Source organism: Achroia grisella, unplaced genomic scaffold (genome assembly GCF_030625045.1).
Source record: "Achroia grisella isolate CSIRO2021 unplaced genomic scaffold, CSIRO_AGI_Agris_v1 utg546, whole genome shotgun sequence".
Lineage (NCBI taxonomy): Eukaryota > Metazoa > Arthropoda > Insecta > Lepidoptera > Pyralidae > Achroia > Achroia grisella.
Genome location: NW_026712931.1, coordinates 1,768,504 through 1,912,682, shown reverse-complemented (window position 1 = coordinate 1,912,682; position 144,179 = coordinate 1,768,504). Strand labels below are relative to the sequence as shown.

At 33.8% G+C, this 144,179-nt stretch overlaps 1 protein-coding gene across 1 annotated transcript; it reads left to right on the top strand.

The window, feature by feature from the left end:
* Positions 1-41,703: 41,703 nt before the first annotated feature.
* Positions 41,704-143,048, top strand: LOC131848011 (zinc finger homeobox protein 3). Its single transcript, XM_059197748.1, has 4 exons — positions 41,704-44,437; positions 48,571-51,281; positions 52,981-55,801; positions 142,150-143,048. The coding sequence occupies exons 1-4, from the start codon at positions 41,704-41,706 to the stop codon at positions 142,761-142,763; spliced, it is 8,880 nt and encodes a 2,959-aa protein (XP_059053731.1). The 3' UTR covers positions 142,764-143,048.
* Positions 143,049-144,179: the final 1,131 nt, after the last annotated feature.

Genomic DNA, 144,179 nt, shown 5'->3' with positions numbered 1-144,179 from the left:
AGATGCAGCCCCCCGCGCCCGCACCCCTCATTACTTATACAAAATACTTAAGACGCTCGTCGTCCCGCTCTCCGCGTGCTAATAGCTCGCGCCCACTCGCTATCGCCGTCCCGCTTCGCCCGCTGAGCGTAATTAAGCCTTCGCCTCGTCTCGCCTCGCTCGGCGGCCCCGCCTCCTGAGGGGCGCGGGGTGGTCGGCGGCGACGGGCGGGGGGACACGGCGGCCGGTCTCGCAGTGTGCCGGTGACCGTTGACAGTGTACCGTCGCGCGCGCCGCGCCGACAACAATCCGAGCGCAAGCAACACCCATAAACAACAGTTCCTAATACAGTTACAGTGGGTGTTATTGGTGTGACCACATAGTTGTTGTGTTTGACTGATCACATCGTGTGTTGTACGAGTTTACATTAGTTTCGGATATTGGACAAGTGCTATTGTGACTGTGCATGATATGCCGCAGTTACTTGCTTAGCAGTCATCTGCGGGCGATGCTCAAAGGTTAATATTTACTTTACGTTTTCTTGTTTGAATCCTACTGTGATTATTTTTTAGATAAACAAGTGATTTGGTCATACGGATTATTTTATTTAACGAAGTCAAAATAAGTTATCATGTATCGAAAAAAAAAGTGATGCTGTGTTTTAGCGGCCGGTTAAATAATTTATGTATGAAATCATAATCGACTATAAATTATTACCTCAAACATTTAAATTGTTTTTTCCAATAACCGATCTTGTTCAAATTTAATGTTTAATCAAATTATTAAAATATTTTATTACAACACAAACATAAACTACATGTAAAGTTATAGCATTCCAAACTGGTGGCAAACTCGTTGAATTAACTTTTCTGATTAGATGTGCATCGGTTATTAAAATCCGATAAGATCGATAATATCTAGTAAGATACGATTAGAACCAATATCGCGTCCACAATGTAAACAGCCGGGTCTGCAGACGAAATTTAAAAAAACCTATTAGGAACCTTCCAAATAATAATTAATTATTAGATAGGAAAAACAAAATCAATTTTTATAAAAAATAATAGAGAAATTAGTAGGTATTTAATGTGCGATTGAGAAAAGTACCTATCGGTACTGTCACTTAATATATTACAGTATCCGGAAAGAACTTGGATATCCACCTACCCGTCGCGAAATAAAACATAGACAAGTGGAAGAATAATAATAACTCATTGTTTACCTGTATTTATTATACGATTTTTAAATATTGTTTCGGTTTTTAAATTCTCAACCTACCCAGACAGAACTAATTCCATATTTGAATTTCATTTGAATATTTACACGGTTCATGCATAAATAAATATACCTATGTAATATTAAATAAGTACCTACCTGTGTATTCAAATAAAATAATATAGATTAAATCTAGATGGTGCATAACTTTTATTTAAGGAATAAATGCCAATATTTCAAATTTCGTCAAAAGCCAAATTTGACGAAATTTTAAATTTTGTTAATCCCTGAATACGAAATTAGGATAGGTTACTTAACTATATTTTAAGACTTCCTACATTATAGAAATCTATGAATAATTCTTTTTATACTTACCTATAATTTGTTGAATAGAATCGAAACCGAAATACAATAGATTAATGTTTTTCTCTAATAGAGATCTATGTTAAGTACATTTATGACCAAAATAACCTTTTTTCATATAAAAAAAATCTTGTTTTGTATAGGTAAATAAATATTCTGGTACACTTGAATAATGTAAATATTTGTACTCATAAATTATAATATAAAACAGTGCTTCTCAAACTTTATCATACTGAGTGCGTAATGATTTAAAATATTGTTTGTGATCTCCGCAATAACATATTGGTAAGTATGTCCGCCTATATCAAAATCCCATACACATTATTAAAATCCAATTGTAAACATAACTATATTCACAATCAAATATAAACAATCCAATCACTAGTCATCTAATTACCTTAACATTTACTGAAATATCTATAAAAATACCTAATTAATATGTCCGCCTATGTTATTATTTCTTTCCGCCTATTATTTCTATGTTTCATAAAGATACGATATTTATAATAGTAGGTAGCTACTTGCATAGATAAAAGATCACACCTCCTATAAAATACATATTATTATAAAAATCCTATATAAGTCATGCAATCTAAGTATGTACCAGATATTATTAAAAACTCATTTATTTCTCTTATCTACACTATCAACAACAACGATGCCTGGCTCCTCTAAAAATCATCCGTGCTATGGTCAAGACTAGGTACTGTTACTGTACTCATATAATTTCTAGTTAGATACCCAACTAGATAGTCTAAATACGATTACTAGGAAAATATCCATAATGTTATTTTTATGGTTCATATTTTTTTTTACTATAGGTAGTTTTGTTAAAGTCAATTCAAACGTACCTATTTAATTAAGTACACAAAGATTTTTCTTGTGCAGAAAATATACTAGGTATGACATTTATTTTTGCAATTAAAATATGATATCAATGTAATAAAGAAACAGTAGAACAAGGCCAACTAAACAAAATTTGGACGACTCAATCATATATGCAATGAAATTTCTAATAGGTATGTACCTATATGTTAAATAAAAATGATAGCATAAAAACTGAACAAGCAACAGTTCGCCCTGACTTTGACCTTACTTGCTCGTGTTTGTTCCGCCTTATTTTCTCCGGTCTTTTAACTATTTATGCTTACACCGTTAAACCTCAAATCATGCAAGTAATCATATTTGCTATTCTGAAAAAAAAATCCATTATCAATGTTTATCTATTTTCGTTTTCCTTCGTTACGGACGGTTTTTTTTATATTTGAAAAGATAGTTATCTACATGATATGATCGTAAAGAAGTAATTACAATAGATATACATATAGATATGTAAATAAGTTCTTTTCATAACATATCATTCTTAGGTTTAGCGACTTTTTATAAAATATTCATAAAATATTTTACATGTCATGTCAATATCAACAGGAAAGTTAAAAACAAAGCGTGCGTGCCGCATTCCCGCGCAACAGGGCGGCCATCTTGCGTCTCGAAACATTTCCCCGCTCGATATCTCGGCCGATATTCGGGACAGATCGATCCATTAATCAAAACCAAGTTAGATCGATATCATCGATCGCAAACAGTATTTAATTTATTACAGACCAGAATTGATAATTGATTTAGGTGCGTAGGCGCAACAAGCTGGGTGCGAATAACATTACAATGGCGCCACCGATGCTATGGAAATTTCTTTTGTAATTAAGTGGGGGCAAGTATTTAAGAATATATTAAGTTTGTCTACCTACATGTATAATTGTATTTATATACTATTTTTGAGTATTTTTTCTTGACATCTTCGGCGAAGAAAAAATATTTCTGTTTTTATTTAAGAACTTATTGATTAGGTAACTTGTTTCAGTATAAGTTAGACGATTTACTAATATATAATCGGATCACTGAGCCATGATTACTTAGTTTTAAATCATATGAAGAGATTGTTAAAATTGATAGATAATACCTAAACCTAGTCAAAGCAAAGAGGTCTTGCAATCGCAAATCGCAGTCCTATTCAAAAATAGTCACATCGATATGCTCGAAACTCTCTAATTAATCTATCTGAATATACAATAAAAATTATTAATATTTTACTTTAAGTATTTAAGTACCTACAATTTTTTCAATAATATTACATTACGTTATAATTAAAAATATTATTAATTTTAGGTAGGTACTAACTGAATATCTATTAAAAGATGTGGTAAAGCGTAATTTTAATCATGCGGTATGATGCATTTTTTTAAATTTAAAATAGGCATATATACTATAAGGACCCCGCCTTTGTTTATAGCTATACTTAACATATATGTATTGAGCACATCCTACAGTCATTTCCTATTATGTATTAGCAATAAAATAATCGTAATAAATAATAAACGAGCGTAATAAATACCTACTACAACTCCAAAATCTGAAGAACACAGAGTAACAAATTTACTAACGAAGTATAGGTACCTATAGCTATGTTTAATTCTGTTTTTTCCTTGGTTTGGACCGGTATATTTCTATTTTTTCGTAGTAACATCTTGTGCTTGTGATATATTGAGAATGTTAAAGCATGACACCTTTTATTCTTAGTTTCTTACCCCGTCACTTTGCAAAGTTATAATATCTACTTATTTCGTATAAATATCACCAAATATATGTATTGAACCTTTACAAATCCATATAACATAGGTATTCCTAATGTCGAATTATTAATCAACCGACATACAAATTAAACCACATTAATATTTCTTATTTCCATTCTCATATTTTATTTTTATTATTACTATAAATGTTAATTTATAATAACTATACTTAAAATCCAGGTAGATAAATTGATATCAAGAATAATAAAACTAAATTGTTTTTGTTAATTCAAATTAATTAATTTTGCATTATGAAAAGGTACATATTTATACACTTACACCTTATTGCAATTTATTTGGTACAAATAGTGGACATAATATTACGTAGGTATATTAGTATTTTCATAATAATCTAGGTAAAAGAAGGGCTTTAAAAGTTTGAGAGCCACTGGCTTAAGTAAAACACATTGTAATAATCTAACAATAATTCTCATTATATTCCTACCTACTCATTACATTATATACCTATACTAGGTATAAAACGAAACTATAAAATTAAATTATTATTAATACCATTATGAGCATTAATTAGAAATCAAATAAAACTTGTTAGATATAACGGATTTTACTAATGATACCTTGGCGGATTGATTAATTGTACACTAATAAATAGCATCTTATTTAAAACATGTAAAATGTCAATGGTTTAATATTTATTCGGACAAATGTGATGCCGTGAGTATATGTGTATTAATAAATGACAATTTGATGTTCTATTTGTTGACTACAGAATTCGCTTCAAAATAAATATAAAATAACGTACACACGTAGGTAGGCACCTACAATAAAATGCAAACTTTTTGCTGACATTCGTCATAACTGGCCGATTATAATAATATAATGTTTACATTTTTTTCATTGATCATAATTATTTAAATTATAGTCACCATATGAATCAATATATTGGTTTAGAATTATTTTTTTAATATGAACTTAATTAATTTTATTCATTTGCGTTTGTGGAATAATATCTAATAACAAATAAAAACTAAACGCAGCTTTAATCGCGTGTATTATTACGTCTACACCTTCATTTCCACGTCCGTTTAATAAATGCGTCGAGTTACGAAACGCAATTCGCTCACTACTTACAACTAGCGCCATCTATCGGGCGATAGTGCGACTAACCCTATCGGTCTGGGAAAGTACGCGACTAACCCTATCGGTCTGGGAAAGTACGCGATGCATGAGCACAGATAAGCGTCATCGTGATCTGTACTAAAGTGACCGCGTATTCGTTGGGGGAGATTGTTTAACATAATCCTTATTCCTATCCAGATAAAGTACCTAATCCTTGTAAAGTGACTGAGATTGGTTTGCGTGGAATGAAATTTGTTTCAACAATAGATAGGTAGGTGTCTATTATTTTCTGAGCACTTTGGTATCTAATAGTGACATTGCTGAATGATAAACACTTAACCACTGGTGTTTAAAAATATCAATATTTACTTCAATTTTTTTGTTAATTTATGGAGGGAGAGGATTTTTGTTTTAGTGAATTTGTATGTATGTATTCTTCCCACTGACGTAAGATAGATGTTCGTCCACTCCTATTACCTACCTACCTACCTACCTACTTACCTACTAATAAAAAATACAGGATCATTTGATTTTGCTACATTATTTCAGAATTTTAATGCATATCTACTCAATAGTGTATTTTTTATACACAGGTACACATAACATAGTTACACAAACTTGATTACCTGTTAAGCATTCCTAATGAGCTGTCAATGGGTTTCTATAGAAATCACTTAAAACTTACCTAAAAAGATTCCTTTGCCTACCTATAAGAAAACAGAAAAAAAAAACTATTTAAAACGGTCCAATGCAAAAAAGATCTTTTATTCAAATTTGAATTTCGAATTCGTGTATCATCCATGTTCGTGAACGTTTCTATTTTGATAATGGCGTGAAGTCAGCGACCCCCGGGACGACGCCATTTCGCCCAGATACATCACATTACGGCCACAATGGCGTTCAGTATTCAACTGATTAAAGATAGCGGAGTGCCTGAAACTTAACTGATATGTTAGCAGATGACTCCGCCACGCTACACTCGATTTTTACCAGATTACCTATTTTGCTTTATTATCTTCTCATGTCATAGTTTTTTATTGTCTACTAGCAACCCTTCCCAAATTAAAAATGTTTAGGTAATTTTTATAAACAAAAATACTTGGACTGTATTTAAAAAGAAATACCTAATTGAGTCTCAGTTATATAAGAAAGATTTTTTAGAACCGTTTTTTATGTCTGTATTTTTGAGTAGGTAATGGATAAACATTAAATATAATCTTACCTCTTTAGGTAGCACTTTTTGGTTTAGACAGTAAGTATACGATTTCTTTGTTACAATACACTTACGAAATTTATAACGTAACTTACCTAATATATAACTTAATTGATAATATTGATGTTTCATCTGATTTTTAATGAAGGTATCTATAATATTAGTTATGTGTAATATTTTACTTGAATACTAAAGGAAGCGCCAATTAATAAATAATCTATAACTTTTTAATAGAATTAATACATAATACTTTTTTCTTTTCAATAAGCGATGTTACGTTTATTATCAATATGTAACCGATTACGGATATCCGAACTTTCACACTCATATTACCTATAGGTATATCTATATTTAAAAAGTATCTACTTATTTTAAAAAAAGCTATGCTAAAACTTATTGATTGTCATAAATTGCTCTTGCTCTACCCAAATAAGCGTGCATCAACTGTTTGTATTTAAAACAATGAAATATGTAACATACAAATTAATATCTACATGTATTAATTCTTGGAAAAAGAAATAATGCGAACATATTCAGTTTTATAATTTTAAACGATCTTAATCGAACCTGTTTTTTTCGGTATTTCTGTTATTCATAACTCGTTTTCAAGTTTAATTTATTGCTTTTGTATCTTAACTATTTTCTTTTAATTTAATGCACAAGCATTAATAGACTTTTATTCCATAATTCATGATGTACACACAAATATAGCTACAAACCTATTACTTACAAAACAAACTATTGTATTTCTTTTGAAACCAGTCGTATAGATACCTTCTTATTGTTATGTAAGTATAAAGTTTATTATTTCGTAACAATAAGTTATATCTATGTTTATAAATTTATATTATTATGCTTGTGTGCACAAGAATGATTATTATAATTTTTTCCTTATTTCCCACATAACCGAGGAACCGTTACCGTGACAAGCACGTGTCACCCATTCTTTGTCGACCTGCGCACTATTTACCTATTTACAATAATTTTGTATCCGTTATAAGTTTTTACATTCAAACTCGTTTCCGATTTACACTAAAATGTGCGTTCTATTTTTGAAATCGACGATTTATGTAAACATCAACAATAAGTATGACGCCCTCGAATCGATTTTTGAATTTGGAACGCTATTTGGCGGTTACGTCGCGATGTCCAATTGGTTAGTCATCATGCAACAGTAGGTATAAGTAGGTATGTTGGTACTAAAAAAAATGTACTTTACAATAAGCTGTGAAAAACCGTCTCTTACAGCCGTTAGAGCAATAAAAGCGATCATGAATAAGAAATGCTTGTATCACATAAAAATTCTTAAGTGCGGCTGTTTGTCGACGAGACGTGTCTATATATTGTAGTACCAACCGTCGACGATTGTGTATTCAACAACAGTGTCTATATTCCGTATCCATTTTCTCGTTTAGCGCAATTCATCAGCGTTAAAGTGTGGCATCAATACGTTTTTCGTTGATTTCGTACGAGCTTATATGGTTATGATAATTTGTTTCCGGCGTAGGTACGGCGCGTGCGCACGGCACGACAAACTATTACATTCATAGCGTTAGCACGATTTGCATTTGAAATATTTCGTTCGGCTCGCGCCTTACCTTCACAATGCCGCGGGAGAGAGATGCGGCAATTTCAATGAAAGATAAAGGTTTGAGGCATATCAAATTTCGTGGTACATTTTTCAGAGGCTCGTGCTAAGCTTTTTTTGGTTGTGCAATAACGCTCATTTTGTGTGCACGTGCGGGGACAATACTGGGAAAAGGACGGGCACCAGGGTTGCCAACTTTGAAACATTTAGTCTCGTACGAAGAAAAAATAAATATATAAATAAATCCGTTTATTGGTATTTAAGTAGTAGGTGTTACCTACGTAATAGTTAATGCTACGCATTTGGCTAATAAAATAATAGTTACGCACTGTAATGCCTTAATTTTAAGCCTCTTTTATTGGTTTGTTTTGATCATATTGTATTATTTGTTAGGTACCTACCTGTTTTTGTCAATAAGATTCTTGTTGTAACATTGTCTCTAGAAATATGCATACCTACTAATAATTTTATTTAGATAAGGCTGCATATACACTGATTACAGCTCAATCTTAAAGATTGTATTTAATTAAAAATAAATAAACATCCTTGCACCCATACGAAATCGCGGCTGTTCGCTAGTTACAAAGCTGTGTCAATTTATATTTTTTACTGACTCTGTTGATGGCAACACCTTTAACAAACCAAATCCGAGAGACTGCCCTAAGATACATATACCTACCTGAATGTAGCCGTGTGAAACGATGCCTTCAAAAAAAAATGACAGCAATTGACAATGGCTCTGACTGAACTCTCAACAACTAATCGAAATCGTAATAGTAATGTTCCCGTATGTGCCCATATCTATCTAAGTACCTATAGGTACTTAGATATGGGTGCTTTAGTACCTAGTATGGAACTATATGCACCGGGTGAAATTCGCTAATGAACCGAAATTAATTTAGCGCACATTCCGCGGTGTGGCGTAAACGCGATGGTGGCTTTGTTTTATTGAATAATTGCTCGAGAGGTGTTTCGGCCGAGACGGACTGGTTCCTTCAAGGCCAGCCGTCGAACTTGCGACCGGGCTATTCTGCCCGGCGAAAATACGCGACGCGACGTACCTACACGTCAGTGGTGATAGTTTTAATATCAATCACATTTATTTTACACATAACTAAACGATCTCGGTGGTCTAGCTGATTAGTACACTGCTATAGTTTGTGATGGACGCGGGTTCGAGTCTAAACATTTGTATTTTTGACTAAACGATCTGTCTATATTCGTCTGTATAGTTTTCTATGTGTATTTAAGTAGGCAAATAAGGATATTATTCAAATTTATTTCTCTGTCTATTCTAGCCTAGTCTCATACAATGCTATACTAAGTTTTAGACTAAATGTTACTATTACACTACAGTGTATCAATAAGAAAAAATAAACTAAACACAACTTGAGCACAGAATAAGAATGCAATGTGTCAGCACTCCTTTTTGTCTTCAAGAGTCGGTTAGGGGAACAAAATAGGTATAAAACATAGATATAAAAGAAGAAAATTTTAAAATAAAACCTTGTACCTACTTATCATGCTGCACTTGCACACTGCTTAGCCAATATGCCAACAGTAGCCTCTTTCACTTGTAGGAGAACAAAGTATACTATACATATGTAGGTAGGTATGTCAATATAGCTACATAGTTAAATATTTAAACACTATTTTAATATCAAGTCTTAAAAATATTTATGACATAATTTCACTATGAGTAAAACTATAGAGAGTCATAGACAAACTCGGATTTTTTTTGTGAGACATTTTATTCGTAATAATTTGATATTGTCGGCTATTACAATGAAACGCTTGTGTACATTATCAGTCGATAACATGACAATATATGGCAGATTATATAACGTTATCCGCGTTAATTTCCTTATCAATATAACATTCATTAATCTAAATTATTATAAGTAATTATAGACTAAAAATATTAGAACGTAATTATTGACTTATAAATAAATTGTACGTATACAATTTCTTTTCAGACCGTTGTAGCTAAGTGATTTTCTATTCGAATTACACATCAGAGGTCGTAAGTTTGAACCTGACTGTAGCCAAAAAAATATTTCGTGTTATTAATATATTTCTGACTGAATTTCGATAATGGCAATACCAATAACATACCAATATTAAGCATAGAGAAGGAATTGCATTGGAATAGGTAGGTAGATAAGTATATACGACGATAGGGAAAAAAATATATAATGTAAAAACTTGACGTTCAGAAGCGGCTAAAATGTCCTATATGAATAAATGATTTTTGAATTTGTATTTGAATTTATACCTGTATATATATATATCTACTCAGCGAAATATGGGTATATCAACAATCAGCAAGACGTCGAAAATATTACCTTGCATTTGCAGATAGGGACAACTTTGAGGTCGTTACCCCATCTGAGACCTTATTTCTGAAACAGCCTAATTAATAAATCTTTCTAAAACCAATCTGTCAATCAATAGGTGCCTAGTATGAATTAAACGTAACATTTCGAGTGTACAGAACTATTTCCTTTCAAGATACAGTCACATATCAAGCACTTACATGAAGTAGATTTATTGTCGGCCCACTCGTGTAATAAACCTCGTTATCATCTAATAATTAGCGATAATCGATAAACGCCCAAAAACCGTTATCTCCAATATTTGCTATTAAATAATCGATACTACACTCGATCGATAAAGGGTCATTGCCTATGAAGTAGCGACATGAATGAAAGTAGAGAATCGTTTACGTATTCAAGTATAGTTCGATATTATACTATAATATAAGGCTTTCTAAATATCTTTAAAACTCTCGATAATATAAAACATTAATTATATCAATGTAATTGAAATTATCATTAATGTAATAAATTTAAAGTTTTTGAATCTGCTCCTATACCTAGTATTGTATGGTATCAATGCCTCCGCAACTATCTACAAATAAAGAATGGAATACAGTACCTATAGTTTCCGGCTTGAAACGTATATAGACTTCAGTATCGACATAACTACATTATTAAATCTTTAGAAAAAATATGAAGTCTTTAAAATGAAATGAAAATTTGTTATATTAAAGCTTATATATATATATATATATATACAATTGTATTACAAGTAAAAATAATTTCGGTAAGTAGGTAAACTTAACAGCAATTGAGATTACAAGACTACCGCGTACCAACTGATATAAACTAAATAATTTAACGTTCGTTTTATAAACATTACACTGTTATTTTGCTTATAACGCTAATAACAATATTTTATCACTGGTCTGTCCAAAAATAATTCAGAATAAGAATGCAAAATTCATTTGTTTAACAAGATATACATTATAAATAATTCTTTATTCATACTTTATATAAATAAAAGTTCAATGAACCAGTTTTTATTTATCATTATACATTTTGTGATGATGGCCATGTAGTGACCATAAATTCTAAACGTGTCGTCTAAAATTTATGTTGATGCAGAATCTTTTTTAAAAGGCGACGTTGTGCTTCGACATTAAGGAGTAGGTAATTAGTATGAATACGTTAAGAAAGCACTTTGAAATTGGTGTTATTATTTGTAAGATATATTGACCAAAACATTTGTTTTTCTTACTTGTGCACCATCTTTAGAAAATGTTCTCATTTGACTGTGTACCAACATCTTTGACACGCTTGTGCGTGAATCATTTCATTATGCATGCGAAGTGTCATTTTAATTAAGTTTTGTGTTTCTTTGAATTGTGTTGCACATTTGTAAGGCTCGTTACGGATGCTCCCCTCATTGTTGCGTTCAGAAATAACTATGATGCAGCATAACGCTTTATAGTGTCCTCCAGTCGAGAGCCGTACCCATTCTCAGTTGAGAACATCAAGTAATTACTTATTGAGTATTTATACTATAGTATTGCGTCACTAATATTGCATGATGTGTTTTTATTGTATTTGTTACATTGTCTTTAATGTAATATGCTTCTTATTAACATAACTGATTAAGTACAAATTCAAAAATATTAAACATATTATTTTTATCATATACCTATCCTAGATCAATAAAGTTAATCGGATATTAGTAGTGTTGTAAATGACAAATTTTCATATTGTGTTGATAATTAAAATTACCTCCAATTAAAAATATAAGTATAATTACAACTAATTGTAAATCAACAGTGATTAGCGTGTGTCGCGGCGTGTTTGTACGTCTGCGCCTTTATCTTAGTTTATGATTTAATTACACATTAATATTGGTTCTCGTTTGGTATCGGTCGGAGGTGTAAAATTTAATACTGGTATATCTGTGGCAATAAAATGGTGGCCGTGAAAATTACAGTTTTGTTTCGTAATTATTTTATTTCGAACGTAATTAGCGGCGTAATTAAGTTGATTTAAGATGTCGGTATACTATTTCAGGTTTCACATAAAATACGAAGCAAGATAGGTATCTATATGATTGTTGATTACTTACAAGTTGTATTTAATTGCAGTTAATTTCTTAAAGGATTTTATATCCCCATATATCCCATTCATATAACTAAATCTCATCTTAAATAAATTTTATCTTTTTAAGTAGGTACTTAGTCTTCCAGAAGGGCAATATGAGTAATATCAATTATTGATAATTAGTATTAATTATAATATAATTAGTTCTATACGTTCTAGAATCGAATAAATGAATGCAATGTTTAATTATTGCTCCATATTAACATCTTAAATGTCATTGCTCTTTCGTGTAGTCGCAAAAAGTATAAAAATCTCGCTACACACACGTCCTGTCCTCAGCGCCATGAGCTATCCCAGCATCCGCCGATCCAAATTACCCTCACGGCCTCCCATTGTTCGGGGTTGCCAAAAGCAATAAAAAATTCCTTAAAACAATAGCACCCTCAGGCATTGACTGCCGCTAAAGATATTCATGATAATTATTTTAGAAAATACACCCGCCTTAAACGCTCCTTGTCAGGAACAGGTGTGGTACCGTATTTTATAAGATGCGCATAAAATATTAAAATCTCAGTCCCTGTTTTGATAACAAGTTTCTTAGTGTGCTTACATTCTTGCAAGTTTAATTTTTAATTGACGACTTTACGATGTAAAGATATAAATTACTACAATATAACAACCACGACCGTTAGTCTGGAGTAGACCGTATGAACTACCGAATCGAGTAGTCAAAGGAATTGTCAATTGTTAACGTTATGATGGACTCACTGTGGTAGGGGACGTCTTATCGCTGTCTATTGGACTCTTTATTTTATGTCTTCTGTATTATTATCACTGACTGGACAGTTAGAATATAAAATGGCATATAAAGTTTTTTTTATACGAAGTATTGTCGGCCAGTATCGAACTGAACCTCAACTCAACAATACCTGGACTCAGGTCCAAGTTAACCATTCGACTACGACGTTCTGTTTATATCTTTATTTTTTTTAATTGCACAAAAACAATGAAAAAAGTAAAACATAAAACGGCCCGGAAATATTTGTATATATCTTTGGGAAAAGCCCACCGATCGAGCCCAGTCTGACTAATATTTTTATGTTTATTTTCCAATAAGCTGTTATAATATTTATTATCTAAAATTTTCAACGTTATCTCATAAGCCAAACTTAACAGTTCTTTTTTAATAACGCCATAGAGGTTAAATTACTGCAACTAGCTATATGATAATTTTCTCATTATTATTGAAGGACTATGTCGAAATAGATTTCGTACAAAGTCGTCTGCTTGGATAAGTCTTACTTATTCCAGTCTATAAGCAGCTTGTTTTATAATATGTTTCATTTGAAGACTAAGAAATAGCAGTGAAATTACAAAAGGCATGACATTTTCATTCTGGATGACTAAAGGCATGTTAGTCATTCAGAATGAAAACATGGACGCCACATGATGACCAGATGTAGTGCAGTCACTCCACAGCTATCAGTTCATGTATATACACAAAGATTGTCATTTATAATCAGTTGGGCCGTCAAATTCTCTACCTTTTCATTTACAAAAGAGATACAAAATCTTTTAAGGATTTCCCATGTCCAACCTCTGTTACTCTAAGTAGAAATTAGGTACATCACAACGCGATAGTTAAGCGTATTTTAATAACGTTTTTGGACGCAACATGTATGTAATTATTGTTTATATCATCAACACTGGTCCCAACACAATTAACTCAGTTTTTTTGGGAATGCGCGACAATCACGTTTTGATTACGGTCGTAATATGTGGACATGCCTCGCACTGTCACTAAATAACGATTAACTCACAATAAGCTTGTGCACCGTTTAAAAATTAAATATAAAGTGTTAATATTTTCTATAATCACATTTATATGACACAACGGTGTGTTTAAGCAGTTAATGGCTTTAGAATAATACATATGTAGTTAGAGATTACCTACTTTTATTTTAGCATTTGTAAACATCGTCCAAAAGAAGAAATCGGTAAATACCGATAACGAAAACGATATCGCCCAATTCAATGTATGGACTGAGATAACGTTAAATTTTGAGAAATGGGTCATACTAATTTGCAGCAGAATCTTTTTAGGTTGATAGACAATTTTCCTAGCGAAACAATTTATAATTTTTAACAAAATGTATTTTATCGTTTCAGTCAAAATACTTTGTCGTACACCTTATAAAAAAATAACAATGTCATATGAAATTGTTCTGATACCGTAATGATACGTATAACGGCATTTAAAGTGTCAAAACTAAACATCATTAAGTTGTTTTAGCGTGACAAAGTGTAGACAGAAATGCGTTTTACATCAATTTGTTAGCATTCGAAAAAGCAGTTGGCAATTTCATTGACATGTCCATGTTTGAACAACGCACGCCAACCGTGTTCGTCCCTGTTTACTAATGCTCGTTTGTGCAGCGATTTTCTTTCGGTCACATTTAGGCGTTATGTAATTGGTGTTGAAAAAATATAATTTCGGCTCTCACGGAAGGCTCGAGTTAACTACAGATCATATCGTGTAAACTACTCTTTATATTAATTGCGTCCGCAGCCATTGTTGTGGGATGACATTTAATTTTCATGATCATACTGTCAACGCTATAGGTACCCAAATGCTATATTCTTTATATATAATGAAATCGTAAAATAGTGATGTGGCCAAAATTGTCTGTTTGTTTATTTGTGTGTAACAGCTAATGGAATTGGAACAACATTTTCACAAAACATGTCGTTAAATATGGGTTACATACTTTAGCTAAAAAACTGAACTAAATGCATGCCAAAAGGAGGAAAATGATTAATTTTAAGAATTTTTAAATATTTACCTCACCTACTATTTATAAAATAATAGATGGTATCATATATATTTATTCATTATTGTCGTTTGATTATTATCAATTGATAACGTCTACAAATAGACTTCGTGCACGTGCATGACGTAGGGATCTCGAATAGTTAAAAATAAATATAAGGTTCAAATGTATAAAGACACATTGCAGACCTCACACTATGATAGGCTTCACGACATCGGTGGTATACTGGGTGATCATTACCTCAAAGTAAAACAGTTCCTTTTGAAATACTACTTTAGATTCAATTTACATTGTAGCTCTTGTATTATTCTTCTTAATTAATGAGAAACACCATCGAGAGATTAATTAGTGCTGTCCCCGTGACACTTTGTCGGCTATTAATCGGGGAACATATACAAATTGAATTCTAAAACCTGTTTTAAAAGTCGACGGACGTTTTTGACACTACATGAGCAATGCAGATTTATTGAGATTTACGTGTGAATGGCTTGTATTTTAGTGCCTATACCAATGTAATATTATGATAGCTGGATTTATTGAATCTCATGAATAAACAACAATATTAAATTCAGATTAAAATAACACGATTTCGGCTAAGTTGTGAGGTAGATTTAATTCTACCAAACCTAACCAAAGGGTCTGTAAACTTAATAAGGTTATAAGTATTGAAAATATTTATACATATGATATTCATATTTTATCGACATATTTTATCGATACTTATTAAAGACCGGCTACCACTCGCGTCGTGAGGTGAGAACGATGGCGCCCCCTGCTGGGTGCGTTCAGAGTGAGACGGGAACAACCGAACGGAATTTAAAATGAAGTTATGGCCTTATATTTCTTTTGCCCTTTTTAACGTCATTATTTTATTTTAAATATAATACTGAGCAACTTTTACTCGTTCCTCGCTTATTTATTTGAAATTAGACCCAACCGTCGTGGTTTGTTGAATATTGTGAGTAATTTCTCACTTTTGTGTTACTTCGTTCTGTTAATTACAGTAGCAGTTGGGTGAACCTTACAACATCAAACATGTGAGACCTTTCGCCATTAGCTGGCCTGTGGGCAAATATCGACAGTCAGTGTTTGCTGTCTCAGTGTAAACATCGACACTGGAGTTTGCGTTCCGCATCACTAGCGCGTGTTTGTCATAGCGCGTTCGCGTGGTGTATGGGTGCGAGCGCGTAAAGGGTTGTCCACTCGACTGCCTCATGTCGATAAATATATCCTCGTTTACCTTGTTACCTTAACAAATATTGTTAAGTGGAAATTCATTTATCTAGTCTCTTGTACTCATGTCATTCCTTTGGTAGCTATTAACTCATTAACCGGACCGCTATTTTCTCACTTTAAAACGACGCATGCGTGTAGGTATATATATATGAATTTGCATTTTCAAAGTCATCAGTTATAATAATATCCCATCATATTGGTACAGCATATTTATCTTTATTAAACAATTAAACTATTGTTATTAGTTTTACATAATATCTCAATAAGTTTTCCATTACACGTAACTGTCATGTATTATGCATAAGCCGCCCATATTGTTACCAAAACAAAATGTCCCGATCTTTTATACAATAATTCAGATTAAAATTGTATTAAGTATTATGTCACTCGGCTAATAGATTTCTTATTCAAATAGGAATCGTGCTTGCTTTTAATGTGTTTAATCAATCATAAGTTACGATTAATTACTTAGATACGCTCGTCTGTCCGACGCAACGATTGTGTACGCGTTAGGACGTTTGTGTAAGTAAAGATATTTATAACGAGCACCATTGTCCTGTTCTCGGTAATCAAAAGTTCAAGGTTCTATTATGAGATGTTTATTAATTAGTTGTTTCTCAATAACCGGCTCCTTAATCTGAACAGAATTGCCATTGTGAAGATAACAATGACGCGTCGCCAAATTTACTGTGATTTTATTTAAAACAGCACTCGCCGATTCTTGAATCTAATGTTTCTTTTATATTTTGGTTGTGAAATTTGAAATTTAAAATAGTCAGTTAATTGATCTTTCATCATTAGAATCATAACAACCCATTATCGTCCCACTGCTTATGTTTTTGGGTTTTCTGTATGAAAATTTAACTTAATTCTATTAGTATAAACTAGCCCTTATTCGCGAATTCATTTGTTTTTTTAAACAAATAATAAGCTATGCATCCATCCCTGTCTACAATCTATATTCACATCAAATTTCAGTAAAATCATTCTGTCGTAACAAGGAAATCGATAGACACGCTTTCGCATTAATATTATTGGATTGTTTTATTTTTCTCAAGCACTGATGAATTTTGTTATATTCCACTCGCACGACACATCGTCACTATCTCATATGACATCCATAGAATATCAATGGAGTTATAATGATGACACATTGTATATTCTTACCCATTTCTAAACGGAGCTTGGTTAATTGATCTTTAAACTGTCAAAGTACTTATTGTCATTCTTAGACTTTTTTTAAAAAATACCAAACGAACCTTGCCACAGACGACATTCTTAGCATGGAATTCAATATTATAGCTATAAATTTTAAATATCCACTTACAAAATCACAGTAATGAAAATACTTTTATTAGTCGCATAGAAATTAAGTAAAATGCATATGCTCAGCGTGATTTTATTAAAAACTGTTTTAGTAGTATTCGGGACCGTAGCAATACGGCGTATAAATAATGAGGTACGTAACACAAGCGATGCTCTCGTAGAAAATTAATTAAAAGTTTGGATTGAAATCATTACCACATTCTATAGGTACCTACTTACCCGGTTGACTGTGGTATGTAACGGGCGTGAGATGAACTGGCTACCGGTTTTACACCATGCCATTATCTGTGGACTCATTTGTCGAATCCCATGACTTTGTAGGTACAACACTAATACACAGTGACTGATGGTTTCAATGTTCAATGTTGATATTTGATACAGAAAAATATGCGTTAAGTTGAAAGAATTTATTTTTAAATATTTGCCATAACAAATATATTTGTACGTTGGTATATTTTTTATGTTTTTATATAGTATTCGACTCTATTCTTTCTCTATTAATACACAATATATTATATTGTTTCTATGAATAAATATTATAATGAGAGTAACTAAAATAAATACAAATTAATGTGTAAGCAATATTACTAAAGATTATAATAAAACTACATAAATAACATTTAATATTATAAGAATAATAAAAAAATCTAACCGATTGACAATTTATAAAATACGAGTAACTGACAAAATCATAATGATTTTATCATACCTATTTGATACAAGTAATTTACCGTAGTTATCTAACATCAATAATTCTATTACAGCTAACCTGTAGGTACTACTTATCAATCAATGTATTTACTTATCACCATATTAAAGTTATAATATTTAATGTTATTCAGTTTCTTTGAAATGGGAGGTACGCGGAAAATTAATTATTTTTTTAAATAATAAATAACTGATAAGGTCTTTGATACGCAACATAATTTTCTTTGAGCTCTGCTAATTGACGGCAAAATTATTGAAGCCAATTACTAATGAAAGTAACAATTTAAGTATTTATTCGTGCTTCATTAAAACCACAAGTAATATGAACATGTGTGACAGAGAGCGATTTAATAGTCACTTATTTCTTAGGTATAAGTTAGCTATAGCCAACCATGCGAGATAGAGACAAAACATAAGGTCGGTTTTGGACTCAGTAGATAATAATATTTGTTCATGTTTGATTAGCCTCAAGAATGCACTAGTACACTCAGCATCAGAAATCAGTTATATAAATTAATCATAACAATGAAAAAGTAAGGCCAAGATTACATGAAGACAAGTTATCAAAACAAACGACCAACCTGTGACAGCTAGTACCTATTTGTATAGCATATATGCAAATTATTAATCACAATTATTTAAATCAGAACAACGGTTTTCTATAATATTAATAAAGGAATATCATCTAATAATATTAAGGTGTTCCATAATTCGATTTATAATTTATTAGGTATCTATATCGGATTATAGTCGTAGGTAGTTCAATATCATTACAATTCCGATTGACTATGGAAAAAGTGGGAGTGTTCATCATTCATTTCTAAAATTTTATTTAATCTTTAAATGTCAACACATAATCATATAAAGGCAATGGAATATTTAAGGGGGACCGTTGACGGCCGCTAGATATGTGTTATATTATCAAATAATATAATTATGTCTTTAAATATATAACATTATAAATACATAACACATTTTAAATATACTAAAAAACATTAGATATAGTGAGATCTATACACACTATAGTGCAATAAACCTTATTATATAGTGACTACTTTCTAACTTGAGGACAATCAATTTGTTTCCAGTTACTAATATAAAAACTTATATAGAACTTTTCCGCATGTGAAATGTTTCCTTTGGAGTAACAGAAATTTGGTGAAAACTGATTAAAATTATGGCATTTAATAATAATCAATAACGAATAATAAAAATGAGAGTGAATTGTAATTGTAACTACAACTTCTCTTAAAAAGGTGGGAGAGAAATATAGAAAATATTTAGTTATCTAAGTAGGTATATGTTTCAATAAATATAAATCTTTTATAAAACTATGTAGTTCTATTTTTGTCCAGATGATATTTTAAAAAAGGAATAGTAATAGTATGTAGAATTCTATAGATATGGTTTACTTTTAGATTTAGAATTGTTTTTTAGAAACAATGTATGACGTTATTTTTCAAATTTGGAATTTGACTATTTTGCAGTTTAATTAGTTTAAATAAAACCGTATTCGGCCACCCTACGGCCTCGTCGTTGGTGGCTACTCGCTCCGCTACCGGTTTTACGTCGATCCACTAACATTATCTACAGTTTTGGTGTCACAATACTTTTTTTTACGGCCACACAAAAAGGTAACAAATTAATTCGTATGATTCTGCAAGCTGATACGGTACCGCCTGCTTGGACATTACTCATCTTGTTACACCCAGATCTTACAAAGTGATTTTTAACTGTATAAGAAAATCTCATTATATGATGGTTGAATTAATTTTTGAAAATGATATAATATCTGATTATTTATTTGATTTGTTGTATACCCGTTAAAAATGACATTCTGTTTTAAAGGGGTATTGGTATTGTGCATTTCTAAGATTTACTGATATTATAACTTTCTTCTCGAGACTACAGAGTAGATTGTGTAGATACTGCTTTATTACTTACTAGCTAAATATATGTTTAATACAGATGTATTTATTAGATAGCATAATTTAGTTCCAAAGTACGTAAAACTTTTATATGACCACTATATAATATAATGTAGTAACGTAGTGTGCACACTGTCACCATAAATGCTGTAATAAAAGCTGTTATAATTATCACTTATATCAATAAAAAGAGAATTATTTAAATGTACAATTTTATTTCACTGTTACAAGATTAATTCTTTTCATTTTTAATAAGTTTCCTCCTTTAAAAGTCGGTTAAAATTACTTAATTTTGTCCTCACATCTCATTGTTGCCACATAATACGATCTATATTCAAAATATGGCCTAATCAAAATACATACTGATGTTATCTTCGCCGGCTTTATTCGAATCAATAATTAACTTAATGAATATTAATATTTAAAGTCTCCATTATTGGTAAAAATTATTAAATTAAAATTTATTCATAATAAACATTATATTTTGTTTTCTTCAATTAGCTCCTACATTTCACTTAGCAAGCAGGCAGACCACACGCCTCATTTCTCAGTGGTAGAGTTTCATCGCCTGATGGAAACTGATAGATTCGCCAGCTTGTTTGCCGTTCCATTTTTTATACATTTCATTCCTTGAATTGTTTTGTAATTTAATTAATAGCAGAAAGGGCATTGACGTCATCAAGGTATATTTCATCAGATGGAATCGTGGGTGTTGTTTTATTTCAAAATTGTGTAGATTCATTCAAAATGTTGGTTGACTCAATGAATGTTTGGCCACTGTTCATTACACATTCGTCAAACATTTGACGAACCTAATAGGAATTTGTCTTGTGTTATTGATGACAAATAATACCACTCCATGTTTGCTGAAGTTCAAATATTTGTGTCGTAGTACCAACACCACCAGTCCACCAACCTAGTATCAATATGCTCCTTCGAAAGTACATTCATCACATATTCTGACAATAATAGTAAACAGTGGTAGTTTTATTGAACTTTGAAAGGCTTATACTTTATACTTAAATTCATAAAAAGGAACATACGCATTTTGTGAAAATTTGTAACAGCATAGCCTTCAAACGAAATGTTAAAATACATTGTTGTATTAAAACTTTAATAAAAAAATATAAATTGATATTTTTGTAGTGCATTTTCTAAAAAAAAATATTTTTTAAAAAGAAAAGACAGAAAGAAAAATAAAGAAAGAGAAATTAAAACAATAATCCTCAGTCTATGGAGATTGGTAAGGAACATTTCACATACAACATAAAACAAACAATAGGGTCTAATTCAGTTAAAATAAGAACATGGTTTAAGTCAGGTACTCTGATTATAAGTCGATAATTTCCTCCTACAGTATGCAATAGAGTTACGAAACTACAAAAGAGTTTATCAATAATTCGATACCTTTACATGAGCTAATGCTAATGTTTTTGGCCACGATCAATAAAGACAGCATACAAGTCGTTAACCTATTAAACAAAAAGGTGTGCGTTTATAAGGCAGGCCATGCTCAATCGTAAAGCATGTCCACGTGTGCCCAGAATAATTACAGCTTCGATGTTGACTTGCAAGTACCTAAGTGGTTTTGACGAGGTTGAATCACGACCGCTGACGCAACGCAACCGCTACCGAGAGCGAGCACGTTATTCTAGCAAAAACTGTCTCGAACGATCTATTTAACAAACACTAGTAATCTAACCAACCCAAACCCAACCGAACTCGACATCGATTTCATATTTCATCTCAAATTTAAATATATATCGAATAGACAAAATTGTCAAACGCTATAAATATTTTAACTCAATTGATGCAAACTTGTCATATCTCATAACTATTAATAATAAATTCAGAGCTGAATTATAAAACTACAGTGCTTATCATAGATGCTGATTTAAAATCCAGTAGCGGATCGAGTCGGCGTGCTCGTCCATTTTAAAATTCGAACGACGGAAGTATCACGCAGCGATAAATTATTTACGACCTTTATAAACACTTAAAAATACCAAAATCCATTTCCATTCATAAGTCTGACCGAAACACGGGTTGTGGCCGACGCACGAGCGATACTCACAAACCTGTTTAGATTTTGATAATTTTATTAACGTTCAAATGCACGGAACGCCGAGTGCGAGGGACTCCTAAATTCTCATATATTACAGCTTTAACACAAATTATACGAGTTTAGAGCCACAACATAGAGCGTGTGGGTGTCTTAATGTTAAAATGTGTCATATGTAATTATACGATCCAGAGAATTTTAATGTATTCGAAATGTCGTCTTTTTATTACAATAGAAGGTTTTCTAAACTGGACCTATTACTAGTTATTGTGTCACAACATAATTTTTTATTTCATAATGTATGTAAAGTAATGATGGTCCTTGCTATAGGAATGCGATATTTTTCACTGTTTTTATAGAATTGAAATGTCGGCAAGGAAAAGTAAGATATAATAACGAATGTAATTGTACTCGTATAGAGTAAAGAGTTCGTCAATTAGTGTTATGACGATACGCACCAAAGAATCTCCGTTGTACACTGTAATTACTGTTGTCCATTCACTTTACATCATTACCCGGATTTCTACATCTTTTTTTATGTCTGTCAACATTTGTAGCACTGTCGCAGTGTGTGGCGTAAATAATTTCTTTTCCTTGCCCCGACATTCATTAGGGGCACATTGTCTCATCTGGACTGATTTTAATGGCGTTATACCTTTAAAATTTTATAAAGATAATTTACTATCATTACATGGTACTTTATTTGAGAACGACGTACGTTTACATATCTTATGATTTTGGGCACACACTCGTGCATTATCTAATGGTAATCCGTCCTTGGTACAAAGAAGTGCTAAAACGCATATCACAATTACAAATTACAAATACCTCGTACCATTAGTATCCACTTATATAACAACAATATCCACAAGCGATCCGCTAATCATCGTCTCTTTGATCTTTAGAAACGTTAACATCTCAAATTCTTAGCACAAACATGAGGGAGACTGGCGCTGTTTATTGCTACACAGCGAATCAATTGGACAAACTGCTTTCGGACACTAATAGAAAGAAAACGATCCAATCGTTGCGTCAGAAGCCCGATTAATTAAACTCCTTACGACCAAGTGTACGTTCTTCCATTTAAGTCTCGGCTGAGTAAAGTACTTTAATTAGTAGTTTTCCATTTGTCGGACACCTGGTAAAAGCTATTTGATTATTAACTGATTGTCGTCCTGTATTCTGCTCACATAGTATTTTAAACCTTAAACTGTTTAACGAGAGCATAAATTAGAAGCCGCTCGTTAAGCCTTCAAGTGATTTTATGGAGATGAGCAAAGTTTTCAGGGCAATCCCATTGGTCGACGGAGTGTTAATGCAACAATCACGAATGGTACATTTTCAAATAGTTGTAACTATAATTTGATAGTCTTTACGTCGTTGGTGACTTGTGAATTGGTTTATATTATTTGTCTTTGAACGCTCGTGCTAATTTATTTTTTAGATTTTAACGATTTCATCATGTCGTTTAAATATCACGTACCATGTGTACTTGGACGCGTACGTATATGGAAGTGTTAATATAAAACTATGTTAACATGTTTGCTTGTAATTAGAAAAGACTCCATCTCTGAAGCGTTGCATACAATATACAAATGTACAAAGTAGTCTTATTGTTATAAACATTTAAAAATGACGAAGTCAGAAATGATGGCACATTAAATGCAATGAATGTTACGTATAGTCCTGTCTCGGCTATTGAATTAGTTAGAATAGTGTTCAGGACGAGTGTGGGAGATCATCCTTCATATTTGACGTCGCAGTGCATGGACATAATGCCATCCATTTAGCGACCCCATGTCCTATTATTATCAACTTTCATTTGAACATGTCATTAATGTTAAATCCAATCAATCATTTACGAGTTTAATAATTTATCACCTCGTGTACTTTATGCTTAAATTTAGTTATATCAACTGCCAATTACCGACTTTCTACAAATTGAAACAGAATTGTAGTATTCTAGTGTACAATTTTGCAAATAAGATCTAGCATCATGGTCCACGTAGTCGTCTAATTTCACGTCACACTGTTTTTGGTGTCAACCTAATGCTGTTAATTAAATTTTGAGAAAAAGGCGCGTCTTCACTTAATAAGTGTTACACGAACAGCAAGTTTTACGTCGCGGCACAGCACGGTGAACAATTAGCCTGAACGTGTTAATGATACAAATTTGAATACTGGAAACATTTTAACGAATATGGTTGTCATTACTAAACAACCGTCCTTTAGCAAACATATTATGATTAACGTGTAAAATTTTGTAGACTTCATCTTACTATACAATAATTGAAGAAAAAACGTAAAATTGATAGCAAGATTCATTTCATAACTGAGATTGACTTTAAAATTGTTTACAATCTTCGGATCAATAATAACTATGGCAAAAGCAATAACACGGATCAATATAAGTGAGGATTCACATTGATCTGACAATGAAGAAATCTAACCGTTGAGAATCGCACAGTTGTCCTGCCCGTGTCAATTTTGGTATTCTGAAAATAAACAAATGACTTGTCACGCTTCTCATTGTTGTGGTTGCAATCAATAAGCCCACCCATTGAAAATGTAAAGTATCCAATAACGGTAAAACTAATTATAGTTTCGGTAACGAATCGAGTCACTCACGACATAGCCACTATGTAAGTGGACGATGGAAACACACAAAAAATGAATCGTGAGGTGAACACATTCAAAATTGTCCAAAATAAATGGACCGAAAAAAGATAGTGTGATGAGGTGTCAAACAGAACTTGGTTTTTTTTAGTGAAAACATTAGTAGGGAGTACCAACAAATCCGAAAACGTCTCACGCCTCTAATAAACTTTTTATTTTGTTCGAAGTAATTGTTCGGTGCATATTCAGAAGCTACGTTATGTTCTCGTCTACGAATAGTATCATTATTAATGGCTGATCATTTAAAAATGATTACTCCAATATGTAAAGGTAATCCAAATATTTTTTATATATTTATATAGCAGGAAATAAACAAGTTATTTATATCGTGGCCAATTTTGTTAACTTATTTATGTTTAGCCCTAAAAAGGTCATATAGTGTGACGATTTAATTTTGTATTACGAAGTAGTTACGAAGAAAGGCGCGACGTGACAACACTGAGGTATACGCAGGCAACAAAAACCGCTCTAATTTAGCTTCGCCGTTAACAACAAAACGTGAAAAATAATTTCATAGTGCGTTTTCTGTTTGACACGCCTTTAGAAGCTCTTTGCCCTTTCCACTTTCATTGTTTTTTATTGATACTTGAATAGTACTTCGACGGGGCGTCTCGCGAATTTAACGATTTACTTCATACCTACTAGCATTCCGTTGGTTCGTTGCCCGCGATCTTCTTTTATTTCTCGGTTAAACAGCCGATACTTTTTGGATTTGAGCTAACAATCCATAGAAAGTGTTATTGAAATTTTATGAGCATTTCCCTTTTTTTAGAAGTAAAATTTACTTTATTCCTCTTGCTATAACGAGATTATTTCTCTTTGAACTGTTTCGTAAGAACTATGCTAAATACATTAGATCTGTTCGATGACTTCAAATACTAATACCTAATTGTTTAAAAAAGAAGTCTCGTACTTATATTGTGTTTTTATATTAACGGCTATTTCGACAGATGTTACATTCAATAATCGCAGCATTATGAAATATACCAATTAGTTCCAAATGCGGTAAACTGTAGACACATGTGATATCCACCACTATTTTGTCATATTGTTGCACGAATATATGAACCCACACAATTTGGGGAATTTGTTATAATCCGCGCCAGCGCTATTATTGTTATGCATTGTCTGTATGGATGCGGGGATGATGAACCGAGGGGTGACAAAACAAGGGCTTCGTGAATATAATAATTTTGCAAAAAAATTTACCTAGCTGTCCAATGTATTTGCAAACTTTACAGAATTTCTGTCCGGTAACATATTTTGAATTGCGCATTGACGATAGGGTTATTAAAAGTTATAATGAAGGAAAAGCCATGCAGCACAGCAAACCACAGGTTGTAACGCTTCAGGCGTGGTAGATTGGGAGTTGCCGAGAGCGCCGCATCGCGTCGCTCGGCCGTCTCGCTGCGCCGAACCGGTGAGGGTTATAAATAATCCGCATTCAAGAGGCGCACGAGCGCAGCCAGCGGTCGCATTCGCCCCGCGACGACATTCCACGGCATTGTGCCGGGCCGCCCCGCCCGCGACACTTTTGTCTATTCACACCAATAAATCACCACCGCCGATTCAATACCGGCATTATTTACCTCTAACAACGATCTCGTCTCGCTACATCGATTAATTAGTATAACACTACAGATAAGATACCGGGGAAAACGATCGCTTTCAATTTCCTCTCGAGGGGCACTCGGCGTAAAGTGCGCGTTAAGTGCGGACAATCGGAGATAAAACGTGCGAGACGGGACTCCCTTAATCCGGTGATCGAAGATTGCGAGAAAACGTTTTGTCGTAGGGTGGTACGGTCGAGTCGCTCGCATTGTCTGCTCTGCTCTAATTTGATTGCCCACACACGGGCACGCGTGTAGTGAGCGACGCAGCAACCGGCCGGTGCGTGGTTCCCTAATTAAAGCTACGAGATGCTAATGGGAGTCATTCATCGCGAGGTCAAATCGCTCCGCTATCGTGTAATGACACTGCTTACATTATAGTTCTACATATGCATACATCCAGACAAGTTTCGATTTATTAAATTGATTAGATTTGATCTACATCTAATGAACTTACATTATGGAGGCAAATATCATTGAGTTAACTGATATGGTCCCGACACACGCGATGTTGTCTCCAGACGCAATATCGTATTCCTCATATACACAAGCATTTTAAATTGATAGTAATGTGAATGTTCTGAATGACTGTGATTCAAGTTTGAGACTTCTTCAGCTTTCATTAAACGTTCACATGGTCATTCCTCTTTGACCTCATGACGTAAATTCGTCTCCATCAGCAGAATACCCTTTGATATATACTTTGTATTAACAACATTATAAAGGTATTAGCGAGAATCGCTCGGGGCCGAGTACCTATCTATGGCATCGGCCTGGTTTAATACGCTTATTAAATTATGTGGATGGCAAAAACTGAGCTCGACTGCTTCGTGTAGCTTTAGGGAGTAATTAGCGGAATGAGCTTTATCTCAGATCTAATCACTGCTGTAATTATTGGGTTAGATCCGGGCCGCTCGCATGTGCCCTTCTCATGCGCCATGACTTACTTACGAGTATGTGACATCGATGCATGTCTCGAGCAAAAACGACTATTACTACTACGACAAATGAGAGTATTATATCACCACGTATCCTATAGAGTTTAACTTAATACCTACATTAGCAATTTATATAATTACTTATAATAGGTTCTCTGAAACTGCTCACAATCATAAGACTATAAAGATAAGGTTCACAATCGAATGTACACACCAACCGAATCCAATAAGAAACCCGTGGCGATCCTACGTGGAGCGTAAATGTAGGACATGTCCGAGTAACAGTTCACAATGGACAGTAAATAAACAAAACAGTATACATGGCTATTGTAGGCAAACTTTATTGTTACTCTTGAATTGTAATTGGATTTGGGGTCATTATTGATTAGCGAACAAAAATCTGTGAACAAACAGAGCATGGGACTGGCCTCAGCCACCGCCCGCATATGTAATGCCCAACTTTGCATATCAATACCTATTTTAATATCGACACGCATCATTTCATTTAATTGCATTTCCTGAATGGACATGACCGATAATGCATTTCGTCAAATTAAGCCTAATGGAAACTGTTAAATATTTATAATCAAACATGGTGCACGTCAATTAAACTCTGTTTATAATTGTGATAAAAACGTTTTCAATTATGCTACAGTAATGGGGAAACTTACCTTTACGAGCAATAGGCAGGCGAAGGCGGCGTGGCCACTAAAAGATTTAGAATTTTTCTAGTACGTTACTTTTTGAGTTCTGGAACCATTGGAATTGAAATGTCAATATGTTAACGCTCTAGCGACATGGAGCTACTAAATCAAATGACCTAGATCACTCGCCTCCGGTCTTAATTAATTATTGGCTAGTTACCTACTAAAAAGGAGTTTGTATGGACTAGGCAACTAATCTATCAACTTTTTAAACGTATTCACTTGACGTTTATGCGGGACATTTTAAATGTTTTACAGTTAAAGTTACTAAAGTATAATTTAGTTTAACATTTTATTGTCATATAACTTTAAACCAATCTACGATAATATAATTATATCTTCACCTTCTAAAAGCTGTTAAGATATTCCACACTAAAGTGTATAATTACTATGGAAAAAAATAGAACTAATAATCAAATATAGATTAATAATTCATCTTAGTGTTCTTTTACAACTAATAATGCACCACTAATCCGACACCATCATATTAGGTATCGTTTAAAAAATCTCTGTGCATTACATTCAGAAATAAAAGTACTTACCACCAACCGTCACAGGAATCTGTTCAAAAGTGTTAAATCGGTTAATATAATGATGATGGATGCCGGCCGTACCAAACAGCCCGCAGCGGGGGTGTTTACCCCACTATACAAATAAAATATTTTTATTATTAACTATATTCCCTGTCCTTTTCTCACCACTATAATGACCAATAAAGCCTACCCTGTCGCACAATTCAATCGAAATCATATTTCTGTTTTGTCATTATCGTATCGCATTTAGAGAGTTCCTCTCTTTTGTCCAGATTTTCGTTTCGTCGGTTTCTCGTTTCGAGCACAGCTTTGCTTCTTATGTTTCTTTTTTGAATCACACCGGTATAGTAATACGATATTAAGTGTAGGTAGGTGCATATTTTATTGATTTAACGACTCACTTGCGGGTGCGCCGCCTTCGAATCTTTATGTCAAATAACAGTAACTGTGTTTATTTAGCAGTACCGTCGCCATCTGGCGGGCAGTAGCTGCATGCGAGCGTTTTTTGCTTATGTTTACCCTAACTTCCTATGAATGAAGCTCAGATACACATAAAAAGCTGCAACCGTGTCAAAATCGGTATATATTGTTTAAAAAATCTAAGACAGACGCGTATATGAGTTCCTTTCATCGTCACGCAGGCTTACCTGTGGGGGAGCACAAAAAACACCGCAGGTAGCCCATTTGTTTGTTATTAATTCTCGCATCGAATCTCTTTTTTTGCCGTCGACCACTTTAATACTGTGAGAATATTAATTATAATTATAAACGGGGCTCGTCGCGTTCGTTATAAGGTCTCGGAGCACCTTAAGTTTGTTCTCTAAATTTAAATCTGATCATTTATCATGCGACAATGTCGGTTTTATCTGATGCTGCTACTTTTTATTATTTATTGTTTTCTCTCGTTATGGCCAAGCTGGGATTATAAACATTTTTGGTTATAACAAAGTTTTGTATGAGTCAATACATTCAGTATACTTGTCTCTTTTTTTATGTACCTGCAATAGCAAATGATTTGAGCTCTCCTGATGGTAAGTTGTAATCGTTGCCTATATAATAATGAAAGGCACTACGCACATCTCGTTGTTTAGTGACACCCGCGACACCACTCATAGGTTCCCATTCCGGAGGACTAAGATGTCTCATCATATCCTGTAATTTCACTACCTCATCTTCAACTTCAACTGAAACAAGAGTTACAAAGTAAGCTGCTTGACAGTTGACAGACAAAGATACTTCTACAAACAAGAATGTTCTTACAAAGTCTACCTAGGTTATTATATACCTACCTATTGAATAAATCCGCTTGTAAGTAAGTAAGTTATTTAATCGCAACGTCAACGTCAACAAGTGACTAGAGTCACTTGTTGAATTAAGTTTAATGATTATAAAATTGATTTACTTTATATGACACATGTACTATGCATATAAAATAATTCAATTTTCGAAAAATATAGGTATGAATACTTGTAATAATATTCTTTATAATGCAATTGGTATACATTGACGACAAGGTTGACTATAAAAAGTACCTATATATATTTGTTGATAACCTTTCCGTATAACATAATATTGTGAATGTTCCCTTGCTATTAAATATATTAATACAATGTCATTTTAATATTATATTATATTATATATATCTCACGATATATTATAATCATATTTTTTTATACTTTGATAACCTTTACGCATGACAAATCCTAGTGTAAGTAGATCCCCTTACAAATTGCATTTATGTAGAACTCTTTTGAATAAGGGTTACGCTATATGCGCAGGAGTGTAGACGTAACAAATTATCGAGCGACGCGACGCCCGCGCACGCTTTCTGCGCACAGTAAAAGGCCTTAAAATCATAGTTAGCGACAACATGATGGTGTAGCAGTACTTATAACGATTGCTATATCATTACTGTATGTACTCACTTGGCCCGCATTGGTATTTAATATAATATGCTATTATATAGACTGCTGTCAAATTATTTACATTACATTCTAGGTGTCGTGTCTCTAAAGTCCTTACTTATATTTGAAAAAAAAAATCATTTTATATCCAAATTTTCCGTTTTGTCCAGTTACTGCTTCGGTCAGAGCAAGCTTTGGTAGGTAACAATGAACTGCATTCGTATCTAAATAAAGACCTGTTTTTAAGCAGTAAATAAATTATAGGTACTATGTTTTTTTAATAAAAATTTGAATGCAATACGTAGACATACCAACCGACCTAGACATAAAATGCCTTTGTTACTGTAATACATATAGAATTATTACTAGGCTAGACTACACTAGGATAGGGAATGATGTTATTTTAGTGGGGCCTTATGTATTAGCAATGATATACTCGTAAGTTTTGCCCTGAAAATTTTTGTTTGTTTGTACATTTTAAATCTGTTATTAAACTCAATATTTTCCTGTACTATTAATATGTAAATTTAAAGGACGCTTTATACCAAAACATTTTAATATTGTGCAACCTTCGCATTTCAATCTGAAATTGCAATATCGCACATGCAAAGAATATTCAATATAACATTCATCTTGCGAGACATTTTAGAATCCACATCACGCCTACATATCGTTACAGTTTATCGTAGTGTATTGATAACACCCTCATACAATTTCACATTTGTTTTATTGCACATTCGAAATACAACATTACCTACATTTAAAATAGTATTTCATTGCACTACTTACCTTGGATACTTTCATGACCTATTAAATACAAAACGTCGTGATCGTGACAGATCAAAATTGAATCTATCATCCTTGACTTATGCTCCATTTCAAACAATCGACTATTTAATAAGATATTTTAGAAAGTATAGAGATACGCGGATAGATTGTAGCATTAAAATGAGATAAAGCCCAATAGTTTTCATTGTTTCCGTTAATCTAATTATGTACAATGGTATTACAGGTTTTGTTTAATAGTGCTAAGTATGGAAAGTCAGGTATATCATTACTAAAGTCAGCCACCAACCATCACAAGAAATAGCCAAAGCTATATGCAACCAACGACTCTATATAATTGATAGGACATCATCGCTCTTCTTTAATTCTGTCTAGAACCTAACAGGCCGCACTGGCCCTTACTCATATGAGGATACTATTCGATCATTTAATTCTATCTAATAATGGATAGCAATTACACTGTATTTGCTCATATGAAATCATAATTCAAGAACATATAACTTTCATAGTCAATAAAAATCTCCTATACAATTTCAATCGAGATTAGTGAAGACATTCGGAATATGGTTCAGAAATGCAGATCGCAAAGGTGTGGTGAGGGTCTGCATTAACTCGCAAGCTAATATATCACGATTCGAGCATTAGCCGTCTATCGCCCTCCGTTTAGACGCGAATTGTCTGTGGAAAGCACCTATTGTGACCGGTGAAATTTATTTTCTTCGCGCCGTGGGAATGAAGCAATTATCTCTGCCCGTTACATTGAGATATCGAATCTAATTTAGCGCTCTTTGTCAAGAAATACGTCCAGTGTTATTGTTACCTGCTGAAAATGTCAGATTATGTAATGACGAATTAATTCATGAACCTATCCATTGGTTAATCTTGTACAATAATCTTAAATACAAATAACTCTAGTAACTACCGAGTTAAACTATATAACAGTTGTGCACGCGAACCTCACCTATGTCAGCCACTAAGCAGCTTGCTTTGTAAGTTGTATTTCGGTTGAAGGAATAAGCCAGTGGATAAGAGGCATAACATCTTATGCCTCCTGAATGGCAACGTATGATAGGTATCGCGTTCGTCACATGATAGTTTAACGGCCATAGTACCTACTGTTTATGTACCTATATAGGCGACGGTTACTATTTACCATCAGTATATTTGCCATCCCAATTATATAATAAAACAATTTAATATACTCATTTCTTTTATGTATATTTACTTCGTCTGAAATTTTTGCCACCGTCATCATGACTATAAAACAGATAAAGCGTCGAAAGCACTTAATGTGACGTATCTCTCATGTTACTACGATCCTCCAACGCAAGGAAACGTTTGCAGTCAAGTAAATAAATAAAAGATGGCGGGAGGAGCTCGCGATACTTCTCAAATTGAATATTAGATTGAAATTACGCGCTCGGGCGGCTCTCTCCTCCGGCTTTTGTTACGCGAATGATACATAAAGCGCGCGCGCATACAAACACAGCAATAAGAATTTTAAATTAGCATTCTTTTTGTGTTCCACGCCACCCCAGCCCTACCCGCGCACCCCACCGTCTTAATAATACGGAGAAATTGAGTTGTTATACACCCTTTTCGGAGGAGGCGCGGGTGCAACGGCACACCTCGCAGAGAAGCCTTTTTGTAATTGAATTTAGATATTCTTTCCCCGGATATAACGACGGGGAGGTCTACCCCGCTAGTTCCGCGAATGGAATACATGTAAATGTGGCGATATGAAATTCTCGAGTCGACGCTGTGACCCTGCCGTGTGTTATTACTAACCTTATTCCATTTTTATCCAATGTGTATATTTTAAATCGTATATTTTATATCTAACTCTAGTGTTTTTATCCTCAATGGCTGGAAGATTACTCATCTATAATTATCTTATATCTTTTTTAATTGTACATAATTCTTTAGCAACAAAAAATATATAATAAAAAATGTGTATACTCCCTATGTTTAAAGACTCTTTCATTTTGGGTTCTACGTTCATTTCTTTTTAAATGTTTATGATAATTTGTTTAATGATCAAGTCCAGTAGTTCATTTATTAATTGTACTGTGATTATAAATACATTTAATAGATTTATGTAAACTCTAACATGTGTAATTCTGTATGTTGCCTAGTTTAAATATATGTAACTGTAATAGATCTACTGAGGTACTGTGGTAAGTTTTCTGTTCGAATATGGTCAATGAAATGTGACTGAGTAATGTAACGTATAATCTTCACCATATCTTAGATTTCGGAGTTATATTTATTAATTTTCTTATTATTATTCTACATTCTTAATACTGTTGCATATATCTATCAGAATTTAGGTATATCTTCTTGTTGATTTGAGATGCGAACCCCAAAATAGGTTCTATTAATTCATTATTCGATCAGCCTTCCAAGAAGATGGCATGATACTGGTATGTAATTACAGAAGGCTATTAACAGCGCCCGTGTACAAACATGGCGGCTGATTGTGGGTTTCGTTTTAATTGCGCACACGCATCCCGATACCGAGTTAGAGCTCTCACACTGATTTGAGCCTACCTCGTGAAAATCGTGAGAACGTTAATTACTTATTGATTTTTCCCAAGATAAGTAAATACCTATATATAAGTGCCTATAGCACAGAAGGACAAATGGACCTGATGAAGTTTTGACACTACTTCTCTGTATTGTATTCGAGAATTCAAAACAGACTCAATTGTACAAAACCGCAAAGCCTATTATTAAATGCTGATTAAGTAACAACTGAATGTGACGAGCGGCGAATCTAAATAATTATCTATTCAAACTCTGTCAACGATTTCGGCTACATTCCCACAATTCACATCAGCCCATTCCCATCCTAAAATGACATTAAATAATGGTTAAAGTAAGCTAATTTTACAGTCACCGGTAAACATAAAGTGAGCCGTACCCCTCTCCTCTGCTGTTCTTCACCTCAGCCTTTGAAATGTCCATTAAGCAGTGGACACATTACGCGACACGATTGAAACCGCCACTTAATGTTCTCCTCGTAATTGTTCCGACATTAAGGTTTGTCGCCGATAATTATCTTGAGAACAACTTTTAACAATTAAATAAATAGCTGAATAATGTTCTTTTCATTAAACGATCGTCGAACGAACGAACGTCGAAGTCTTGAACTTATGAAATAAGTCCGAACGGTGACTTCTTACGATCTGTTTTAGCCAAACCAAAAGATGACGCCATACTACCTCAAAATCAGACGTATGATTAAAAATAAAAATATAACAATCATCAAAATTAACATTAATGATAATGACACATTCAACGTAAAGTCGCCGTCACGCTCATCCCTGAGAAATGAGATTAAAACTAATTCGAGGTCTCCCAAATTATAGACGTGCAATGCGGCGGATGTCGCCGCAACGGCAGCGGCGCCGGCGCAGCCGAAACCGCACGTCATTGTTTTTTGTGCTGAGCCCCGAGGCAGCGAGATCCAATCCAACCTCGGCCACTAATTAATTATTTCACATGTATCGATCATTAATTACGGACGACCGGCCGATCGCATCCAGCCGTTACCGTCTTAATGACTCTGAGCAATTTGTCGATCGTAATTATCTTACAAATCACACGTACAAAAACGAATAATGATTCAAAAATTTTAACACGGCCGACGCATTATCCGACGCAGGCATTAATAGCAGAAAGCATCGAGATCGAATCAATCTTAATCTCGTACAGAAACGTAATCCAGATTTATTTATGACGGAGAGCGCGTGTGCTATTATGATCGTCTGCGGCAATTTGCCTCGGAAATTGTCTTAATCGGCCGCTCAAGGGACTATTTATGTATAATTATTTCCAAATTCGAACGCTGTGTTTGATGCCTTTCCGCTCTCTTTGAGGTGGTTCGACAAAAAAGTCATCTGTTGCAACAATTAAGCCAGGAAAAAATAGAAATAAGTATCGAAGGGTCTGCAATAATTACAGGCGCAAATTGACGGTTCCTAAGAGGCACAATCGGTCGAGTGGCGCCTGCAGGTTACCTGCACTGGTTCTTCACGCGATGCTTGTCTTAGAGACAGTTACCACAAAGGTATTGAAAGGTTATGAAAAACTTTTATTTATGTCAATACAAAACACAAAAGGTAAATAATGTAATATTCACTTAATAATAAATAATGCTTAAGAAAATCAAATGAAAAAAAATCTAAATTAAAAGTATTAAAATATCTCTATTTAATAATTACTTTCAATAATAGCTAAAATTGAACAAGAACTTTTTTTTATTGTCAAAGTAATTTTAAGGTTAATTAAATTGACAAAATTAGTAGGAAAGCTCGTCATACGTAATCACACACGTTTCGGGTTGCACGTCTCGAGAGTTCTTTGTAATTACATACTCAAATGCTCTTTACAAATTTGCACTGTCACACAAATGTTATAAGAAATTAGAGAGCCGTTTTAATTATAGCTTTCTCTTACATAAAAGGAACTAATAATTATATTTCGATATTTCAACATTTATTTTTAATTTATAACTACTGTTTGAATTATATTTTTAATCAGAAACTTTGCTACTGTCGCTTTGAAGATGATTATCTATATTCATTGTATAGTAGCAAAAACCCTGTACCTATATAATTATTTCAATAAATACATCATCGTTATTATAAATCAAGGACAGTACGTCATTTGTGTTGTATGTTAGTACGTCTTTCAAAGTCTTGTTAGAATATGTTATCTTTATATTGTACATATTGTCTAATGATTAAAAAATCTATTAAGATTAATATACTTCAAGAATCTAATGAGATTTGATGATATATATACACACATACATTCTTCTCAAAATGTAAGATCTTATGGCTCGTGTTGAACACGACTATTACTATAACGTCTTCAACCTGTGCAGCCGCAACAAAAAGAGCAATTCCCATCATCCGAGTTCAAAACTATTACCATTAATGAAGGTTTAAAGTTAAACCCTAACGGTGGACAATGTCTTACGCGATCCTTACCATGTACGAGTCAAGTTCGCCTCCGCTCAGACGTTCCCACGTCTAACGAGGCTACCTCCATTACGTACAACATTTTACATACATTCCCTCCCCTTATTATCAATGTATTAAGTAAATCGTTCTCTCAGCCTTCGCTCAATTTTATTTCCATTAATCGCTTTTCGACATTTTCGGTACGGTGCCTGACAACGCCGGCTTAATACCTTATTTATTGTAATTCCTCACGCCGACTTAGTTGATGTTGTTTAATGTGCTTTTACGATGGTTTCGTGAAGAAAGCAGTCTGGGGGTAATTATTTAGCAGTGTTCTGCGGTTTTGTGGGGGCGAGCGGCCGCCGACCTAATGAGGGCCTGCGTAATAACCCACGATTATTAATATGGACGTAGTTTACCGCGTCTCTCGTTACTGATTCATCTCGAGCTCTCACAGATTCCCTGTTTACTTTTGGATCCATTTTGGCCGACATGCTTATTGGCCTGAACGGTCAAACCAATATCTTGACTTTCAACGTGCGGATATAGATTCTATCGGTTTACCTGATAGAATTTTTATGATTATTTCAAAGCCAATATAATATTTGGTGTATTAACAAATATTTACGTATACTTAAAGAACCTACTTCTAATCGTTATAAAGAAAATAGTTTGTTCTGCAAATGTCACAAGTTCTAACCTACAATAAATTCTTATTTGAAAGTGACTCGGGACTCACGATATTCTAGTTCTAATAATTATCCACTAGATCAATGTTATTTCTTGATAAATTAAAGATTTCCTTTTATTGAAATCTCTATATGAATTTTGCAGTTTTGTATTATTATAATAACATTATTTCTTAACTGTTACCAAGTCTTGAAAATTATTATTGATTGGCTTTCTCTTTAAATAAACAAGTTGGATTAGCCGGGTGATCATGCAGATTACTGTTCGTAAATTGGACATTGACAAAAGCAACATTCATTCGTTTCTATCATCGTATCAATAACATTGTGGGAGCCTCATTAATGAATTGAAAAGCGCGCATCTTCATTATGACGGACTTGATAACTATTGTAGAAGACTAGGATGATGCGGGCAGCGTGAATGTGCGCGTGCGCAGGGTATGTGTGCGTTTAATGTACGTACACTGTATGTGCAAATTGCGTTAGTGAACTGCACACACTCGACATAATTTCCTCTGTATGTAGTTTTCTCACGCTCACACACTCATGTGTGTGTAATTTGCACTCAAACGTAACTACGTATTATGTTTATTTGTGTGAGTTTATCGGAAATTAGTTGTGCTGCAAACATCGGGGTATTGGTGGAAATTGACAACACGGATTGTAATGATGGGAATCTCTGCACGTGTACCCACATTAAAAATTTAGCATCATTGAGTGCCACTTGCAAAACATAAATTACAGACACAGTAGATTCACCCAACTTATAATATTACAGTTTTATTTCAGTAAATATCTATCCAACCCTACCATCCTACCATACAACCACTAATTTAATATAAAAACACTCATAATATCTGTTTGAATTTTTATTACGTATTTTTTTACTTCAATACCTTCATTAATAGTAGCGATTGAAATTTTTTGCTATTTATATTGCTATATTGCTATTTTACATTTTTAACAATTTTTATACAGTGGCTGTGTTGGTGTTGTGGTTCCAACATATATATCATCATTGTTTGTATTAGACACAGCTTTCTTCGTATATAGGTTCACGATACCTACTATTATTAATGACTAACTACTTCTGTAATATACTCGTATACAGTCTAGTTTTGTTGTTGTTTTTACTATATTACACAGAGTCTCCTATACAAAATCGGTATATAGATAATAGATACCACCGCCATCAGGCCCCCCACAGTTCTACATACATACCAGTGACTTGTACACGCAGAAAATATAATATAAAACAAATTATAGCATTACAGATCATTCACCTCGACTATAATTACCGGTTCTTTGCATAATTTCCATGCACATTAGCACAACGAAATTATCTACAAATTGCACACCAGAGGAGAAACACAATAATTATACTGTAGTAATTGGGATTTTTTAATTTTGTCACCACCATTCGTAACTATTATTATCGGTTTTATTTGTAATTATTTCATAAAAGAATATAACTTAAACACAATGTTATAGTATGGGGGTTTTCTTTAATGAGTCTAAAGCCTAAAAATTATATGTAGAATGTAGTAGTATGTAGTATCAGGAAGTAACAGTTAAAAAGCAAAAAACTGTATAACTGTATAATAGCGTCATTTTCCGTATCTTGCATATATGCCCTTAGATTATTATTACAGTCCACTTTTAATTAGATTTTCGAAGAATAATTTATAAGGAAGCAATCTTAAATAGAGATTTCACAACATTAATTTTAAGGATTAGTATACCTAATAGGTAAATTATTCTGTAGAACTACGAGTACCTATATGATTTTACATCCATTTTCAGAACAGATACAATTAGTAACATCATTTCTCTTACTTATCTTCCCTTACTTACCTTATCAATCGTTATTTAAACCTAAAAAGAACCATCTTTTTTTGATGTTTGCTTTAGAAAAATCTCATTTGTAATCTTAGAGATATTGCGAAATATCAGCGGCGTAGTTAAATTGTTAAAAAAATTGTAATCTTGTTAGATTATATCTTTCGGCGTATTATATGTTTATAGATAACGTTTCTTGTTGGTATTCACAGACGTGCCTACATTTTAACATACACACACATCAATCAGTATGTGTGTATGATTATTTTAAACTGATTTCCAATAAACGTTGATGGGATTTTACAAAAAGTAATCTAAACAGTTATCAGTTACGTTGTAAATGTGGTTATAACGTGTTTATTAACGGACTCTTTTGTAGAACAAGGAAATTCTTTCATACTAAATAACAGTCGTCCTGGCAAATATTTACATTAGCACCTTGATATAATTTATCACATAAAAAAATTTAAGGGCCCATCAACCGTTGAAAGAGTAAACATATAGGTGCGGCTGACACATATAAATTACAGAAAAAAATCAATCAATTGCAAATAAATTTACTGACAGAGGGATCCGTATCTAATTACAACACTATTTCACGTTTTTAATTATTTCACGATTTTGGACAGTACAATTGTACTATTTAAAAAAAAATACATTGATTGTTACTTAGTTTACTGTGGCTCCGTCAGGTTCTATTAAGTTACCTACAGTTTAATAATCACTGCACTATAAAATAACAGTTTGAAAGGCTTTTAAAACCCTTTTTTGGAATAATAAGTACTAAATATACTATAAATTATATATAATTTTAGTTTAGAAATAGTTATTAACGAATTTAATTAAATATGTAGATATAAATAGAATTAACATAAATAACCTGAAATGCTGCATGCATGTTACTGACAGAGCTGTAGTAGACACTCGCAGTAGAGGGATATTATTTTTAATTGTAAACACGGAATCCCAATCGGCAAGGTCACGTGAAATTACTATATCTAATTTCAGTTTAAACTTTATCAGTAACGACCACATCCTGTTAAGGTTGCAAATAGTTGTTAATTTTAGTATAATTTTATATTATTATCAATGCGTCCGGTGTTTACTCGTTAATCAGCGTGATTAATGAATTGTCCAACTAATGAATTAGTCAAATTGATTAAATATTAATATGTCGTCTATGAACAAAAAGGGAAATACTTATAATTACACACTGTCCAAAGTTTTTCAAGCACACAAGTTATGTATTTTCTACTACAGCCACCAAGCAGCATGCTTTGTAAGATATTTATCGGTTTAGAGGTGAAAAAAGGCAGTTGATCTCAATCAAGAATTTAGATTCTTAGGTATAATTTTTGGTATGACATATTGGGCTGCTGTAAAGTTTTCTTAATTTCAATAAAAAGTAACAATTTTACTGTCGAAGTCTCAACTGAATTCTAATACCCCATTACTACCTACCCCACGTAATAACATATTACCTGTATAGTATTATTAAGGGTACTTGAATTTCATCTAATTCCTTTATCTTTTGCCTTATTATATATATATTTTTCCAATTAAACATTACATTCGATCTAATCATATAAATATTATTTTTACCTACTTTAAATGATCTAATCATTTGTGTCATGTGATTCTTACGATTATCTCCGTGCTGTCACGTAAATAAATATATTATTGTACATAGTCCTCGTTAGATATTTGTTGGATATGTATCTTTGATAAGAGCAGATAACGCAGATGACGGCTTAATCTCGCGTTTTAACGAATTTTTATTCTAGATTACCCGTTTACTTATCAAATTGAAATAAAATATAACAAAAAATACGCGTGTAGACCTTGTGACTATATAAATACAGTGTATAATGAAATGAAAATTGATTATATAGTGGAAAATACTATGTTTGTCAAGTTCCAAATATGTTGGTTGCTTAATTGTAAATGTGTCAGTATTGACAGCGGTGACAGCTGTCATTTGGATAAATGATCGTAGTTGTTTGCGCAAATAACAGTTAGATAAGCAATGATTATTATGTATTTTAATTTGAGACGCAACATCCATACCTATATACTAACAGTTTAGGCTCTCAATCGTGGGAATAACTGATATCGTTTATTATTCAATAACTGAACATGGATATTTAATGAAAAATCTATTACAAATAATATAATACTAAATACGAAAACAAAACGTAAGTACGACATGTAACTAAACGATCGCCACACCCACTTCCGGTATGAGGATACAAATCCATTCAATAGTTACCTTCGATCAACTGGGTGAAACTGGCCCGTGAGAAATAGCCGATTGAATACACATATTGTTAGCGGCATATTGATAGGATTAGTAGGTAATCGATGTTATCTGTGAATTGAGTAGATTCAAGTTATCGTTTAGTTACCTACACTACATATAGGCACGTTTCTAATTTTAAATATATTTTTTGTTGCAGGAGAGCATGTGATGCCGGCCCTTGACGCCCGGCGCCATGCCCACGCCGCTGCAGCCCGGCGGCCCCGCTAGCGGCCCGCCTCCGGAGCGCAAGCGGCGCCGCAAGCGCGACGACCCGCAGAGTTCAGCCGCGCTCGAGCCCGACGACGACGACGGCGACATGAGCCCCGAAGAGGAACCGCGCAATGTACCCGCGGCACCGGCGGCACCAACGCCGGCCCCCTCCTCCGCTCCTGCACCCACCTCACCTCCCGCAGCACCGGATGCCGTCGATCTAACCTCACGTCGAGATTCTCCGCCGCTCTCCTCCGATGTTGAAAGGTTCGACGGTAAAATCGTCTACAACCCCGATGGATCTGCTTACATCATCGAGGATCCTGAGCTATCTGAGGGCGAGACAAGTATACCAGACTTGCCCAAAATAGAGCCCGGGTGCATTGTCGACAGCCGAGATAGCAATATTGTTGAAAAGCAACTCGAGTTTCCTCAAATTGCAAGCGCATTCTACGTATCAAGAAATCCGTCTTTATACGGCGCACTATATGGAAGACTGGCAGCCGAAAGAGCTCGGGCGAGACCCGATGCACCTGTGATGCATAGTTATCGAGTGTTTAGTTTTCGTGGAGGAAAAGATGCACCGAGACCGCCATCCCCGCCCGCTGAATGTCCTGTCAGCGTACCTGTCAAACCGATCCTTATGTGTTTTATATGTAAATTGAGTTTTGGCTATGCTAAATCTTTTGTGGCACATGCGCAATCGGACCATAGTTTATCGTTACTTGATTCTGAGAGAGACGCTTTATCAAGAGAGAATGCTTCTGCAATTATTCAATGTGTGGGAAAGGATAAAGAACCACTAGTCTCATTTTTAGAACCTGTAGGTGCAGCAGCACCGCCAAGGGTTTCCGCATCAGGGAGTCCTACCAACGTATCAGAATTGTCAAGTCCATCTATAGACAAACGACCGGACATGATGATGACTCCAGATAGAGATAACGACTCGATGTTGCCTAATGGTACTTGTGACGATAGAAGACCGAGTCCAACAACGTGGAGACCACCTAGGTCAATTGCCGAGTCTTTAGTTCCACAACATTCCTTGATCTCCGTGGCTCATCCACATACAATAAATGCGTCTGTTCAACAGCGTGTAAGTCCGAATTCTTCCCCACCATTTCAAGCAACACCACCAGCTTTCCTTTCTGGAACTACGATAGGTGTATGCCCTGATCATTTAGGTGGAAGACCATCTGGTGCCGACTGCCCTAAATGTGAACTGATTTTAAATTCAGGAAGATTAGGAGGACCGTTAGCTGGCATGCACAGTAGAAATTCCTGTAAGACACTTAAATGTCCCAAATGCAATTGGCATTACAAATACCAAGAAACCTTAGAGATACATATGAAAGAAAAGCACCCAGAAGCCGAGACCAGTTGTATTTATTGTATAGCTGGCCAGCCACATCCAAGGCTTGCTCGTGGTGAAACTTATACCTGTGGATACAAACCCTATAGATGTGAAGTATGTAATTACTCCACAACTACAAAAGGGAACCTCAGCATTCATATGCAGTCCGATAAGCATTTAAATAACATGCAAGAATTACAAAATGGTGGCAATCCTGGAGAAGGTAGTTTACCTCCAGCCCCTCAACACACTCCTCCGGGTGTTCATAAACCACCACTTCCACACCACTCGCCTTTGGGGCAAAAGCCAAAGCCTACATTCCGTTGTGACGTTTGCAATTATGAGACAAATGTAGCACGAAATCTTAGAATACACATGACATCCGAAAAGCATACCCATAATATGCTTGTATTACAACAAAATGTGAAACATATGCAAACTTTATCTGCTTTACATCACAGACAACAAAGTCAACAGCAACTAGAGAGTTTACTACATTTTCACAGCAATGACGCTCCTCCTCCAAATCCAGAAGCTGCATTAGCAGACATGGCTTATAATCAAGCTCTTATGATTCAACTTATGACCGGAGGACCTGGACCTTCTCCTCCTGAATTAGGTGCCCATCTAGATGTCGGTTTAAACCCTGAAGCCATGGAACCACCACCAGAACCTGCAGACCCTGAACCAGAAAGGACATTTCATTGTTGTATATGTAACTGTTTCTCTACAGATTCATTAGAAGCACTTGGCCATCATTTAGCCCAAGATCGTACAAAAATAAGAGAGCAAGAGATCTTGGCACTCGTTGCTGGCCATTACGTATGCAAATTATGCACTTATAAAACGAACTTGAAAGCCAATTTCCAGTTGCATTGTAAAACTGATAAGCACTTACAGAGATTACAGCACGTGAACCACGTGAAAGAAGGTGGACCGAGAAATGAATGGAAACTCAAGTTTTGTGGTGGAGTTGGAACTGGAGGTGCTGGTGTTGGAGGAGTCCAAGTGAGATGTTGCGCTTGTGATTACTATACAAACTCAGCACACAAATTACAACTACATGCGGCTGGAGCGAGGCATGAAGCCGCTGCTCTTCTCCTGAGACATCTTCGAGAGTGTGCCTCCAGGATTCCTCGCGAACGACCGAGGGTATATCGTTGTGCACTATGTGGCTTTGGTGCTCCTCATCGACTGCCACTTTTACAACATGTTCGTTCTGTAAAACATCTACAGATGGAACAAATTCACCAACTCCAAAGACGTTCTGAAGGAAAAGACCCAACGCCTGATGTCGCCGAACTCTTCCAGGTCATCCCACAACCAACGGATTTACAAAGTCCGTTTGAACAACAAGAAAACGGTGAGTAATTAGTACATAGACACCCAGCCTACTTTGAATAGAAACCTAAAGCAATTACATTAATGTCTTTTCCAGCACTTTTTAAACAATGTTTGTCTTTTCATGTTCACTAGAGTGGTAATAAGGAAATTGCCATTTGTTAGATAACAATTCTCGAACCGTGACTGTAGGTAGTAGGTACCTACTATTGTTACTTTTCACCAACTTCCTGGCTGTCTTCGTAAAATTTAATTATAATTAGCTTAAATAAATAACAGACAAGGTAGAGAATAACCAATAAGTCTAGTAATATTTCCTAACATTTATGCATTAGGTACTCAGTTATTTTTAGGGATTCCAATAGATGGCGTTTTCATACAAAATATTTTTTACAAATATAAATGAAAAAATTATGTAGTAGGTACTTACATACTTATAATATTATTTATTACTCTCGTGCTAAACACATTTCATAACATTTTATTCTATAAAGCGTAAAAATCCCATTAAAATTAATTCAACCAAAACCATTACCGCAGTTCGTATCGATAAAGTAATACAAAATCGACTTATGAATGTGATTTCGAAACGTCACTATCGGTTTCCAATTTAAACCAATTCGTTCCTTAATCAATTTTATTCTGTGTTTTTTACAAACAGAACCTCATTCTGTGGATTGTAATAACGAACTTACTATTAGTTTTAAGTTAATTTCATTGATATAAAATTAATATTGACACGTAAGTTTCTCACATTTACCGTTCGCCATCGAAAGTTTAATTATCACTCGCTGCGTGACCATCACACCGCATGCAATCCACCAGCAATCTCCATTTTGAGCGTTGAGTATTTAGCGGAGAATTCGTAATCACAATAATGAGATAATTACACACGGACAAAATTTAATTTAAAGCGCGCAACATTAGAACAGGTTTCTTTAATAACGTACGCCTTACACGGTGTCGCCTGAGTCGGATGCCGTCATTGGTCGGAGACGGCTCCGCCCCGCGAGCGAGGGAGACGGAATGAAGATTTGAATTGAGAACGCGAATTTTCCATAAGTACCGCACACGGGACAATGACTCGTATTACGTATGTGGCCGTCGCGCATTAAGGATGATTGCCTTCTTGTGATGAGGCAGCTACATCATCTTACAATGTCGCTGCGCCGGCCGCATCGCCCGTCGCATGTTTATAGCCACAGTGAAATACGATAAACTCCGAGAGAAATGTGGAGGCGAAAGAAATCCGGCTTACGCCATTGTGCACCTCATGTTTATGCTTATTACTTATTTTCACCTTATTGAGTGAGCTGGTTAAAAATATAAGATATTTTCGGATATTTTGGAGAGGTTTAGGTTCATTTTGATATAAGATAAGACTCCATTAAAAATGAAACGCGAGAACTGTACTGTTAAAAAAAACATTCGCTTGCATTCCGATACGCGACATCTTTTGTGTCTGTCAGAGTTTTTGCTACTTGTTTATTAATTCACCAGCTCGGCTCATCCTCGCCTTTAATTCAACTTAAGTAGCTATAAAAGAAACAGGTTTGAAAATCAAGCTTCACTTGAGCAAGATGTAATGCCGTTGTCAAATATTTATTTAATTTAAAGTACCTACTAATAAAACTAGGTTAGAGTACACCTGGACTATACCTACTGTGCTAAATAATGTATCCAATAGTGCATCTATTTCAAACTTTACAAATTGATAATCATTGTATATTTCAATATAGTTACTGCATACCTGTCCTACTAATATTTTAAATGCGATAATTTGTGCAGATAAACTTTTTGTTGAGTTTTTCGCTGGCAGCACCTCGGATACAGTTAAGTTATTATAAATAAAAAAAGGCGTGACTATAAGTAACACAATGTATGTCGCTAAAACATCTTTCCAATTATGATGCAATCTACTTACTTTCAACTATTCTTTTACATTTCTACCTAACATTAACTGTTAAAGGTAACAATCTGATAGCGATGTATTTACTTATCACAGAAGCTTAATTCTCCAAATACAATATGGTCTTATAACACGCAATACCAGTCGCAATGTGCGAGCCTTAAGACAGTAAAATATTCAGAGTCCATTGTATTCCAGACGCCACGCTGTAAAATCCTGGCCTAAATCTTGCAAAACAAAACTCACACTCAACAATACCTACTTTACGACGCTATAACGATGTGGTGTTTCCTTAGAAAAGACCCTTTGTCCATTGACAAAAAGCGTCGAAGATCTTATTTGTGCGAGGTCCCTTTACCTGGCCATTGTTCTATGTTCCACCAGACGGTGGGACGACTACTCTCCATAAATAATTACATTCACTGGTCACTCCAAAATTAGGGTCAGTTGCGTTATGATTATTATTATTTATACGGATTTATTTATCCCCCTCCCTTTCATTAGTTGTAACGGTTTTAACTGTTAAAACTATAGAACGGGTTCCAAACAGGGGCCGACTGGTTTCAAGTCTGCTGGACTGTGAGATAATTTCGTGTTTTAATTAATTGACAAATCAACCCCTCTCTTATTGATATTGTGCAGATGGTTTTTATTGCGAACAATTCTCATACATGCTTGTTCTTACTTGTTTCTGGTGTCATAATAATAAGTGTCGTTGTTATTATTATTAGCCACTTCATATAGGTACATCTATTTAATCACTTTAAAAAAATATACCTATAGGTAATAGTTATAACGATACCTCACCATAATTTATTATTTGAGTCGATAGCTCTATACAAATATAAAATTCAAATATAATGTTAATTCAAAAGAAATTGATTATTTTTTTGTTGGTTGTTTGATCTAATGTATACTAGATACATCGTTATTCGAATGTTATTTTGCAGTTACATATTTACATCCAGTCTTAAACTAAGCTAAGCATAATCGGGTGCTATTGATCTCTGAGATAGAAAACTTTCCACTTTTATAATTTATCATGCGACATAATTTTTAATTTATCTAAGCTTTGAAATTTCTTGGTTTTGTTTTAGTTCATTTTCTGAATATTGGTTAAATTAATTATTATAATTGCCAAATATGTTCTTGTTAACTATTAACAAGAACATATTTGGCAAGCTATGACTTCTTTATTATTTTAAAAATAGTAGACTGTTTATATTAATCCAAAATTTTAATAGTTATTGTTTTGATTTTGTTTGATTATTCAAAGACAGATTATGATTTCCAAATATAAAGAATATAAGAAATACATATGAATGTGGTTTTTGAAGTCCTCTGGCCTTAAATTTCTTGGTAGTGCTTCATACATATAACAAGGGGTAGATGAATTGTCAGTAATTTTCTAAATAATAAGGTATAATTGTAACAGTACATTAGCGAATCTGCGCGCTCCCCCAAATCAACTGTTTCTTTCACCTTTCTTATTTGAGCGTAAACAATGCAGGCCAGCGTCTTTCACACGCTGCCGCCGACTTATCCCTGGTCAAATAATAATTGCATTCACATATCAGTACATCTGTCTCTCTCACACCTACAGTCACATACTCTCCCAAATGCATTTGATCCGATGCGAAACGAAATATTCGAAACCTTTTGTAATAATGAACAATGATTGTTTGCTCGTCCTGTATCTCCTTTGTGTGCAAAATTACAATATACTTGTTACGTTAACATTAATACAACTGTACGTGTGTGCGTACGGGATGGATAGAGCCGATACCTTTGTCTTGTTGGGACGTCGCAAACAAAACGAGTCCTACTAATAATATAAAAGAGAAGAATTTTATTTTTAACTTCAATTCAGAAAAGTAACAAACGTTAGCACCGAACAATGGAGAGCTCATTTATAGAAATAATCTTTTTTGTAGATAAATCTCACGTAGACGTAAGTTCACAATGTATATGGCTTCAATCTATATCCATTCCTGTATTGATTGTCGTAGTGTAAGGTTCGATAAAATGTTAAAATTATTAATGTACTATTTCTAATATACCACTTTACAGATGTGAATTAGTGTTCTATATAATTTAATCTCTAGTATAAATCAAATTCAACTCTTTATGTAAGATTAAGTAGGTTATAAATCATTAAAATATATTTAAAGATTTTTATATCTATATAAATAAATGATGTAAATAATACATCAGTAATTTATAGCTTCTTTTTGTTTTGTTGACAGATAATAAAGAACAAATAGATCAGAAACCTGAATTGACACCAGAACAGAAAATGTTGAGATTTTTAGAGCAACAACAACAACAACAGCAGCAGCAGCAACAACAGCCGCCACCACAACAATCTCAACAACAAAGTCAACAAAGCTCGAATGAAAGAGACGAAGAGCGCGAAACGCCAGGACCACACGCATGTCCTTACTGCAACTTTAGTTGCAGTAGTGAGGCTCGTTTACATGCCCACGTAACTTCCATACATAGCGATACAGCTCGACATTTCATCTGCCCGCTTTGTCAAGATGCATTTAAGGAACGAACGGCCCTTGAACGACATGTAATGCAAATACATTCAGTAAACTCGGAGGGTTTGCAACGACTATTATTACTTGTCGATCAAAGTCACTGGCTAAACGGTGGAACTCAACCACAAAGAGATGACACAAGACAAGGGGATGAAGATCGTGAGATTTCATCGCCGCGTTCTGAAGGCAGTGCAGATGGTGAAACTGAGCGATGCTTAGCATGTAATCGTACTTTTCGTAATGTTGATGAATTATGTCACCACCAAAATGAATCCGGCCATCTAGAATTGAAACAAACACCTCAGGGTCCTGGATACGTATGCTGGAAAAAAGGGTGCAATCGGTATTTTGACACTGCTCATGCGCTTCAAAATCACTTTAGGGAAGCACATGCTCGTAACTCCATCGCAAACATGTCAGTATCGGAGAAACATGTATACAAGTACCGTTGTAATCAATGTAGTTTAGCTTTCAAAACTATAGAAAAGTTACAACTGCATTCACAATACCATGTAATACGCGACGCTACGAAATGTGTACTATGTGGAAGAAGCTTTAGGTCTGTACTTGCTCTACAGAAGCACGTAGAAACCTCGCATTCTGAACTATCTGAAGAAGAACTTAATGCTTTTAAACGTAGCTTGGCATCAAATCCTTTGTTACAATCTAACCAAGGTACAGCTTTGGATGCTGCAACTGCAGAGCTGTTACGAAAAGAAGCTTTAAGAACTCCAGATGATGAATTAGCTGATTTAGAGGACAGAGATTCCAGTGCTACAGTTGCTGATGAATCTGGACACAATGATGCTGAAAATTCAGACGATTCAATTATATACAAAGATCAACAATTTTTAGAGGACTATTTGAATTCGCAAGCTATGGCTGAAGATTCTTATAATGACCCTAATCGAAAATACAAATGCCACCGATGTAAAGTGGCTTTTACCCGCCAATCATATCTAACAGCGCATAATAAAACACTTTTACATAGAAAAGGCGAAAAACTCACATACCCAATGGAGAAATATCTTGACCCTAATAGACCATTCAAATGTGACGTATGTAAAGAATCTTTTACACAGAAGAATATCTTATTGGTCCATTATAACAGTGTTAGTCATTTACACAAATTGAAGCGGGCTATGCAAGAACAACAGAATAATAACAACCCTCCGGTATCGCCTGGAGCAGGGTCCGCGCCCTCTAACTTAACTCTCACACCCAAGAGTACTTCAAGCGAAGAAGATGATCGAAAACGATACAAATGCAATATTTGCAAAGTAGCTTATACACAAGGTAGCACGCTTGACATACACATGCGGTCTGTATTACATCAAACACGAGCCGGCAAGTTACAGGAGCTCGCCGCTGCCGGACACGTGGATTTGACACGGCCTTTAGTAGAGCAACCAGACAGAAACGACCCCGCCAAAATTTTACAAGACGTATTGTCGCCGAAAAATACATCCCCTTCGTCTACTAGCAGTGGGGGCCCGCGTTCCTCACCCCCCGCGCGGCCAGGTAGCCCACGTTCCCCGCGCGCAGGTAGCGCCTCGTGCGAACGCTGCCACGCGTCATTTCCTACTGGGGAGCTACTCGACGCACATCGCGCGACCTTATGCCCGTTTGGCGATGCGCGGGCGCACTCGCCGCTAGGTGACGCAGAAGCAGCTGCGCTTGACGAGATGGTCGCCAAGGGCAACCCGCCCAAACGTAACTCGCAAATGTATAAACAATTATTAGAAACTTTTGGCTTCGATCTCGTCATGCAATATAATGAGAATCAGCGGCGAAAATTGCAAGAAGAACGGGAAATGGCGCGGGCGCCGAGTCCACCTCCGCCACCGCCTGAAGAGAAACCCCCGGATGGTGAAACGAAATCTACATGTCAACATTGTAATAAGGAGTTTTCTAGTGTGTTCGTGTTAAAGACTCATTGTGAGGAAGTGCATAAAGATAAAGTTCCCTTGGAGTTTTTAGAGCAGTTCGCTGAACAATTCAAATCAGAGTATGAAAGGAAATCAGGCGCACCAAACTCGCCGCGTGCAGCATCACCAGCACCACAGGACGAAAGATCGTCATCGCCACGTGGCGATGGCGCTGGAAACTTCAATGAGAACGGAAATGCATCTGGTGAGGCTCAAGCTGGTGCTATATTGGCAGCTCAGGTACAGGAGATGCAGGCAGCATTGAATATGTTGCAACTGCAGCAGCAATTGGGCCAACTTCATCCAATGGTAGCCCAAATGCTATCTCTGGGATTGCCGCTGGGACTGAATGTGGGTGCACTAGCGGCGATGAATCTTCAGCCGCCACTGGTGCCTCTCATGCTGCCTCCACCGCCCTTCGACGCGATGCCCTTCGCTCATGATGCACAGATGAAACAACAACAGCTCTTGCAGCAGCAACAACAGGTTAGTTTTAGCTTCTAAAAGTATCTAGTTAGTAGATAGTAGACACATAGTGCTAACAAAATAATTAATAATAAGATCGATGCTTATACAATCCCTTTAAAATATCTGTTATTGTTTCACTACACAAACCACTTCACATAGAGCATGACCCTACTATTTCAACATGATCTCTCTTGCTCAGATGTAATTCAAGTGTCTGTATTTTAAATGATTAATTACATGTTTTCATATGGTGATCAAGTAAGAATAGATTACACATACCTACACTACTTTCTTTTCTAGAATTTTCTTAGTCTAGTGTCTTAGTCGTAAGAACCGTTTAAACAAAAACTTACGCCATACGTTTTTGTAATGTGTAAGTGTTTGTTAATTGTTTATTATAATTAATTCTTTACAATATTTGCGCAATTTATTTCTTTATATCACTAATATATGTATATATATTTTAAGCCTAATCAGAATCGACATATATAGGTATATCATTATGTATCCATCCATATATCCTGTACTGTAATAATGAATATCAGTATCATAATCATAATTTTATCGACAAAAATATCCCTTATAAGTTTTATAAGAAAATTTTTTTAATTATCCAAACCTTAGCTTCAATCGTATTTAATTAGTGAAACTGTAAAAACTTTGCTAATTAGGTTATTTATCAAAGTTGTGAATTTATGTATACCATTTTTTTTTAAGTATTTTCGATACTTGATTATTGCATGTTTAAAAAGATAATCGACTCTTATTATAATACCTGCGAGCTTATATTAAAACCTGGCGCGAGATCATAATTAAAAATTGTAATTGAACTATAGGTCTTCTGGCAGACTAGAATAAGAAATTACAAATAAGTAATTCATATTTTTTTATTATAACATATTTCACAAACCAATTCAATTACAATTTTCTTTCTTCTCTCATTATGACATCTGATTTAAAAAAAAAACATATTTTTTATATCAAGCTTTTAAAGTCCTTTTCCCGATATATTTTCTATTAAAATTTTTGTTACTGATTGTACGATGTTATACACATAATTATATTTTTGCGCCAGATTTAAAAATAAGTACATTATTTATAAAAAAGAAAGGTTTTTATGCCATTGAATTTTAGAAGTCTGTAAGTCTGTTAACATGAAATTACGGATATTACTTTTTTCTGTTGAAAGCCTGAGAAGAAAAAGTATTTTTAGTAAATTATTCGTAGTAATTGATAAATATTTTCATGTATATTTGCTATAAGTTATTTTTCCCTTGCAAATCTATCATTTTGTAATACTGACGTATCCTTGTTAACTACATATACCAACATAAATATTATTTACTTAACATATATCATATATGAAGCGCAGCTTTGATTAATATTTTGTCAGTTAAAATGTAAGTCAATCGTACGAAGGATATCTACAAGGCATTGTGAGATAAGAACGTGGGTATAACGTTTGCTATCTGTTTGCACAAAGCAACAGAGGCTCTATTGTTGCAGTAGGGTTCCAGTATTATTAAATACTTCTTATTATTTCTACTTACCTGCTGATACCGACTCGTAAATCGCCATACATAAACAGTACCGATCGTTTAAACTTTTTATTTCGAGATATAGTTTAAGTATACTTTAACTAATAATTAATTCTGGTAATGGAATCTGTATATTTCATCTAAGTGGTTTATGTTATATGTATTTATTTTGTTCACAGGCAAATGCAGCGGGACAGAAGAGAGCTCGCACGCGTATTACAGATGAGCAATTGAAGATTTTGCGAGCACATTTTGATATTAATAACTCACCAAGTGATGAGGCAATCGCAAAAATGGCCAAACAATCCGGCCTCGCAACTAAGGTAATTAAACATTGGTTCCGAAATACATTGTTTAAGGAAAGGCAACGGAACAAAGACTCTCCATACAATTTCAACAACCCTCCATCTACTACTCTCAATCTTGAGGAATACGAAAAGACTGGTGAGGCAAAAGTTACACCATTAGATTCATCTGCAAGTTCTGATGAAGGAAAACCACCACCGGAGAAGAAAACAAAAATAGAAGATGTGTCTTCTATGAATCAACAAGAAGTAAAGTCTGAGCCAAATGACGAACCAACAATGGAGGAGAAGTATAACTCATATGATGATAGACATCAGGAGGATAAAAGCTTTATTTTTCCTCAAATTCCCTCTCAAAGTCCAGCCCCGAACTTAAGTTCAGATCATCATCATAATATATCTCGACCACAGACGCCGACACATTTGTCTCTAAACTCACTAATTCAGTCACAGTTGGACTCAATACCAGCTACGAGCATACCGCAACCACCTCATCCGTCAATGCTCCCACCAAAGTTAAATCCTAATTTCACGTCCCCAAACTCCGCGCCCCCGAACGTCCTACCTTTGACCCCAAATCGCAGCCTCAGTCCTGGCAGGGGACCGGCCGATTTCGGACTTTCCGGGGGCAACTCGAACGGATCCAACAGCTCGGGGTCTTCTGGCAAACGCGCCAACAGAACTAGGTTCACTGATTATCAAATAAAAGTTTTACAAGAGTTTTTTGAGAACAACGCATATCCAAAAGATGACGACCTAGAATATCTTTCAAAACTATTAGGGCTAAGCCCTAGAGTGATAGTTGTATGGTTTCAAAATGCTAGACAGAAGGCGAGAAAGGTATATGAAAACCAACCAGCTGCTGAACCGCCTGCAGGTGCAACGGATGACGCGAATAGATTTCAACGCACCCCAGGTCTTAATTACCAATGTAAAAAGTGCCAATTAGTGTTCCAACGATATTATGAGTTAATAAGACATCAAAAAACACATTGTTTTAAAGAGGAAGATGCCAAACGATCTGCTCAGGCGCAAGCTGCTGCTGCACAAGTAGCAGCTACATTAAGCAGTGAAGATTCAAACTCAAGCACTGTTGAGCATCATACACCTCATGTGCCAGTTTCTCCTGCGCCGCCTCGAACACCAACTCCGGCTGCACCAAACTACCCAGTATCACCAGCACCACCAACACCTCATACCCCTGTTACGCCTCTCGCTCATACACCCCGTGAAGAGAAAGATGGAAATTTTCAATGTGATAAGTGCAACCTAGTCTTCCCTCGATTTGATTTATGGCGAGAACATCAATTGGTTCATATAATGAATCCAAATTTATTTCCAACTTATCCACCTGATTCCCCTTTTGGCATACTGCAACAACATGCTCAACTACAACAACTTAATGCCACTTTGGGAAGCGATGAGGGGAGACACCCTTTAGTTGCAGCATTAAATCAACAAGTAGCTAAGAGAAAATTTGACGAATTCGAAGAGGTGGATACTGGAGAGCAGCCTAAGGATAAACGCTTAAGGACTACAATTTTGCCTGAACAATTGGACTATCTCTACCAAAAATACCAAATCGAATCAAACCCTTCCCGTAAGATGCTTGAAAATATCGCACGAGAGGTAGGGCTTAAAAAAAGAGTGGTACAAGTATGGTTTCAAAATACACGAGCACGTGAGAGAAAAGGACAGTTTCGTGCACATGCACAAGTGATTAATAAACGGTGTCCATTTTGTCCAGCTTTGTTCAAAGTAAAAAGTGCACTTGAGAGTCACTTAAGTACAAAACATGCAGATCAATGTGCAAGAGGTGAAATTAATGTAGATGCTCTACCGGATGAGGAGTTAAGCACGGAGTCTACACCTAGTTTTGGCTCACAACAAAGTGACAGGCAGCAAAATTTTTCGCAAGCGGGGGCTCCCATGTTGCCCCCTATTTTCCCGCCTTTTCACTCAGACATGGAGAAATTTATCAAACAGTATAGTGAAGAGTCAATGAAACGGTATGTCAGTGAGTTACAAGCACATGCCGCCGCCCAACAAAATGGTGGCAGCAATGATACGAATGAAACCTCAAGACATGGTAAATCGGAAATACCTTTAGATCTCAGCAAACCTGTTGACCTATCACGACCGGGCTCAGACGCCGACGAGAGATCAGACACTGCATCAGAGACGATGGAATTCTATGAAGAAGACGAACCAACATCTCCGCTGCCCGGCCAGCAAACACCGAGGCCACCGGGCAAACGCTTTCGTACTCAGATGTCGTCACTACAAGTTAAAATCATGAAATCTTTGTTTGGTGATTACAAAACACCAACAATGGCCGAGTGCGAGGCGCTCGGTCGCGAAATCGGACTTCCCAAGCGAGTAGTGCAAGTTTGGTTCCAAAATGCACGTGCCAAAGAAAAGAAGGCGCGACTGGCAGCCGGACTTTCGGAAGTGTCAGACGCAGCACCCCCCGAGGAGTGCCGAGTGTGTGATTTCAAATATAGCCACAAGTACTCAGTGCAAGACCATGTGTTTACTCGCGGGCACATAGCCGCAGTGCGCGCCCGGCTGGAGAGCGGCGTGGTTGCGGGTGATGACAGCACGCTCGCACTGATGCAGATGGCGGCGCGACTCGAGAGTGGCATCGGCAGCGAACTACACAGCGCTTTTTTGAGGCCACAGCTCGCCGGCAACGGTGAGTGCACTTGACCGCGGTCCATGTCGCCTACCCCCATAGAGCGGTATGCGACTCTGGATACTGATTATGTAGAACCTCGCAGCGATGAGTTTGACTCGATTGTGTATTCAACTTTGGTTATTGACGACAACAATACTACAATTACACATTAATCGAGCTAAGCTCATTTCGTGCCGTGACGGTCGTTACTCTGTTTTCCTACTAGTGAGTCCTTTGTAAATATCGCTTAGAGATAAAGTAAAATAGTTTATAAAATCACTTGCGTATGTTGGTATTCCAGTCACAAAATTATTACTTAATCATATAGATTGTTCCTGTATTGAGCGACGATCTGTCGTAGAGAATGTAATAGATAATAATGTCTTCTGATAAATATGCGTCAAGTCGACCGGTCCGATGCGAAAGCTAATAGCGGCACGTACAACGCCGATTCAATCTCAGAAATTATTTTGTAATTCAAATAATTACTAAGTACCTATATAGCTCGAAGCGTGGCAACCGAGCGAAACAGTAAAAAACATTTCTCAATCTTCAAGTAATAATATAACTTTGAATTAGTGTGAAATAGATTATTTTTTCTTCATTTCGCGTGCTGTTTGCTCTCATTTGATGTGAAGTGAGTGAAGTACACTTTGCGTTATGGGTGGCGGGTGCGATGCCGCATGCCGGCGCGGAGCGGTTTGGCGGCGGCGTGCTGTTGTCATCACGGCCGCGAGAGGCGGACCGCCGCGGGCCGGTGGGCGGCCGTCTCTAACCCGCCACTATTCAAATGCAAACGAAACACAACAATGGTAGGAGTTAGGACGCGTGAAGGACGTCGCATATCAAATGGGACCGATCTGGCGCACATGCATTTCGCCTCACATGAATAATCAATTATTTAAATGACGTCAATTAGACGACTTTCTCGGAAATTGTTTGTCAATGTCTGTTTTTTCTTTTCATTACTTAACTCAGTGTAGGAATTGGAAACCAACACCGCACAGCGATTTAGACTAGTAATCTGTTGCATAATATTATTCTTCCTAGTTGTTCATATTTAAATCTCCTATTAGATATAGAGTCGATTGTTGTAGGGATGTAATGAAAACCAAATTATATATTTTAGAGAATTTAAAACGTTAGTTATTATGTAAAGTCATAGCGAAGCCTGGTCTATATTACTATTTAAATAAGGTGCCTTTTAGGATCCGTGCGCTTTGTAAATTATTATCTCTGAACTCCACTGTAAATAGATAAGAGTGTACAAGTATACTATTAGTTATAGGTATAATGTAGAGCTGTTACAACTTCAGCAGCTCTGTGCGTCATTTTACTTCGATAGGTATCTTTAATAGGTAAATATAAGTAAATATATTGTTTGTTTCGTAGAGGCATCTTAAAACCTTGTGATATAACTGTATATCTAATTATTTAGTTTACTTCTATGTTTTATAATGAGCTCGTGGCTGAGGGGACGAGCGACGAGGACAAAAGTACATACAGACATAACATTAGAAGTTTGTCGTGTTTTACATAATAATGAAAACTTTTTGTGTGGGGTCTGCTCCCATTGCAGTTTTTGCCATTCTTCCATCGCAATTTACATGAGAGTGGTTCTCGATTGGGGAGTTAGGCGATATGCAAATATTTTCTTCAAATTTAAATGTTCGTATACGCTCGTGCGACGTTTTCTGTATGTAGTGCAGGCAACTCTGCGCACGCGCCGCGGGTTGCCATTCGTTTATTTATTATTTAAAAATTTTACCTCGCCCTAGTACCGTCGAACCTCACAATTGATCTTTAAAATGCAAATACTACACCTTACAAAATACAATATAATGCTAAGTTATTTACTGGATCTTTATACCTACGTACAAACCATGTTTTGATATAGAGAGCATGCCATTTGCATATCGCTTGCTGTTATTTTGTTTTGTTATGTTTGTATTTATTTTTGTTCTTTGGTTTTATTATTACTATTTTGTTTTATTTTCATGTAGATATATGTATTAGCGCCAAGTACATTGATGTACACATGATATTGAATTTGCCTCCAATACGACTTCCAATATTTTAATTTTAATTTGTATAATTTAATTTTAAAGTAATTACGTTGCGATCTGCATTTACTGTTATTCAAATAACGTTATTAAAACAGTTGTTTGATCAAAGTCTAGTGCCAACCAGAGGAGATATTCTTTGGTATTTTAAGACGTTTTTGTCTAGAGAAAGATTGAAAGTCTTGTAAACTGATAGTATTATTATAATTATTATCGACAGTTATTATATTTGCAGAATTCGTTGAAATAAATGCAATATTTATATTATTGATTTATGTTTTTTTCTTTTCTTTTTATGTTTCCTTGGTTCCTTTATCCTAAGTTTTCTTTTGTTTTATTTAGAATATTTTTATGTGGAGTGTAGCAGCAAAGAATAACGAGACAAAGTCATAAACTTCGCAGTCCCCTGCTAAGTTGGGTAGAATTATCGAATTACTTGAGGGCAGGTGAGCATTGTGGATAGTGGATATTGTTTACGTCAAATGACTCTTACAATAGTTTTTGTAAAATTACAAATACCTGGACAAAATTAAAACAAAGACGTGCTCTTTGTGGCGATACGTCATGTGACGATTGGCTTGGAAGTAATGGTAACAAAACATCTTTAGGTCTAGGACCATTCACGTCGTGGGAGGTCCTTTTTTCTTTAATTTACTATTTATGCACTTAAAATATTCACTACAGTAAATTATTTTAAAAATCCGAGAAATTAACAGATTGCTAGTTTTTATTATTACTCGGTACATTATTCTCTCGATAAATTATAATTAGAATCGTCGATCGTGATGGCACGCTGTGAGGATTTTAGCGCATCTATATATATATATATTTAATATAGTGAATTCATCTGAGTTTAAATTTATAAAAAATCTACTATTTATGCTATTGTTTTTAATTTCATAGAGAATATAGAGATTTTATACAAATGTATATAGAGATTTGAAACGTATACAAACTGGAGTACAGTATTAACTAAAGTAGGCAGTATTGACATTATCTATAAAAGAAAAATAAACCAAGAAATTACTTACCTTCACGACTTTATCCAAAAGGAGGTAGTCAGAAGTATTGTCAACTTTTGAATTCGTAGTGAACACAACTCTTGGCATAATATTGCATACATTATCTATCAATATTATTATTATATTTATTTTTAATTGTCATATTTGAACTCATTAACTTTTAGTCTAAGTTATCATAGTAGGCTACAGTACTCTCAATTAGAAGAAGAAATTTGTTTTTCAATATATCCATCGTTCATTTCTTTTTTATATAATTGAAATGGCAACCAAGCTGATACCTACCTGGTGGTAAACGGAAATCATCGCAAATATACATGAAAATCACCACGAATATCAAATTATCATGTGATACCCGCAATATTACTCATTCGTTGCCATTCCAGAGAACTACGAACTAAGATGTCATACATCTTATCCCTTAATTTAAAAACCTAATCGCACCCTACAACTCCCACAATGCACACAGCTCACAATCAGATTACAAATAAAGCTGCTTGGCGTCTGAAATAAACGAGTGAGATGTAGGCCCACGCAGACGACTTTTCAGTCTATTTCTTTAACATAGCTTTCGTCTATATATGACTTAATACTTAGGTACGTTTTCTACTAGTCCTATCATCCTTGCGTAATACAAATAATAAACATCTGTTTAGCGAATACTTAGGTACAGGTTTTAGGTTTTTTACCAGTCAGACAGTTCATCAAGTATTAACACTTATCTTACTCTATCTGATGTTAGAATATTTCATAACAAGATAACAAAATCACGATTGATTCTGAACAAACACAACTCACGTAGACAATTGTAGACTTGCTAACTAATTTCAGACAAAAAACAAATCTCTTGCATATTGTAAACGATATCTCATTGTACTTTTTTCTTGATTTACGAACAATACTTACTCAACTTTTTCAGCCACCCACTAGAACGTGAGGGCTTATTACAAAAAAAATATTAAATTACAAACATACAAAGAGCTGGAGTTATGTAAAAAATATCCCGTTACTGAACCAACTAATTATTTCATTGTATAATACAATATACGTGCTTGCCAGAAAACAAGGCTTTTTGTTTAACAACAAAGGAGTTTTTTTCTGAAATCAGAGATATCATGGTAAGTAGGTAGATTGACTGAAGGGCGGAATCAATTAAAAGGTTCTATGTACGTGTTCGAATTCTCTTGGAATGAATTAGATTGGTCAACTTCTTGATTGGCAGGGACTACCGATAGTGTGATAAATAATACTGTAGTCCTTATCATATAAAATAATAAAGAAGTATTATGCTCACATACACGTAATAATAAAAATACTAATAACCCAGGATAATACACAGCGCCATTTAGTCCCGAGATAAGCAGAGCTTGGGTTCGAAGCCGTCATTAAAGAAATACTAAATAAATTAATGGTAAACAAAATGATCTATAAATATCTATAGTAATGTTATAAATGCAAAAGGGGTTCTGTCTATCTTTCTGTCTGTTTGTTTGTTCCTTTTTTACGCCTAAATCATTAAACGGATCTTAAGGAATAACATAAATATATATACATATATATATGTAATGTATAGTATATATGACGGATATAGGCAATCCATTATATAAAAAAGCTGACTAAGTTGATCGTAACATCTAGTATTTAATCATTTTATAGTAAGATTATTTTTAAATAATCATTTAGTAATATGGTTTTGTATATGAATCACGCTGATAGGTATAACGCAGGTGTGTAAATACACATTTCATGTTAATTGCTGTGTATTATTAGGATTAAAGGAATTCCTCATTTAATGGATTGTGAAAATATAAGTACCTATAATAATAAAGACGCAATAAATATATGTACCTTCATGACAAAGTCATCTTCATACATACTCAGATGGGGTAATCAGAAGCATTTACAGTTATCAACGTCGTAGTGAATGCAACATTTGACTTGTTACCAATCCAACATAACGAAGGGGAAGGAATATCTTAGATTAATTATGATTTGTTACCGATCCATCCATCCATCATTATGGAGTTAGTCATATACCTATATATAAGTGCACACAAGTGGTTTTAAACTTTTAATGGGTTAAAAGTTTAACCCATTAAAAGTTGGGTTTCTAAAATACTGTAACTATAGCTATAGGCAATGGCCTATAGCTATAGTTACAGTATTTTAAAAACTTTCGATTTACGTTTACTTTCAATGGAAAGTAATGCATTTTGATATACTGAAAAAACACCTTTGCTATCAAAATATATTTAAAAAAGAATTAAATAACTATGTACGTAGAGTATGTAGAGTAAAGTACAGACGTTACAACGTAGTTGCCTACTTAGGTAAATAGGTAGTAGGTAGGTACCTACTATAAACAACCAAATATATAGACTATCTACGATAACCTGTCATAAAATTGAAAACTTACCAACGCTGTGCCGCTACCACTAAGATTTTTTTTCATGAATGAATCCATAGAATGATGTACCAATTCGAAATTTTTGATAGAAAAACCCGCTCATGATATCGCTGTCCGGGCACCAAAATACATTGAGATGAAGTTTAGTGTCGTTACCACATTAATTGCCACTTGGTGGTTATGGTGAATTCACCAGTTTAACAATTCTGAAACTTCGATGAGCACACTTTGTACACAGATAATAGAACTCTTTGTTTAGTTACTTGTTAAGCAGAGGTTTAATTGCTTACCATTATGATACTTATTTACAATCAACAATCTTACTAATATATAATATCAGTTTGTGATTATATACATTAACGGATGTTTGTTACTCTTTCACGCAAAAACATTGAACGGATTTTCACGAAACTTTACAGATAGATATTATATTTATATCAATACTACATAAAAGTATAATTTTAAAAGATATGTAAATTGGGCAGATAAAATTATAATAAAAAATATACAATAGAGTATAAAAACTATTACTAATAAAGGGGCCACTGATGCCGTAATAATGATATTTATTGTTATTATACAAAATAATTTCTTGGGGGGCCGAGTGGAGTACGGTCTAATAGAGTACATGACAACATGCGACTACTGAACCCCATTACTAAAAATCCCTTTCTATACAGCAGTGACCTATCTAAAGTAACTTGCCTTGAAACTTAAACCACTTACTATACAGGAATCTGGAAAAAATTAGGTCTAGTCAATAATACCTATATAACCTCTGAAAATAAATGGAAAAATATAAATAAAACTGTCTGAAAATACAAGGTAAACATCCCAAAATAAATAATAATCAGAAAGGTTGTACGTGTCCAAACTAGCTTTTAAAAAATATAATACTGTGACCTTTACCACGTCTTCCTTTTGTATAAAAAGCAGAAAACCGGGTAATAACGAAAGAAACTTCACGCTCGTATACCTTTGTAATAATATATATCTATTGTTAAGTAAAATAATAATTTTAATAATGACGTATTTACCAGTGACCGACATACCACAGTCTACGTCGGTAAATCCTGAAATGACATTAGAGTAACGTTACTTCTATCATAAGTAGCTATATGTTATTGGCAGATCGTACACAGCAGCCGAAATTTTGTTTTCCTAATAAATTAGTATCATATATAATTCCAGAGTGTTGTTTAATGTTTTTTGTTAGTTGCCCTGTTGAGAATAGATATAGGTATGCATTTGTTTAAAATTATAGTTGCAAATAATCAACCAAAACTTTACATTCAGACAGATCCTACGTCATTCTATAATAAGAAGATTTTAGTATCTCACTGGTTGTCATTATAATCTATAGCAGTTTTCAGTCTTCTCTTGTACCAATAAAATTTTCATTTGCTGATAAGGAAAATCTATTTTACAAATTATCATTACTATCTAGTGAAGAAACGTAGGCAACTATTTTAGAACTCATTAGTTAAGATCTCTTTTACTCCTGCAACACCAGACCAGGATATTTAGTAAATATTATTAATCTTGTTTTATACCTAAATATAATAATATTGCCCATGTTAGCTAAGAAGACGTTGTCTTATCTTAATGATTGCGTAAATAGAGACGAACGTCTTAGCATTCCATGGAATCAGAATGCTGGTGCCGGGCCCATCGTGTCAGAGAGGGACACTCTGAACAGTTCTCGGGACTTGTAACCCGGGTGTAGGTTTAAGTTTAGGAGGGGTTCCCTTGCCGACTTACGTCAACACTCGCCTTCGCCGCTCCCAGCTCATCAAAATCTGTTAGGAGCCTGCTAGTGCAGCTCTGGATATAGTTCTAGTATAGAATGTACTGTACTTCTGGATAAGCCAAGATTTGTAGAGAAAATTCTCTATATAAGTATATTACATGTATGTAAAAATGACCATCTAAATACCCACTCGTATCGTAGTTATTAATTATTCATGACTATGATCTCATCGTTTACTTACTTACCGTAAAATAATTGAAAATTGTCTCTTTAAAGTTTACAAACATCACTTGCCACCAATTAAGATTTAATTTCGATTTTCATAAATGTACATATAGACAAATTAGAATATATTATATATAATATTTTTTATAAGTGGTGGCCACGGTATATCGTACTCGTGTCTATTTGTAAATCGTCACCTATTGCTAATATAATCGAAACTCAATAATAAAGTATTTATACAAACCCATATTAAATAATTTTTCGTAGATTCCTGTAGTCTATATGTTGAGGAACATTTAACATTATGAGAAAATTTCATCTTCCAGACATTTTTACCAGGTATGTTATGGATATGAAATTTTGGATACGGATAGGTTTCGGATATAGTAATGATTATTATACCGGATACGGATACGGATGCGGATATGAAATTATTTCGGTTTATCCGTTAGTTTCGGATAATTTCGGTTACGGATATTAATTTTTTAAGGAATTTCAAAAGGAAAATACAAATAATAATAAAATGGTTACATAACGTGTCTCAAGTAGGCTCAGCCCCTATCCGATATTGTCCGAAACTCTTATTTCGGAATCGGTTACGGTTAGGGTTACGGAGCTCCCTAACATCCCTGGTTTTTACGTAAAAGTTACCATACAAACTATCAATTTTTGCTGCCTCATGATTTTACGTCTTTAATATATGTAAAGACAAAAGTAATTTTGTTATAGTTGGTAATATATAAAAATGGAAACTAAGTTATGATAAGTTATGGTGAGATGGCGCAATGAGTATGATCCTCATTTCACCAAAGATTGAACTGCAAATGGCGCTAAATGGTCATATCAGGAGAGGGGGCCGTGGAGGGCGAGGCTCCGGAGTCACGTCGAGACGTCCCAACCCATTACCCGCTCCAAACCGTATCGACGAATAACCACCAATTATTGGTACGCTCTACAATCTTTTTACAATTTCTTCTCCGTCCAGCGTTATTATATTTCTATTAAGCCTTTTTTGTAATCAAACTACTAATGATTCGATTCCATTTCCTAGGCGGACGTGCCGTCTCCGCGATGTTAATGACACAACGTAATTAGATCCGGATGGTTTGAGGGCGTTGACTTCTGCGGTGCCCGACCGGTACATAATGGCAAAGTGTCAATTTTACTAAAAATATGGTAATTTACAGCCGCCATTTTGTTTCCTCTCGAATAGAAACAAAAGATCCAAGACTATACTTTAATGTTAAGAGTTAATAACAATGGCAATCTCTTTGAATATCTTTAAAATAAGAAACGTTTGCGATTAAATTTGTTGTTTCCCATTTTGTATGAACCAGAAGTAAACTTCATATGGCGACGATAACTACACCGCCATCTGATCTATTATCTACTATAATATTATTGTTTTTCATTTAAATCTATCAAACAGTTAAACATCTTTAAGCAACGAAAATTTTTTATCTAGGTTCAGCTTCGGTCTTTTTATCGGTTTAAAAATTATTTTAAATTAAATTACTACCTATTTATATTTCTCAGTGATTCGCCGTTAAAGAATAAACTCTGATATCCAATTAAAATAATTCGAGAAACGACGATAGTTTCGCCACTTGCCACATGACTCAAGACATTCTCAACATAATGTTGCCATGTTAAATATTACATTAACAACGACGACGACAATTAATTGGTTCACTGACTACTCCGACTGGAATTACAGCCGTAAAGTTATATTTTATTAGTTGTTTATAACAATATTACTATAGAATAATATTTGAAGGATACCGTGACTGTCGTAAATGGCGGAACTGATGGTGGCTCTCATTGCCAATTAGAAGTTCAATCACCGGCTACAACAGGGGCAGGCAGACGAAAAAATACCTATCAACTATTATATCTTAAGTCATGTTTCAATTTATGAAATCGATTTGTAATGCAACGATCATTCAGCTGCTGTTAGGTATAACTAATAAGGAAAACGGAAAATGACGTATTTCTTACAATTTTCAGTTTTAATTTTAAATTCTGTCATCATAGGTAAAAATTGATCGTTCAAAAAATATTATGACATAAATATTTCTGTTCCGATCTTATCAATGTTAACAAGAAAAGCCACCATCGATAAAACTCCCTTAATCAGTAAAAACTGTATAAACGAGTAGCAAAAACCTTAACCAATGCGTTGCTTTAAATACTCTTTTCTCTTACTTCTGATTGACCCAATCGGCCCGTACTTAACAATGCATATTAATAAACACGCATTCAATATTTACATATAGCCAAATAAAATAATAATAATCGCCATTTCTACGGATTAACATTTGTAATAGTATGTTACAGTTATATGTACATTTTCCTTGTTTGCTTATTAATTCAACGAGGACAGATCTTTTATCCGCTCCAAGTTATTTAAAGTAAAAGTAGGTAAGCAACTCCCAAACAAAGATCATGTTCATTATCAGTAACACGATGTAGGCGTGTTGATTATTCCCAACACCTATTGTTTGACAAATTCAAGCTGAAATACCGCAGCCAATCCGAGTGACAGTAGACTCTACCAGGGTTGCCAACTCTAGATTTTTTTACAAATAAATTAGTAATCTAACTTCTTAACCGAAACAACAGAACAAAATATAATGATGATGTACTACACATCATCATTATATTATCGTGCCTAAAGGGAGGCACAGGATGCTGTAGCAAATATAGGTTACGGAGGTATACTAGTCCTCCAGAATGCCAACGCATGTGAAATAGGTACCGCAGGTTCTAGTCATGACGTTTTATCCATGGTGCGTTATCTGTAGGTGACGGGTATCACTTACCTTTAGTTGACCCTTTAGCTTTGCCATTACATTTCATTAATATAAAAATTAAAAAAGTTATACAAAACCCAAATCTTAATACAAAAAATAATATTTTTTGGAAGAAGTTAGAAACAGTCTATAGTGTTCGCAAGTAAAAATTTCAAAAACATTCTACGTAGAAATATATGCTTGTTAGCATAAAATCTCATATTTACCTGTGACAAGGCTCCTCGTAATACAGTTGGCAACCCTACAGTACACCGCCATTGAACTGATCAATAGGGTCACAGATTTTTGACTTGTTGTTGAAATCATAGTGAACGTTTCTTTATACGCGACACATTCACTTTTCCAAGTGTATGTATGTATTGTGAAAACATGTTTTAGTGAAGACTTACAAAGATAATTGGTAATAAGTATGTACAAAACGAATTACGAAGTACATTCCAAAATTATGTTTATACTAATGATTGTTGATTTTGATGAAAGTTTATGCATTCATAAGTGAAATAATTGTATATGTATTATGCATTTATTCCAATAAACTTATATGTCAGATTTTATATATATAATATGTATGTTTAATTGAATCTTCAAATTATAGTTACTACTTAGCTATGAGAAATACCTGAAAATATATTTCCATTGAAATTTTCGTTTCAGCTAAATCTGTTAAACAACTCTACACTTGTATTTTAAAACTCGCATTAACAGCGGTAAGACAATGGCTTTATTAAGAGTACAGTGTATATGCAATTATCAGGTAAAACAATGGATTTAGGTAGATAGAAATAAATAAAAACAATAGATTTAAGATTATTGTTGTTACGAAAGATTCGTCCGTTACTATGTTTTTTGCCACTTTACAAAAGAACTACAATATATTTTATTGCTTTGTATCTGTCGTTTTGTCTGCAAAGAAAGCAGGTTCGCTAACATTTCGCATAATTAGCAAACTGACATAAGAATTACCTCAAACGGCGTTAACACTAACCGGTTATTTTCATTTTTGCTTACAAACAGTTTGCCAACATTGTAAGTTGGTTCCACCCGTTAATTAGTGGAGGTACCTGCTTATGAAGCGAGGTAGAGAACCTCTCATTATTGTGTATTGGAGTCGTGATTATTATTTTAATCGTTTGTCTAACAAAGAGAAACAAACGGAATTTACAACATTATCGCATGTCGTGACACAACACCAACCTGAAGGAATCTAGCAATGTGGCTTTTATTAAATATACTTACCTTTTTATTTAAATTAAATAAAAATTTAATATTTTAAAAAATTCTTACTAATTGAAACAATAGCAAATTTTTGTATAGTAATGAATGCTCTCAAACAATTTTGGAAACGGAACAAATTACAGAATGGTCGGTTAATAGTTCCTGTGCACTAACGTAATATATTATAGGTACTTATTTCCTTATCTTCTTATATTATCGAAAATTTAAAGGTGGATCTTAATTAATTATTTAATCTTTAAGATGGATTCAGTATATGTTATAAACCAAAAGAATGGTAGAGTAATTTAATTAGGATATAGTCTACTCACTCTGCTTCTGGTTCCACATTGCAAATACTCAGCTAAGTTACCGAGATAGAAGAAGTTGTTCCTTAGAAGTCATCCCGGTGGTTACTTCACTCTCCCCTAATTTATTTATTTATTTATCTAGGATCATAAACAGGTTTACAATTAGAATACTCATAATTATTTTAAATTGATGATAATAGATTATATTTAAGAATTGAAATATGTGGGTCTTATATATATTAGCTACCAAGCAACTGGTTTTTATAATCTGTGTTTCAGTCAAAGGCTAAGATAAGGGTGTGTAAATTACACGATACGACACGTCAGTCCTCCAGAATAGCAAATGAATGGCGTTACATAATAACGTAATATCCATAGTTACAGTAAATGTATATACGCGATGGTCACTAATTACCATCAGCTGGTAAGTCACCTTATTTAATATTACATAAAATGTGGGTAATATTGCAATTATCCCAACATCTTAATTAACAATATTTCTGGTTCCACTATCTATAACTATTTGTAGATGTATGTACCTATTTTATAGAAACAATATTACGTATTAATGAAAACTGTACTACAGATTTTCAACTACCGCATAAAGTAAACCTTTCGAAGTCACGTTTTGAATTTTAAAATAAGACGACACGTTTTTATGTTAAGCGTAGGACTTCAAATTTTTCCACTGAATCAGGAATTACAATACACCTTTGTCGGCTATGAAATTCTGATGCACTATATCCGTCGATTTTCGTTTTTACATAAGTATAATAATTAAAATTTTGATGGTATACCTAATACTAAATATAAAATGTGATCTCACAAAATGTAAGAGATGAGGTTTTACATAATTTTTAAATGTGAGAACTATGCTTCAACCCCCTACATATATAATGTCACACTTTGTCAGCCCCCATTTCCCCCCTAACGTGGTACATAATTTATGGATAGCGCATAATTGTGACTCTAAACAGTAACAAAGTGGCACGTGGAGCCAACGAGCTAGCGGTTAGCGTCAACCGCGCTCGTGCCGTACCAACCTCGATATTTTCATTATCGCCGTAAATACCTTAGGAATGAACCCATCACCTGTTGTTGAGGTTGCAACTTAATTACATTCGTCAACCACTACTAGCTCTACAGTCAGTAATAAGGAAATAGGGTTTATAAACTACTTAGGTATAAATTAAAATATCTGAGTCGGTAAATTTTATTTCATTAATGTAAATCTGTAAGAGACAAAAATCAACTTTTTTTGGATAAGGTACTTATAATGAAAATGGAATTGATAAACGCTAGAATAGTTAAGTATTTAGTAACGTTATTTTTACAATACCTCGTTGGTATAAATTAACACTGTCTTTAGTATCAGATTACAGTATAATAAAAATAATAATAAATCGCAACAATTTACACAGCGCATTTCCCAAACTATCCAGAGCTTGTCCTACTAAACAGACGATCGATATATTTGAATGCATTTTAGTAACGATATATATGCATAATACTTAAACAGAAAATTAAATTAACATACCGCTACCATTTGAAAGTGTAGGGCGATGTGCAAAACAGATTACTGAAGCCGTCCAATAAAAAATACATTTACATTGTCCCAAAATATTTGATGTCGATTGAGTATCTCTGTAAGTTTTCTCTTTAATTTTGTAAATTAGAAACCTAATCACAACGCTCGCCGTACGTAGCATAGGATCTGAAGCATAAACATAGTTTAATTTAAAACATGAGCCCGCCTTTTAGTAACCAGCTAGTGCTTGTAAAAATCTGATCCGCGAAACTTCGTTTGCAGCGCATTTTTTTTAGCTACATTTTTCATTGCTGTCCTACTCTTATTGATAATAGCGTGATATTGTGTATATTATGGGTAACCATTTATTAAGGGTGGGTCCTTAATAAATGGTTACGCAACATAAAAATTTCAAAATCAGATATTACCCCAAACATCCAAATTCATAAACTTTATCTCTTTATAATATTAGTATATATATTATTACATTTGGAAAATGGGAAATTCTCAACATATTAGTTGAAGCGATTTCAGTTCGCTGTCAAATTGTTACATTCTAAATTGAAATATTGTTACATTATATCACAAGCATCCTTGAAAATCAAATAATTTTTCTGTCAATATCAATATCAGTTCAGTGTTTTTACAACAAAAATACTTAGGCAGAATAAATAAATATTCTACCTACATCGCAGATACACCTTGATTTCTCGTTTCACCGTGGTTTGCGACATTAAAAAAAGACTCTTATTACAAAGTAATTTGTATTGAATTCTGAATAAAGGAGATACTCGCGACCTATGTAATGACTAATTCTGATTGGCTACATATCGTTTTTAGTCATGTTATCATCTTCGACTGCTACAAATTTCCTACTAAAATAAGCCAATTCAGTACACATATTGAGACTTTGCATTTGGGATTGGTATGTTGAGATTATGATTGTTAATGATAAAATTAAATTATTTAGTGACAACAATCATTGCTTTTATCCGTAATAAAATAGGAATTGTATTTATTACAACGATAAACGATATAGAGTCGAGTGTCTTCTGTAATGAAATTATAACCCGAACTGAAGTAAATATCTATAACATAGGTTTGGTACCTATTGGTATGCATGGTATGCATTTAGTTATTAATAAATAATATTTACTATACTGCTTAAAATTTCTTCTAAGCACAATCACCGTTATGAATTGATATTTAGATAGCGCCGCGCAGTTGTTCGTAGTATGCAATTAGATGCGTCTCGAACACCTCATTCTATCTCTCACATATTCCTTCCGAATTCATTATGTTGTACCTATCTAAACATAGTTTTGTTATGTAAACAACACACTTGTCAATGATAATTTTATAGATAACGCAAAGTTACGTACATAATAAGAGAACACTGGCGGAGTCGCCCTCCATATTTCATATATAATAATGAATATAGAGTAGCCGATTTACCGTCGACATGTCGCACTTTGATATTCAGATCATATTGGTTTGCAGCTGCCACTAGTATACGTATAATCGATTCCTTCAGCGTTTTATATTCCTTGCATATTAAATGAGGGACCAAATCGTCACAAATTACCTTAAGATTTGACTGTGAGATGTATGTATGATTCCCACCTATTTGTAGTTTGCTCTCGACCGGTAGGTACTCGGTTAAATAATGGAATATTTTCATTTCATTTAGCAATCAATTACAATAACTCATCGGATATTTTCCATGAAATCCAACAAATAAATGGATGTTTATTACCTAAACACGCACAAATAGACGGATGCGATTAAATTACAATTGATACATAGACCATATACTAAGGAAGTATAAAATTTTAATATTGATTTAAACGGGTAATACCTATACTCACATATAATTTATCATACCAAATCAACATAACGTTGTGAGCTGAACAAATATTGGAACATAGCTAAAAGAAGAGCAAATCAATAATTATATAAAAGTCTCGAAATTATCAATATTTTTATTAAATATATCCCCTTTACACGAAGCAACAAGCGGACGATAATAGGCATCGTCACACGTCACCCACAAGGAAGGGGCCCGCATATCCGCCACGTCCTAATTGAGACGATTGCGTCGCGCTAAATAGTCCAGATTGGGCCGGGAGCGGATTGTCTGATTGAAACAGTCATTCTAAACTGTGGGTCGCAATCACGCCACACGCAAACTCACGCGAACCGCAATCATGGCCAATAACAATCTTTTCATTAGCCTAGTAATTTACGTTTGTGAAAGCACTATACTGTTTGATTTGATTTGTTCTTTTATTAATTTATGGTTTTGTTTAGGATCTTGCAAAGATTGTTCATTTTGGGTTGTGAAATCATTCACTTGAATATCTCACTGTCTCACTCTCGCATTTATTTCGATCTCAGCCACCATAGCAGACAGTGTTGCTGTCTGTGAGGTGATGAAGCAATAAAATTACAGAGTACAGAAGTTTACTTTAATCCTTAAGAAAAATGCAATGCAAAATGGACCTCAGAATTTGTTAATTTTGAATTATCTGAGATGTAGTTAATTTTTAAAAGGAACTATAACATGACCATAAGTTATGTTATAGATTTTTGTAAGTACCAATATTGTATGTACTATGTATGTATAATTGTGTGTGTATACTTGCCATGTTAAATATAGTTTTCAGAACTTATTTACTTTTTTTTATTGCAAAGTTCTAATTTAATATGATGATTCAATACCATGATTCGTAATGATTTAATCTTGTTTTTACCTAATTTTTATATTGTTATTAATCTTAGTGAGATAAATTTGATGTCAGATTTGTTAAAAATATCAAATACAGAGATTAGGTGTGATTGATTGTAAGGTGCGATCTCATTTTGCAGTGTCATTGCACTCACTGCGGTCCAAAAGTTGACAGTGACTGGGATGGGCGATTTCAGGCCAATACGGTAATACAATAAGGATGTTCACGTCTAGTCTTCATAGACGGGCAGTATCGCCTCCGATTTATTCATATTGATTTCGAAATATGAACGTGTGAATGGGACAATGTGAAATTGTTCTAAACAGTTTAACATCAGGGCTTATTAATATAAAAATGTTTAGTTTTTAATTAGAATTTCTCACATAAGACTGATAACAGAACTGTGATATATTAATAAAACCATAATTGGGCTAATAATAATAATATTGACAGAAATCATCACAAGAAATTCTGAGATTCCTCGTGTGAAGGATTCTGTAGCTCATTATTTTGGCGATTTAATTATGAAGCGGAATCCGTGAACATGTCACAAAATCTCATAGTCACAACATACATTGGTCAATATAAAAGTTGAAACAACTTGTAATCTTAAGAATGTTATAATAAATAAAAATTCTAAAGACAGAAAGAGTAAAAGAGAGTTCTTATGCTTGTTTATTACGCTAATAGACCGTCGTAGACATATTAAGTCGGACAATCGGAATTAAGCAGACGATGTTGTGTAGAGTAAATAGTTTAAATGTAAATTTGTATTCTTAAAATATACGAAATCAATGTTTAGCGAACCGTATGAAATTTGCTTCATCAAAAAAAGCATATTGCCCGAATGATCTTACTGAGTTGATTCTAGGGGCACTTCACACAATATGCTGGCCTCATTATAAGGGCTCTTTGTCCTAAGAACCAGTTCTTTTATTTAGCAAAGCAAAGCAGTACTCACAATAAGTGTATCAAATCAAATGTCCCCTCCGGTCGAGTTTCTTTATTCATGAACTCTTCAAAAGGCACCCCAATGACGACTTAACTTTATTTTTAATTATACGGGATTGTCTTTTATTAATAATAATACTCGTATATGATGTTATCCTTGGCTTGAATAGTGTAAGAATATTAATAACTGGTTTACCTTTGTGGTTTATCATTACTTCAGCTTCTAATGGTCGCGGGTTCCATCCTCATACTATGTTAGTATATTCACTTTTCTGTTACCAATGAATATTTCATTATGTATTTTTATTTATGATTAGATCTTTCAATTACCTAGTAACTACAAGCTCTTCTTAATTTGGATCAAGACGATGCTGTGATAATAAATAATATTTAAGGTTATTCATAATTCAATTAAAATTGCTGAGGTATTCCCTCCATGAACATATAAAACTATTCCATCAAATGTTTCTGTCTGATAGGTGTATTTAAATGAAAACTGCACTTATATCTCATTTACATAGGACTTAAATTAGAGTGCAATTATAAAACATCCATAGTTGTAACTTGCAATTCGCAGGTATACCTACATAGTTAATTATCCTCTCGACAACTCACGACTTTTGCCAGTGAATTATAGCTGACACTTAGATACGTTTCTGAGCCTGGTATAGAGAGTTCAATGTATTATGGTCAAATGCACACTAATGCACGCAATTAAATTAAATCCTTCCTAACATTATAAGTAGGTATAAATTTATTTATTTTCTACCAATGTAGACTTTCTAATAAGTAGTCTGCATGACTACATCAGTCAAGCAGTGAAATTACACGTTGCAAGTACTCATTCATTACCATTCTAGAGGACTAAGAACGATATCTTAGTCCTCCAAAATAGTAATTAATGAGTCGTATCACGGGGGACATATCATAATGGTGATGAGCCACTTCCCATCAGGTGGGTTATTAATTAGTTTGCCATTCCATTTACATAAAAATGTCTTATCTCTTGGCACCAAAACGATATCCAGAAAAACTTAGATACCAGACTTAGGATATTATTTAATCAAATCGTTCCGGACGTAGATAAACGTTTTTTTTTTCCAACAAAAATTGTATAACATAATTATATTTCAAATTTCGAACACAACGCACAATATTTCAGATTTTCTAAAAAATGATATGTTTTTTAGAAAATCAGAACTAATTTGCGTAGTGTTCGAAATTTGTAATATAATAAATATTATTATATTTTGATTCTTAATACCTCGATAACCTATTTTAATGCCTTAGTAGATAAATATTATTGCAAGGTTTCCACAAAAAAATTGATTTAGTAGTTGGTCATACATAAAGTTATATAATATTCTTCATATGTAATTTTTTATAATATATCTCATTGATCTGTATCGTTATTAACATCTGACAATTCTTTTGTGGATTCTCGCATTACAGGTTCGCCTAGTGCAGGGTCCAATGTTATAACAGCTGTTCTGTATTAATATGTAAATTGCTAAATAAATAAATAGCTTAGTCTCAGCAATTAGAACTATGTACCTAATAATTATAATTTGCAAGGTGCCGTAGTCTATTTACATTTTCAAAATTATAATTTTAACGATGCCCATTTATTTTATTCTTATAATATACTTGATTTATTACCTGTATTATTGTTAGACTATCGTTGCAGCTCTTTTTTCTATCAATTCACATTTCGACTTTGTGCTGTAAATGGCTGTTTCTGAATCTTAAAAGCATGTACCGAAAGTTCGTTTTAATCTAATGAGTTAGTAGTGTTATACATTCAAGCTTTAAAAAAATCGTTTGACATTTATTGAATTCAAAAACAGAATAGAGAAACACATGGAAGGTACCTATATTTATATTACGAACTAAACCTCGTACCAAGAAACCTAGTCACACAACCACAGATCTCTCGGTACAGCTAAGTTTAATTTGTTCTCCAATAATCTAACTCGTTTATCGACAAGCACGACGTTGGTTGAAAAGCACTTAAGATTTACTTTGTAGTAAACAATGGAGACGGCCAATAACTGTCGTGTTAACTCCACTTGTAATTATTAAGACGTCGAATTAGTGGTTTTGCGTCAAATGATGTCTTTCGTTGAAGTACCAGTGTTTGAAATATATTTATCTTAAAAGAATAAAATTGCGAGGAGAATATTACATGGTACGGAGGCATAAAAATTTAATCCTCATTTCAGTTACAGAAAAATAGATATACGTGCAGACATTGTTTTATTATAAAACAGAAACAAGATTTAGGTTATCTATATTACATTAATTACATATCAATTGCTAAAAATATTCGTTTCAAAACAAATTATTACGTTTAAAAGTTTATTAAGCCTTTTTTATTTGTCTTGGTAATGATATATAAATAATTATATGGGCGGTCAAGATTGAAATATGAACAAATAATTTATTTGTCTATTTTAATATTATATAAATATTTAGAACACAATAAAATAAATTATGATAACTGCTTAAAATCCATTTAATCCAAAACCTAAACAAATTCAGATATCTGCTTAAAACTATAACGATATAGAAGTATATTGCAGCTTAAATGAAAGCTATAATTTTATAAGTAATGTGGATGATTACTTTCTATAAATAGTGAAATAAAGTATTCTGCGTAAGTGCATTATGGAAATTACACTTACTTTCACGTTTTTAGAAAGGTAGCAAGCGCTGCGGAATTATTCTCGTGATAACAAATCTAAATGGGTATTGTGTCATCATCGTTAGACATTAATTCCGGTACCAATCGTACAAGTTTTTTTACTGCTTATAATGGCAAACAAGCTAACGGTCCGCCTGATGGAAAGTAGTAATACTCGCCTATATACATACATGAAGAGCATTCTAGTGAATACAGAACATTATGTCGCAATGTCCACACTATATGTGTGTATGTCTTCGTACCCCACTTGTTATCATATTATCTTTCAAAAACAGCTATAAAATAACGTAACAACCATAAAACATTAGAAATACAAATTACTTAATTCAAACCTTGCAATATGGATATACCTACATTCATAAACTCTATTCGGTTTTGAAAAAAGAACACAAAACAAATTAATGACATTAAAATCCTATATTCTTTGTAAGAATAACACAAAATTGCACAACAGTTTTACCAGCCAGTGACAAAATAATAAAAAACATTACAAGCAAATAACATGAGCGTAAACATCTATAACTGAATTATAACTTGCAAAGCTATGGTGTTTCTATACACAGGATATAATTAAATTAATTGCAAGTTCAGCGTGTTCCATTAACAAAACGGTCCCTGGACAATGGTAGGCACGAAGAAGTCGTTCGGCTGTGCAAGTCACCGTCGCGTGATTCCCTAGCCTCTGTATATTGTTTACACAATCATTATTCGTTTAATGAGGCACATGATGGCCTGCGTGACACTGTAATTAATACTTGTAGTATAGTGTACAGTCGTCGCAGTAGATCTCTATGTTTTTATATTGTACTCAGTTGCATGCATTTATTTATCATAGCGTTATTGACATTATTAATACATTTTCCCGTAAGTAAGAAGGATCGTAACAACCCAGCATACTTACTCCTCTTATTGTTAAAAACTAAAACCTAATACATAGCTATTTTATCTGTTAAGAAATTTTGGCACTTTTTGATAACATACAGAAATCTATTATTTTAATGAATATAATGCAAAGCGACACTAAGTATAATAATAATAATACAGAGTAAAAGATTTTTAGCCAGTACTCATTCTGGGAGGTGGCAAGTATAACTATAGAAGAAAGCATCTGTACTATTACTTAAGTCCATAAAATGGTGACTTTCCAGAGCTACCTACTTAAACTTACAATCAGTGTATAATTCGTTGTAGGGTGATATTAGTATCATAAACATCATTTATAACTTAGAAATATGCCTAAACCAAAGTATTTCACTCACATCACATCAACACTATTGCAATGTGTACAAATTAAGAAACCCATATTCAAATGTCAAAGTGCTGTTATAATGAGTAACATCCGAAATAACTAATACACAATGTACTTAATTTCTGCAAAATAACACCTTCCATTTCCTAAAACATTCTTGTCAGTTAATGATGTTCAGTGTACCATATATAATTGCGCGTGATGTCACTTTGTCACTAGCTAACATTATTTACACATCCATAGCTTATTGTTCAATAGATATATTAAGTATGTATTATTATTGTTACACACCACATATTGCCCACACATGATATAAACATTATTAAACGTTCTCTCTTGTGTTAAACTCTTTAGTAGTTACACTTAGGTAGAGTCACATGGAGAGTACGTTATATGGAGATGTCAGTTTGACCAATAAATAAATAAATTGTCAAAACATTGCACACGTTACTATTCAAAGAGACAAAAGAATGATGAAAACAATACTAATCATAATTACTGTATATATATGCATAAAACTTTTTAAAACTAGCCTATAACTATGGTATGGTATGGTAAGATTCCATTTTTATCTTTTTAGTAGTATATATTATGACCCTTATATCGAATACTTGACTATACTGTATTTGACTCGGATCAACTTGTTGCTTTATAGCAGAAACTGTTTCTGACGTAGAAATGAAACTTTACCTTTGGATTCCTATTTGAAATAACCACCTCAAGAGATATGAGTATATAACTGTAATGTAAGCATAATAATTATTAGGCATTTCTAACTACAACTGTTTAATTAGTGTATGGGTACTTTCTTAAAAGTAAAATTCAATATCATTTATTCATAGTACGTTTTGTGTTAAATACGCATCAGATATTTTTAAAACAATATCAATACCGTCAAGTCCGCTTAAATATTTCAGTTAAGAAGTACAAGAAACTCATCTGGTACCGAAATTTTATTCAATAACAAACATATGTACAGTTTAAAATGCTACAATGCATTTATAAATAATTCCCCGCATGTTTCATTACTCGACCGAGGCACAACATTAGATCAAAAACTGTTGTACAGCAATTGAACACAGAGTACTCGTCATGTCACAATGCAACGCCGTAGGTACCATCGGGACGCAATGGTGGACGGTAATTACGTATGTTTTGTACGCCTCTCCGTTAATAACTGTTGCTTGACGCAAACCATTAATTGGTGTGTTTATTGCAATTACACGCATCCATGGTTTGAGGGCAGCTCAACCGCCAGATAAGATTTCACTTCTGACCCAACTCGACAGTACAAATTAACGTTTGATTCACGACCTCGTCGACGGTGACAACTTTTTTTGCATAATTAATACTTATAAAATGCTCTACCGGCACGTTCGTGTTGTTACTCAAAATGAAAACCTTGGACATTGAAAAATGGTCGGCCAATAACAATGGTAGCAAATTTGTCATTAGCGTAGTACGTGACCATAGTCCAAACAGTGGCTACCGCCACGCATGTCTCGTTTTATATCACCCTGGTTTTTTACTCTTTTCCATCAATTTCGTGTTTTTTAGACTTCTTTTTGTCGACCACATGACGTTTGCAATTTTATATTTACATCTATATTGGTAAATACTAATCAATTGCTGAATATACCAACATGGGTTGCTTCAGAACGACTGTCTATTAATTATTTTTTGTTCTATTAGCAATGATCAGGGCAAGTTTTTGTATGAAATAAAGTGTTTGAAAAATGTTATGGTAAGGTAAAACAAATTTTCATATCTCAAGATATATATTTAATTTCATACTTGCAAAAGGTAGATTTTTTATGTAATTGTAATGGTAAATTACTTGACGGCCCACCTGATGGTAAGTGGGGACCGTCGCCTATATACAGGAACAACACTACTGACATCACGTTATCATATCACGCGCATTTTAATGCAATTTCAGAGGACTAAAATGTCATGCCTTTTATTTCACTGCCTCTTTAGTCGAAACTGCTTCCAATGCAAGTCGCTTGGGAGCTGAAATAGGTACAGAGGTACCCACAAAAGACGACTATTTACAAACATAACTATCAACCTAACATCAAATCTTCCCAATACTTAGATAGGTTGGAACACCCGCGCGTTCCCGGGGTAGATAACTAATGCAAAACAATAAAATGATATTTCGCAAGACGCTGAGGTAACGTCCGATTTTACATAAAGTCTTGTCTCTATATTGGACCAACTGTAAAGGAAGCTCGCCAAATCACGAAAGCTCCTGATAAAAGTTCCATAATCAACCACGTGTAACCCTTAATGGAAAAACTTTGATGTCTCACCATAATTGAATTCTTCCGTGAGACATTCTTCTTGAGAAAATATTACGCTTGCGCGCCGTGAAGATTTAAATTGTATGTATATAGGAAAACATATTTATATATAACATATATTACAAATATACATATAATATATACCTAAATATATGTATATACAGGATTTTAATGTATATATATAGAATTATATATAAATGAAATCGTTCCACAGAGCATATTTTAATATACAGCAAATTACAAATATTTATTCTTGAAAATTAATATTCTAACCAAAATAGAAATGCCTTTGTCACACACTTTGAAATTAAATTAAAAAGAACATAACAATTCATTATTTTATTACTTAATTGAAGTTTTTATGAATAAAATAGGAAATGAATATTACTAATAAAATTATTATTACTTCACTAAATACTAGAAATAGAATTAGAAATAAACTACTCGCGTGGAAATCTGGCTTCTTCTTCTTTTTCAATGGCAACTAAATAACTATAGCAATACTTAGAGCTATGTTATCGTCATTAATAATTATTACATGATTTTTTTAAATCAGTGAAGTATTTTTGCGTTTATCCATTAGAAACAAACTTACAAAAAAATTTTTTGTCTTCACAGTACAAGTGCACAATACACACACTGTTTGCGGTTATTTTTATAATTAAAAAATACATTACTAGTCTTATATAAATATATTTCTGAAGTATATTAGAAATTATATATGTGAAATAATTGTTTTCTTTGTTTCATGTACTCTACCATAACATTCAGTTATATAAGTAGGTATTCCTTTAACTCATCTATCCTTATCTGTCTTTATCTTCGCTTAGGTATATAATCAATAAATATGGTATATAGTTTCCTTACCCATGTTTGAATGATAATTTAAAATAATTTAATACAAAATGATTCTTCCAGCTACACAGATAACCTGAAAATACCTATGGCAGATGGCAGTTCCATGATCCATATATATACATATGACACACAAATGTAAATATACACAATGAAAATAGTTATTGCTATCGATAACATAATCTTAGTGCATTTGTTGAGTAACTTGTACATAGGGGTCCACTGAATAAATTGTACCATTCGTGACCTTCGCGTCACTGTAACTGTATTACTATAACAGGATAATAATCTTATCAATATGTATATGGCTAGTAAAATCAACAGATACTTGATACATATATATTAATCTATATGTAAAATATTATATTTAGACTAAAGCAATTCACAACTCTACAAACTACAAATTTATTATGAATACTGCACAAAACGCAATATTAAAATTTTAATTAAATTGTAGTAAATCGTCAAAAGTACAGTAATAAATATTACTAAGTACGTGAAATAATGCTGTATGTGTTCTTTTTACCAGTCTTAATAAGATATTTTTAATTATAAAATTTATTCCCAAAAAAGTGAAACATTTAACAAAATCCACATTATATATTATTTAACAAAACCAAAAAACATTTACTTTTTATTATTCCATAATAAGTAAAGTAAATTATTTTCAAGTGTGTAATTTAATTTGTTATACATAGCTGTCTCAATTTATATATGGTTTCAATAATATTTAAGCATCTATATTCTTTAAACGTCTGTTTCACATACACTATTCATGCACTATTAGTGACTAAAGAATCTTTTAACTCGAAATTAGTATTGTACACGGAATATTTAAATGGATACACTATCACAAACCACCTGTCGAACGAACGTTTTCTTAGAATCGTACCATTTACATTTCCCATGCTAAATAAGTACATAACGCAGCGCAACTTTGATGTCATTTAGCGAAAAACAATGGAAACATCCAAACACACAGTTGCATGCTAATTCGTACATTTTATTTAAATTAACTTATTAATATTATAGACGTGAGCCCAACAACTGCTGTTAAATTTTATAATGCTATTTTTACGCTTAAATGACTCATGTGAGATCTTGAATGGGTTCTTTACACTTCAAATTTTCATAGCTCGTCGATTATATATTGTATAACATCCGATTTTCTTAGAATTATTTTAAATTATACATAATTTTTTATTAAACTGAAAAGAGAAATAAGCTATTTCTGAAGTCTAAGGTATTATGCTCCGAAACCCTTTAATTTCACTGCCATATCTCACTATTAATAACAGATTACAAAGCAAACTACTTGGCGGGAACAAAAGGCTAAAACAAAGATATTACTAGCTCTACATATACAAGATGTAGCCTATACTAATTTACAGTACAAGAATTGGTACTGTCAATCAAATATTTTCACTCTCTTTGCAAAAACCCCATACTTTTTTTATGGACGTTATTTTGTTTAGTTTATACTTTGTTACAAGCGTCAACGAGTCTAGTCTTTTTTGCCGATCGTTTGTCGATCGACACGTGCCGGTCGAACAAAATCGTGCAAATTTGATGGCCACTAACAAATGTTGTACATTGGTTTTTGTCAAATCACAATGTCAGTCGATAAAATCGAAACTAGTTTACAAACACCATAATAAACAAAAACAAGTAAACCAACTAACCACTTATAACTACGAAGTGGAAAATTTTTAAACAATATCATAAAAATAATACGTTAACGTTTCATAGTAAGTCTATTTTAAATAATAGATTTCAACAGCTCATACGTTAAAAAAAGTTTCTTATTTTAGACAATTGATGAGCATAGTTTTTTTTCACTTTGAAAGCGTAAGCGAAAATATTTAAATTAATGAACCAAAAAATCACACTACTTATATTACACAGCTTCATCTATTCTTAAGGAAAGCAGATTTTTATAGACAGTTAGAACATATGTATATTAATACTTATTTATTATATACTAGCTGACACACATGCAGTTTCGTCTGCGTCACATTTACCCCCGTTTAGGAACATTTTTCGTTGCATCTCCGCTCCTACATTTCAGTCGTAACATCATGTTATATCACCTATTATAGCCTTCAACGATAAAAGGGTTATCCAACACTTTTCAAAATCGCTAACTTTTCCTCTCTATAACATTAGTGTAGATTCTTACATAATATACAGAGAAAATTCCCAGTATCATATAAACTATAAAGTTACAAAGTAATATAAATGCAGAACGTTGTAGAACATAGTGTTTTGTAAAACTCGTTGCTTTCTTAGCATGTGATCGATGTTATTATAAATGTGTTAGTATAGGACACATAAGAAACTGTATACACCTGCCAACTGAAAACAGCAAACGATACATTAACATAACAATTAACGTATAAATTAGTCCCCGTAACGTAGTCTCTATTTTTGTTTGATTTCTATTCGGCTATAAACAACATCGATATGCACACATAAAAATAATACTTGTTATGTTCTTAATTTTATATAGAGCATATGTTTAATATACTGTTTTAAATTTGACGCGGTCATTATTGATACGTATAATTAGTAAATCACGGGATTTTACCACGTTTTATTTTCATTGAGTTCCTGATATTTCGGCAGTGTTTCAACGGCCATGATCTCAGGTAAACTGATTTAATATTAGCATTGACACTATAGAAACTAGTCACTACAGTAAATCAAAAGTCAGTTGTTATTTCCTCGTTCGCGTATCAGAACATTGTTCACGCTCAAAGGGCCGTAATTCGAACGATTTGCATCGACGTGCCTTATGAGCTTTCCTGGCACTTTTCGCTATCATAAAGTGATCAAATAAGTTATCAGACACAGCTATAAATCAGCTGCCTGACTTTCCCTCAGTCGTTACGATTCACCACGGTGCCTGGCGATGCATCTGACAAGTTGCCAACTTTTTGTTGTGATGCTATGTTAATACCTAATTGCATGTAGGTACCCGGTAGTAGTTATTCGAGAGTTCATTCTCCTTTATATGTTTATTAAATAATAATGATTTATGTATTTTATTTTCACAAATGCAATACTATACGGGGTCTTCAGAGGCATTGTTACCGTTGTCGACTTGGTGGTGAACGCAAGAATTAATTTATTTCCATCTATCATGAAGTAAAGTCATCTAAAAGCTGATTATGAGTATAAAATGAATTATGAGGAATTAAGACCTATGTCATTTGCTAAGCCGATTAGATCGTAAGGTATGTTTCAGTTTAAGGGTCGAGATAGGGCAATGAAATGACAGAATATAAGGCATTACATTTTAGCCTTCCAGAATAGCATGCAAAAATGGTATCACGGACATCACATAGTTCATCACAATGTGCTTATCTATACAGGTGGCGGTAAACACTTACCATCAGTGTATTTACCATTCCACTTACGTAAAAAATCTAATTTTTGATATGTAATTTTCATTATATATATATTCCTTCTTAAGACTTTATGATATAAAAAACATATTCGTTCATGGATTAATAATCATATTTAGAGAAAATACATTTCAAGTTTACACAGCTATATATTTATAATAATCTTATACATATTAATGTATGAGCTTATTAAAAACGATGCAAGTATAAACAGGATCTAAAATTGTATTCATTTACTTGTAACGTTCAATAGTAAGCTCTTTATGTAGTATGAGGATAAATATACATTATGCATTTACAAATAATTAAAAATAATTAATTTTAGTAATATAAATGACATTCTGTCTATGGTCTGTACTACTCCGAAGGGTAGAAGCATGAATATATTAATAAAATTTAAAATTATGTAAATATTTAGTAAATTTTTTTCCAACTTTGTAATAGATAATAAATCGACTCGTATTTGAAATTAAAGAACGCATCTAGAATAATAAATAAAACAAGAAAAAATTGTACCTATAATTCCGTTAAACTTCACTATGACACACTTTATCAAAAAATAAAGAACACTATGACTTCACTCCCATTGTCACCAATTTATATATTTATGTACAGAATATACACCAAATAACTAGTCTTTATATGTTATATAATACTAATTTCAAAAATTATTTTTAATATCGATAAGGTCTCTTAATCTGCGATGCAATATTGCGATTTGCGGAACAAATTACTAATTTTCCTGACGCCATTTAAAAGACCGTGGGTACAAAAATATCTTTAATTAAATGGAGATATTCGATACGTTTATCAGATCGCAAACCAACTTTATGGCTATTAAAATTATTCCTAATGAAAAAGGACCTCGTTATAGTATAAAACAATTGTAAAAAATATATGTATGCATATTAAATTAAGAACATTGGTATGCGAGGTACGGAGCACGAACAAAAGGTATTATAACATCCTGTTCCCGCTACAACACTCAAGTTATTATTGGCCTAATGACAAAAATTTATAGCTCCTTAAATTCGTCGTGTTGCAAATATTAATTTTTTTACATGTTCCTGGGTAGAAAGGTAACAGTTTCTTACACATTGGAAGGTATATTGAGCTCGATAATCAAGGTGTATGCTTATATGAACGTCATGTATTAGGGCATATTTACATGGTGAGTAAAACAATCCAAAATCCGTTGTGTTTATTAAATATACTTAAGGAAAAAGAAGATCTTTTTTTAAATACCAAGCGAGATTAAGTACGATTTTAAAAACTATGTATTCAACATTATAAAAATACCCAACATTGGGTAAAAATACCCAATGTTGGGTATTTTTATAATGTTGAAATTCATATTTCTTAGAGAAAATATCTCTGTTTTTTATTTGGTATGTTTTATATTATTATACATATATCACTTCCGAGAATAAAAACTATAAGTAGTGTATACATTATTTCGTTATTATGTTAGAAATTCTATACATATTAAAATTAGAACCGTAAACAAAATTGTTCTAAAAACAATATAGGTTATATTATAAATAAACCCTAAACCTGTTTACCTTAACGTTGAAACTTTAGAGGTTGTATTTGGGCAGGGCATCTCAAATTGTTTATTGTCACATTACGTTTATGAGTACTGATGTGAAAACTGACTGACACACACAAGAATTATACAAATGTCATAATATATACTACGTATTATACTTTTTTTATAATTATTTTATATCCTCTGCCTCAATTTATCTATCTGTAGTTATGCAATGAAAATCACAACATGTCATTATTTCGTAAAAGAAATTAAAATAAAATATTAATTTAAAATTTTAACTTATTGGATTATTGCTTCATTTTCTTATTTCTGTTTATCTCATCTTAAAGTAGACCATTTTTAAAGAACTATATTAAAGTATTCCACTCCACTTAATTTCAAAATATAACGTATAACATTCTGAAATTCAGTAATATTAAGTATACTTATGAAGCGGACCAATTAACCTCAAGTTAACTGAATAGTAAGCAGTAATCATTTGTTAGTACCTATTACAAAATACTATTGCTGGATTTCAAACTGTAAATATCTTGTTGTATCTAATACTCGATCTAATAAATATTATTTTTATTTTCAGGTACGTACTGAATTATTCACTATTCAATTGGTTTTTATAGTGCGGTAAGTGATACTTATGATATTTAGTTAATGCTGTGGGTACAGATACTTTCAAATAGTACAGTACAGATTATAGCAAGGATTATGAAAGGTGATATAAATAAACGTGGAGAAATATAGAAAGTTATGCCAAAATTGTGTAGAGGATCTGTAATCTCTGCTCACTTTTAAGGAGAAAAGTGATTACGTTAAATAATATTGAAGTACTTATTTCAGTACTCTTAGTTTTTCACAGTGACTTTTTCACTCAGCTATACCGCTTACCGAGTTATTCAATTCTCGCATAATATCCTTTTAACTTTAAATTGTATACGCCGTATTTATCTCGGTGCAATCCGCGAATCTGCATTTAAAGCGGGCCTTCAATCCGTAGGATTTTTATGCAAATACAGCATGCCCAGATGGAATGTCCATCACGCGTCCGCCATAGTTTGTTTTCGTCTAATTTGAATGTCTAATATACGTCTTATCTTCATGCTTTGTGCGCTATAAAATACTAATAACAATGGACATCGCAGGCAGCGAAAGTACAATCGAAGCCAACAAACATAATCGAAACACATTTACAATATCATTTATGTGTACTAACTACGTATTTTTATTTTTATTATATTTATTTATTGCTATAGCGACCCGCCTCGGCTTCAGACGGGTATTTCAATTAATTTATACAACGGTGCAATTAAATTGCCTGAACGGTTTGTACTCCTAAATCTTCCACAGAAACCAATCTGTAGTTGTGTGAAAAATGCATGAAAATTGTTTCAGTAGTTTTTAATATTTTAACAAACATACAGAGCGAAACAGCGGGGTACATTATAGTATATATAAATAGTAGAATATTTAATCATATTTGTTATAATTAAGCTTCTAAAAAGCAAATACAGAACTATTATACCTACTTTTCCGGTACCTCTATCCATTATTGTGCTAACTGCAGATAGTAACCACTTATTGATTTGAAATGTAGACTAATTTCAAATATGATCTATAAATTCTTTCTTTGCTAGATTCTCACTATAACACCAAGTAACTTCTGTTAAACTCATGTATCTATCTACTTATGTGAGTGTAACTTATACATAGCTATATATACTGCCATAAAATTCAATAATTTGTTCAATGATTGTTATAGTACTATACACACATTTTTCTTTTTCCTCAATCTCTCCTATAGTTATGTAATAAGAATGTATACTAAAAATCATCAATCACAATTGTTAATACATTATCGTTTATACCCGGATCAGTATCAATCCAAGTCCCATTTCAATATTCAGTCTAGTGAACCCATAAACGTTTCTTTATTTCACTTACATCTCAAAGAATATTATTGAAAGAGCCGTTTCCTACCAAATTCCCGTTGTATAATCAACGCTTTTCTCGCGTATTTTTATTGATTCCCCCAGTGCGACCCACCCTCCCCCCACCGACTCCAAGGAAGCTGGGTTGGGAGCTGCCTCCTACAGCGCATTCATAATCGTATCGACACACACGACAAAAGAGACAAAGCAAAATAACCCTAAAACGAATTCAATAAAGTCCCGTTTACTTCAGCGTACATCGCCGAAAGAATGGAACAGAATCGTGCGTTACCATCCACAAGACATTAAGCGTCATATAAATTACATTAGCATATAAATAAAGTATTTTTGTCGTGTTGGTCGGTCCGCAGTACCTCATGGCTCTTTTACGACGTCGGGCGCAGGGTTAACCCGGGACATTTTGTTCTCCTTTTTAAATAAATCCGCGGTATTAACGACCATCAGCAACTACATGCTATCGATATATATTCACTGCTTATACGTACACATAAATAAATTATTCGAACTTAACTCAAAATGCGTACTTTTTTAAATAAATTACTCAGATATATTTTTATTCGCATTGTCTCGTTGATTTTGCATACTATGAAATTTATCTAAAAAAGCTTTAAATGCATCTCAGGTAAAAACTCAGAGATATTTGATTACTCGCTTTTAAATATTACGAGTGTATACGCCTGAGTACCATTGTCATCATCCTTATCACAACCATTTTATCCATTTTTGCTGTTAATTAATAATGCGTACATTGGTGTGACAGAGTATGATAACGAAAAATCTAGTATTAAAAGTCTTTAGACTTTTGTCTTTATTATTTATGTTAGGGAAATTTACATGATATACTTATGTATAACATGGAATCATTTATACAAATAATAACAATGAATGAGTAGTATCAATCCTTCATAGTGTAGGTATTATTATCTGATATCAGTCTATAAAAACATTTAATTAAAACATATAAGTATTTGAAACATGCAAGCGTACGATAGCAAAAAAACCTTTTAACAGAATAAATGCTACAAACGAAGATAAAGAAGGAACAAGAACAGATAAAAGGGTAGTTTGTGAAGCGTAATTATTTCAGAGTTGGAGGAAAAACTCTATAAAACACATAGTCCTTTGCAAAACTAAACCTTTTAAACATTTCGCTTAATCTTACTACTTTATAAGAAACGAATGATTCTCCATGCCGTTAATGGTCCTTCCTTGTTATTTTAAATTTGTTCGAAAACGAAACTACATGCTTGGTAATAAGATTCCTTGTCTATTGAAAACTCAGTGATTCTCGACTTTTATAAAGTCGTATACGTGAATTTATTGATTACATATTCATAGGTAGATACTTCGTAACGCAAGAAATAATATTATTTCTTCCTCAAATCAAATTGACAATTCAACTACATGACACGTGTAACCCCACCCCACGAAATTTATTCCCATAGGTATGGCATTCAATCATTGACTTTTTTCATTTCCCCCGAATTTTCCGTACTTATACGTACCTATCTGAGTATATTATATAGCGAGGCATCTGATGGCATTAAGAAAATCTGGTGAACAGAATTTGCTTCTTGAATACTAAAATGAGGAGAAAAATTACGGCCGCGATAGATATCTTAAAGGATAAGGTTCGAAGCATCTCTGGGCATAATTCTATGGAGACGGTGAGACAAATGAAGGGTCCTCCATTTCAACCCCACCTCGCCCCTATTTTAAGGTGGCAGATATTTTGATCAAGTACAGGTTTTTTTTGAACACGAATGTGGTTGTTGTGATAATATATTTAAAAAATTGGAACTTACATACCATAAATGATGATATTTAAATGATTATCAAAAATGGCATCAATCTATTATCTATCTGGCAAGTCAATTTATTAATTTATGAAAATTTGTTATGTCTGTAAAGTTCATAATGAACAATTAATCAATTTGGTAAATAAATATGCAATCATTCTGAAGGTATATTAAAAAGTGTTCGCAATAAAAAAATTCGCGTAAATATTGAACAACGATTGGTAAGCACTCTGTTACAAAAAAAATCGTATAGGTGCCAATAATTATGCACTTATGATAGAATTAGTTTAAATAAAATAGGAGTTAGATGTGAATTTGTTGTTATAATAAAAGATTTTTTTCCTATCTTGACTTTACATCTCATCACTGGTCCAGTACATTTCCTCGACAGAGAGCGCCCTTCTTTATCGTTCGTCATTACATCAAGATGAAGTATAGACGAAAAAATTGCCTAGCCAAGAACAAATCAAAAATATATGCACCCTTCCTGTACGTGACGTGGTTTTGAGGAGGCGATTTACATGAGTACCGTCACATCGTCGCGTGCTACGATTTTTTATTTAAATCAGACTATTTAGATATGCCACACATTTCTATTCGGATGTCAAAATAAATAGTATAATTTAAAGTAAAAAATACCTCGGTGAGCCCGTTTAGTTACGGCAAGTAAGCTTAAAATGTCGTGAACGGAATGTAATTACGTATGAACGTGTCAATATTGACACATACCTGACTAATTTTAGCGATTACCGAATGTGTTGGTTGGAATGCATTATGTTAGATATTGCCTGTTCCAAAGTACCTAAATGTGACACACCTTTGAATAAATGCAATAAATTTTATTTGACTTTACAAAATGTTTTTAATACTGGACGACAGAACTTTAGGATACGATTAAGAGATGGCGCTATTTATAAAAAGCAATGGCTATATTTTTGATTTATGAAGGCTTGATTTTCTGAGAATGGCTATCATGTAGATAAACTGGAATAGCTAAAGATTACTAAACTAAAGTAAAACAGTAATGAAATGTTACACTTATCATTTTCAAATGAATTGTATTTGTATTTGATATTTGTTATTCTTCATAGTTTTCTGTATTGCTATTTCATACTAGTTTGTTATTATACAAAATCTTCAATGTCAATGTCAAATCAACTGAAAAGTAATTATGATATTAATTAAGTTGTTATTGATTTAGTTACAATTAGAAAGAGTCACGATGGTGTAATAGAATATCGTTTACATTCTGCAACAATAAAATAAATCGATAAAAAAAATGTATATAAAAATTCCCACACCGTACATACATTAATATTACTTTCAAATATCTCATAAACTACATCTTCCAATTTCGTCTAATATTGCCATACACGTGTGTCGGTATATTTAAAACGCACACTAATGCGCGTCTCTACAACACCCTCATCCCACCCCCTTATTTCGTTCATAAAGCCTCCTTATCTGCGATTTCGGGCCCATTTCATTTGAATGTTCGCCGGTTACCTTAGTTTTTTACCCTTGGAGGTTATCTTAGACACATTATCCTTCTTATTTGACAAATAAATCCCGGTGTTCATATATTATGCAATCGATATAGGGGGTTAAGCTGAGAGATCGAATGCAGAACTTACAATTGTATACTATGTTACTCTGAACTCTAATTGAAGTTAGCGACATGTCTACGATAAACATAATCATAGTAAGTCTTATATATCTACTGTATCTTGGTCCATATAGGTTACATAACGTCCAGTACACAGCATAGATTATTAATTATAAAACGTAATATCAAACCAACGTCTTTCTATAGTAACAGTCCTTGCTTCATTCATTTTCCTCCTCAGATGCATATAATAACGCCCTGGAATCTCTTGACTCCTCTTTCAAATTGCATTCTCATCTGAAATCCATACCAGCAAACCTATGTACAGATCTTTTTAGATAATCGCCTTTAACTGGTGTTATAAAAGAACATTTATTGTGTATTAAAAATTATCACAGTCTTAGACAAATTCAGGGAAGTAGCATCTTTCAAAGATCCTTTTTCTTGTTCCAAATTTTCTCATTACATAACATAACATATTTACCCTGAAAGGGCATCCCTACCTACTTACCCTTGTCGGTAGCCGCGCCCTAATGAAGCCGAGGCGTCGATGAGCTGTTGTTCCTCAGTAATTAAAGTATTATCACGCATGCGCCGGCCACGCCCACCCGCGCAGCCTCAGCACCCGCCCCGAGCCTTTAATTACTGCCAAGACATTACCCCTTAATGCCTTATATACAACAGAGAGCAGTGGGATAAATTAGAATTGGACATTTGGTAGATCGACCGAAAACCGTAACTACATGTAACATGAAAGGACGTAATGGGTTTATTTGTTTTGTATAGAATGTGTTGTGTATACACAAACAGGGTGACCAATGTGAATTTCATCCACAGTTATAGGACCACAGACTATATAAGTCTATCACATAGTTGTATGATATATTTATTTTGCCTTGAGTGTGTTTATATTATTTCACTGTAACATAGACAGCAGATTATTAGAAGAGGATTATTAGTAACGACATATATTGCTAATAAAGACGACTCCTACATGACCTCCCTTCTATGGGAGGTCATGTAGGAGTCGTCATTAGCTTCTGCTAACGTACATAATTCTTGAAGAGTTCGCGACGGATTTAATGACGACCCTTATGTCCCACAAACTAACAAATATCACGTAACACATCTTCACCTATATAATAAACATGAAAGATTTGTATTTTGATGTATTTGTCCGTTTGTAACGAATAAACTACAGCACAGGGTACCACCAACTGTTTTACCATTACAATGCTGCATTATCACTGAATAATGTTAGTAGAAAAACTAGGGATCTCTACTAAAACTTCGATAATGTAACCCAAGGTGCAAAAATATTAGCATCATATGCGCTGCGGAAATGTTCTCCCGAGTAAAACCGGGTCGATTCCCTTGTATAGATCTTATATCTATTGTTTTAAACAAAATGTCACTATAATTTTACCCCAAGTATATCAATATAATAATATGTAGCTGCGTATTTATACATATCAAATAGGTGAACAAATTCATTCATAAACTTATTCTACCTCATATCCGCGCATATAAATATTTTAAGTTCTAGAAAACTATTTGTACTTATAACCAATAATATTCATAAAAGATGGTGCACCGCGTTTTACGTTGTTCAGTGAAATATGGACGGCAAGCCCTACAAATATTACATGGTGTGTATGTGTAGGCGGTAAACATCGTAAAGTCATCTTAAGGAATACATGATTTCTTTCCATTAGTTAGACGCAGTTAACAGAAAATATTTCCCGTATTAAATACAATTTTATACTTTTGAAAAAATTAAAATATGCTTCATCTTTATAAACTTAATTTCTCGACAAAAATCAACAACCATTCTCGTGAAATTATAAACTACAAAAACAATGTAAATATGCACATGTCAATGTATCGATACATATCAAGATGTTATTATATTAAAAGTATTATTTAATTTAACGGTAATAAATGGACCAATTATTGGAGATGATATTCTGTTATCTTTGATATTCCTAGATATTTATGCACATATATTTTCTTCTGCTTTGAATCTTTATCAGCAACTTTTTCTAACTTTACCTACTCGTTTGCCACAGATTCCTTCTTCCACATAAACCATTTATAATGTCTCTTCGTTGTATCTCGAGTCATCGTTTTTATTGCGTATATAAAAATAATGTATAACATACTGTCTCACCTTTTTTATTTATACTTAACAAAAATATTCTCTCACTTATTTTGTTTACTTCAGAATAGAATAGAAGAGAAAGCAGAAGACGTATAAAAAAATAGCTGAGATGAAAGGAAAGTAAGACATATAGGGAAGTAATGACACATTCATTGTCATTCAAGTCAGAGACAGAGGCAAATGAAGGACGACGCATCATTTAAGCACAAAAAAATAATAGTTAGACTTTATTTATATATATGTTTCCCCTTACTTCTAAATCTATCATTAAATCATCTGCATATTAATAAGGTATATCTATTTATGTATCTAATACTAACAAAACAGAATTGCTAACAATATAATAATTGTCATAGGTACAACAATAACGTGAATGCTCGTAAACCTAAAATAATGGAGTAGCGTCTTCTTGGCAACCGGACGTTTAAGCGAATGACAAAATTCTCTATATAGCAGTAACATAGTATATGGTTGTTTATAGGTGTGTGTGGAGGCAAATGTGCTCATTTGTTACAGGGTGGGTGTCGGTACGAATTCAGCGCACGTTCAGTAGCTTTCTCATTTTTCACTACATTGGTTTTACGTGTGAATTATTGTTTGTGTTCGCTTTCTGTGTACTTTGTTTCCTATTTCTAAGATTCTACTCGAAAAACCTACGTCTTATACCTGCGATTAGCAATTTACTTTTTAGAAGAATTTATTTTGTATAAATATTACTTGTAATGTAAGTAGATTGTTAATTGTGTCATTTGATGATGCTGTATTTTCTTTTATAATATCTGAAATATATATAGGTGTTACTACTGATATTATTAAAATCAATTTTATCATATATATATGTTTATTTCAAGTAAGCTCGTAAGTATATACTTAAATAAATGGAATTACATCGCGATATATCTAATGTTATAAACGTGGCGGTCGACACGCCCAAATTCACAAAATATATTAGAATCGATCAACAAAGCACACAGAGTAATATGAATATAGATACTTAATAAACAATGTATACAAAATATCCATAACAAATGGTTATGACAATGCATATTTATTTACTGGCAGTCTACATACAAATCTTTTCCATTTACAAAGAAGCCGGAGCAAGCATGTCCAAACTCAATCTAAATTTCATTTTATGGTTCAAGTGTCACGTACGGGCATACAGAATAGAGTCTATCGTCCTACCAAGAACGTCCGCTGTCAAATTTTAATTTCTCCCTCAAATATTTACCGAAGGAAAAAGGATTCCCGAGGGCCGGGCTCTAATAAGTTTTCCATAAGAGTAGGTGGGGGGAGAGTGGGGTAAGGCTCTTATTGTGTTTGCTGAAGCCGGCGCATCCGGGCGCATACCTAACAAGATGGATATGTACTCACCCACCCCGTTCGACCCGCCTCCTATGTGCTCAACTGCACTGAAATTGCACTTTCGAATACTAATTCTATGTGCTAGTAGGTTTTCGTTCGTCACGTCCGATTTACGATCCGATTTTATCGGCCCGGTACATTCGGATTCGATTACTTCTTGATATATGTAGAAGTACCTAAATGTACTTGTATTATGTCGAATTTAGTTTATATTTTTATTACACAATTAATGTATGTTCATCAAATTCAATCACCTAAACATAGATGAAACTTGTCCCATATGTTTATTTTTTCTATTGTTTATTATTTATATCTCTAAGTATATAGGGAGATTTCTATTTGAATTACCTACTAACTAACTTGTTCATAATAAATATAATCGTGAAATGGGCTTTTAGACTACTAAATGGCTAAACAAGTTTGAAGGAAATTTGCTAAATACCAGAACCATATCCTAAATAATAACAATAATAATAATCTCAGGATAATTCACACAGCGCCATCTAGACCCAAGTTAAGCTAGCTAAAGCTTGTATTATTTTACATAGATTTCTTTTTGTAAATACATACATATTATACATAGAAAACACTCAGACCGATACAAACAATCATACTCATGAATACAAATGTTTGTGCCGTGAAAGGAATCGAACCCGCGACCATCGGTCGTAAAGCGATGTGCTAGACCGCTAGACCACCGAGGTCAAATAAACAAATACACTGGTAATCAGTATATTTGTTTATTTGACCTGAAACATTGATTAATGTTTACTGAAAATTAGTGACGTATCAACTAGTTGTACTACTTAGCAAATTAATTTGGCGTTATTTAACTCAATTTTGAGAATAAAATCACAAAAATTTTGTTTAATATTGAATTTTGGTAATATCTACGTTTTGAAAATTCAACTAATTTACTTGAACATTTTTTCAGTGTAGGATTCTCTCTATCGTTACTTACGGGAATAAATTATTTTTAATATAAGCTAATTATTTTCTTTTAATCCTACTTATGGGAGCGGCCATTAAATGTTGCAATATAAAGTAGACTTTTCCCTTATTCAGAACTCACACCTAAATACGAGAGCTAAGAGGAAACAAACATCAACAATCGATCCGATGGGATCTATTTAAGTCGATTCGCATCCACTCACGTCCTTAGCCGATGTCACAGTCACCACCAAATCGGTCCAATATAGCTTTTTCCATTCGATTATTTCAACCAGCTTTTAATGTTTTTATTTAACGCCGTAGAGTATTGTGCGGTGTCGACTTTCGTCACTCAGCCTAATTTATTGCGAGTCGTTGCGTTCGCGGCGCGTGTTTTTGACGCAGCAAAAACGCTGCGGATCCTGTGCGATTTGGCTGCGGCTTTTTGTTTCGGTGGCTTTAATTACGCTGTAGGAATGCACCTTATAAACCCTATGCGAATATCTTCACGTCGATTTTGCTATAGGTATTATGATATTTAAAAATAAGTTTTTATAAGGTGTAAGGTAAGATATTTGCTTACTTCAATGTAACAAAAGACAGAGAGAGAAGCTGTGAGAGATTACCTAAACATATAATATAAATCTCTTATATTATAAATCTACAAAAAAAAGGTTAGTCCGTGTTTTTATATGTCACTCAATATATTGCTTATTCTAAATTAACAATAAATAATCTGTAGAATATTAAGCATAAAAACAATAAATTACATATACTAGATAGATAGATAAATGCCTTAGTGTCCCAGAAAATATATTTTTTTGTTATCTTTTTACTATTAAAAAACTGAACAGATCATAAGACATTTGAAGTACAGATAGATGCCAAAAACCAAACGTAGTCGCGAATAAGAGTTATTACTTAATATATTTAACATTACATTGGTTTTCCAAAAATCTAATATAACGTTAATACAATCGTAATTAAATCCAAGCGGACAGCGTTGTTTATTCTCAGAGGCGAGAATAAATAGCGAAAATTGGATTTCCGTTCTTTTCCGAGATCATAAAGTATGTGGACGTCGACATGTCCTGAAAATTATCCGAGCCCAACCTCCCCGCTGTCCAGCGAGGTTACGGGACCATACATTTTTAACGTGCGCCCCATCTCACCCTCGGGTGGGATGGGGGAAAATTACAAAAGAAAACAGCCTTAATTTCCAATGTCATCTCCGTTCCACCTAATCCTCTTATCGTTTTATATTTTGGCCTTTGAATTTTCATTTATTTTTGTTTGTATAAGGAAAAGGCCCGAATTTCATCTTCGGCTGTTTTATTGATTCATGTGATTATGAGTGTCTTATTTGTGTAGATAACTTTGTTTTTGTGGTCGTAACATTCAATATTATATTTCAAAAATAGATCCAGTCCGTTTCAATTCTAATACCTACTTATTTCAACGTACGCAGGTACTATGTAAAATAAATATTTGTTTCGTAAATACATATTTTAAGCAAGCTTATATCGAGACTATATACTTACATATATATATTACTATTAATCGGACTATTCTGAAACTAAATAAACGCATTAACACATTATACATAACAAATAAGATCCAACGCACGCAGATAAATTCTAATACATATCTTGCCTTCCTTTTTCTCTTGTTGGATGCAGATCTGACTGAACTGAACAGACAATAGTACTTCAAGGTAGATGTCGCATTAATCAGCTGTAGAGCAACCATAATTCAATCAGTAGGCATGGACCAGGTCTCCTGATATCGAAACGAAGTGACCGACGTGTTCCCTGTCCGGTCACAGATCTCAATGCTTGAAATGCATTGTTGAATACGGTATTAGATGGACCTTTTGTATGTGCAAATAATTGAATTATTATGGATAGTTATTGAAAGTGGATTTATCTTGCTTGAGAATTTGTTTATTTTACTATTCTATCATTACAACTTCTATTTCATAATTGCTCATACTATCGGGTTTCAATAACTAATATTTCTATGTCTAAGTTAGGCTTTATGTCGCTTATTTGACTCCCACAAATTTAAAATTCAGATCATAATAGCATAAATTATATTATCGCTATGTCTATAATAATAATTTTAAATAATCTCCTTTTTCTTTCTGTATAATTTTATTGTTAGTTTAAATATAATTTTATTATGACACTTACTTAAACTATCATGTCCATTATTTTCTCATTCTTTAAGATACACCGTCAGTAAGGATGAACCGGGATGAATTCATATATGTATACCATAGAAAGCACATGCTATTAATAATGTAATTTTATTATCGAATTCATCATTTTGTAAATTACTTTATTTTTTGTAATTTCAATAGAACATTTTCACTTTAAACACAATTTTATCCTTATTGTACATTTACGCATATTATTAATATATATGTCTTCTCTTCAAATGTATACTCAATATAACCATTCATATCATAATTATAATATTTATATATTAGACGAACTTTCAAAATAAATAATACCTAAACCATGAAACTAATATCAAATCCTTTGCTTCGAGGTTCATAGTCCACAAGTAATACGTCCACAGACAAACGGATTCATACAAAATACAGTATTAAATAAATAATGTGATATGTATCCTACTCCATTTCATATAAGAATTACGAAAATTTTCTTTGTAACAAACAATTATAAATACGATGTCTATTGCGTTCGTGCCGAGTCATCATAAAGTCAAAGGAAAAAAGTAAATTAATAATTTATAACATTAGAATCTGTTCTGAGAACAACATTAGCCCCATTAATTGGAGTAAACCAATAAAGAGGACATCGGGACACGTGTATAGCCCTTTTCGAAAGTAAAAAACATGCTTCGGCGTATTCTAAATATTTCTTTGGCCGGTCGAGTCTCTCTTTAATTGTTGTTTTTGTTCGGATTCCATTTTTTGTGATTGATACAGCATGCAGTTGTCATTGTATTCGTTCGACTTGTGTGTTTTTTTCCCGTGCGTCCATTTATTTGTGTGTTTTAAGAAACAAAGTCGTTTTATATTCATCGATGCAGTGATGCAGGAATATTTGAATAAAAATTATATCGTTTTATATTGAAACTAGTAACGTCAATACAAGTAGGTTTAAGCTGTTAAAAACGACTCAAATCTTAAAAATATCGTCGTATCCTCGTAGACAGAGGATAGTTGTCATATACTTTTATACATATCTAGCAGTATTTAGATATCTATAGCAAAATATTTTTTGAATCCACCCTCGTTTAGCCTAACTTAAAAATTAAGAGTCTTAAAGTCATACATTTTGTTTTTTTTAACTGGAATGGCACACCAGCTTTTGACCCACCTGATTGTAAGTGGAAATTGTGGTCCTTATAAGACCAGGAATAGCACCGTCACGTCGCTGTGTGCTGCCGGTGGTACGACTTACCCATGCACTTCATGTCAAGTCTACTTTAAAGTAATAAAATATTTAATTGATTATATTATCATATAAATATGAAATGTCCAAATCCGCAAATGGTATCTTTAATGTCATGCCAATCGGGAATTGAAGACGGGACTTACAGCGAGTCATCCACCACACATTTATCATAACTGCACCCCATACATTAATATATTGGTGGTCTATTCATAATGTTTCATTAGGCGATAATGCGTTTACTATACTCGATCAAACGGTATATATTGATATCGTTTTGCCAATATTCGTTTTAATGTGTATCATAATTGAATTGATTTTTGAATGATTACTACATGTAATATATAGTTTTTCGCTATAAATTCAATGTATTGAAAACTTTATTATACCAAATAGTACATTATATAAATACATATTTGATGTATTTTATTTTCTTATCCAGTTTATTTCAAGTGTCATTTTATCTGATAGATAAAATCGTATTGTAATATACTTATTTTATTAATGTAAACAGGTTATTAATATCTTTGGAAACATTAAGAAAACTTAGCTTTGGAAGAAAATTTTAACTAAACTCTACAATCATATATATCATTTATGTATGTAAATGTCTGCACATAGTATGCAATAAGAATTCGCACAAACTGATTTGTACCAATTTGGAACAGTAATCGAAGCTTCAGAACAAAACATAAAGCGTTTTACGACCACCCTGCTGATTTATTCCTCATTCATAATTTGATGTTTCGGAACATCAGAGGATTTAATAACGCCAGATAGAGATCGCTTAAACCGATGTAAAATGCTCGCGTCTTGTGTAACAATCGTAAAATACACATTAAGACGCATTAAAAGACCAACGTTATAGATTCAGGCAGCTCAACTCTTATACCCTTAATCTGCAGCTATTTTAAAACGCACAGAGATTCGGTGAGTTTATTGGCCTACGTCATAACTGTTTTTATTGCTATAAATTGTTATTACGCTAATTTTATTTTATTACAGCCATTTTATGGCATTTGCTTAGCTCTAATATAAGATACATTATCTTATCGATGTTGTTGAGATGAATTCCTATCTCGACATGCTCTGTTTTTGTAACTCTAGATATCATTCAATTAATGTTGTATACTTTTTATGTAATAGGTGAAAGCGCAGTAGCATACACCGTGAGTGACGTTTCCCCGAGCAAAAAAGTACACCGTGTTACCAGTCCTCTCGTAGACTACCTACGAGCTAACGTAAACACTTAATTAACATCATAAAGTATCAAGACACCGCAATCATCCAGCACTTATCAAACGTCCATAATAATTTGAGACGCGTTGTTATGGCGAGGTGCAAAAGTGGCTGACCTGACATCACGCCTGTGACCCTCGGTGCGCATGCCTCTCTCTCACTCCTATTAGGCTGTCCTTTTTTCACATCACGCCCCCACTTTCCTAATCGTCTCCTTAAAGTCACATGTTTTAGTAAGGTGTTAAAATTAATGAACTCTAAATCTTACCAGTTAAATTCTCATTTAGAACGTTTGCGTGATTGAATACTAGCGAAGTCTTGGTCCATCACCGCCATCCATTGTTGTGTCGTCTTCTTTGGCTTTATAAACAATCTCTTTTATTTTCACCTAGGAGTTGAATCGGCGCGCGCTCGTGGAATTCCTGTCTCTATTCTTATCGGGTGGTCGTTTCAGAGGTAACGAGAGTACAAAGGTTGTTGTGAGGTGCCACAACGTGTCAGCTGTGCGCGGTCAGACGTACTCCCGCCGTGACATGATTGTGCCTTTTTATCTCGCACTCTTATAATCAGCATCTTGCGATACAGTTACGTGTTGGTTCTTAATGTAGATTTCCCATATGATAAGTATAAAAAATAACATATTTTTTGCTACTTGTTCAATTATCGAAAGCAACATCCAATCGTTAATCGTTGCTGTTTGTTTAGATTGTAATTCAGAGAAATAAGCATCACGGAGGAATCAGACAAGAACAAGCGACGACTACCATAGATTCCTATCTCACTGTTACAAAGTAAAGTTTTTGTAGTGATCAATTTGTCATTATTAGACGCACTTTTTGCTTGTATTAGCTTACATTAATTACGTCTCCATCGTTAAGCATTTCCCTTGCTGTTTAATAGAGTCTGATATAGGAATGCGGTCATAATTTGTAATGAGCCAGGATCGTGAGATATTTCTCTACGCTTCGCGTCTTTAATAGGTTTAACTCGTTACTCGGTTCCCATGCTTTGTGCGTACTGAATCGCTTTTTCTTATTGCACTTCAATTGGTGTGATTTAAGTTCTCATTGCTACTATGTTGATGAGGCAATCGTGTGCTAACGAATCCCGATTCCAAAGTGGCAATTTACGGATGTCCCATACATTTACAAATATCAAGCAGTCTGTAGATTTCTATCGTACGTTGAAGAAAATTACGTTATCTATCTTTGTCTAGACGTTTGTTACAAAGTTAAGTCTAATGGTTGTATTCATAATTGCTACTTATGAACCTAGGTACAAACCTCAATTACGAATGCGCGTGGGAACTGTGACTATGATTTATAATTATGTTGTTTAAAATATATAAATATGAATGTATACTTACTTTATTATTTATATTAGACAATTGAATTATATACCATTAAAATCTTGAATACAATATCTCAATAAATATCTAGAGTGAACTACATCCTACAATGGATCCTGGATCTACTATTTGATAAAATTTCAGCTAGTTTCACCAGTTTATGCGATTTTAAATATACAATAAGAGAATAAATTGTATTTTCAAATCAATTCATATGTTGGTTACAACTTTTAGTTTGTTACCTTCATAATGATTCATTGTTGCTATTGATCATATTGTGTTGTATCTGGATTCTGTACTAAAATTTAAACCAAGATGTTTCAATTAGATAAACTCAGCCACCAAGCAATTTCTATCAACTTAGCTTGTGTTCAAGACATAATCAGATCTTAATCTGAAGTCTCTAGATCTGTAATAACTACTTTGAGGCTAAAATGAACAAGTGATTGAAATATAAACTGCAAAGTAAAGATATAATAGGCAAATTCTGACTATGTATGTCCATCTGATAATATTTTATCTGCATATACTTATAAAGACCATATGCATATTTGTCTAAATTGTTAATTTGACCAGGCGTTTAATTTCACGTGAGCCAAGTCCACAAATACTAGTAACATTTACCATTACAATAAACAGACACAATTTTTATCCATTTGCTAATTACACTAACGCAAAAAAACTGATTGACACATTACACTTTTTGCGGTATAGGCACTTACTCATATTTATGAAGTGTCAATTGTTGTTTCGAAATTGAACGAGACCGTAAAAGAAACCTCAATAGCGATACTCTAAGTCGAATGAAGACAGGACCTGTTCTTAGCCATTTAAACAGACACGACGCAGAAATTAAGTGCAATTTAGAAGAGCGAGGGGCGTGCGGATATGCCGCGAAAACGCGGGAATGTGCTCGCTACGCGCGACGTGTCGAATGGAACGTGGCTCGATTTTGCAAGACCGATCGTTTTTGTGTCCAACCACAATATATAACTTAGTTGGCGATATATCCGAACTCAATGATCTATCACTTAATAAAATAAATAGTAAGTAATGAATAGGTATAGAATAATTAAAAGTTACAGTTGAAATCATTTTTATTTAAATATGTTTTAAATTTATCGCCATATTGTGTTCTGAATTGTTCGAAAAGAATGAACAAATAGTCCACGAAAAGAGGTATCCTCTTAAAAATGTAGACTAACATTAATGAAGAAAAAATATTGTAAATTGGTAATATGACAACAAAACAACTGAATAATAGGCAGTGAATACAGTTATTTGATAATGAATAAATAAAAATTTTAATCCATAAAATTATTATGAGATTCAATCTACATTATACTTAAATGTTTTAATAGTAAATTGCACTCCAAAGTAAGTACATCTGGTGCATTTAAGGTCTTGAAAACCCCAGGATAAAGTTCGCTCATAATCAGCTAATAGGTATATAAATAAATACTCAACAACTTTTATGAGTTTTATACCGACAACTTACGTGCTTATATTGTTTATGGCTGGTGCCAAGAATTTGCAAAGTAACCTCTAACCGCCCGTAAATTGTAACACAACTGTGACATCAATTACAATTTAGTTTTTAACGAAACATAAATGTCGCCGACTTATAATTGTTGCGTTATTTATTACACCTAGAAACTACTTGCATAAATATATAATGGTAAGTGGAGTTGAAGTAATGAAAAAAAAGAAAAGAATATTAATATTATCGCCATTGGTGGAAATAAAAAAAATCACGTTGAAACTTGTCCATTCCAATAACGTGGTTATACTGTGATCGGATATATAATGCAAAAGTTAATTTTTAATCAAATTGAATAATTGTTATTGCATCTACTGAATGTGTTCATCAATTAAATGAATTAAAAACACAAGATTAGCTACAACAGAATGAGCGTTTTTGAAAATCTATAGAGTAATGAAGACTACACGTAGTAAAAGAAATGACGTCAGCATCGATTGATATCTACGTTGTAAGTGTTGTAAAAAATGATCAAAAATAATTTTAGATCTATATCATTTACAATACAATAATTAGTAACATTTTATAAACTATATATTTTATCTTCAAATCACGGAATTTAAAAAATATTGCAGTTATTTTAAGTCAAGATCTATTATATGGTTTTTTTGATGATTTCGATATCTTCATCAATCACTTTTTAATATTACACTTAAGTAAATATTTATTTTTATTATGAACAGGACATGTATCGATAAATTATGTTTATGTCAATATTATATCTTTCAAAACAAGCTTTTACCTAGGTACAAGCTACTATGTATAATATGTATATTAATTGGTATAAGTGATAAACAATATTTCGTTAAGAAATTTACTTTGAAGTACCTATGTCTTTATTACCTAACAATAATTTGATTTCACACGAACATTAATATATGTTTTTTTTTTCTTTACAGGTATGTATCAAGACGTCTTTCTCGAACCAGTAAGTGTAACTATCTTGCAACTGCTACACATTCATAAAACGACAATTCTGCGCCTGCGCAGCCCGCAACATTATTGCGGGGGCTAATAGGGTCGCCACCTCTTAGATGTCTAAATCTTGGAGAATTTTTTCATGTTGAACTTACTCTTTAGTCTGAAACCGTAATATTGTTAATAAACTGAAAATAATAATAGAGAAAGTAAACCGCCTTAAGGTACTGGCACACCAATTCGGAGAGTTGAATTTAAAATAGAATAAAATAGAAATAACCTTTATTCAAATAAACTTAATACACTACCATTCATTCCGAACATAGACTTTTCACAAAAAGAATACTTGAAGAAAATTTGCGTGTTGCTCTATTAGATAAATCTTGTTCAGAATTCCAATTTTAAAGAATTTATTGTGAACACAAACAGCCAAATGGCAAAGTTGACATAAATAAATAAATAATTATTTCAGTAACAAAATAAATCAGTCATGAGTAAAGAATCAAAGAGCTGAAAAAAAGTTAAGGCACGTCATTGGTTTCATCGCACTGCTGGCGACCGAAATTAAAAGAAGCGTACCATTCAATAGCAGAACTGGAAATCTTGATTAATTTTACTTATTTCTGGCAACTGGGAGATTTTCATTTTCAGGGAGGTTATTGGAATTTTAAGAGAGTTGGGAACCCCGGGGCTCAATCAACGCAGACGTACATTAGGTGCCGAACATTGCAACCATTGTTCTGGGAGCGGGCGCGTGAGTTACTGCCCATAACGGGGTGTAACTGTTAATTATATGGCACATATCTGCGGTGCGAACAGTACTTTGTCTGAGGTTATTTACGATGAGCTCTCGTGGTTCTCCACTGTGGTGTGTCGATAAACGATGGCTTCGTGTTTCCCAATACGTTCGACTTTTCCTAGTTTTTTTTTAATTGAGTTCTCTTTTAGGAACGACAGAGATGAATTTAAACGTAGATAACCAAAGACGTTATATTATTGCGTTAATGAAATTGAATTAGCTTTTTTCTTTTGGCAAAATTCTTGGTACCAACGGTCTTATATTACTTTTCAATGCTTTGATAATGTCAATCAAAAACGTTTTTCGATAGCAAATGAAACTTTTTAATTTAGTATATTCTATGTAGGTACTTAACTATATCTTTAACGCGATAATATTTTTACATGAGCACATCAAGAGTAATAAGTTTAAATAGGAAGCATACATGAAGATTAGAAATTCCTACGCATTTTTCAAAGTCGTTTTTATTATTCATATCAAATGAAAAGGAAATTTCATTTATTAAATTCATTATTCTTTACTCTATATTTAAATATAGGAAATAATTCAGGCCAATATTTATTTCAAACATAGGCAGAGAATTTATCAGCTAATGTCGACACAGTGAACCAAATGGAAACTCGCGCGCGAGACATAAGAAGAATTGTCATTATTTGGTATATAATTCCGAAAGAGCTCTCGCAGACGCATGAAAAACCACAGAACTTTTACGGCGACAGCCCATGGTTTACGAGCTGATGGCGGGCTACAGATTGTTCGATTAACATTCGAACCCGCAATTAGCCTACGCTTTCAATGTTGCTCACTGCACTGTGAGAGGCATAATTAAAAAAATGGAACAATATTTCTAATGATTTGTGTTATACAAATTAAAAATAAAATAAGAGATTTATGGAAGCAAGTTCAACTTTTTTTTAATGTATCATTAAAAGGTTCAGGCAACTATTCATGAATAATTGAATCATTTAAAACTGCATAAATTGGACAATTAATATATTATATGACTCGATATAATATATATTATAATCCTGAACAAACCCATAATACCATCTAATTGAAACTAAATTCTACTACTATGTTTACTAGACAACTGATATACATGTTTTTAGTAGGTCTTTTAAATATAATTTCATACTTTATTTTGCTGCTTGTTGTATAGATATTAATTATTCCAGTTTGTACATTATATTTATATAAATAAACGAGAATCCGAACACTCCCGGCGCATCTCGCCATCAATCCGAACAATTAAACAGAGATGCAGGGCGGACATAAAACAAACTGACCATCCAACAATGGCCGGGCATCCGCATAAAAACTACATAAAATATTAATAGAAATGCACGTGTGTTCATTGTCAATAAATTACCCAAGTGACAGAGCAATAAAAAAGTATATTTCTTATGGAGTGAATGGGAGGTAGCGAGGAGGCTTCGGTGCGAGGTAGCCTATAAAAGTTGGCTGGCCGGCGGTCGTAAACTACCTCGGTAGACTGCGTGGCGAGCCGGCTTGTACTGGCAAGGCCGCGTCTGTAATATCAACCCATCTAAAATAATGCCGCCTCCACGACTACACTCACTCATTTACATGTATCTCCACTAGCTATATATAGTTTGAGAACTCCCTGGTGTGCCTGTCTTTCCATTTGATGCGTTTGCTAGGTACTTAAGCTACAGAAGGAAAAGAAATTCAGTTTCCATTACTACAAGGTATATTTTTCAATATCTCTAATATGGATAAGAACTACCTTCTAAGTAAGATTGAGAGATCATAAATTAAAGACAGGAATTGTTCTTATACTTGTTGAAACATATAATAACTAAATTCGAATACACAACTTTCATTTTTTACTCACTTAATTCACGGTCATTAATTAAGATCGTGAAAATATTTTAAATAATAATAATCTGTTTACATGATTAAAATAAGAGGAACACAATCGAATTAAAACCTAAAACAAATATATCGAGAGTTTTGGATGTATTGCCATTTTTAATACATTTTCTTAAATGGGGTTAATCATTAGTTATATTATTATTATTAAAGCAACGATGTATGTATATTGCATACCACCTATGAAAACAGAAACATAATATATAAAATTATAAATTGACATGCCAAGATAAATTTAAATGTAAATTCCATGTTACGAAATTAAATGATCTTATTTCTCAGGATATAACCTTTGCAGTATGCCTATACAAAATTATTGAAAAATGACTAAAATAATATATATATTTTTGATATAAAAAATATTTAAGTGATATATATAATACATAATTCAATTCAACCTTATATAACGCATAATTTTATACAACGATTTCTATACTAAATAATAGGTATAATAGGTACCTATGTGTTTACGAGTTGTAAACAAGGTGATTGGATTCATAAGTAACGAAATAATTTCCCAGATTTGCTTTGAGACGCCGAATGAGATAGACGATCAAAATTGCTCAGAAATTAATGGTAATAATAACAAGTAACTCTATCTAATCTAGATCTTACTTAGACCTTTATTTACGATTTTCTTAACTAAAATTTATTAAATAGATAATACTCTGAGTATCTAGAACTTAAGTTTAAAATTTTCTGGCATGTAAATATTTTTGTGCATTGTCACAAAAGTACTCTATTGATCAAAATAAAAAATGTTTGAATGTATAAAATAATATCACCTTAACAAAATAACAAAAATGCTTCGACATCCATGTAAACTTTACCAAAAGACCATTGCAGATTGCAGTACTAATCGTTATACACATCACCTGATTCCAAGTAAATATATACCTACATACATAATAATTGTATATCTGTCTACGTTCTATTTTTAAAATCCTATGAACACACTCTATACTTTAATGTTATTCAAAGGAAAATTTAAATCGGAAACGACTAGAAGCCGTATTTATGATTCACATAGGTATCGTATCGTGCACATTGACTTACAATACCAAAATATACTAGAAACATCCACGCCGAGCACTAATACAACTCCTATTGTAATACAATTAGCATGAAACTTGTATGAGCTGCGTGGAATGTTTCTAAAGGTTCACTCGTAGAGCCAAATGTAACCAAAGGTCAGGAGACTTAAATTAAATTAGATTGTATAAATAATTTATATAACTCGACATGGACGGACGTTTTGACGTATCATCTTTATAGATATGATCGCTGACCCGTTCGAACTCACCTCCTAATCTCCACGACTCATCTCCTAATACCTCGTCTTGTTTCGTTGCCGCACAAAAAACATGTAATGCTTTTAATTAGATTAAATTGATTTATTTTATATAGATTGGCTCGCCAGATAACTTCTCAATGGCGAAGGTAATTAAGAACGGCAAATAATGACCGTAACGAAGCCCAGATAAATCGTTCCTGGAGTGCTTATATATCGAGATATTGAGGATGAAAATACTTCCATATCTAATCTAATACGTCTAATGATGATTAATTGTGCACGATGCTGGACAACGACTATAACATCAAACAAAATATTCCAAATATTTTGTACTAGTATGCACAAGAAACTACTATTGCTTAATGACTTATTGCACTAGCATATTATATATAGACTTTGGAGACATAAACACAAAGTTTCTAGACGACCAAGTCGTTTTTTTACGAAGGCCTTTTGTTTGTTCCGACAACAAATCTCTTGTTGATCCAATGATTGAGTAGTCGAGAACACCTAGATAGTATGTTCGTAATTTTGAATATTTATCTTAATCGCAGATAATATCAGAATCTGTTTAATAGAATTTGTTAGTCTTTATTGGATAAGTCTGTAAACCTGAAATTTGAATGTTACTACCTCGACAATTAAGACTTATTTTTATCTGTCATCTGGGTACGGTAAATATATAAAATATGATTAGCATACATTAAAATTATGATAGTTAGAAATGAAACGTCATGCGTTAACTATTGCTTTGTTCAATATTTGTAACTGGCATAGTCAGACAACTACAATAGTCCAACTGAATAAAAAAATAAGCAATAGTCGGTTTAGGGTAAGCAGACAGGTATGTGCAAAAACACCATAAACCAATAGATTACGGTTGGGTTATGTTAACACTATGGCCTTAGTAGTGGGCGGAAGAGGGAATCGAGCTCTTAAAAAATAATAAAGTTGAATTATTCTATTAAGGACTACGAAAAAATAACCACGTGACCAATGATCTCAACTTTTTTATCCTTACCTTCCTATTTGTTTTGCTCAGTTTCTCAATAACATTACTTACTGCTCAGTTATTGACAGACATGTTAGAATTTATTGTACCGTAGGAATACATACTAAATATGTGTAGGTACATCTTAATTATTACCGTTATCCATCAAATTATTTATAAAGATATAACCGCTCGATTTATCGCTCCCGCGCATTCTCTACGTCTTAACCTAAAAATAATAATTAACAATAATTCGTTAAACAAACCGTAACGGATGGCTATAGTATAGAAGGCTTTGTTCACACCGACAAAAAGATCCGCCACATCCGTCCAAGTTTCTGCGCATCTCCAATTAATTGCACAGGTTTTTAAAAACTATTCTACATACATGATGATGTTCTTAAATCATAGGTATATACATCTAGGCAACGGTTACTAACATTATCCAAGTGGCTCATCAAGTCATATTTCATAAAAATTATATACCGCAATAAGTCTATTTAGAGCTTAAATCAATCATACCAATATAAGAAGCAGGGATCCAAAAACTACCTCTATTACTTTGGGTTACTACCCATAGAAAGTCCAAACTCAAAGACCTCAACAGTCCTGGTAAAAATTCGGCTGGTAGCAAAAGAAATATTATTATTGTATTATACTTCAAACAAATTCACCGGTAGTGATAACTGACCAAACTAAACCGCATGACGTCAGTTAACTTGTTCGTAGATATTATATACTCTACAATTCCTCATATGGGATAAAAGTCGTGAAGATATTGTATATTATTATAATAAAACATCATCTTCACAATTCTACATGCCTCTTCTATTTTCCTGTTACTTTGTGTCTTTACAGTACGTTGTTGCCTCACATTCTGATCTTGATTCAATCATCTCGCGCATCACACATTCATATATATGTTTTCATTTCATCACATGAATAGTGATATATGTACAGGTAGTTATCATTTATTCATAGCGTAGTCTTTATAATATAATCGACATGGGTCAAAGATTTTTTTTTACAAAACCAAAGGTATTTTCTCATTAGTAGGAAAAAGTTTATTTATTTATTAGGGAATAGTTAAAGCTGTAATTAATTAGTACAACATTTTTTTCAAGTTCAAGTGGTACATTTAAAAGCATGTTACATTATTCACAATTTTGTACAGGACTCTTTTATATAGAAATATGTAATTAGTAATATTAATATACAATAATCGCTATAAATGTGGTTTGCAGACTTAATGACAATGACGTAACGTATGCGAATTTCGTTAATACTTTACCAGTTTTAATTAAGTAACTTGTATAGAATGACGGACAGACAGACGGTTCAATAAAAACTAGGTACTGTCGTTATATATATCAATATACAGTGACACTCTGCTGCTCCTCAAACTATTATATACTTTCGGATTCTTATAATAATAAAAACTAGATACCTATGTATATTATCGTATCACATCCAGGGACCGTTCCCCTATACTAATCTAACGGGATAGAAATTACGTCGGCCTGAGCCAAAGTTTAAATCACTACCAGTACTCTCAGACTAGTCGTATTCATCAGGTATGAGTTGACGTTCAACTACTTACTTACTTCATCGGGCAGAGTGCACTCTGCACTCGTCCCCATTTTTGCCCTGTAAATCGACAAACAGTATTAAAATAGCACGAAAAAAAATCACGTTCAATGTTATATAAACTAACGGAATGCAAGCATATGGTTCATTTCAAAGAATCGATCTCGAACCAAACAAAAAAGCCCACCAAGCTTTTATTGACAAAATTTCTCATGTATTTGACGAAACAATAAGACACGTCCGTCGACCCTCGTGATCCATAAAGCGCGAACTTAGCTAATGAAAGGTAAAAAAATGTAAGTACATTTGTACAAATTTAAATGCAACACGTAAACAATAATATTTTACAATTATGTACTTTATTGACATATGCATAAGGGTGAGAATGTTAGTTGTATAAATTGGACAGTATAGCATGATGTGTTGTTTTAATATCTACCTGCGCGCGCGCTTCGCAGCTCATTGTCTAGGTAAACTGCACAGCCGGCGATGCACCGATCAATGTAGGGTTGCCAACAAATTTTACAATTAATATACATAATTAATAATAATTATTATTAGGTACAAATTTTTACAAAGTTTGTGACATGGGAATTTTGATTTAAAAAAATACCATAGACTACTTTTTTATTCCGCAATTACTATACTATGCCTAACTTAATTGCGATTAGTTTACTTACTTGGTTACATTAAGCAATATGTATATTTACAAATTATAAATTATTTATTGTTTTATTAATTTAGTTTTACTTTACTCACGCTTTTATTACTTATTATTATAGTCATTTTCTATTTGTATTAAATCAGTTACATAGTAGGGAGATAATGTAAAGTAATTTTGATCCCGTTATTCTTCAAGTTAACTATCCAAACGGTACACGTAAGCACTGTTCTTTCCCGGTAGTGTATAAATTACATCTGTCTACCAAAAATGTTATTTCAAATAATAATTAAAGGCTCCAACTTTCTTTCCTTATCTATTCTGACACGCAAGTTAATTAAAATATAAATGATCAGTATTATAGCAATAACTTATTTTACTATTTACTGGCCAGTTTCGACTTCGCAACAGCGGATATTTTTACACCTTTAATTACAGTATTGAAGTTATCACAGATATTTTTTCTAGAAATAAATATAACCACATAGGTTTCTCAGAGATAAAATAGCATTCTACTGGTGAAAGAATTTTTGAAGTCGGTCCAGTATGATTTGTGTTTATCCATTACACACAAAAATACAAATTTTACTTTTTCTAAGATCAGAACCGAAATTATTCTCTGGATTTAGTTTTAAATTTAACAAATTCGAGTCTGTAGCTTACTTTTTTCCTAAATTAACCGAGAACACTTAACGCACCCCTGTTTAGTTCATACACATTTTAACAAAAGATGTAATAATTATTATTTTTCATCTGCACGTTTTTGTCACAGTTATCAATCAACACAAGGGCCGTTCTTGCGTCCTCTTCACTTTTACAATATTCATTATCTATCTGTCCCACTCTACAACCATCCAATGTAATTATATGAACACCTGGGCGCAAAAGAATGTCGCACAAAGAGACGAGTAATGACGATCCGAATCTAAGATTGGGAATATTTTGTTACCGAGAAAGCCTTGCTTCATTAATTATGAAACACAATACTCTTTACAATTTCCTTAAAATTATGTTCGTTGAACGCTGTCATATTACTTGATAAATCGCCTCTTAGTTCTGTTGTGCCTTCTGTTTGATTAAAAAAAATGGACACCCATGATTGTTTCCAGTTAAGGTCCCACCTTAATACTTTATTATTATTTATATGTAATAGTATAAATTAGATTCTTCTAACCTAAGTTAAAACCTTCTACTAAACTATTTAATTGTAATAGTGTGTTATATCTATGTAATTAAATAAAAATTCAATAGAAAAAACAACTTCCTAGAATAGTAAATGATCACTGAGTTCAATATATATTTCTCCTTAAGAATAATAAGAACTCAAAACACAAATATAATCCTATAGATATATAGAGTGAAAGACATACTGACCCCATTATTAATATCTAATGTATCACGTCAGGAAGGTCTCCACGTGGTCCATCCTTTGAAAACTATTGTGGCGGTGGTATACCATACCTCATGTTCATCTTATCATCCACTGGTGCCCTGCCAACGTAAACGCAAAGTTGCGCAGGCGGATGCAACTTCCATTAGCCATAGCATTCATAAAAGAAACTGACCTGACTTCATCCTTAATCTATCATCCTCCACTCTCCCATGCTATATAGGCACGCTGACCTATATAGCACAGGCTGATCAACCTATATAATATTTTGGGTATATAACACTATGTAGGAACTTTGATACATAATATAACCTTAATAATTGGTCAATACAATCTTAAATAACACAGCAGATGTTATGGCGATGTGTTTTATAGGGTAGTACGTCGTTAATGAAGAAATATTGCGAACTGTTGATAACACGCCCGATATCGGAGCCGCCCCGAGCGCGAAATGCCCAATATTAATTATGAAGCCAGCAAAATATGCCGCTAGTGTAACGTTAACTGCTTCATTATCTGATTACTTGATGGGAGACTCGCTCTTTTAAGAAGTTCAAGCTATTTTCGTTGATAATAAATGCAAACAGCCTTTAGGACTAAAACAAAAGCGGGTATTAAAAGTACTTAGTACAAAAAGTAAACTCTTAAATTATCTATTAAACCAAATCTAAACAAATAAATAAAATAGAAGTGTCTCTTTTCAATTTTCAATTGACAGCTTTTCCCTAAATACCTATGAAAGTATGTACAGTAGTAACATAAAAATATTTGTTTAAAAAATGTTCCCTGTCTATTCTTGCTAATCTCAGAAACGGTTAGGTCCACTTTGACAGTATTTCCACTTGCAAATAGAATCTTGTTCTAAAGTACTTCTTAAATCATCGGCTATCTCCAAGTGGAAGATACTTCTAAAGTAACTAACTAACTCCTTAGCCTACATTTTTTTTTTAAATAAAGAATAGTTAAAATCCACACGGACGAAGTCGCGGGTATCGCATAATAAAACAATTCTTTCCAAATAATAATTAGAATTAACACATTATATCTGGTTTAATTAATATTTCTATTATCAAAAATGTTAATATTAATTATTAAATAACATACGTTTTTTTTATGCTCTCAAAACGGCTTAGAAGACGTCGAAAAAATCATTTACAAACATCGTGTTAGATAGTGGTACGGTCCATAATTCCTAATGGACCAAACATACGGGGAATATCATCGTAAAATTGCAGTCTTATTGCTTATGCGTAAGACTCATTTTGTATTGAACTGTGGAGTGATGAAATTTCGTCGTATTAAATTGAAACTATATCGACGGTCAGCAAATCCTGTATGTGTTTGTTTAGGGTGAGCCCACCCTAAAATATTTATTTTATCTTGGTTTGCCGAAGTCACGTCAATAGTTTGTTTCCATTTACCCTATTTTAAGAGATAGGATCGATACTTATAATTTATATGGTTCGGTTATTGGTCTTAGTGTTTGCACGTCCATTGGAGATATGTAAAACCAACATCATCTGAACAAACCTTATCTAAATCAAATATCTTCGCGGAATTTATCCCCGAGGCTATTGGTACACCAATCTGTGAGGTGACCAATGCTTACATCCTGTTTGTTTTGTCTTAGACCGTTGACGAAAGTCAGCTTTATTATTTTAACGGACAAATAATAAATTATTATGGTTATCTCTTGTTAGAGGCTTATTATACGATCAAGTTTAATAGATCAGCGATACTTAAACTTTAGAGACAACCGGCTTTGTAGGATATGATTATTTTATACACCCTCAAATTAATACAGTCATATAAAAATATTGATAGCTTGGCACATTGTATAGATTCCACTACGATTGTATGAGATTATTCCCAATTCTAAAGTAGAATACTACTGTCATAAATTTCATTAAAATTTGTTTTTATGTCAATCAATAATTACCACGATCTTTTTATTAATATTCGTAACAATGTTATTAATTTATAATATAACTCCGAAAACTGTATTTCAAACATTAAAATTAATTAAATCCAAGTTTTACATCTGTAATATTAAGAATATAAAATTCACAATACAACCACCATTGACAACGAATTCTCTACTATCATTTAATTTTCTATTTCTCAGTTGATTTCCTTAAACGAATTAGTTTTACCTTGCCATTTGGATTATCACTACGCACAAAGCGAACTTTGTGTAAGAACAAAATAGATTTTGTGACAGAATAACCGACGTTGCTTTTCGCGGAACTTTAATAATGTCAACATATTGTGAGCCAAGGTACACAAATTTGAAAACCCTTAATGCGTAGGACTGAAGATTCAATTTTGATATGCGATTTTGTCTAACGAACGCAAATTGGACATAGTTATTTTTGTACGCAGCATCAGCTACCTGAATACGTATCCATTGTCTTCATACAATTGTGGTTCGGGTCCCGTATCTATAGGTACGTAATCCCTTAACAAACGGCCTCCTTTATTTTAAATCCGTGACGTAAAATGTCTATTGTCTTTGGATTATTGTTCAATATTTTTTTAATCAGTAAATAAAACAAGGCTTTGTCAGTGCTCTTATGAAATAAGCTACCTGGCCATTTCCAAGAGGTTTATGGCAGCCATAAATCCTAGATAAATTTGAAACAACAATTTCTATATGCATGAGTACTGTCTTTAGGTTGGCACGTGTCTAAGAACTTTTATTATTTTTCCCAAGACAATAACCACAGTGTCATATAAATCCATCCTAAACTGAAATTAAAGGTACTATAATTAAATACAGTTTTTACACATACAGAATATGCACAGAAATCATGCATCCTATAAACACTTTCAATGCAATTATTATTTTGATGTATCTTGTAACTGTGTCCCATAATCATGAATACGTTTTTGTCAGACAATTCTGAATCCATAAGGTTAATGTCGTAAAATCTAAAGCAGGTTACTGATATCAAGAAGCACCACTAGTTAGTTTCACAACACATTTAGATTTTAAAATTAGTTGCACGACACACACACAGGACAATTTCATAGTCAATTCACTCAGTGTTTCATACACTGAGTGAATAAAAAAACTTATATAAATTACGATCTACCTATATATTCGTGAAATTATTCACGAAGCTATGATTCTGAAACTAACTTCATGGTACTATTTAATATCTTTTTAAATTAAACTCTATGCGCTTAATATGCTATTTATATTATATCAATTTCCATGGAACACATACAACCATCATATAATAATTTAATTTAAGTTGGAGTATATCTGCTGAGTAAAAAAGAGAATTCTTATCAGATTTAATTCAAACAACGATCATATTTTTTTCATCAAATGCACTGTCACGTCACTCCCCTGGACCATCATATTAAAAATAATTAATGGAGAAAACTTTCTCAATACACACCTAATATTTTTTTTTTCGCCAAAAAAATATTGGTATCGCCCATTGATACAATCTATTGTCCGCGGCCGCCCCACACTGCCTCACCTGTAGTGAATGGCCAACGCATTACAATGAAAAATGTATTTTTTTTTTCTCTATGCCCCTTTTGTCGGTGGCAACACTATATTTCACGTGGAACAATTATCATTGTCTTTGGCACCTCGGAACAGTGTGGTTGCATAGATTTCAGGGATTCTTTTGTATTTCGCAAGATTTTTATGGTCCCCGCCTTTGTTTCTCTGTAGAATGTCGTTGAAATTGAAGTAAAGGAAACACGTGGAAGAACACAACTTACACGTTTTATAGGAACATTAATAGATATATTATTTACTGAATATTATAAATAAATAATTTTACTTTACAAACAGTGAATATAATCAAAAGAGCGACTAAAAGTAGTTAATAAATTGATTTATACATTATGTTGAGGACATTAAAGCCTACATATTATACATTAGCAAGAGGAAGTTGGGATTTCAAATCAATTTAATTTAAACTATTATTTACGATCGGCAATAAATAACTCTGTCCTATCGACTCCGCGCCATTGTCGCCATTTTTTAAAACCATTAAAAATCCTATCAATGACTGCCATTACAATGAAAAAAAATCAGTCGCGTTCTAATCTGCCCCCATAATATTTCTATCCCTCTTGCACTCATATTAAACATAATGAAAGACAGAAACGGATTTTATAAAATAACGACTATGAATTGCTAGAAATTAAAATGCGTTACAAATTTCAATAAATAAGCAAATAAATTGCTATCCGATAAATACGCATTGTATCAACGTAATGTTGATTTATATGAATATTCATAGATTTAATTAAAATATGGGGTCGCATTTATATTGAAAAACGTTAACACTTTAATAAATGTATCATGCTAAATGGAAGCATGCATGCCGGTTGCACGTGTCTAGTTATCTGTATCCTATTTATTGTAATACTAATACCATGTAATAATAAAAAAAAAGCATTGTACTATGAATAGTATTTATTCTATTGAATATTACAAGACTTGTACTGTTTTAAGTTGAAATTTATCTATAAATATCTATTTATATAATACTCTCTAAGTTCATAACAGATCGGTAGATACTAATGATATATGTAAGAGCCAGTTAGAGCTCTTGTGATATACCCGTGCGTAACCGGGACGTGTCACTAGTATAAAGATAAAGATGAGTTACTTCGATTGAAAATTTTTACCTATATAGCACCGCAAATCTATTTCTTATTAATACTTATAAGAACCAATCATCTTCATATCAAATCCAATCAGATAATAGTAACAATAGTAATAACAGTGATATTTACCTTTATGAAAGACAGTTTACCTAATAACTTCAATTCCTATTTAATATCATATTTTAGATTTCTTTTTTATCCTATATGAATTGAACTGCAATATTTTCCGACAAGTCATATCCAAACATTTAAAATTGAGCCTTAAAGTCAATTCGATAAGGTTTAAAAAGATTACATAAAGTTAAATGTATATGCAGAAGCAGTGATGCGCCGTGCACTATGTCATGACTAGAAGCGATTCATCGTTAAACAAACAACCTTTTTAAATGCTACCTAACTTGTCTTTTTTATATTGCTATTTGAATATTTCCATCGTTTGGGTAAGGTTCGTGACACGACGCGGCACCGGCATCACGTGAGAGATATTTATAAAAGAAAAGCCGTGTATCGCCGATATAGCGTTATTTCCAATTTAATGATTGCTAATACCAAATCGGGAACGTCGGCACGTCAGCTTAGAGCTCGTTTATTATCGGTTCGTATTGCCAGTGCTACGTCGCTACCCACCGAAAATCTCATCATATCGCAGGCGAAAAGCAAATCACTACAATAGTGAGAAGTTGGATATAATAAACTCTATTTAATTGTAGGGACTACTACTTTTTTATTTAAACGTAATAACAAACAAGCAACCGTCTCCTACTTAAAGCATGTCACGGATATCATGGTGCTAAATGTCATAAGGAGCTAAATTTCACTACCGTATATCACAAAACCAAACAGATATACACAGACACAATCAAATCAAGAGACAGCTTAGAAAGCAAGCTTCTTGGTGACTGAAATAGGTGACTCTATACAGAGCTGCCCCCGCTACCCCCAGACGTCTTTGTAAAACTTTCTAAAAGCATTTAAATCATTTATAATTAAATCACACAGAAAATATAGAAAAATTCAGCTGTTTTTTTATACTGAAAGTGTGCTTTAAATAAATATTTGGATTCAAATACCTTAAAGTAATCACAAAATACAAAATTATAAACACCTAATACACCGGTAAATATTCATATTACAAATAGTGAGTCAGCACTCTCGTGCTAATTTTGCATGATATAGTCAAAGCAAACACTTAAAAAAAGAACAATAAAACACCCCTTTGCCATAAACAAGGAGCAACTGAAATGTTTAACCACAAATTCCAAATAAAGCCATATCGCTCGTTATAAACAGTTAAAAAAACGGTTAAAAAACTTCATAAACAAAAGTGACGACGAAAAAAGTCCCCACGATCACATGCAAATGTCACAGCGCAGCGCGACTTCGCTCATTACGCCGCTATAAAACCATAACAACAATTATTACGAGTACAATTAAAAAAAACTTCAGGATCAACCCAGCAAGTGTGACGAAAACCGCTTACGGTGCGCCCACATAGTTTGTTTTCAACGAAAAAAAAACTTATAACGGGGCGCCGCACCGCCGTCGTCTTATGCAAAAAAGTCCTTAAATATTCACCCCTCGCGAATTCAACGCTAATGAATGCTCCTCGCCTTTTTTTAGGCACTCGACTCAGTTGTTTTGACGGATCGCAATCTAGCCACTAATTGCTTTTTCCTTCTCGGGGTGCGTTTTACCTCGCGAAATTACGTTTTATTAATTGAATAATATTAATGATACTTCCTCCCAGCGATCAATCTTTAATGACGTTTTTATTCGTCGCTCGAGTGACGGCTCATGTTTTCCTCCGGACCACTGGAGAAACTGTTTTTTAGTCAGCGATCGATGTTAATTACGTATCTAATGGCTCCCGTGATACACTTCCATTAATAATAACGACGGACGACAAAGTCCCGCTCTTCCAAGATTTAATAACTACTCGTATGAGATTAATAGAACATCTGTGGCTATGTGGGGATATTATAAAAATGTGGGCGAGTAGGCCTGTCCGGACGCATTTCTATCACATAGTTTCTATCACACTCACTAGATTCGAAATTATTTTGAACTGTAGGTACGTTACTTAGTGAATTTATGCAAAAATGCATCCCCCAAATGAATTTATTAAAAACCAGAATAGTGCTAGTTATCATCGGAGCGGACAAGCGAACAAAATACCTCATTAAAATGCGGTACTTCATCTGAGCGAAATTAATCTGAAAATTCGCGACAGCTGCTCCTCTACAAGCACCGCAGATCGAGCCGCCAAAAAGCTTGTCTATGCTTATCTAAACAAACCTCGTTTCCGAAAGCAGCTCATTGTTCTCTCTGCCTTTATAATAACTGCTTTTTATTTAGCCATTTTATTTTATTAACATAACGATTTTTTTCACGATGAGTCTCCGCGTCGGTATAATTTCTTTTGTTCCGCGCTCTGATATTGTTTCTTTTTTTGTTGATATTTTTTTATTGTTGTGTCGCGGTGCTACCGTTGTGTTGCGCGTGATTTATTCCCCCATTCGGGTAAAACAAGACCCGTGCGAGTTACGATTAGCCGGGTAACGTAATATCTAATTACTATGTGCGAGCACGTACAGACATAACTCGCGCGCTTCCTCCGCCCAATGTGGTTTATGGAATTGGATCCTCATATTTCGGCAGTCTCCCGGTGCTCATAGTTTTTGTCCGTGTCTTGGTAGATACACTTTCCCCGGGTAATCTGATATCTTTATGGTGCCAGCTTTCGTAAAGCCACTTCAGAGAAAATATTGCCGATTTTAACTGCCCAGGCCTACGCAAATAAATGCGTGGGTGACTATTTTTTAGTTCCCCCGCGGGAGAGGAGCTAATGTTGGTAATTCCAAATTCAATCATCTCAAACAAAGGACGTCTCTTGCGTAGCTAAATGGCGTTTTTTAATCGGATATTATAATTAATGCTCCTTTTGTCGCGTGCTGACGTGCCCTCGCGCGAACAATGGGATTTCTAATAGAAAGAGATATAAATATTTTTTCTTAGAAGTAGGAGGCTACCTGGCGATAAAACACAGGCGACAGACACGACCCGGACCGAATTAAATTAGAATAATAATCAAGGACCTCTTTGTTTGGTGGAAACTTGATTTTGTAACTAAAATTAAAGCTTTAAACTTAAATAAAAACAAAATATTATAAATTATATCAAATTTACTGATTACTATATGTCCCCACAATTGTAATTGACATTGTGGTAAACGTAACACTTGACATCACAATTGAATCCAATTTGCAAATGGCAGGATTATTAGTTATAATGTATTCCATCACCTGAAGTTACCTAAATCAAGATATAAAAACTTTACTATCGACTAGAATCGAACTCCACGAACACGGTTCGAATCACAGTTATACCTATATATAATTAAAATAATGACCTTCCCAATTGTAAAGATTTGATCATCCAGATTAGTTATATTATCAACTGATGAATACAATGCTTCACATGTATACATTTCGTTGGACTATAAAGGTAATAAAAGTATATGTTAGATATATTGTATAAGATCAAACCAAAGATGGAACCTAACCACTGATTGCAAACAATCTAAAGTGGCAATTCCAAAAACGAACCATCGGTTAACAACACGTCTACTTAATCTAGATAGACAAAACCTAAAAATAATGATAGGGACAATAACGGGCCATTGTTCCTTAAACAAACACTTATACAAAATTGATGCTACAGACAGCCCCCTCTGTCGGGGCTGCTTTGAAGCTGAAGAAACGGCGGCTCACGTAATCCTGGAGTGCACGGCAGTGGCCGAACAACGAAAACAAATCCTCGGAACGGTGAGGTCGCTCCGTGAAGCCTGCGAAGACACCAGGAGTCTTCTGCGCTTTTGGGAGGAGCTTGGCTGGCTACGTTAGTAGTCTGGCTCTACACGCACAACGGCCCGAATGTGAGGCTAATTGCGGAGAATGGAGTCTAACATACCATACCATACCATACCATATATTGTATAAGTTGAACTTATTTTTTATAAATAACTATACTATTTATTAAAATGATCACCTTAGAATCACAGAAGAAATACATGCTGAATTTATAGTAAGCGAAATCATTGAAACAGATAGCGAAAACGCAACAAAAGCACTCCGGTGACCCCTTAAAGTCTCGTCTAAACGAACATCCTCGCGAAACTCGATTCGACGTAAATTTTTTATGAACCGAGCGAGCTTAACCCTCTGGCCCTTCCGAACCCTTCTCTAACCCATACAGAAAAAAACACTAATAGTTAAAATGTATAATACGCGTGTGTAGTGAGCATTTTTTTTACTTGTGGGTATACGGAGTTGGCAATAAAAAACTGCATTATATCACTGTACCCTCCCTTCATTATGTGACGCGAGGGTAGCGTCAATGTGTGAGTGCCATTTCTGTCGTTAGTTGTGAACTTGGCAATGTGTGCGTATGGTCACACATTTTAACAATTGCTAAAACGACATGCGGTTTTTTAATCATGGTGACATAAAAAAATGACAAATCTAATAAAAAATATTACGTTATCAGTGGACAGGTCGACCATAATATCTTCATGAAATATATTCGAATTTTAAATAATAAAAATCATTCGTTTTTTTAATAATTGGTGACTTCACAGAAGTCGTGTGTTTATATACGATGTTAACAGAAACTTTGAATGCCTAAAAATAATAAATATACGAGTACAACTACAAGATATTTCGAATTGCACTAAGTAGAACTTGCATGGGACTAGGTATAGGTACTATACAAATGATAAATATGTCAAAAACTATAATAAATATTTATATATAGGTATATCGAATGTAGACAACACACAAATCAATACAAAATGTATATCTGTTTTTATTAAAAGTTTCCATTGTGCTAGAATCGAAACTGAGACCATTAGATTGTTACTAAGAATATAAGGTACCTGTTACCAGTTCACAATTCTGATCGTCGATCTACCTGAAATATATTATAATTCTTCATCGAATGGTTAATAATGTTATAGACTTTGTAAATATAATTTAATGCTATATTTACGAAGTGAACTATATCGTGAAAAACTCTACAATACCTAACTTTTGGCAGTCGGGTATAAAACAAGCAGCAAACTACCATTTACCAAAAACCATATACGAGCCCCAAACGCTAAGCGGAACGAATCCAACACAAAATTAACAGTCGCGACACTGTGACGGTACCCCGATACAATTAAGTTCTGGCAGACTTATAAATTACGCTTTGTCCCTGTATTGATTCATTCCTCTTTTTATAAGCCATAAAAATAACGGCCCACCAATTGTTAGTATCATAAATCGATTTCTAGTATTGATACCTACTCATACAGTTTTATTGTAGGTACTCTCCTACTTAAAATATCACTATATTATAAAAAACATTATGTTTACTACTAGTAGGTATCTAGTAATAAACAATGTTGTTGTCACCTGACGGAAAGGCATTTAGAGTATAAGTAACGATTTCTATAAAACAAATTGAAGATACCAAACCAAACAGCGAAAATAGAAAGTATATATTATTCTTCACAATGTTTCAAGTGAAACCTGTTAAGTATCTAAAGTTATCGCCTATTGAAACTGACTTAATACAGACTGGCAGACACAATACAATCTTTTACAATAGCAAAATCTATTGCATTTTATCGTTTAATTGAAATTAAAATATATATAATTACTTAAATAAATTTATATGTCATCACATCACCATTATATTCTACATATAGAACATGACTAAACAATATTATATTAAATTCTAGTAAAACCAATAGACATTAACTTTGAAAGCGAACCGTATCGCCATTCCGCGCCATAAAAATAATCAAATATATTCGTTCCATCTCATTTGGCGGCTTCTTAAACGATTTCTCTCGTCCGTCCTTTATTACCGAAAACATAACTCCTCATTTTCTTTTTTTTATCCCCTACTTACGGCCGGCAGGGGTACAAAGCCGACGCAGGGGTAAATGCATGTATTTATGTATTTTCACTGATTTATATTGTGAAAATATACTTTATTTATCTTGGAATATCTCTACTTAGATGTTCATGTATTAAATATTAGTTGTGTATAAGTATCGAAAATACTTACGGATGATTTTGAAATGTAAAATTATGAGACAAATAAGGTACTAAACCTTGAATTTATGTCTACTGCGAAAACAATATTATAATTTAAACACAGTCAATGATAATTTCTTGACATTTTAAACATGTCCGATTCAGAACAGCATCTCAAAACTTTATGGTTACCCCATAAATTTCATCACTGAATGTGACCTCAATCTTATTCCTATAATAAAAAAGTTGTATTTCCCTTACCGCATAGCTAAGAAATGGAAGTGACGGGAATACATAATAACACATTGTTTCATTTACGCGAAAAACGTACATGAAGTGTTTTATCAGTGGGAGCCCACATATTGCTAGGGGACGGCATTTTTTCCTCGTCTAATGCGGTTAATTTCCTTTTTCCTCTTTATTTATAGTAATCCCTTTATAAGGTGATTACGGAAATGTGTTTTGTGGACGTAAAAGAGCGCAGCGTGGGGGCCCACACGCTTCGTTCTTTACGGGCTTAGGTGTGGCGGAGTAATAAACAAATATAAATATAGTAAATATTTCAAAAGGATTTGATTTTAACGGATATGTGCTATAAATTCTTATTCGACTGGAATATTTGTTATGTGTCTGGAATGGCGTATAAGGCTAGTACCCACCTGATGGGAAGTGAACAGCATCACGGACATCACAATTAACAATAGTATATCCGTGATGTCCCCCATGGTAACACTCCAAGCATGACTTTCAAAACAAACTGCATGGCATGGGTAGAGTTTGGTGCCTAAAGCACGTGATTATTGTACTCACCTCATGTTTCGTCTAGGATAGTCGGCATTATATTTCTTTTTTTTTTCAATAACGAGTTTCTTTCAATTGAAACATAAGGTAACAAAAAAATGAAACTTGAGGACAATGTAAAAAATATTAACCAATCTACTAGCATTTTTAATATTAAATAATACTAAATAAATATGTTGATAACATTTATTTCGTATTATGGTAAAATCTACAATATCTACAAGTAGCTACAAGATTATGATTTACATTTTTACACGTCTTCTATAAATATGTAAAGGCGGCTGTTCACGTCATTGATAAATGTGGATGAGTAGTGATATATTCGAATAGGAAAAGGTGGAATAATGATAACACCTAAAGTACCGACTTTTGTTGCTTATAAGTATCTACCTACATGCGTACCCCACGCTTCCTTCAAAATACATATTACGGAACATAATATGTAGTTTGAATATTCCTTAGCTATAGGGAATTTGTTGAAAAAAAAAACAGATTACATAGGCGTTTTACTTGGTATAATAAGTCTTTATATGTCGGAATTCTCATGTAGGTAGTTATAAGCAAAACTATAAAAAACATTAATTATTACAATCTCAAATAAGAAATCTCAGGGCTAATTTTCACGATAATTATAATCATTTAATTTAATAAAATTTATGGATAAGAAAAATGTTTTAATATTTTGTTAAAACCGTTTGTTTTCAGTATTATAACGTAATAAAATATATACCAACTACTTGACAATTTTTTTTTTTTACATTATGCATTAAAATATCTACTCTTTCAGGCTGATTACTCTTGTGCTACATGCACAAGAGTAATCAGCCTGAAAGAGTATGTATGTAACAGACTTACAAATTTCTTCTCTTGATTTATGAACGAAATTGATTTCGTAAACGTACTAAACAGATAGATATACTTTCGTGTTTATATTATTAGTAAGGGTAGATAGGTAAATAAATTATTATACATTTGACTGACGTTATTCCACAAAATGAAATGTTATTCAAATTATACTTGATTCCGTATCGAAATGCAAATCAGTGGCGGGTTTAACTTGACGCACCGGGACCACATTATATGTCCTTGGTGGCACGTCCATTCATATTTATGTATGTTAGTTAGCAGTGGCCCCGCAATAAATATCAAACTTCGCGATACAAAAAAAATAGGGTTCTGTAATTATACATTTTATATCTACCATCATCAGATTTCAATTACTCAACTACATACCATGAAATACTAGACAAATACCTGGATAATTAATTGGAGAATTAAAAACATTTTACTTACGTATTATGTTTGAGGATTTCTTCAGTCACTGTACTCCGTTACCGTACCGTCAGGTATGGTCTCAACAGATCCATATTTAGAAGCACTGAAATCGCTTCACAAGAATAAATTTCTTACAAAGCATAAAAATGAATTTTAAAATCGATCAGCAATTGATAAACTTGAATAAATAAATATGAAATACATATATTTGAATTTTAAAGTCAAATTGAAAAGAATAAAATAATACTGATTAATAAGTTTCAGGAAAATGTTACGGCGAAATGATACGGAACCCTTCCAGTGAGGTACAAACAAGGGGTTCCGTTGGACGACATTGAGCCGCGACACAAACCTTGACCCAATGTTTGCAACTATTCATTGTATTTTGAGTATTTACTGCTCTATTCGCTCTTTATGCGCATTACATGTTAACATATAATTTCAAATCAGTACTAATGTATACAAAACATTGAAAACTTTATATTGAAACTAACATAATATACTTATAGGCATGTATAAAATATTGGCCATTTTGTATTATTAAAACCTGTCCACAAAGACAAAAGGTAACAGAGCACACAACACCAAACATGGCATATAACCAATGACGTAAATTGATTAGTCGCAATTATTTGTTAAAATAGAAAATAAATGTGCACAAAATATAGTCAATATGTTGTGCTCATTTTGTTTCTATTTTATTAATATATATACTTATGAACTAAATGTGGGAAGACAATTATGATTGTTGGTTTGATTAATCATAATGGTGATTAATATAGAACATTAATTAATGATTAGTTACATTTTACTATTATATGAAGGATGTGTTTTGATTCCATGTTATGTTACATTTGGGCACTATTGTTAACCCAAATTTTATAAATGATATAATTAATTTTATAAATATATTTTTTTTCTTAGGTAATTTTTATCCTGAAGCTTCCTCCATATGACTGTGATGGTCTATAATAGCGATAGTATTTTTTAGGAAAATGACTATAACAGTTATAAACATTATTATTTAACAAAAATAACGAGCTTTTTTACAAATATCTACATCAATTAAGGAATCCGATTTGCCAGACAGCGTCAAGTTTGATAACTATTACAATAGCAAAATATAAATTATATTGAAATGAGCCTCGTTACGAGAGTGCTCTCTCCCCTTTGCATATAATTGCATCTTTTTGTCTGAAAAATGTTCGCCCCGAGCACTGATTTACGCGTAGGTGCAATAATAACGCCGCCTCACAAAAATATTATTCAAACACACAAATGTTCGCTCGCACGAAAATATATCTTAACTTTAGTCGCACACGACTGTTTTCCGCTTGTTCTCTTAATAAGCAAACCATATTTACTGAAACGTTGAATAAAGAAACTGCTTGGGGAGGCTCACAACCCTCGTTTTTTTCGAAGCTTCTTTTCCTTAATTTATATAGAAATGTTTGGTCTCATCCGACGCCTTTGAAGTAACGAGCTATAGGAAAATTAAATTTATTTAAATTCTATTACTACAGTTCATTAAATAAATAACTATGTAGGTACCTATATATTGACTCGTGAAAGCTGTAGAATCATTATTCTAATAAAATAATTGCACCAAAATATAGTAGTAATGAAAAAGAGTGCATCTAAAATTATGTTACTTTACGCTAATGCATGCTAATTCAATTTTCTTATATTTTATCAAGAAAATATTTATATGACAATAGGTATGCAACAATATATAGAAAATACTTGTAGTCAATACTTAATGTCGTTTCCTATAAATATATCCACGAATACCTTTCTTATTAGGGAGAGATTTGGGCCTATATACTACAAAAGTATTTTACGTCCGGTATCAAATTGTAGACACCTCTATTGTGTACACAATAAAAACCAAAGTAACACAAAAAGTTCTAAAACTTTACACTTTGATTGCGTAGAAATCTTCATTTCCCGCGAAAATTTCGTGTGATGACTTTCTTTAGCGGGATCGTTATTAAAAATATATCCTCTGTTCCCCTCCAAAGAAAGTTGACTCATAATAAAGACCGGCATAATTTTTCCTTTTAAAACTTTTTGATTAGATAAAATAATGGGGAGACAGAGAGGGTGTAGGTAGAGGGTGCTCGCGGCGATCCGTCGATATCGGCTATTCTAATTGTTGTTTTCGCTGGCGATGTTTACATTACTTTCAGTAAAATAGACCTAACATTTTTTTCAACATCATGGTCAATAGAAAATACTCTCTAATTAATATCGCTCGAAGTTTCAAAATCGATAAACGGTGCCCTATTCACTGTACAACAAACGGGCCCCCGATGTACGGATTGAAATTGAAAAAACATCGACATTTGAATCTGACGTGTCGTTAAAGCCAGGCCCCTTCTGTCGAACCCATCACCTACTCTTATTGATTGATTTTAATTATCTCTATTTACTTTGTATCTTTGAGAATACAACAGTAGATAAACAACCTAGCATTATTTGCCGAATAAATTTGTTAACTTAAACTAAATGGATAATAGACATATGCAAAATTTCTGATCAATGTTACGTGGATGTGGATTTGAATAAAATTTGATACACGAATGGATATGACTTCTAAATTTAATTAATATTATATTACTTCACGCAGGATTTTTCCCAAATTAATTCATTTATATTAACTATCATGTTTCATAGATAGGTAAATTTATGGATTAGATGAAAATATTTCCTACTTTAATCCTACATCATATCTACAGATAATCTTTGTGACTAGAGATAGTACCTGTTCACATGTATTAATAGCAGATAGCTAGTTAAACTTCAAACGCTTACAAATTGTAAAGAAGAATGTATAAAAAGCTAAAATGTCGTCGAAACTGTGCGTCTTAAAAGCAACTAACACCAAACTTCAATTAGATTCTTCCGTCAAAAACCAAGTGCAGTACCACCCCAAAATATAAAATGTCAGACCGAGTCCGTTTTAGGGTTGTCCCCTGCTTTTTTTTCAATTTAAACCGTTTGACAAGCCGCGCGTCGAACGCAGCAATGGCATTTGCGATGCCATACAATACCAGTTTTCAATAAGATTGGTTACACTACACTAAGCAATGCAATCAATCAAAATTGCATCGGTCGATCGGCTCCGACGCACGCTCACCCTGCCCCCGCCTCTCCGACCAATATTTGCCCCTGCAAACATTATTTTAACAATTTACAGCACAAACAACGAATATACGTATAAATTGAAAATTCCATGATGCAGTTAGAAGACACTAATCTTGTTTTTATTGATTGCAGAAATTCTTAATCGTCGTAGAAATTAAAGCTGAACTAATAAAGCTGAGATAAATACTTGTAGCTTGCCAAACATGCTGACTATAAAATTAAAGTGAATTATGCGAAATACGCCAATGTTAATAAACATTGGCGTATTTCGCATAATTCAGAAGCTATCCATAATTTATTGTTCTGTTGTACTTTAATCTAAGGCCGTTTTATGAAAATATAATCAATAGCAATCAAGTGATATTGAATGCTTTGTCAACTTCACACAATAGCTATAAATTTTATAAGACAACACATGCCTTATCCTTCTGTCTACCAAGTCATTGTCAAGTCCAACAAGTTGCATTAGACTTAAACTTAATAATGATATTGAAATAAATTTATAAATTTATTTAATCTTAAGTTTTGTCTTGATATTTTCTAACCTATTCAACATAACTACAATTACAATTAAAAATCCGAGACGTCTGTAAAAACCGATGCAATTAATTACATTCTTGTTGAAGGAATCTACTATTAAAACAGAGCGTTTAAAATATCAAGCCAAGTGTACAATTGTTTTAATTTGAGTAAAAAGCTCGCACAAGTCCACAATCGAGCAAACGGCGCGTGAAATGTTCATAAAAAGCCGACAATTACACCATGTACCACCACCTTTAGCTTTAATGACGGCACTATCTTATCATTATAGTCGTGTAACACCCGCTGACAGCGCCTAGTAATTGTCAGTTTTAATAACTTGTTACAGTTCGTTGTTTTTATACTTAAATCACACGGTGGAAACATGTTAATCGGCCGATGGTTATCGCTGGTTATGTTAGATAGCTGTATACATAAATTATGAATTCGTTGCTATCAAAATAAATAGATCTTAATGACAATTAATTTTATTACGTATTTTATATTTTATTGATTGCGTAACATCACACGTATGGAAATAGATATAGACGTATAGAATAGATATACACTAGGTATATTGTGTATCTGTGCGAAAACAGACACACAATACAGTGTGGTATATACTTATAAAATACAGGTAATAACTATGAAAGTTGCAGTATCACACGTTTCTGTATATTCAAAATTAATGTTTACAAATCGGAATACAGAAACTTATACAGTATTATAAGTTTATTAGGTACTAATTGTGAAGCACTGCCTACAGTTGGTAGTTTTAAACCCTTGCATACTTACCTACTTGTTTATGGAATTTCATTTCTTAGCAATTATTAATATACTTTCTGTATTTTCTTTACTTTAAAAGTATCTATTTAATTAGGTACATACAAACTAAACATTACAAATTACTGTATTTAAAATAATTTCCCTGTATTTCCTATTAACGTCAAAAAACTTTACAACACATAATAAATTTATAAATACATCTACGGCTGATAAATGTAGCTTGTAAAAACATACACTGAGTCGAGTAAAAAAAAGTGTAAAAGAAACACGGGGAAGGTCTCATTAATACTAATATAATTGGTAAGCTGTAATTTTACCCGTTTCAAACAACAAATTAATGAATTATAAATGTATGAGGAACGCCCCCGCGCGTGTACGAGAACTGCTTCATTTGTCTTTCTAACAAGCGTTCAGTTTATACATTTTTACTCGCTCATACTAAACTTCTTCCCTAATTACAGTTTATGACATCAACCGGTATAATTTTCATTTCTATTAAACAAAAGAATATCACTTTCTTTTTTATTAAAAGTCAAATTCAAAGAGGACGCACACTGACCTACGCCAACTTTCCCATGAGTTTTCCGAAACCCTCCAGCGCTGTTTATTAATTGCACTTCCCTAACGAAGCGGCGGTTAACCCTGCAAACACTGACATGCAAATTAACCCTTTCTCCGGCGTCTGTTTGCGCAGTTTACACCGCTTTATTGAATTAAAGCGAACTTTAATAATGTCGGAAGGGTTGGAGGGATGATACTTTATTTGTAAGAAGATTCCGGAGGTTTCTGTTAATTAATGACTTAACCCTCGGGGCGCTCTGTCATTACCTACTGAGGTTTGTTGTTTAATTATTATAGATGAATTTAGGGTTGCGGGTCACAGTGTTAATGGGGTTAAATCTCTTTGAATTGTAACAGTGATATAATTATTAATAATTGCTGGTAATGATTTCATTCAGATATACAAATTTATGAGATATCTTAATTTCGATTTATGACTTTATTTAAATAACATATATAATGTCTAATTAGTGATTAATAGATAGGTAAGTATTTGGTGTAGAGATAAATTCGTTATGTAAAACAAATAATAGAAGCTAAAGAATAATTAGAAAGAATTTCGAAAGATTCTCGTAATAATATTTATTGATCGTCGCAATATAATTACATATTATGTACATTTTTAATGTATTTTTTATACAAATATGTTTTAAATCTTTAATGACATATATGTAACTCATGACGTATATAGTAAAGCACTATTTATAAAATTAAAACCTCATAATAATTCACGACCAACAGCAGTAACGCAGCAGTAACCTTTAGACTACCATCAAAACCGAAAAGGACAGACGCGCAGATCAGGTACCAAATCGTATCGTCTACAGACGCTTTAACAAAACCGTTTATGCAAGAGTATTCGAATTTCCCTCGCAAACTTCAAACCCGTAGACAACAAGGTCTCCCCTTCCCGGGAAACTTCAAAAAGCCAAAGTTACTAAACAGGAAAATGTGCCGGCTTAAATGAGGATCCTCCCTGCATTAATTGCTTGATCGCCCCAACTCGGCGTTAATTGGGGTAGATCTGACCACTTAAACCCCAAGTCGGCAACTCTCGACAACTGAGGACAAGTTTGAACGGGCGTAATTACAAGGAGCGCTGTTTAATTGCTTCAACGCTTGGACACCGGGAATTAATTACGCTTTAAGCTTGTTTCACTTGGGGTGAACGTTGAATTTGATAATTTGATTTGGTAGATGAGAAAATATTTGCAATTTTGATGCGATTATTTTTGTTATATTAAATAGAATTTTATAAAGTTTTTACAAAACTCCTTTATAGCATTAGTTATTCAAATACAATATTAACAATATGTTAAATATGTATAATATTATATATGTGTAGGTAGTTTAAAAAGAGAACCAAGATTGCGACTAAGACATTAGAAGAAAAAGGTATGTAACTTTGGATTTTGATGTCGAAAATCCAATGTATTGTTTTTACCGAAACTTATAAATAAATAAAAATTACATACTATTCGTTATATTTTTTTTATATAATGACATTGTAACGAGGAGTATTTTCACGTGAAAACTGATGAAGAAACTAGGATTATTATTAAATATGGGTCGATATATAGACCGAGGAGAGCAAAAAATATTCCATGCAATAATCCCCAATGGGATAAAAATAATAATTAATTTTCTGAATATTTCTAATACGTCACTGATTAGTATTGAAATAAATTTATTTACTTGCGAAATATGGTAGGTACAGAAGGTAAGTTTACAGTAACGAAATATATATTAATCAGGAATATTTACCATAACCGCCATGAAAATTATAAGAAAAAAATATTTTTCATCAAATACTCTTGAACACTGTAAAAATTATTAAGCAATAGCCTATTTTTGAGTTTGCCATTAAATGAGATGTCAGCTCTAATTTTAATTTCTTGAAGTAGTCGTGATGTTCCTTTATAAATATATAAACACCTTAAACATACATAGGGCAATTTTTTCTGGAAGAGGTATTATAAATATAGATGTTTTACTTATTGTCGTCGTTTGATGTATCAGCAATACATACAGTCCTAATATATAGGCGCACGAAGTCTCGAGCTCGAGTCTCCACTAGTCTAAATAATATGAGGAAATATACACCGTCCCGTTTTGTAATCCTACATTATGCTAATTGGAGTAGGATGCTACTAGTGTCACGCGAGTGTACACGTACGTACCTACTACTTGGTGCCACATGGCAGATGGAGATAACTGTCGCGATTTAGGTCACCCAGTCTGAACGTCGTTAAGTGGGTTACTGATTAACTACGACTCACGAACGGAAACTGAGTTCGATCCTATATACACATAAATACCCAAAACTATTGACAATGGTATTGATGAAGACTATTTTATATAATAAATAATAAATTTCATTTCATTACTAAATACATAATATAACATTAAAGAATAACTTCTTATAGAAAAATACTAAAATTTCAGTGTAATAGTATTATAAAATTTTACTCGAATGGTAAATAAACTGAAGGCTTACCTAGTAATTGGCAACCAATGCCTATATTGACATAATCACGGATATCTTGTCGTCACGTGACGCACATAGTACCCCGTTACCCCTCATGGTTATCGTTTCGGAGAACTAAGTTTACTGCAAACTATCTACTAATACTAATATATACTATACTATATATATACTATATACTAATCCAAAACACAATATTCTAAAACTTGCTGTTGAAGAGATGCAAATGTGATAAGTTAGTTAAGCAATAATAAAGTTAGTTAAGCAGAGAACTTGGTACAAAATCCAGCTAAATATAATAGTATAGTTATATACTGTTAAAAACAAAATAAACTAATGAGCTACCATAAATGTTTATATAAATTTTAATATCTAACCTTGGACTCCGATCTAGGTAAACACCATAATATAAGTATACATTTCAAGTTGATGTTTAACTATTTGACATTACAATGTTATTTCATTATGCATGTCGTAGACTTTACCAACATGTAAACTTTATACTTAAGTATAACAGAATTACAGATATAACATTCTTATTTTTGATACACGTGATGGTAAAGTATACAAATATGTTTGTATTGTTTTACTTATGTGTATGAGGTTTAATGTATATCATACATATGTAAAAGAAGTCAGTGATAGAAAGAAAACTAAAACACATTATTCTAGGATCTGTCCATTGAAAAATATTGTTGTACTAAAATATATAGGGAATGCACGCAAAATACTATAGATTTCAAATCAATAAGTAGGTACATATTTAATTACAGAGTAATATATTTTCACTCAGAGTCTACGAGATAACCTTTGGCAAAACGAGGAAATTAAATTAAGGAAAGATGCAACGGCTAACAAGTCTCGATTACAAATTAAACAAACCGAGTGTCAGTGGCCGCCGGTGATTTAAGGAAATGACAGAGAATCTAATTACACAGATACTTTTCCATATCTGCTCTTTAATTGAGAACTTTAGCCTGAGAACAACCCTCGAAGCCTGTCCCCCTATCCCTCCCACTCATCTACTCCACTGTTTGCGTTCCCCGCAATCACGCCTCCGCGTCAATTACATTTTTTAACATTTTTTAATTTCGTTCGCACTTTTAATTTTCTTCGGGCGCCTTTTCTTTTATGAGCTACTTTTTTCTACTTCCATCCGAGCGAGCGGCCCGAACCGCCGATATTTCTCACCGCCATTATACGCCCCGTAATGAGATTTTCTTTCATTATGTTTAATCTCCCGATTAATTCAAATGTTAATCTTGCCTTTTCACGTAGCTTTTTATGGACGAAACGTTACCGTAGCGAAACTGTGAGGTGTCGCAATCTAACACGGATTTCAGGCGCGACATTTAAAAATAATTAGTAAACGTGACTTTTCTGGGATGCCCTTTGGGAGAGATTGGGCGGGGCGATTAGATCGTCAATAATTTAATTCGCAACAAATTCAAAACGCCGGTCGGCCCCCAAGATAGGTGCTTCGGAACGTGTCCGGCACGCCAATGGCGAGTCTAGGAATCGGCAAATTGAAAACACCTCCGGCGCGGCTGTAAACACGTCACGTGATTTAGGTTTTAATCAAGTAGGGACGCACCGGTCCGCCGTAATTGTGACAAATCCTCTGTTTGTCCGAAGGAACTTTTAACTCGGCGGCGGAACGGGGCCGTAACGGCTCTTCGCACGTGCCCGACCGGGGGAGAAGCTTTTTTGTCGACACATGTGCTCCCTCCGCCTCGGGTCTTGATTAATTTTTAATATTTTTTCTTCCAGTTCACGTACGCAATTTTCACTTTACCGCTTATACAGCGCTGTTTTGTTCGTTTCTGATGGAACTGTGACGTCACGTCCGTAGAAAATCTATTGGCATTGTGAGGTGTGTTACGTAGACCGGAGTTGCATCATTTGGTGTCTATAAACTTTTTATCAGATCACTCATGCGTGTCGGTCGTTAAACGTTTATTTCGCCCGCGCTACACCTACGTGCCTCATTAGCGAATTAGCAAGGCTTGCAATTGTCGCACTTAACGCCGGTAATAAACTCCTTGAATATAAGAACTTGTAGATGCGACATGGTATAGCATTAACCATTAATTAAAACTTTGATTAGGTACGTATATGGGATACATGCAAATTTAGGAAGTAGGTAACTATTATATTTTTACGGGAACTGAATGACGGTTTTAAAAATAATTACAATACTTATTGCTACAGACATTATAGTTGAGAAAACACATATTCTGTGATTCATTATCATATAGATATTTCATGTTTAAGTAGTTTACAATGGTCAGTTAGGCTTGCTAATAAGGAATGGCAGGCACTTAGATGTACGAGATGTGACCGGTCTACACGAATGCAAACGCATTTGGCTTTGTAGCAGTAATCTGACGCAATTATCGCGTGGCGCATATCCCGATTAGAGCGACGCGACGACAATTAGGTCGGCGGACATACGCGTTAACCTGAGCAATGAGGATACGCCTAAACACCGCTCGTTCTGCCAAAACGACGATGTGCTCTTATTAAGATTCCTCAAGTTTAATGGAAAAAAACCTCTAACTAAAATGAATGGTCAGCGCACGTAGCTATTCCCCTATTTATAAATCACATCCGCCACTCTTTGTAGATTCACCTACGTAACCCACCCTCCGACTTCCAGTCGAGTTCAAAGAGTGCCGTCCGCGGGGCAATGTCCAAATTATAAATTCGCATTAGATCGGCCGCGCACGGTTCGTTTACCATTTCATTTTGGTTCAATATCGCCACTCTACTTTGTTCCACACACTCCCTTCCGTCAACCTCCCCCCCCCCCCCCTCTACACCACCTTAAGACGCCGGGAAATATCTGCGTTTTAAGCTATATTTCTTTCATCCCTCATTTTTGCAGTTCGTAGCAATCTGAAATCCAACACGTCCCCCGCAGGGGTCTCCCACCTTCTCGGGGTGGCAGCCCCCTATTCTTGTACCCGGATAAAAAAAGCGATATCTATTTATAAAATGTACGTACGCATGTGTGGACGCGAGATTAGCGTATGTGTGAGTGTCGGCGAGATGTGTGCGTCGCCCGCTCATTTGCAAACCGTCTCCTGAGATAACGTCCTCCAGTTGGTTATCCCGCTCTTATTGCCTCTTTCTTTCCTTGATTGCTATGTGTGTGGAAAAGTTTCGAGCTCACTCACTGATGGAAATTGATTTTGTCACGGAAACGAAAAAGTTATAATGCGACTTATTTTCCAAGTGCGTCATTGTTAAGTCCTCCAATAATCTGAGAAGCAAGAGCAAAATACACTTACAGTGTTGTTTCTCGGAGTTTAATTTTCTATTTTCTTTCATAACATTGTTTAAAAATTAAAAAGTAATCTCAAGTGAGAGCGTGGTGGGATGGAAACTATTCTAAATAAATAATCAGAGGTTGGCGGCACGGTCGCCTCGGTGCGGAGGCGGCGGCGACGGCTGCCTCGAGCGGCGCGGAGACGGCAGCGGGAGCGGTGCAAGCCACGTCGTCGGCACTCACGTATGAACGTAATTATAAAAATTGAAGGCAACTCGAGGCCCACTCCTTGGGTCCTCTCCCTCGCTCCCGCGGCGTCGTGCATTTTTTCGTACATATTAAACTCCCCGCCCGCCGCCCGCGCGTTTCTCCCCGCGACTCCTCTTTTTAATCGATTTTCCCGACACAAGGGGTGAGTCCTCTGGGGTGAATGTAATTTTTTATGCGTTTTTTTCCGTCAAGGAGACCGTCGCCGGAGGTGCCATTACGCCACGGCTTGTTGAGAATATTTTAATTATACGGCATTAGCGCGTTTTATGATAGCACTCCCGTCCGAATTTATAAACGATGGAGAGCTAAAGTAATTAAATATTTGAATGCGGTGAGATTTCCGCAGGGAGAAGCCGGCATAATGGAGGTGGCAACCGGCGCGTTAACATGATGGATCTGAAGTTCGATGAAATTATTGGTTAATGGCCGATAGAATTGCTTTGGCAACAATATTTTTCCTCTTTATTCCTCAAATTAATGCTTTATTGCATTGGGTGTTAACTAAGTATGGCAGATTTCATGCAATTTAGATTCGACCGCGAATCTCGAGTAGACGTCACGTTTGTATGTATTCGACGATTTATATATGTACACTATTTAATCCTTTTTCAGTAAACCAATTGATATAGGTGTTATAATGATACAGATACTATAATTATCAAAAATCTGCCCAATTTAAGTCAAAATGCAATAGAACTTTTATAAATACAGTGGTTGAAAATTAATTTTAAATTAACATCTACACAATAACTCGTCTTTGTAAACAAACAATAATCGTCTAAACAAACAAGAATATGAGGTATACAAATAAGTATATACCTACATAAACTTTACAAAAACTATCAACTACAAGGTATCATCACAATTGTTTTTTCTGGATCAGATAACTAAAAGAACTGAAAATAATAAGTGTTTTCAAGACCTCCACCCAATAAGTCCACCCAAGCCCTGATTGATGGCGTTGCATCCCCAACAAGAGCCATTATCGTTTTACAATGCGTGACTCGGTTTACTGAGATAAAAAATGACTTCGAACATTGTCTTCAAGTAATATCAATTTTCGTTAGTGTACTGTTTGACTGACATGTTCTCTTTATGCTATTTTTGCTAAAATAACTCTCTTTATATATATACATACCCAAATATAATTTGTAAAGGGTCGTTTGCGTGGGTACCTTTGTCTCACCTATTCTAACAGCCAAGCAGCTTTATAAGCTATGTCGATTGTAGGATGAAATTACACCGTGAAATTACAAAATAAAAAGCAGATATCTTAACTCTCCGAAATGAGTAGGTACCACTGGAGTCACATGATAACGTGATGTTGGTCCTGCTGGTCAGGTAGACGTCAGTTTGTTTTCGTATCACTTACATCTTATTAATATTATAAACGCGAAAATTTGTGAGTATGGATGGATGTTTGTTACTCTTTCACGCAAAAACTACTGAACGGATAATGTTGAAACTTTACAGTAATACATCTTATACATCAGAATAACATGTAGTCTATAGATTACATGCGGGTGAAACCGCGACCACAGCTAGTATAAAATAATATAAAGTTATAGTCCATAGATACAACAAATTATTCTCTGTATTCCAGATTATCTGTGTTCCAAAATTTAAATTAGAATTAGTATTACCAACACATATTGATTTATTAAACCGTTAATACGTAAACATATGCAACATATTATGTCGTGTATGTTAATAACATGACATAATTCGATTACTGTTGTAAGCGTGCGAACAAAGCCGATTGACGTGTTTACGCGCGTATGACCTGCAACAGAAAACTGACTTGGAGTCAGTTTCTATTTGTGTCTGTAAAAATCTATACTTAAGATTATAAAGCAAATGTCTATCTCTCTGTTTGTATACTTTTCATAGCTAAACGGCTAAATAGATCTTAATAAAATTTAACAATAAAATAGATTGTATCACAAGGACGAACATCGGCTATCTCTTATCTCAAATATTAATCTGGTACGAGTTGAATTAGGGAATGAAAGTTTCTACTGACGAAGTCGCAAGTAACAAGTAGTATATAATATCGCATACTTAATACAATAAGTCAAAAATTACTACTTTTTACAACTAGTCCTTTAAATTAAAACATTCGAGTCCAATATTCCGTAATGTATTATTTAGTACCAATTTTAGAGTTTGAATTTTGAATGCATTATTGTTTTAAGGCCGCGATATATTACCTACCTTTGCAGTTAATTTAACTATCAATAGTTTTTATGTCAAATATTACCTATATATATATATATATATATATATATATACAAGTATTATAAACAAGTATTTATTAATGTATAAAATTTTCAATTTTCACCAAAACAATTTTTAATAAATTCGAAATAGTCTTCGAATAGTCAACTCATTCAGATATATTTATTTATACTCTTTATTGCACCAATTACAGAACTAAAAAAACACAATTATAATATACTATACCTTACCATAAACACACATTCCCTTACATTTTCTTACTATACTTTGTATTTTCTGTATCTAATTCTCATATCAATAAACGTTACTGTGGACATTTTGTAGCAACAACAATCTAAAACCAGATTCAACCATTTAGGAAGTTAAAGCCATCTCCATTTCCTTATACGAGCACGTCATCCGAAGCCCCGTTAGGCTAATTGCAGACTAACAGACACTGATGAGACGGATGTACGTCCCAGCTGTCTCCAACTGTCCCGCAGTCCCGGATTGTCCCGAGTTGTCCGGACGATGGGACGTTGGTGGAATACGCAACCCGATAATGCACTTTAGGAAGATGGAAACCGTGATAGAAATTGTATGGAAATTGCACATCAAACAAGGAAAGAAGGCTCCTGAATAGGTACATATTATTTAGAATAATTTATGCACATGAGCGTTTTGTATTTCAAATAACGCATTTCATTTGGATATTCGAATATTAATTTCATTTTTATTATATTTCGAGAACAAGGTAATGGTTCATAGCTGTACCCGTTCATAGCTATTACCGTGACATCGTCTGTTTTTGCTTTTGGATTTAAATGATATCCAATGTTCTTTCTAATAAATTATATCCTCCATTCAATCAAACCATTTAAATTTACACGGTTATAAATATAAAAAATCCTTCTTCATCAGTATACGTATATTAAAACATGCACCAATTATCCATTTTTGGCACTTAAATTGATGTCAAATCAATTGCCTGGACATCAGACATGCTTTATTGTCTGAAACATTCATTCTTATTAGAACAAAGATTTTAATCTCAATACAGATTCAAACTCAATAAAGGTCCAATTGAAAACAGAAGAAAACCTATAAAGCAACAAACTGCAAAAGGATGTAAAAGTGGGACCACCTTTAGAATACAAGAAATAACAATCGCGTTAGTACTACCGGGACATCAAATAGACATAAGCACCTCTTAAGGCCTGGCCGAGTTGCGAAGTCAGATCGGCGATCTAGTTTAATTACCATCCATCACGCAGTGTCCCAGACATGTATCGTTCGATCTTGCATCTCGCCCTTAACTACCTACCGAATACGGAGCAATTGATGCGACTAATAAAAGTCGCTTTCCAGTTTACGCTAAACGAAGCACTTGATTGAAAGCCAGTCTTTTAATTGTATTCATATGTATACATATATATGTTATATTTATATCACCAGAAAAGTATTATGTTTCCATAGTATAAAAGTTCCATAGGCTACGGTAACAATTTACTATCAGATAAGCCGTATGATTGTTTGCCACCATCGTATTAAAAAAAATCTGTACAATAATGATACTAAAATTCAACAAACTTTCGCTTCTTTTATAGTCATTGACGAATTCGAAGGTAAATTAAAACGGATTGAAGCTTAATTAAATTTAGCCTGAAGATAGATTGTAGCACAAGAACGGATATCATTTTATGTTATTTATATCGGTAAAATCAGACGAAATAGAAGAAAACCATTAGTTGCATGGTGTTAGTTATATAAATGCAGCCTTATATTTAAAAAAATGTTGGAGCATAATTTATAATAATCTAAAAATTATGAGTTTTAATTAAATTCAAATGTAATCGATTATATTACAAGAAAAATAATTATAAGATATAAAAGGTGACATTAAACCTATAACAGCATGTTTACGGAAAATCTGCAAGTGATACTAATGCATCTCATTAGCAAAAGGAAATTAGTACTTATTCTACACATTATGGAAACCTGCATGCGAATTAGTGTTTTTGTGACAGTAACGGCAGCAATCAGCAAATTCTATCTGGCTACTCCATATAGACTTATAGTTGTGATCTAATATTTAAATACAATGCGATTGCTGCGATGCTTAAAAAATTTAACTAATTACTTCAGTATTTTTGTCAAATTCTTTATTTTAGAGAACTTATTGAAGCTCATTCCACTGAAGAAATAAAAGTTTGCGGATAAAAATTACTGAGATAGACAAATTTAAAAATATTAAAGTTGTATCTATTTATCATATTCTATGTAATAATCATAAAAGCAAAATTTATAATTGGAGTATATAAGAATAAATAAGTATTCTAATTGGAAAATAGAATTGACAAATTTTCTAATTGCAAAATATGAAAAATATCTTTTTTTTAAATTGTAGTGTATAAAATGCGTTAATTCTGTTACACGTCTAGTCTAATAATAGCTTACTTAATGAGATGTAAATGAGCGAAGAAATAGCCGACTCAGTTCGCGTTATAATAACGCGTAACGACCTACAAGTCCGGATTAAGAAGCCCTTTGACTTAAACCTGACCATTGCACGAAATGACCGACCGAGACGACAGACTATCTATGCAATATAGACTTTAAAGAATAAATGTAAAGGTTGACTTTAAAATGTTTAATTAGAGCTGGTAGGTGCCATGTGTGGCCATGTTAACAGCACAATAGTGTGGCTATTTTGAAACTAATTGGCAGAAAGGGTTGCGAATTAACGTCAGGGCCGTGTAGCGACCGGCTTTGTGCTTCCGACGCAACGCCTGATAAAATTAAATACTTTATGGTTTTTAATTACATAAATCATATATAATATGTGATTGAAAGATTTATAGTAATAGACAATTTACGTGGATTGGATTATTAATTTTATTACGAATGGAAAATTCATAATTAGGTGTGTATAATTTGTTTCTGTTTGGTAAAAGAGTCAGGTACTTTGACGATGTACTAAGGTTATTTTTGATGATTCCCAATTTACGAAATTTTCTAACAATGGCTAAATTCTATTTTTATACAATATTTATCACGAATTGAAAAAGACGATATTATTTATTCCTTTAAACTTTACCGTAAGTTTCATAGACTACTTTCCAATCTTACCACATTTGGTCTTCATTCCACATTTAGACGTGTCTACATTAGCATGTTGGTTGGAACATGACATGCAGCTCATTAGACATACACGACCAAGTAATCATATCTATTGTTTACAAATTAACACTGATAGAAAAGAAAGCTTTGCTTTGACATTTTTCAGATTGCTAATCCCTTGTGGATTATGTTTCAAAATAGTCATTCAAATTGCTTGCTGGACTTTTCTCTATTGTCCAGTTATTAGAACTTTTCCCGATTCTTTTTATTATCATTAGACGTGCATAATGATGGTGATAGTAGGCTTAGTAATACATGGCTATAGTTACCTATGAACACTTACAAATGTATAGGAGGCTGCTAGTACTCGTAATACATCATACCTAATGTAATTCAATTAGGTGCTCATTCTGTTATATTACTTAAGATGAAACTTATAAATAATGAAATATCTATTAAAGGTATAATGTAGTTGTTTACAAACATTGGGCATTTTAAAATAATTGTAATCTGCAATGTCAACCGGCTTCATTATTCTTTCAGTTTTGTGCTGAGTTCTGCGTTGAAACGATACTCTCAGACCAATCCCGATATAAAACTCGCGACGGCGACTCGAAACCTATGTATTATGCATTCGTGAATATAAGGCGCATAAAACAGCGTCCGAATCAATTACAGAGGCGGGTCGGGCTCGTTAGAAACGCATCACGCATGTACAATCGCCTTGCGGTAAGGTAAACAGCATTTATCTGGTGCTAAGCTATGCTGGAACAATGGAATACCCAATTTGGGAACCATGGTTCGAACTTCCCTAAGATCAAACGAGATTATATATTACGTTGAAATGGGCAGGGATAATAACAGACGTTCTTTGAGCTATCAACGATACAGTTTACCGTTTCGAAGTCGTAACATTTTCGAGTTGCAACTGCAAGGACAAAGTTGAAAATACGTAGTGAAAGAGCCTGAAGGTCAGTTCACGGTTCTAGCGCGACCCTCGCTCTAAGTGGATTAACCCCTTTACAGTCTTGAGCGTAGTACAATTTGCATCTTTTATACTTTATTGATATTCACAAATGTTTACATAAGCAAATTGTACATATTCACCATATTTTCTACTAATAAGAAATATAACAGTTAGATTATCAATTTTAGATCCCTTCTTAAAATTTAAGGAGTAGAAGTATTTACTTTTTATTAAACTATTTTATTCTTTGTTACAGGTGGTAATCCCAACGCACTGCAACCACAGCCACAAGGTCTCATAGTAGAGACAGGCAATGGCGCCAGTGTCTTACAACTACCAGCAACAACTCTGGAACAAATTCGGCACATCGCTGCTGACCCTGGCGCTTCAACTCTACGCTTACCACCGCCAGCTACTGAACCGCCTGTTGGCGCCCGCGAGCTCGACTTCGATTTATGCTACGTCTGCAAGCACTGTAAAGTAGCATTCCCTTCACCGACCCCGCTACAGGCGCATCAGGCCCGCTCCTGCTATGCGGGCCGGGAGGCAGCACGAGGCGTCATACGTGTCGTCCAACCGGCGCTCGAGTGCCGTTCATGTCCTGGCGAACGATTTCGCACAGCCGTCGAATTTCGTCGCCACGCGGACACGGAGGCTCACCTCCGAAACGCCGTGCCACCACCACCTATTTCGACGCAGCCAGAACCTCTCACTCACGAGATGGAAGACGTCGTCAACCAAATAACGTTGCTGGCCGCTCGCGCTGCGCAGGACGCTGCTTCACCAAAGGACCCGAACGCCAACTTCTGTGCACCCGGGCCCCGCTTTCCACCACCGGGCGAGCTACCCCTCGCCAGCGCCGGCCACTAATCCTACACAGACGAAATGTATAGTTACTACTATTAGAGCCCCTCGCTCTCTCCGTTGTCCGACAACGCAGCAGTTCACTATTAGCTCTTAATGCTTCTTTTCGTTGATGAATGTAGCCGCAGAAGCGGTACTTTCCTAGTTATACATTTAAAGCTTGTAGTCGTTTAAGTATAGGTTAATTGGGAGTCGACCGTTGTTGTCCCGTTTTTATAATAATCTCGTAGAAGCCGCGGCGCCCGCGCCCTGCGCTAGTTCCTGAAGGTATTCGTAGTCGAGTCCGTGTTCCTGCCGGTCGGCTCCCGCGCCGCGCGCCGCACACTGGGAGGCGGCGGCGGCGAGCGCCGGCGCGGCCGCGCTGCCTCGCCGCACTTCATATCATACGTTAGACAGGTTTTATTATATACGTTTATCGTTGCGGTGACACGTGGTCAGCGGCTGCGCCGACGCCGCGCAATTCTTTACCATCAACTCCCAGGAAAGCAAGTTCCTATCTTTATGGCATATAATATTATCGATATTGATAATTACGATTTAATTATTGTTTAAAGCTATGTAATACATACATATAATCGTTCTAATTTTAGGCATAGATACGTTCTCGTAAGAAGTTCCTGACGCATCGTAAATGTATGAAGATATATATAGTGATATACGTATATGATTTTTTTAAACATGAAGCGAAGTTAGGTACGTATGTTAGGCAGTAGAGCGGTCGTCTTCTCTAGCGGGTTCCGTCGCTCAGATCTGAACAGCGTCAAAACGAACCGAACAGAAAAGCGCAACGTGCTCGTACACTACCTGACTTATCGTTCGCTGGCACTGAATGACGATGTCGTCGTTCTACAAAGTTATGTACGCCTAGTACTGTAGTTTCGCCGCGATCACCAGTTGTATTAGCCGGTGCGTGGGCGTACGGCGAGCGGAGTTACCGCACGGTACTCCACACAGCATCGCCCGTGGAGATGCGACGACACCGCGTAGGCTTATTGGTAACAGTTAATTATAATAATTATTATCGTAGCAAACTTTTCCAAAACGAACGAACTCGAAACTCGGGCTGCGCGCCAGCGCTCAGCCTACCTCGCATACAAGTGAGTTTATTTTGGAACTAAGTGTGATTCTTGAATTTTTATTGATATTGTAATGATTATTAGTAGTGGCGTAAGTGAGTCCAAAGGCATGGAGGTACATGCAGCGCGGCGGCAGCGCGGCGTGCGCCCGACACGACGCGACGCGACTCTGCGTTTGCCCCTCTCGCATGTATATTCATTACTTTATCGTGTGCGTGGAGTCCCTTATATTTTCGATGGCACAGATCACGTTATTTATAATATTTTACATATTTACATTTTATCTAGCGGAGTGTACTACAATATTTTATCTACGAGTGAATCCTACTACAAAATTGAGTTTGTT

Bases quoted from the DNA above. Each gene is read 5' to 3' on its own strand.
- LOC131848011 (XM_059197748.1), top strand. From the start codon at position 41,704: ATGCCCACGCCGCTGCAGCCCGGCGGCCCCGCTAGCGGCCCGCCTCCG. The intron at 44,438-48,570 runs GTGAGTAATTAG...TTTTGTTGACAG, and splicing joins GTTTGAACAACAAGAAAACG to ATAATAAAGAACAAATAGAT. The intron at 55,802-142,149 runs GTGAGTGCACTT...TCTTTGTTACAG, and splicing joins GCCACAGCTCGCCGGCAACG to GTGGTAATCCCAACGCACTG.